The sequence below is a fragment of the Dipteris shenzhenensis genome, chromosome 25 (genome assembly GCF_047967505.1).
Source record: "Dipteris shenzhenensis isolate YYH24624 ecotype China chromosome 25, Dip_SZ_1.0, whole genome shotgun sequence".
NCBI lineage: Eukaryota > Viridiplantae > Streptophyta > Polypodiopsida > Gleicheniales > Dipteridaceae > Dipteris > Dipteris shenzhenensis.
The window spans coordinates 28,635,861-28,780,039 of NC_141620.1; the positions used below are offsets into that span (position 1 = coordinate 28,635,861).

The window sequence follows — 144,179 nt, forward strand, 5'->3', positions numbered from 1 at the left end:
CCCATTTCTACAGTGTGCAATGCAATTCTTATAGCCAACAATATTTTAATTTGCACAATTCCATGCACATCTATAACCGACGATTACAATTTTGAATAAAACATTACAACTCCAAAACATTTACATCACAAAGCATTCATTGATAAAACATTGCACAAGGAAATTGAATGCCAAAAAAATAAGAGTATATATTAATTCATTGCCCAAAAAGTATTTGTATATACATATACACAAAGCCAAGCCACCTATGGCTTCAAGTAAAAATAATAATTGGAGTGTATATTAATTCATAGCCCAAAAAGTGCTTGTATATACATATAGCATGAAGCCAAACCACCTGTGGCTTCAAGTAAAAAAAAGAATAGCTATCACTACTTCTATGACTAATTGGAGGCATCCTCATCCTCGCTCCCATCATCAAAGCCTTCTTCATCACCTTCTTCATCGCCTTCCTCCTCCTCAATATCCTCACCTTCTTCCTTCTCAATATCCCCAAGAGCCTGTAAACGAGAGACATGTATCAATGTATGAAAAATCAAATCTTTATTTACAACATTGACCTTTTTTAAGTACTTTTAAATACTTGCAAGGACACTCCAGTAACCCAGATATACTGCTCCTCAGTAATCAACCCCTCGTCATAGAATGCATCCAAGTATGTCACCTACAATGTCTGCAATGGTAGGTTGTCTCAACAGGAGTAGGATATCTGCCCATGATATCAAGCTACAAGATGACACAATTTGTAGAGGGGTTAATACAAAGGAACAATCTCCTAATAAACCACATAAACACAATATAATTTGAGATTGATACTTATAAATAGGGCCTCCCATGATGCAATAATCGCCTACTCCAAAATGCACGTTTCCATATCTCTCCATCTGGATCCATCCTGCCTCCACATGCTGCAGACTGGGGTCTCACTAGGGTCGTCTTTCACTGCCTTCATGGCTTTCTTCCACTCGCACTTATAAATGGTGTGTCGCTGGTCCCTTTGTAGTTGTTCTCCCTCTCTCCTGGCAATCTTGGCTAGTGCCTGCCTATTAAGCAAAGACCTATTATTGTTGGCAAGGATAGTGGTAATTCTTGTCTTTGCCCATTTGTTAGTGAACTCCACGTTTTGGATTGGGATACCTCCTATGTATAGTCTTGATGGTATCATCAGCCAAACTTTTTTTCCCTCTTTGAATAGAATAAAGCAATCTCTATGGTTGTTATGAAATATAGAGCACATGAAGGACATGGCGTCCTTCCCCCGTACATCCAGCAAGATTTTGCCCATCTCGGTGATATCATAGTAGATTGTACCATCACCCTCTGGCACGTCTGCATCTAAATCCTCCCCACCCCCAGTGCTACCCCCAAAGCACTGTGCCATGCATCTTGTGCTAGAGCTCTCCCTGCTACTGCACCTACTGTCGTGTTGTGATGGCCAACTACTACAATGGGCACTCGCCTCTAGAGAAGGGGCTCCTAACTGTATGGGAGAAGGCTGGTAGCTTTGCGATCTAGAAAGGATTCCTAACCATAGGGGAGAAGGGACTCTTGATCACTGCAGGGGAGAATGGAATCTTGTTTGCCACAGGGGAGAAGGGACTCTTGACCGCAGGGGAGACGACTAGCAACTCTGCCGCCTACTAGGCTATCTTGACTCCACAGGAGTAATCTTAGGTGGTGTGGGTGTGGCGTGGTTTGGAGTCTATACTCTCGACTCATGAGGGGTGTTTTGAGTGCTCGTCATGTATGTATACTCCTGTGGAGTGGGAGGGTGCCCCAAAATGTTATATAATTGCTATAAGAAGACATCTCAATGGTCAAGCAAGGCTCCTGAAGAGCTTCCTAGCCACATTATGAACTTTAGAAAAGAAGAGAAGAAGGTTTTCAAGGGTTGAAGAGAAGAAGAGTGGAGAAGAGAAGAGAAGAGAAGAAAGAAAGAAGAAAGAAAGAAAGAAGAGAAGAGTAGAGGAGAAAAGAGAAAAGAGAAAAGAGGAAAGAAAATAGATAAGAACATAAGAAGAGTAGAGAAGAAAAGAGAAAATGGAAATCCCTCGTGCAATCCTTTATTTCCCTCTTTCCCTATCACACCCTCATGCTTTATCCCATTTCCCTCATGCAATCCCTTATTTCCATTATGCATGCTCTCTTTCCATATGCATGTATAAAAGAGTTATGCATATGCATTAAATAGTATTTCCATCATGCATATGCTTATCATCATGCAATCATGTACCTCTATCATGCATGCCCTCTTTCCTTATCAACTCCCTCATGCTTTATCCCAATTTCCCTCATGCAATCCCGTGATTTCCATCATGCATGCTATCCCGCCCTCATGCTGCAATCCCAATTTCCCTCATGAAATCCATTATTTCCATCATGCATGCAATCTCTTATTTCCTCATGAATGCTGAAGGCATTGAAAATTCAACTTAAACATGCATGCAAGGGAAAGGAGAAGGAAAGGGTCAAGAAATAGAAGAGAAAAAGAAGGAGAAGAAGAAGGAATGAGTATAGGAAAAAGTAAAAGAGAAGGAGAAGGAAAAGGAAAAGGAAAGGACAAGGAGAGGAACAAGGAAAGAAGAAGGGAAAATGGAATGGGAAGAAGGAGAAGGACAAGGGAGAATGGAAGGAGAAGGACAAGGGAGTTGGGAAGGGGAAGGAGAAGTAGAAGGCTTGAAGAAAGAGAGAACTATCGCATCGCATCTATACATGCGGCTAACAGTGCATCTATAGGCATGGATGCACAGTTCAAAATATAGTTTGACGCATTGTTAGACATGTTATGATAGAGAATCTCGACAAAAATAGACAACGACAGACCACCGACCGAGTCCCACATAGAACAAAAGTACCCAAAGACATTCTTTCTTGCATGCGACAAAGGACAAATCTGAAGAGAACAACTTTCCACAAGTACAAGAAGCATCATAGATTGAGAGAGAAGACCAGCTAACAAGAGACTTACCTTGGATAGAGGTATGAAAAGCTGCTTCTCCTTCTTCTCAAATGCTTCTTCTCCTTCTTCTCTTGTGGCTTCCTTCTTCACCCTCTTCTCTTGTATGCTTGGAGATGAATGTGCATGCTTAGAGATGAGGTGTAAGCTGCTTAGAGATAAGTTCCAAGTCTTGGAGATGGGTATACAACCTGAAAGGAATGCAAGTGTAGCGGAGTGAGGAGATGTACATTTAAAAACCACTTAGTGTGTCTAAAAATGCATCTATTGGTGTGTCTGCACTGTATATTATAGATACCTATAGATGTGTTTCACAGAATAAACATGCTAATAGATGCATTACATAGTTTTGGGGTAAAAATTACAAGCACTAACATTTTGGACTTTCATTTTGAGTTGTTATTATTTGTAGGATGTCTTCATCTTCAACAAGTACATCCAATGAGGATGAATCCCTCCACATCCACCATCGAGAAATGTGGTTAGAGCAAAAAGTCAAATTTATATGTGATCAATGTCGAGAGAACATGCATTGTGCACGTAGAATTACACTCAGTCACATCTCAAAGTACGGAGAATGGGATGCGACCGTATCCATAGTAAGTGTTAAAGCATTGAGGTTGATTGAGATACCTATGGGTGTTCAAGTGTTTGATATATGATCCTTTTCTAATTTGATAAAGGATGCAGTGCCACACCCACATATGTTGCCCTATGCTCGTCGTGAGGAGGCGAAGCATCGGTGATATGACGTGGGACCATTATGGATGCATGGAAAGATGGTGATAGTAGCCCTCCACCATTACCTCATGAGGCCATGGAGGAGGAGGTGTTTGACGATATGGTGCGAGATTTGTTTGCCCATCAATCCTTAGGGAGGGATGATACCATGGAGCAAGATGATCTTTTTACTATAGCAACGACACCAATATTTGAGGGGAGCACATTCTCTTTTCTATGTGCATCCCTTGAGTTACTAAACTTGTAAACCATTTATGGATGGAGCAATGCAAGTTTGAATGCATTACTCAAGTAAGCTTTCTGTTTTGCAAACATGGTGTATTATGCTAATGGATCAATTATTGGAATACTTTTTCTCATTTATAGTCTTCACTTGCAGGCTATCAATTGTCTAAATTTCATCCAAGGGAAAATAAATTACTGACCTCAAGAGATATGGCGAGGCAGCATGTGACATCTCTTGCAGGGTTGGATTACAAGCACATCCATGCATGCGTCTAGATTGCATTCTATTTTGTGGAGCACATAAGGACGCACGTGAGTGTCCTACTTGTGGCGAGGCAAGATATAGAGCAGATCTCAAAATTTTGGATGTGCCTTGAAAGGTTTTATGACATTTTCCCATAATCCCTCGCATACAACATATGTTCAAGTGTAAATCCATTGTAAAGCTCATGTCATGGCATTCCTTGAGCATAAGGGAGGATCTACGTACCACAGGGAGGATGCGTGAAGCTTGGCCACAAGAGAGACCAAATGGGCATGTCTTTTTACCTCGTGCACCATGGACGTTATCAAAGAAAGAGATGGTGTCGTTGAAGCGGGCTATCACTACAATTCATACTCCCACTGGATGCATGAGGTGTTTGAAGGGGGCCTTCACAAAGAGCAAGAAAAGAGGTATAGAGTAATTATATGGCTTAAAATCTCATGATTGGCACAAGATGCTCCAAGTAAGGATGACTTGGCATAATCTCTTTTTCCTTCCAAACTTGTGAGTGTAGAAGTAACTAATCAAACAATCGCTCATGTGTTCTACTAGCATTTCTCATAGTGCATTGAAGGACGTGAAGGATTGTATTTACAAGATGGGCGAGCTTGTGAGGTACTTCACACTATACAAAATGTGAAGCGTATCAATGCATGATGCAAGGTTTTTATATTGCTAATATGGTGCACTTTTTTCTTTCTAGGTATGGGAGATCAAAGGAAATAGATCCCACCACGCTTGAGGATGCTCGAGTTATGTCAGTGGAGGTGGTTTGTTTAGTAGAGGAGACCTTTCCACATTCTATTCTCACAAGCCAACTACATCTCACAGTGCATTTGGTCGCTGACATTGCTATATGTGGCACTGTACATGCACGGTGGTTGTTCTTCCTCGAGCGCTTCATGAAGACCTTGAAGGGTTTCATGAGGCAAAATACAAGGCCCAAAGGTAGCATGGCTAAGGGTTGGTTGGTACAAGAGTCACTTGTATATATTTTTGAGTTTCTTATTGATGTAGATGGCTCTCTGCCATGTTTATGGAGAGATGAAGAAGACCTAAGCCTGACCTCTATTGTGCCTCAAGGGAAAGTATGGAGCAAACTAATGGATAGGGAGTCACTTAATAATCTTAACCTCTATTGCCTACTTAATAGTGATGTGATGAAAAGATGGGTGACAAGATATGAGGATGCAAAGGCAAGAAGACAAGGAGAAAGGGCTCTCTTTTGTACACACCATGGATCTCATGTGCCATACCCTGAGCATCTAAGAGCACTTCCAAAGGATATTCATGTCGATTAGCTACTTGACAAAATGGAGAGAGCAAAGAGAGATGAGGGGATGCATATCACAATGGAAGAATGGGAGTACGCTAGAGGATGCATGCAAAAGGTCGGCATATAGATTGTTATGCATAAGTTAGGAGCTTTCAATAATTTAGATTGCTTATTCAATTGATTTTGTCTTGGTGAAGTGTATTATGTTCAATGCTATATGGTGTGAGGGCAAGCATTTTCGGTCACACAAGAGTGCGGCATCATTGCTAGCTTTGAGGGAGCCATGGATGATTCTTGTGGCATAATCCAAGATATTATTAAGCTTGACTTTCGGTGCTTCTTTGTGTATGTTTTGGATGTCAAGTGGTTTAAGGATGTGGTGGAAAGAGGCCCTAATGCAACAATCAAACTCCATGCAAGTGGCTTTGTAACTATTGACTCTACAAAGTTTTGGCAAAGCAAGAAGGACACACTAGTACTACTACAACAATGTGAATAGATATTGTACACATATATAAAAGTACTCACTTATTTATATTTGGTACCTTCAATGCAAGGAAAATAGCATGTTTGTATTTGTGTTTGAATAAGTTGTCTATCAACCAATGGTGGATAATAATAGGTGGTGGCATGTCATACCTATCACACCATGTTCCAAAGTGATGTATAGTACATTTACTAATATGGAGCATATGGAGGATGATCATGGCCATGGAGATGATCATGATACGAGAGAGGAGAACAATCATGAGATAGGAGATACAGATATTTAGGCCATTACCCATGAGGACGAGCCTACCGAAGGCGATGCTGATTTTGATGAGCACAGTAGCACAAGTAGTAGTGAGCTGAATGTATTTGTAGATCTCCACATTGGTTTGGATATTGAAGTAGATAGTTTGGCAAGGGTTGATTTCATTGAGGATGAGATCGAATCGTAGCCCATCATTGTATCATCCAAATTTCTTACATATTGGAAAAAATATTTTATATATTGTCTCATTCTCCTCACCTCACTTAATTTTTGTATATGTGTGTTTGGTACAAAAGCAATATATTATCATGTGTGACACGCGCATAACATTGATATTTTTATTAAATTATGTGCTTTGGTAATCATGGACAATGTTTGGAAAGTAGTGATGCACATTTATTAGCCTGGAGTTAGCTTGCAGCACAATTTCAAACTTTGATGCACGTTTATATAAACGTGTCTAAATGTGCATCTATTATACAGTGTAGACGTGCTATTAAACGCATGTATAACCGTGCTGATAGACACGTTAATAACCATGCTAATAGATGTGCCCATATTTTCATTAAGTTTATTAACCCTTATAGATGTGGACATTATTTTGTGCATCTATCAGGCGCGTCTATGGATGCTTTGTGTTGTTGTGGAAGTTGGATTTACTTAATTTTGTATTTTCATTTTTGATACAAAATGGTTTCAAGTTATCAACAATGATCCTATTACTATAGTGAGACTCTACCAAACTTTAGACAGATGAAAGTGATAGTTTTGTTCTTTTTGGACAATGTGAGTACTTATGTAAAAATGAATTAAGTTGATCAAGAAATTTTAAAATTGATAATAATAATAATAATTTGAAAACTAGTAAATAAATGAATTTTAAGAAATAGAAACATACGAGAAACCACAAGCTTCACTAAAGCACTACCCTCTATCCTAATAAATTTGCCTATTTACTTTTGGCTACCAACCAAAGGTCCTTCCCATACACACACACACACACATAGACAAAGAGAGAAAGAGAGAGAGAGAGAGAGAGAGATTTGTGTGTGTGTGTGTGTGTGTGTGTCACACACTTACACACACACACACACACATAGAGAGAGAGATCTTTCTTTGAAGCATGTCTCGTATGTGTATTAATTATAGATCTTTCATTAGGATCGTTCTTATCTAAGATGGTAGTATGGGTCCAGATTGTTGCCCAAAATAAATATTTTTAAGATAGGGATGTGGATATAGAGATGCCAGAGTTTCCCATTTATCCATCTACTACTAGAGAAGAAGTCTTAGAAGATGATTTATCATTAATATATTCTGATGGATAGTACATCTTCTATGCTTCTATCACATGACCATCACCATTATAGGATCAATTTTTAGCTACTAGAAATCTCAAACCTAGGCATAGACCTAGAGATAGACGTATTTGGAATATAGGACTTAGTTGAGGTGAAAATATCAATGTAAACTTCACGTCTTGAATGATTATCATGAGTAGCACTTTTCTTTTTTTGCCAATTAACTTGTGTTTGTATAATGACATTTTATTTTTTGATTTAATCATGAATATATGAAGGTATTTAACCCAAACTTGACCTATGGAACTTCCCTACATTTTTAATCTTCTTTTTCTATCAAAGTACAAAGCATTAATTTCATGGGAAGTATACAAAACCATTTTATGTAAATGTTTTATGATATAAGTGCTAGTATAGACATAGGTATCACTATCAGTATAGATGCCAGTGACTATGGCCAAAATTGGGAAAAAAAGGACTATACCATCAATAATACTGATGAATATACTAATTTATATAATGAAGATTATTCTAACGGATATATCGACGGCAACTTGGTTATTGGTCAACGCTCTACTCCTTTGTCTAATAGAACGTTTTTTTTAAAGCTAAAGTACATAAAAGCATAGCAACTAAGTGTTGGAAATTGGCTCTCCTAGAGTAGTTAACGAGCCCTTAACGAGGCAAGTGAGTGCATGACCGGCATGATAGTGGGAGGACTGCAATTGTACAACGGGTGTGAATAGGAGCATAGATTGCAAACAATGATTGGTTACATCGTTAGTATGAGTACAAAGTCTAACTAGAGAAATGGAGCATATGTTAAGAATTCCATTAACAAACATGCGATTTTGAAAAAATGGTAAAAAAGGAATTGAGCTCATTTGGAAAGGTTGAGGTCTTACTAACATGGATAGCTGAATAAAAGCTGAGATTAAAGCTTAATAGGACTCAAAAGATAGATCAATACAAAGTTGGTATATTGAAATTGAATTACAAAGGAATACCATACTCAAAAGATCAATACAAAGTTTGTATGACAAAGAACAAATATACAAAGTTTTTATAACAAACGAATGAGAAACGAATATTCCAGGGTAGGGATAGATCAATATAAAGTTTACCCATTAACTGATCAATAATAAGTCAATGACACTGTTGATCAAGTCAATGACACTGCCTGACTCAAAAGATAGATCAATATAAATTTTGTATGACAAAGATCAATACAAAGTTTGTATAACTATAATGGAATACTCTACTCGATAGATCAATACAAAGTTTAAATCGAAACGGAATACTCTCCTGGATAGAGTAATACAAAGTTTATATAAGAAAGAATACTGTGCTCGATCGATCGACTGATCAGTCACGGGTTGTGCAAATGCAGAGATCACATTCCAAGAGTGGACTGATTGATTCATCTGTTCTATGCAGTTCCCAGGACTGACAGTTGTTGTAAATTGATGGGCGTCACGTCTTGTTCAGATCCATTCCAGAACTTGCCTGCTGCAATGCGATACACGGCACTCGTCGGATGTACATAGTCCCAGAATACGTGCTCTGACGCGTTATCACACAATTGATCGATCAACGGCAAGCATGGCGTTGCCCCGTTGTACTCCCCCCAGCCACAGCACGCTGTTCTCCCATCCTTCAACCCTGCTTGACAAACATGTTCGTCACACGTAGACGACAGTAGCTTCCGTCTTGCTAATTCTGTCCTAGCTCACGGTTTTGCAGATGGAAATGCCGTTAGTAGACTCACCGTATGCCCATGGGTTCTCCACCATTTGCAGCGACAGATTGAAAGCGTTGCAGTAAACCAAGTGCGCAGCAGATAGATCTGCTGCTTGCAGGCTTTGCAGACTCTTCAATAGGGCGGCGTTGTATGTTTGAACCGCATCATTCAAGGAAGAGACACACTCGCCCTGAGACTTATATAGTAAAGACGGGACACAACCAATGGCAGGGACAGAAATGACGGCGATCTTGCGTGCACCAAGATTGTACAGATTCTGCGCTAAAAGAAACAAATCTCGGTGAATATAATGGATACTTTACGTCAATAGTAATTAACGTTAGCGTTTGCGAATTCCAATATGTACCATTCGAAATTTATCGAGTATATTAATTATCAAATCTCACTATGCAGACTGTTCAAACTTGGCTGGGGGGAGATTGCTGTTTCACATATATCGGCGCTGCAAATAGCCAGCGATATACGTGAAGAAACAATCTCCAACATGCTTTCAAGCATAGGTCTAATGAAATGGCTATATAATTCACAGGTCATGATAGTTCTTTTCCGGCAGATTGTGTATGCGCATGCGACAATGCATGCTTAAGATGGTCAATCAGATATTAAAGCAAGCAAATTTCGAAATGAGATCAATTCTGCATAGATTGTCTCTTCGGAGACCCTACCCGTAGTTGCTGGAGGAATTGAGATAGTAAGCTCGATTGAAATTGTGAAGAGTAGAAGTCGCTAGGAGAAGAACTGATGACCGAAGCTGCATGATAATGCTCGAAGAAATCGTTGCTCCCAGTCACTATAACGAAGATGGCCTTGGAAATCCGAACAGAAGCGTCTTGAGCGCCAAGCATAGCTTCCAGGCGTTGCTTTACATCACCAAAAGAGCTGACCTGCTTTGACAGAGGTATGTGTTGTCCCTGGAAGTTCAGATGAGCCCATGTATAAGAACCTGAATATTCTAAAATATACTCGAATGAATACTCAGTCACAGTTCTCAGAAAGCTTGTAATTATTTGAGACTATGGATGTTGTATTTTAGCTTAAACTATAAACTGAGAGACAGTCATTTGCTTGCGGCTCACATAAAGCTCTCCTGTGGTATCGAGGACTCCCGATCCTGAGGATGCGAAGCTCACTCCTTCTACAATGTTGTCTCCAGCAAGCAGGTACGCGGGCACGTACGACAGCCCTAGGAAATTCGCTGCGCGTCCCTCGCATGGCATCAAACGCAACACCGTCAAACCGCAAGGATGGGAAGCGTTAAGATACTCAAACTGATGCATGACAAATTAGCCGACGGCACAGCATTGTTGTGCATGATGGGTCTTTAAAAAAATTGCTGTAGCAGACAGCTGAGTCTGCGAAGGTATGAGTAATCAGCCGAACCTAGGAAGTCGACCAGCAATGGGCCATCGGTAAAACGGCCAGTGGGGAGGCGATCGACGAAGTTGACGCCATAGGGGGCAAAATCAGCGCGGGCGAGGGTGAAGAGGAGGTCATTGTTGCCGGTATCAGCGATGGAATCGCCAAAGAGGAAGAGGGAAGGGCAAGGGGGGTGCTGATCATCAGGCTGGCAGAGGGGGGCTGAAGAGAGGAGAAGCAAAGTGATGAAGAAGAAGAGAGAAGCCATGGTGGTACACTGATGAGCTCCTCGATGCTTTCTTTTGAGAAGCTTAAATTTGATCAATGCCTGAAAGTTGAGAGCAAACAATAAGAGAGAAAATAAAGTCTGATTCGAAGAACAATAGTAGTACCCTTTCTTCCTTTTCAACTTTATGTAAAGCCTGCATTGCATTGCATTGCATTGCCTTGCATTTCCATTTGCATTGCACACTTCCATGCACATGTACCATTGGGATCATTTTGACTCCTTCAAAGGAGGTTTCCAAGGTCACTCAAATCCAAATCTAGATTGGCCGATCGAAAAAACCTTCGCAATGGTAATCGAATGAGCATACTGCCTCGATCAACCTACTCGAATTCAAATATCACACATGTCATGAGGTCAACCCCTCCCCCAGCCTTTGACGGCCAAGAAAGGTGGGGAACGGCTCCTTTCCCTCTCAGAAAATGGCAAGCAGGCAGAGGTAGGCTCCGTCGAGCAGGATCTGCTCACTCGCTAATTTTTTAGTGCGAAAGGAGTCCTTCCCCACTTTCTCTTACACCAAGGTAATTTGAGATCTTGTATGATCACCCAAAAAAAAAGCACTCTTCTTCTTAACAATATAAAACTGTAAGGCAATGGTCCCAATAGGACAAAAAATAACTAGGATTCTTATTTTCTAGAGTCTCAAGCTTGCTTACATGCATCTACTTTTGCTTCATTATTCCTTCTCATCATGAACGTATACCCCTTCAACCTCAACACACACACACACCCAAAGAATGTCACAAAGAATACTACAACTCACGAGAGAGAAAAAAAACAAAGTATGCCACGTACCCTTGCTTCCTTTTCGAACTTTACATAAAGGTTGCATTGCATTGCATGCTTGCATGTACATGTAGAATTTAGAATTGCCCTATCATTGCCAATTTCTGTTCTAGCTTCAAATTCCACCCCATCATGTAGGTTTCTATGTTTTTGCCTATGACACAAAGGTTGAAATTTTATTGATTTTTAAAATATTCACTTTGTAAAAAACAATAGTAGTACTAGAGTATTGTAGTATTAAGGTCCAAAAAACTATAAGGCTGTCAACAAGCAAAGGTCCAAAAAAGACCAAAAGTAAGCATTTTTTACAATTTTGGCCATTAGAATTATTTGTTGGGTTGTCAATCTAATATCAAGACTGCTTGCATGCATCATACTTTTGCTTCATTGTTTCTTGCCATGAACAATATACACAAATTCAACCTCCACTCCACACACACACAATCATATACATTCGGTGGGTCCTCATGGGTCTAGTGATATGGTGATTTCACCATGAGATGGAGCAAAACAATGCAAATGGCTAGCAAGAGGATGGGTACATTCACATTTTACCTAGAAGTGGGAGGGCCCTCCTCCAAATTATAAAATGGCTAGGGGAAAATAGATTGCTTTTGACCTATAAAATTTTTAACACTCTTGCCATTTATGCCTGCCTGGTTCAAAATTCATTAATTAGTATTAGTGATGGGATGGGAATGTAATAGTAAGGGGTGCAAAGGCGAGACTTAGTGCTTTTTGTGTTTGCTTTTTCATTAAATGAGATTTCCATGTTTTTCAAGCATTTTTTAAGCCATTATGTTCCTCTAGTTTGAAATAATGTAAAATTTATTAGCTAGCATTGGGGATGAGGTGTTTAAGGCTAGTAGTTCCTTTTGTTTTTCGTTTTTGATTTGAGATTTCATATTCATTATTCAAGCCATTATTTCTTCCTAGTTTGAAAAAAAAATCATTAAATAGCATTGGGGTGGGAATATAGGGTACAAAAGTGAGGGGTCACGGGTGCCCTAGGCTAGTAGTGCTTTTTGTTTTGTTTTTTTATTTTGATCCTTTCATGTTTTTCAAGCTTTTCATTTTCATTATTTAATTCATGAATCCCATTTCATTGACTTAGAATCTCTTTTGCATCATGTTCCTACTTTTGTGATATAAAATTCATAACAAGACAAAGCAACTATAGACGTGCAAAATAGCGGGTGCGTCTATAGGCGCAGATAGAATTAGTGAAAATATGGGCTTGTTTATAAGAATTAGAATGGAAAACATCAGATACATAGGAGATGGTCACACCAATTACTCAATCACCTATATAAAAGGTTGATGAAGAAGAGCGAGAACTACCAGAGAACCCTGTAGAAGAGAAGCAACTCAGATGGTCTACTTAGGGAGAGCAGACTACCATCCAGATTGACATGTGCTTAGAAAAGCAAAGCAATTCAGAGTGAAACTACCAATTATGCTCTTATAACAACCATCATGGCTACAGGAGACCAATATACTGTTGACAAGCAAAAATGGCAAGCTGTTATGAATGCAGAAATGGAGGCTTTGTATCAAAACAAGACTTTGGAATTATGTGACCTTTTATTAGGAAAGAAGGCCATTGCATTCAAATGGGTTTACAACATGAAGTACAATCCATATGAAATCATTGAAAGATACAAAGCCAGACTAATTACAAAAGGATTTGCATAGCAATATGGTCAAGACTATGATGAGACTTATGCTCCAATAGCAAAGATGGATTCCATAAGACTTTTGATATCTCTAGAAACACTCAACAGATGGAATGTGTACTAGCTAAATGTCACAAATACTTTTCTCAATGGTTACCTAGATGAGGAAGTCTACATGTAGCAACCAGCTAGATATGTTGAACAAAAAAAAGAGCATCAGGTTTGCAATCTTAAGAAAAGTCTCACTGGCTTAAAGCAAGAACCCAAAAGTTAGTAAAGTAGAATTGGCAAGTATTTTACTAATCTAGGATACATTAAGTCCAATGCAGATCATACTCTCTACTATAAAGTTCAAGGGGAAGACATTATTATTGCACTTTTGTATATAGATGATCTGATTGTGGCAAGAAGTAACAAGAACTTCATCAAGAAGCTGAAACAAGACTTATCTGCAGAGTTCTCATGAATTGTGATCTGTCCCTTTGCACATTTAGGGCTCCATCCTGCTTGTTGCCATCCATAGACTTCCGTCTAATACGAGCTTGCGATCTTGTTATAATAGTCTAATGCAAGCTAATGTGAGGCAAAGAATTTAGATGGTCATAATTGCTCTCATGCAGGGCTGGTATTTACCCAGTTTCTATAATTGTCCAAATGAACTTTGATCGTCCACAATCTTAGAGCTGTCCAACAATAGAAATTAGTCCATTTCAAGGACATTTCAAGCTACATGTGGATCTTGAAAATATAAGCCTACAAATTAGATGGTCTCGAGTCTGCAATGTTGATTTTCAAAGTCTAAGCCTACTTAATTAGATGGTCTCTTAGAGCTACCCACTCGGAATGGACATCGGTTCATTTGAGAGGACAATATTGCATTGTGGATCTTTTGAATGAGATGGTCTCGAATCTGCTCACCCAACATGTGCGAACAACCATACTGAGCCTCCTTTTTGCACTACTATGAGGGAAAAAAACAAAACATAGTACATGTGAAAATGCCACTGCTAAACAAACAATTTCAACCATTGGGCCAGTTTAGTCACATATAATCAAGCTAGTACTTAAACTAATCAAGCTAATAATTATACTTATTAGTAAAACAAATCAATTTCAGTTTAGGATAGTCGCATATAATCAAGCTAATAATTAAAGTAATCAAGGTAATAATTAAATTAATCAAGCTACTAGTAAAGAAAAACCATCAGGCTAGTTTAGGACAATCACAAATTCAACCACCGAGCTGGTGTTTAAACTAAACCAGTTCTCGGTAATTTATTATTATACGTGCAAAAAACATAGTCTAATTAAACTAATTAAGCTATTTATTAAACAAATTAAAGCTGCTAGAAAACAAAACAATTTCTACCATCGGGCTGGTTTAGGACAGTCATACAACTGGCGCCTCACCTGAATAGGTCTGGATAATATACAACAATTAAGTAATAATAGTATGTTGATGTTCACTTCTGTATTTCTGTCCAACCATAATGTCAATCACGTAACTATTGTTTGACTTGAACTAGCTTGATGATGTTCCAACCACCGAGCTGGTTTAGGACAATTAAGTTTAGAAATTAATTGGTATATGATCCAAACTAATGAAAAATTAAATTTAAATAATTTAACTACTAGGAAACACAATAATTTCAACCACTGGGCTTGTCATCAATTAGACAATAACAATATATTGTTATTCTATTGCAAAATATGATTGCGATTAATTTCTATTCAACCAAGCTGGTTTAGGACAATCACATAACTGGAGTTTGAGATGAACTAGCTACGGTGGCTTGATATTCCAACCATCAAGCTGGTTTACAATAATTACATTAAGTTTGAGCCAGCTCGATATAGAAATTAAGCATTCCAAACTCAATCACACACAACCACCAAGCTGGTTTAGGACAATCACATGATGTTCCAACCATCGGGCTAGTTTAGGATAATCACATTAAGTTCAAGCCAGCCCAATTTTGAAATTAAAAAATTAAACTATTCTAAAACTCAATCCCTGACAACCACTAGGTTGGTTTAGGCAACCATTGACCTACATTGTATCCAACATGTGTATGATGTGCTCGTCCAACTTTTTGCATCTTGTCCACTTTTTGCGAATGTCTTTCTTATTTTAGATCAAGATGATCATGCATTGCTTTCGCTTTGAGTCCAATAGTTATAGCCACATTGGTCCTTTTGATTGACAACATCTTTGACATTGTGTGCCCAAGCCATTTCTCCTGTGTTTCAGGGGACATCAACATAGCTAATGTTGCCACCCCCTTTGCAAGTAGTTAATCTAAGCTCATGTGCTTCGCTTCGATGGCATGTAGCTACAACCACTTCCGTTACTCTACAAGAAGTCTTCTTTCTACTCATTGTTTCTTCCTCTGCAAACGTTGCAAAAGTGTCTTTCGTTGCCATTTCCATAGTGTGCTGTTTCTTTCCTCGACCTAGCCTTGACCAAGCTTTTCAACTTTCCTATTTTGCAACCTTTGTCTTCTTCTCTTGTAAGACATGACAAGCTGCATCTTGCCATTGCGAGCAATGATCAGTGAATTACCATAATAGAACCTCTAGAACAGAGATCATGTAGCTTGTGAGGTGAGCAAAGAATAGAAGGCGAATTGCCCAAGTCATCCAACCTCAATGTTTTTATGCACCGTCCGCTGCTGCTAAAAGACCTCTCGACTACAAGGGCCATCTCAGCATTAGCATCTCAATGTCGATGCTCCTTAGGGGGAGGGAGGTGTTGGGTGTGTGTTCAAGGGCAAGATTGAGAGCAGGGATTGCAGTGCAAGTTGCAAGGCAATACAGGTTGCAGTATTCAAAGATTTATAGGCAAGACATGTGAAACTTCGCGAGAGTAGCAAAATTTCTAGCCACTAGCATTTCCCCCTCCTGTGATACATGTCAACAAAATTGGATATCCCAAGCAAGTGCAATGTGGCCTAAATTGCTTTCAAAACACAAATAGGCCAAAGGGCACGTTATCGGGTTTGATGCTCTGTATGATGAAATGCAATGACCTTTGACATGCTTATGAGCCATATATCAAGCAAGTGCATGGAAAAAGAACCAATACATAATTGTAAATATTGTTGGATTTATTAAAAGATCTTTGCACTTGCACAAATTACACACTTTAAAGTTCTTCCATTCTAGGGTGAATCTAGAATTCAATATCACCAGCTATCAATGTTTTAAGACTACCATGCAATATTCCACTACTTTGGATTCCAAAATTTTAATCTGTTTTGGATTTTAACAAATCAAGAAAAAGTTATGGAGCATGCCCTCGAATGGGTGTGCATAATTTTAGCACAATATTGGAGGGTCTTTAAACCATACCTAAGGTTCTCAATTATGTGTATCGTTGGGTTGAGGAGAAGCTTACATAGTGTACTTTTGAATGATTACTTGATTGCATGTATATGCATAACAAAATTTTGATGTTTTTGAAAAAATTGTTGAGCAGTGGTGGCCAACTCTATTGATAGCCCTACAACCTCATCTCAACAATCTTCCTCCCACTGAGATTTAAGAACCGTAACTACTTTTTGAATGAATGCCATTGGCTCATGAGATGCAAACTCCCATTCCAGAAACAATGACAACATTTGATTATAGTTCTAGGCATCTTCTATACTAATTGTAACCAACCCCACTTCCAACTGACCTTGAACCTCCCCCACTAGGGCATCCATCATTGGCACATCCTACTAGGACATCCTACATAGGCATATCCAAGCAAAGGCGCAGAGGACTTTTTTTTTCCCTCAAGAGATGCTCGGTCCTCTATCTTTTGCTGCATCTTCTCAAATACTATAGTCAGCTTCCTTTTTAGCAATGAGGACATCGATAACTTGGATGAATTCCTAGTCAGATATGTGATGTCCCTGCTCCATGTCTAAGTACATGACAACATCCTCAGGATCCAATTGTAACACACCTAAATGCTCATCACCTAACCTGAGTACTTTGGCATACTCTGTCTCTACACTTTTGTCAACATGTTCTACTACGTTTGTTGTTGTGTGTAGAACAACAACACTAGATACTTGTCCAATAAGCAACTAAGAATCCAAGGGCATAAACGACTAACTAGTGATCTATAGGAACTAATGACCGCTTGAGATTACAACATAGAAAATTACTACCCTAATTGTGTATGCACATTGGGTTTTGCATCCTAGCCACCTCCTTCCAAAAACAAATTAGAAACACATGAGCCCAAGCCATAGTCTTACCTCAATGTGCCTTCAAATTTCAAGATAGGCTTTATGTGAATTATATTGTTCTAAAGACAAACAAGCTCCAAGAAGACCTGTAACACATGGGATGATAAGGCATAGAGTTCCAAGGCTTATTGCAATAGGTGATAGTAAGGATCTCAATTGTCTCATTCAAAAAAAGAGTGCCATGGTCCAACACTAACTCAAAATGGCAACCAACACTCACTATAATGTGTTCACAGGAGAAAACTACTATATTCTATGTATTATCCTCCCTTAAAGCACAAGCTTTAGCCCACTAGTGACATAATCCATAGCCACTAAGATGTACTGATTATCGGCCCTCTTGTCAATCGATTGATAGGGCCTACAAAATGAAAACCCCACCTTTCAAAAAGCTTCATTGAAATAATAGGGGTCAAGGCCATACTATTTTATGGCATACGCTTACCCATGCATTAAAATAAGTCACACTTCTGCACATACTCCTTATAGTTGTTGAACACATGAGGTTGCTAATTTCCAAAATCACTGTTAATACTTTGTTAATACTTTGTGACTAGTAGCCAAACTAGCAAAATCACCACCGCATTAACCATCTTGATAGCCATGAATAATTGACAAACCTCATGGGGAAAGAAACAATGACGTAGAACAAAGTCTCTACACAATTTATAAAGCATACCCCTAGTTAGATTACAACTTTCCTACACTAGTTTCCTCCTTAGAGCAAGGTCAAGTCGTTCAAGGAACCATCCTCAACATAAATAAGTAGCAATACCAAAATACTATCCTTGTACTAGATCTACTTCAAATAAGGCTCAAATAATGTGGCATCAAGAAAATCATGGGACACATCATCCTCTTCATCTTCCTTATCCTCAATTCTAAAAGAATGATCAGTTGGAAGATGAGCTTTCTTGGGCTGCAACACTAATGTACATTGAAGCAACAATATCCAACATTGTAATCCTTCCTAACAAGGTAAGCTTCAATGCAAGATACATCAATGCTTGATGATCAATATAAAAGGCAAATGGATTGGTTAGTAAATAGTATCGAGCCTTTTGAACTAAGAGCACCATGTCAAGAGCCTTTCATTCCATGGTAGAATAGCTTCTCTCTACAGCCACCAGCTATTGGCTAGCATAATAAATAGGATGGTTAAACCTTGCCACATCGACTTGGCATAGTACACTACCAATAGCAAAAGAAGAGGCATCTACTTGAACATGGGATTCATTCCCCCAAATCGGAGAAACCATTATAGGTGCTAATACTAATGCTTGATGGAGCTCATAAAACAATTGCTCACACTCATACTCCTGATTAAGGCTAGCATCCTTTTTTTATACATTCCTCAATCGTAATGCCACATCCACATAAAGTGAATAAACCATCTATAAAATACTGAATGGGCTAGGAAAGGTTGCAACTCGACCACACTTTGCAAAAATCACAACGTAAGATTCTTATTCACCTTCCTAACAATAGTGGTTAAACCTTTTCTTGACACCACTCAACCTAGCAAAATGCCATATGGCATCACAAACACCTTTGTTCCCAAATTAACCTCTGGCACTTGTGCAAGTTTAGAATATCCTACTCCAAAGGATCATGTAGCAAAGGTCCTTGAGCATGTGTAGGTCATTCAATTCAGTTAGTTTCCTCTAAAATGTCTTCTAGGAAGAATGGTGGATGCACTTTAAGTATTTCTTTGACTTCCTTACTTTCCTTAGCCAGTACTTCCTTGTCCTTGAAAGGCTGAATTTTTACTATCATAACCTCACTAATCTTTATGAAAGAAAAAAGCCTCTTCCCATCTTGGAATCTAAAGAGTAGGCTTATGCAACCACCAATCATCTCAAACCCACAAGGAACCCACCTATAAACCACAACGGTAACCCACTTACAAACCAGAGGACCTATTGAATTTGCTTTAGCCATGCAGCTTCCCTATAGTGGAAGGATCTCAACCTTTGGATATAGTCTCCAAGGGACTCACTTATCACCATAGTTACCCTAGGCAAAATCCACTTGTACCAGCTCATCTTGCTCCAAAAGCACTAGGTCCACCATATTGAACTCCATATCCCCTTAAAGCACCCTTAATTCTCCATTGTTCTTACTTACAAGGATCATTATAGCTTCTAGTCTCACCATTGTTTTTGGGTACTTGTGCTATTGGATAACTTCAACTTTGCCTAGGGGCATGTGCTACCAACCTTACCTCAAAAATCTTGGCTTTTCCTTATAGGATCTCTTTTTAATTTTCCTAGACTCAGATGAACTCATTATGGATTCCATCTCTATAAGTTTAACCATACCAACTCTATAGGAAGAAAAGCTCTCTCTCTAACTATTCCCAAGATCTAAAATGACAAGCCCTATGGTATGCATGCCAATACATAGCTCCCATATCCAAGGTAGCGAGAAGATTCCTCAAATTTTGCTTGTTGGTTCCTTGATCAAAAGCATTATCCTCACTGCTTCATATCACATCGAATCAAATTTAGCATTCTCCTTGTCCCTTCCTTGAGACCTATCATAAAAAAAACCTCAACTACAACCCTCATTTCCCAATTCTTGAGGTACCTAGATGAAGCAATAAATTCCTAGGATGCTCATGGCATTCTTGAAGGAGTAGGGAAAAGTTTGAAAACATGGCATGAACCCTTGCAATTCTAACAAATTCAAGTCAAACTTAAAACTTTCTTTTCCTACCTGGTTCAAACGTGATTGCCTTCAATACCATATCCCTAGAGATACGAGAGAGATACCAACTTTCGGTGAGGGTAATGTGACTTGACCAACTTTGAATGCTTTCCTATCTTCTCCTTGGGTTGCAACAAAGAGTTATTGGAGGGTACATCCTCCTTATCCTAAACTAACCTTCTTTTGCTCCACAATTGGGTCAAACAATTGCTTGAGTATCTCACCTTGATCTCCCTCTTTGGACATAGGGGTGCCATGTTGCACTTCAGGCATGATTGGTTTGACTACCTTAATTCATGAATGGGTAACCATCCCTACTAGAAAAAGCTTTGTGCCCATGTCCTTAGGTCATTCTAGTTCAATAATGTGAACTGCTTTACAGGTAGAAGCCTCAACTACTCATGACTTCTACAATTTTCTTTGCACTCTATTGGCTTCTTAGCATTAGGACATCTAACTCATATGACCAGTTTCTTGAAAATGATAGCAAATGATAGGATAGGGTGGATTTGTAGCTAGTTGGGGTTTCACACTTGGCTTAGGTGATGGATGTAACCACATACTTCTGATATTAATTGGGTGGCTTTTAGACGATCACTTGCATCAGCATGATGTACACCCTTACATTTAACACGACAAACAGTACTACATGCAACCTTGGAAGGATCCCTTTGTTCTTAACTCTTAATTGAGTTAAGTTGCATGTCATTCATTTGTTTGATCATGGCATCAAGCAATCCTTGGCCTCAACCTTGGGCTTCACTGGCAACACATTAGGGGTTGCACTAGTAGTATCTAACATTAGTTATCAGTAATCCATTGGTAATCCCTTCATGAACCCACTTATCCTATTAACCACATTAATGCATCCATGCATGTTGGTTCTCAATTCATTCCTTAATCATGTATTCCTTTCAATGTCTTTTCCACTTTTAATGTCCTTTCATCTTTCAATGAGGAATCGGAGAAGTGACTACTTGTTCTAACCACCTCCCTCCAACTTGTAGTTATGGCATGGAAGTATTTCCAACCTTACAAGTTTACTTCTAATACTCAATTCAACTATCGGATAACTCTGACTGACTGTTCCACAGTTGAGCTATCCAAACCAATTTAAGAAAATGTATCTCAGTGCATGAACAATCCAACGGACAAATTGATGACAATACACAAACAATCAATATGAACTAAACACATATCGACAACCTTTGTTCCCCAAGTCATACTACACTACCACTACATGATTCCCCTACACACCAACTTAAATTCCCAATGGACAAATTGATGACAATACACAAACAATCAATATGAACTAAACACATATAGACAACCTTTGTTCCCCAAGTCATACTACACTACCACTACATGATTCACCTACACACCAACTTAAACTCCCAAACAAATGTAGAATTGCTTATAGTTCTTTGAATGAGGGATAGTAGGATAAACCACACAAATTATTGACCAACCCACAAGAATCACACCAATGCAACAATCACTTATGTCGATCAACTGCTAAGCTAAATCCAAACATAATGAATACACAACGATTCAATGGCATACAATTACCAATAGAAACAACCACTAATACCAATAGTGCTTGCTTGTTCTTTTCATGGGTTAGCCCACGAGGGTCCCATTTCCACCTGTAAGGTCCTAAGAAGTTGTGCATCCAGAAGGATGGGATTTAGCACGTTTAGGTTCACTTGCACTCAATTTGTCTTATTGATATTGACATGGCATCTTTTCAGCCCATTTGTTCTTGCACTAATGTAGCATGGGTGGTATGCATGTTTATGTCTTGTTGGGCACCATGGCACAAGTTTGTGGGTGCCAATTCCACCTGTACGAGACTAAGAAGTTGTGCATCCACAGGGATGATGGGATTTAGCATAGTCTAGGTTCACCTACACTCACATTGTCCTGTCACTATTGATATGGGCTATATTTAGACCAATTCTAGTACTAGTGCCAGCATGTGTAGTATGCAATTTGATGTCTTTTAATCTAGTCCATTTTTTCTTTTAGTAGTGCTAGCATGTGTATATGCACTTTTATGTCTTTTGTTGGGAACCAAAGTGCATGTTTTGTGGGTTATTTTATTTGGGTGCCTAAGCATCTATTTTCCATTGAGTGTGGTGAGGGGTTTTGGTTTGCCATAGGTGTCTTTAGGTAGTCCTTGTGTGAAGTTCATTGCTTCTGAGTATGGGAATGGATTAGAGTGTCGTGAGCATGTTTCAATGATGCTTGTTATGGCTTGGATGGTTTCCATGGGGTCAATCTTGATGAGGGTCTCAATCCACTTGAGGGGATTCCCTTGTTGTAACACTCACTTGTGATGAGCCATACACATTCCTACACTTACACATGAGATGGAGCCATGCAATTCCACCTATTGCACTTTTACTCACCTGAACCATGCACTTTGTTTTGAGGTGTTGTTGCTTCGGTGTACCTTTATTGGATTGATGATGGTCTTCCCTTTTGAGGTGATGCGGCATTCCTCAGGATGCCTTGGGTGGTGGTCCTATGTTCATAGCTGGGAGAGTCTCTACTCACCTAGAGGAGACAACTTTTATCACAGCCATCCGATGATTTATGTTTCCATTGTTGGGTTGACTCTCGGTTTGTATTAAAATTTTTTGACTATCGTTTCCTAGTACTGTTGCTATTGGATTTTTGAGGCTATCGTGCTCATCATTTTTGGGTTTTGGATAACTTTGATTTGAGTTACCACAAAAAATCATGGTTGTTCTTATGGCTCCTTTGGTTTTTAAGCTTATGATTACCTTGAATGGTTGGATACTTGGAGTAAGTCAAACTACCTTGGGTTTGAGGTGGATTCGGCACACATTAGGGAGTTGCTGAGTAATGCAAATTCTCACATCACCAGAGAGTACAACTACTCACCACCGGGATCAACTAAGCAGAATACTTTGTCTTACGAACAAATGGTGTCAAGAACCTTGGTGATACACCCTGGAAATCCTACTTTCCTACCAGTATTCTATCATATGTTTTTGTATCTCCAACGGATATGATACTTTGCACCAACCATAATCTTTAACCTATTAACCACGAATACCCAAAAAAAGAGAGGACACGTGGCAGCTTGGTGAGGAGATAGAAGGTCAATGGAATGGAGGAGATGGAAGGTCACCTTGGGGAGGAAGGAGGAGATGGAAGGTTAATGGAATGGAAGGAGGAGATAGAAGGTCTGAGAGCCATGGGTTAAGACTGAGCCAAAATTGAAGAATCAAAGATCCAACTTGAGATGGGGAGTGGTTGAGGATGGTGAGGCATCTTTTTCCCAGTGCAACAAAGCAAGGGTTGAGTACTCGTCTTATCAACGTTAAGGCGAGTGGAAAGGAACATACCGAGTTGATATAATGTGGAGGGGTGGGCATGGGAACAAATAAAATATAGGAATTTAGTTTTCAAAGGAGAGAAGTCTCAGAAAATGCAGCAGTTGTCTACCTTGCTATCGACAAAGACAGACAATGAAAAGAAAAACACTAACAAACACAAGGGACTTGGTCTTCCCGACTTCCAAGCTCATTGTCGTGCTTCTCATCCATCGCCCTCGCCCATAGCTCCTCTTGCTCAGCTCCCAATCCATCGCCACTCCTCTTCTTCCTTCTGTAATCCCTTGCCACATCTCTCCTTCCTTAGCTTTCCATCCTTTCTTCCATCGCCCTCTTGCCTCTAGCTCACCAATCCACCCATCTTTCATCGCCCATTTCCCCTCCCAGTCGCCCCATCCCTTGCATCGCTTTCGCACACTATGAAAGGTCCTGCAGGCCTCCGAGTTAGCACCAATGCCGGCAGAAAGCGTTGCGTCAGATGGGCGCCTTGGCTTATTCTGTTATGTCTCTTCCTCATCTTTCAACTGAATCTGCTCATTGGGTCCAAAGATTCTTCTCCTCCGCGTATCAACCGTCTTTTTCAAGCCTTCCGAACTTTCAGAAGACGGGATGAGTACTTCTTTGAAGAGCCCCGAGAGTCGTCAACCTTTCAGAAGTCCAAGTGTGAAATATGGCTGGAAGAAAGAGACAAAGTCGGATACTCGCGGAACTTCACCATTCAACCTATATTAGTTGGCTTCGGGGAGACTTTGGTGTGTCTGGTCTCCATTTGTTGTTATAAGATTGTAATTGTCGTGTTGGCCTGTTCTAGCAACTGTTAGTGTCTGTGTGTCGAAGAATTGAGTTGCCATGAAAACAAAACTTCCGGAATTCTGCAGTTATAACCAAAACAAACAACTATTGAGATGTTATTAAAACCACAAGGCGCATCAAAAGAAAGCTATACATCGTTTTGTCAAAACGCCTGGGCATCCTTTTGGAGTCAGTTTCCAAGCGGTTTCAACGTAGTGGAAAATGTTTAATCCGCCCAGGAGGATTGTCGAAAATGTTGAAGTATTCATGGCTAGAGAGAGTTTCAAATATGCATCCCAGGGACGCTGGGGAAAAGCCATTGATATGGAATACGTTTCAAGGATGTTGTAGCAAGGTAACAACAGAAAAGGAGTCAAGTTCTCAAACCGTAAAACATGCTAGCAACCTGTCGTCTCTTGAGCCTAGGGATTTCACGCACGTGCAACCACAGGGTTGTAAATCACAAGTTCTTTTCCAATGAGGAATGCACTAGCACCCAATGTCTGACATCTTGATAGTCCCATGATTGTCTGCAAATTCTGTCTCAGGGATGCTTATGGCAACCACCGAAAGCAAATCCTTTGTCATGGAATTGGCTGTTGGTTCTTCTTTTTGGGGCTGGTCATCCTTCTTCTTCTTTTGTTGATCAGCCTTCATCAATTTGCAATCCTTTGCTATGTGTCTAGGCTTGTCACAGTAGAAGCATTTCCTTCTTCTTCTGTTGATCAGCCTTCATCAATTTGCAATCCTTTGCTATGTGTGTAGTAGTAGTAGTCCTCTGTCCCCAGAAACGTTTCGGGCAGTAGAAACGTGAAGAAACGTTTCTGCCCGAAACGTTTCTAAGAAACGTGCGAAACGTGAAAGTTTATTTGAAAATTTTTAAATAAAAAATACACTTTTTTTATTATTTATATAAAATACACTAATTTTAGACGAAACTTCTGTCAAAATCTCGAAACGTTTCTCGAAACGCGTTTTTAGAAATGTTTCTTGTGACACTATGTAGGCTTGTCACAATAGAAGCATTTCCGTTGTTTCTTCTTGCTCCGACTCGTGAAGTGTTGGAATAAGAGGGTCTCACTTATGAGCCCCATATGCGGAGGACATGGGGGAGGATGACATAGAACGTTAGATGGGATAGAGAGGGTAGGGTGAGGGCTGCCACATGGGCAGAATGCATACCTCCCCCATGTATTAGTTGAAGGGATAGAGAGGGTAGGGTGAGGGCTGCCATGTGGGCAGTAGACTGGATGCCTCATGGGCAGAATGCACACCTCCCCCTTGTATTAGTTGAAGGGCAGCCTGAGAGGCCACCCTGAGCAGCAAGCAATGAATGGCAGAGATCTTGGAGAGAAGAATGTGCAAAGGCTGGTGGATTGGACAGGTGCTGCATCAGCATGACCGTGTGGCAGGGCACCAAGGTCAGGTTGGAAGGATAGCATGTAGGCTTCAGTAAGCTGCTCATGGTAGAGCACTCCTGCAAAATGTTCTGCTCCATTGCTCTCTGTTGACGGATGCTTCCTCTCCAGCTCCTTATACACTCCTACTGGATGCTTCCTCTCCAGCTCCTTATACTCTCCTACTGGATGTAGGTCTGCACCTAGGTCTGCTTTGGATCTGCAGGATGTCTGCTCCAACATAAATTGATTTCTGACCTCCTTGCTGCCCTGGAACGTAGCCTAAAGTGTGGTCCTGGAATGCCCTCAGGCCGACCTGCTGCAGACTGGCTGACCAGTCTGTCAGCCAACCACAAACTGTGCAAACCCATTCTGCCCCTTCTCTGATCAGCCGACCCTGTCCTGGGCCTTAAATGGGATCTGCCCCAGCCCATCTGCAATCTCCAGGCCTTGCAGCACACAGTACTATTGAAGCTGTACTGCTGACCAGCTCGCTCCAGTACCTCATTGATTGTTTGCTGAAGGTGGTGGTACATGCCTTTGCAATTTTTCTACTTGGTTAACACCAGTTTGGCTGTACATATGTGTTCTCTCTCAGATCTCCGTTGCCCTCTTCACAGTCATGTTAGGACATGCATTGAGTTGTGTCTTTCATATTTGAAACCCAGATGGCAGGCAGGCTTAGTAATTCTTATTTGTTTATTTATTTTTCTCATTGATTCATAATATGTTTAGAAGTCTTTTACAAACTCCCTTTGGTAGGTTCCATGGGGAAAGTCCTAATGCTGGCAGATCTCGATGCATGAGGAGCACCAAGTCGCCAATTTGAAGGTCTAGCTGCCTACGATGCTTATCTGAAGCTTTCTTTTGTTTTTTCTGAGATCGGGCAATTGCTGGTGTAACCTGCTCAAAAGCTGTTTCGAGATCTCCGACATACTGAGCAACAGGAAAATTTTCATATTTTGTCCTGAGGATGGGTGGGAGAATTGCCATAAAAGTGGCCTTTCCACCAAGAGGAGGTTATTTTCCCACTTAGCCTTCTAATCAGCCACATAACATTTCAGCATGTCTAAAATAGTGGAATTGGCTATTTCACTTTGCCCGTCAGATGGGGGATGAAAGGAAGAAGAAAAGTTTAGTTTAGTTCCTATATTATCAAACAAAGCTCTCCAAACTAGGCTGGCTATTCTAGGATCTCTATCACTGACTATGGACTTAGGCATACCATGATGTTTGAAACCCTGTGCTAAAAATGCCTTAGCCATATGATCAGCTTAATGGTTTTTCAAACAGGTATAATATACAGTTTACTTGCTTGCTGAATCTATCAATGATATTCATTTTCCTATTTCAACCTCGGGAGATCGAAAATAAAATCCATTGCTATACTCTTGCAAGGTGCTTGTGGCCAATCAATGGCTGGATTTTTCCAAAAATGCCAAGCCATGCCTAGGGCTATATCTGCATGAGCAAGTTTGGTCAGTTCAAAGTCCAGCTTCTCAACATAGTCCTGAATTCGAAGTTCCAACTGGGTAACCCTTTGGTCCCATACTTTAGTTGAACTTCCATCCGCCATCCTGACCGTATAAGTATAGTCAAACGGACTAGTTTTCAACTTGAGCCTCTTAATAAGCTTCGAGTTGATTACATTGTGCGTTGACGCTGAGTCAAACAACACAATCACATCATGACTGGCTACTTGCCCTTTCATTTTAATCAACTCGGGCTCATCGAAAACCGTATACCCCGTTGTTGCGGGCTTTGAAAGGATGTTATCAGGTGCACCACTTACTAACTTAGTAACAGACACACTTAACAACACAGGTACTAACCTCCGAGAATGTCCCGCCAATTGCATCTGCATATGTTCCGCATTGGGACTCTCCTGCATTTCCGCGTCGCATTCAGATGTTATCATATTAGCCGTGCGACGGTCTTTATTCAGTGGAGAGGCATCAATAGTTTAGGTGTCTTATGCCTGTCATATTTCACTTTCTGACAAACAAGGCAATTGGGAACAAACTAATGAATATCTCTGTGCATACCTGGCCAAAAGAAATACCTTTCCAAAGCCTGTGTAGTGGAGGCAATTCCTCTGTGGCTGCATAAGGCGGTGCATGACACTCTTCGATAACTTTTAGCCTTAAATTTGCCTTGCTTTCTCCTGGATTAGCAATAGAGCTCCTTGAATGTTGATTGCTTTGATTTCCCTCCAGTTGTAAGGGTCGTCACCAGCCCATTGAAGCTCTATAGCAGCTTGTTGACCGTGAGCATTGTTAGCTGATTATGATGTACAATGGCTAGTTGATGCTTTAAAACTTTTACCTTGACCATCAACCAAGCATGTGCCCATCCCCACCCCCACCTTGGGAGGGAAACTTGATAGACCTAACCACCTTTTATGGAAGGTTAAGTTTGAAAGATTTGACATCTTGGCAAAGGCAAAGGAAAGCCAAGTTCTCTAGAGAAGAAAGACAGCCAATTACAAGACCCTTCTAACTTTAAGAAGAAAGTTGGCATGGTCAAATAGTAGCAAAATGTCATCTTCACAAGCTATTCATAGTGATTGAGGAGATACTAATTAAAGACAATGTAGTTACAGATTTAGGGGATGCGTGGTTTTTGGATAGTTGTGCCATTATCCACATGATAAATAGTTTGGAGTAACATAGCACTCTTAGAACAGTGGATCCAACTGTTTCCAGCATCATTTGTCATAGTGGGCAAAATCAAGTGTGTAGTGAAGGGAACATGTAACCCTAGTCAGAGATACATGATGCCCAACATGGAGGTGGCCATAGTATAGTGGACCACATCATATGGTATCCCTTGTCTTCACATGATGAATTTTTGACCTTATAGTACACCCTCTTGTGCTACCATTTGCATTTATCCCTCGATTTGACACTCCCTATCCTATAGAGGACCACACAAGCTCCGTCTCTCCACCTACTATCAATATGATTTCAATCAGTCCCTAGACCACACCTAGAGCGCATAGATGAGCATCTAGGCATAGATGGCAAAGTGCTCCTCCTCACCAATTCTATTGTCGTGGCAGCACAGTACTCCCTCCCCTACATAGTAAAAAATACAGGCAAGCCGTCGGAGGGATCTGTACCTCAAAATACTTGGGATGATGCAAAGTGCTTAGGTAACACTAGCATATCATGACTAGACTGGGGCCAAAAAGGGACTTGAAAAGAGTATCAATGTTTAGTGTGGAAAAGAAATGGCAGTTTCTTACCCAGCCTTAAACAAGAGCTCTTGTTTGTAAAAGAGTAATTCCAAAGAATTTTTGTTGAAATTGCTGGAAAGAAGATCTCATTATCTTTGGAAAACTTATGTGGACACACACTATGATTTCCTTGACCAGTCCATATCTGTTTTAGAGGACACCCCCCATCCCACCACTTCCACGCTCTTAACGACAGCTTGCCTAAAGGAGGCTTTCAAGAAACTTCAAAATGGCAAAGCCAAGGATCACGAGGAACTTCATGCAAAACTCCTAACCACAAGTAAAGAATGTTTCCTTACTCTAGCGAAGCAATTTAAAGAAGCCTTGTGCAAAATTTTTCTGCCTGCTTGGACCTCCAACACCATCATACCCATCATAAGGCGCAGGGTCCCATGGGTATAGGTAACGGCAAGTCCATCATGGTTGGCCACTTGATGGCCAGGGTTTACAAGTCAGCAGTTGGAAAACACATCAATGAGCAGGCTGAGAGCGCATACCTGAGCAGGCTGAGAGCGCAGGTATGCGAAGTGGCTGGACAAGCTAGGTTCAGAGTTGATTGATCCACAATAGATTGCATTTTCACCCTTAGAGTCATCATAGAGGAGGGTGTCGGGCCTCCTCTATGATGACTCTAAGGGTGAAGATGTGGTCCACTGTGGACCACATCGTCACCCTTAGAGTCATCATAGAGGAGGCCCACAGTGGACGACATCGTCACCCTTAGAGTCATCATAGAGGAGGCCCAACACCCTCCTCTATGATGACTCTAAGGGTGAAAATGTGATCTATTGTGGATCGATCAACATTTATTGATGACTCTAAGGCCCAACGCCGAAAATGAGAGTATATTGCTGCTTTGTGGACTTTTGGAAGGCCTTTGATTTTGAACCACTGACTTGCCTCTTCGTACGACTCAGAGCCTTGGATATATAGCTCATGATGTGATATGGATAGTCATGGCTTTGTATGAGAGGGTTACAAGCAGGGTTTGCACTACACAGGGGATGCCAAAGACGTGATCAACATTATTGGGGTGAAGCGAGGATTCCCACCCTCCCCCACTCTCTTTTGACTTTACATTGATGAGCTGACCTCTTTTGTGGATGCATTATAGGAGGTCGAGGATCGACTTTGGCACATACCTATCTTATTACGTACGGATGATGAAGTGCTGATCTCAGACACAACAGTGGGACTACAAATGCGTCTGACAGTTTTGTAGATTTTTTGTGAGAGATGTGGCATGAAGATCAAACTGGGGAAAACCAAGGTCGACACAAATGAAGCTCAACTTCAGTGAGAGACCTTGACATTTGTAGGGGAGCTAATGGTTGTTGGTCGGTTTAACGTTTGAGAACTGTTGAATCATTTTCCCTTGACTTCGTCACATGCTTCCTTAGTGTTGAGAAAGTTGGTCTATTGAAACATGAATTTATTTTTCGTTGTAAAGACCAAGAAGTGGTTGTTTATGGGCATGTTTAAGCTCTGCCTTGTTTAAGTACTAAACTTTGCTGTTGTAACCTTTTTTGTTTCTACCTTGGCCAGATTATTAACTATTTCCATGCATGTAATGGCTATGAGCTTTTATGTTCAAATGAGGGTATGCTAATTGTGTGATTTTTACTATCTTCATCAAGGTTTTTAGATCAAATGTGTCAGCTGTGTTGTCAAAATAGAGAGTGATTTTAAAAAGTAATTAACGTCTTTGTTTCCAGGAGTGGAAGACCTGTGCAATAGGTTGCCAATTCCGTGGGCCTGTGCCCCTTGAAGGTGCAAATAAAGCCGATGCTGTTTTTGGGATACGAAATGAGCCCGGCATTGCATCTGTAATCCGTTCAATGGAGTCTTCACAGTATTATCCTGAAAATGATATTGAAAATGCACGAGCGTAAGACTCGACTTTTATCACGCGTTCTTCCACTAGTAAATGCAAGGGGAGAAAAAGAGGGATAATCTTGTTCTATTAAGCATCTATTTAAATCATACATTTTAAAGTAAGAAATAACCTTCTATTTTTTCGGCTGCCAAATCAAACGAAAATGAAGCTACTTTCTGGCATCATGATGGTCAGTTTGGCTGCTTTACAGGAGAGGCTATACAGTGGTGATGACAACAAGTCTTGCATCTGATGTGCCTGTGGGTTACTTCTCATGGGCAGAATATGATTTGATGGCTCTGCCAAAGAATAAGAGTCAAAAGGCCCTTGCAGCAGCTTTTATTTCCAATTGTGGAGGTCATAACTTTCGATTACAGGCACTTAAGAAGTTGAAAGAGTATGGCATATCCATTGACTCTTATGGTGCTTGTCTTCGAAATCAAGATGGTCAGGGTGAGTTTATAGATGTTTTCATCTTATGTATCATCAAGCATGGCACTGAGACTTTTATTGATTCTTTGTTTTCTGTCAATTCACAATAGAGATATGGATGCATCTTCTCTTTATGGCCGGATTACAATAAAACATAGAAGGCAACAAAGAAGGTAATGATGGAACACTAGGGATCCAGCCATTTAATCCTGATTGAAAGGATCTAAACATAGCCTAGCCTAAGCTAGGTTCTCCCCTGTATCTGTATGCACAGATGTGAATCCTCACACTTAGCATTCATTCTTGATTCTCTTGGAATGTGGGCATCCTTTTCCTAGGAGTAGCGAGATGCTCATCTCTCCTTCCTTCAGTCAGTGTACCACTCAGGATCTGCCCTTGGGGCTGGTCCTGCAGCATGGCTGGAATGACAAGGAATGCAAAAAGTCAGACCCCAGATGTTACTTGCAGGTCATTGGGTCCTACTGTTGCTGATACTGCCAGGAGGGACTGTATACATTCTACTGGTTTTAGCAGCTTTTTTGTTTAGTTCTTCTTTTACGCCTCCTCTTTAAGGGTCTCTTGCTCCCGGTCTTTGTATCAGTATATTCTACAGCATTTCATTTTTGTCCAAGTGCTTTCATGGCATTGGTGATTTTCTCTTGTGCTGCGTAAAGTGTCATCACTACCTTCTTCAAGTGACTTTCTCCACTGGCTGCAACATTGATCCTTTATGATAGACAGGCACTCTGTAACCTGTCCTGCATTCAGAGCAGCAATTTTTGGATGGGGTCATCCAAGTCTTGGGTATCCTTGATTTTGAAAGCATAGGCATTCTGAGACCTGCAAGTATCGTACTCCCAAATAGTAAAAAGAGACGGTAAATCATATTTTGACTTGCTTCTAAAATATTGGTACTTGTGTCACCGCAGGTTCCTGTAGATATTGTGTTTCTTCTTTGTTTCCTTGGCCTCCCTGCTGCTGAGAACTAAGTTTTTGAAGATGCAGATCAGGGGAGGGGGACGAGGAGGGAGGCAGACTGTGGTGTGTAAGTTGGACGGCTGTGTATCCAGGTCCTCTTTGTGTGCTGACTGTTTAGTGAATTTTGACTTGTTGCTGTTGGCAGGTTGACAGTTGCATTGACCACAGGTCATGTGTGTTCGTCTTTTGTCTTGTTCTTTTGTCCTTTGTTGTCTTATAGGGCTGCCTTCAAAGTTTCATAGCAGGCACAGATCTAGAGTTAAAAATGGGGAATGGGGTGGCACTTCTCTGCCTTGACTGTTGCCTTTGCAGCTAGTGGGTCTTGTGGTAAGGTACCTGCTTGGGCCTACTTGAATGCAGGCAACTTGCTTGGTGGGCCTATGGCTTGCTTGCTGGGCCTGCTCCTTGTGATCGGGCTGCTTGAACACACGAGAGAAAGAAAGATGTATTATTGTCTTCAGGAGGCCTCGTGGGCCTAAGAGACAAAAGTCCAATCCAAGGGTAATTCATAGCCACTGTGGGTGGAAGCAAAGGGCTCGCTAAGGCCCTTGCTGAGTGCTATGCTGTGAAAGCTTAAAAGCTCAAAAACTAGTACTCAAAATACAAAGCAGGGTGCCATGGTGGCTATCCTATGGGCTGCAATTATATCTCATATCTGTGTCTATTGGGTCGTCTCTCGCTGTGGTGGGGGGCATGGTCTCCGTGATCTCAGTATCCGGTGGGCATGTCAAGAGTGATGCCTTGGCTCAGATGGTCCCCCCTAAGTAGAGCTGGGATGGGCATGACCTCCATTGTGCATGCTTTGGTCGACCTCTGCATCGTGTGCGGTCTCTGTGTCCCTAGCCCCACTGCTCTGTGCCATCTCTTCCTGCTGATCCAATGATCCATCCTGTCCTCATGTCGGCTCTCTCCTCCTCCTCTACTCCAATATTCCCTAGGGCTCACTCGAAAGCATAAAAGTCCGTAACTACTAACGTGTCGCTCAGTCAGCCTCCTGTGGCATTGTCACCTCCTGCTGCCTAATCTGTTGTAATAGAGTCTCTCTTTGTCGTCGTATCTCCATAAAAAAATAAAATAAAACAGAAACAGAATGTCACCACAATGTAAGTATCCTAAGTCAAAGTACAGTTGACCATTTATTTGATCATAATTAAAGTGTTTTATATGTGTTAATTATGGTCAAAGAGTTCTTTTAATGGTCAAGGGATTGACTATGGTCAAAGATACTTGACTCTAGTCAAGTAAACCTGACTTCGGTCAAGGAGACTTGGTTTATCACCAAGAGGGTTAATTGCGGTTAACCAGAGAACTACAGAGGTGACTACGGTCAGAGAGTGTTGACTTCGGTCAACAAGACTTGGCATGGGCCAAGAGGGTTAACCCTGGTTAACCAAGATGTGCCAACTTCGGTTGGAGAGACTTGGCTATAATTAAGGCGTCTCGACCCTTGGTCAAAGATCCTTAAGAGTGTTGACTCCGGTCAACCAGGGAATAAATATATATTTTTATATTTGTTTAGGTGTGCACATGTGTTCAGTGGGGACGCCCACCGTGACTAGAATTAGTCCACAGTGTGTTATTTGCATGCAAAGCGCTAACAATTAATGGGTGCCATGGTGGTGCGCTTTAATTAATTGTTGCAGGTACTAGGAAGAGTTATTTTTCCTAAGCGCTACGGGAGCCTGACAAGCATCTAGGAGGCGGTTCGTGTGACCAAGTGCTTTGAAGACTCCAGAGTGGCCCTTAGTGGCATGTAATAGGACTTAGTCTAGATTTTAGACAAGTGGCATGTTGCCAATTTGAAATGAGCTTGAAGCTCTTGTAAGCATTCACGTTTTTGGATTTTTATGTATGGGCAGCTCTACGCTGAACTGTGTACTCAAATTCTCTCTCATGAATAAAAACCTTCGGGGGGGTCCAGCCCGACGTTTTGTCCTGGGCCCTTGTGCATCTACAGAGAGAGGGAGTGAGGGAGAGCTTATGAAAGTATAATTGCTGTCTTTTATGAGCTGTAATTGCTGTCTTTTATGAGCGAGTAGGTTATATTGGTATCAAAGCCTAGGTTCATAGCCTCTTAAGGCTGTGACGATTCTAGCCAAGGAGAGGAATTAATTGGTAGGCTTGGGATCTCCAACGCAACAACGAAAGAATGCCTGACGGAGAATAGGCTTAGAGGGAAGGTCGTCATCGACGAGATGCTAACGGATGAGCGACCAAATGTCTAATGCAAAAGGTCGCAGACGAGCATGCACGGGTGGAGGTTTGCATTGCCAAATTGACGCTCAAAGCTATGTTTGAGAGGCGCTTGTGCTGAACGGGTGCTTTTGTCCTTCGTTGCTGAAAGAAATGAAAGGCTTCATGGGACATTTGCGTAGAAGAGCAATTCCACGGAAGACATAGTCGGTGATTTCCTTGCTAATAGGCGCCTTCTTGTGCGTTGAAGTTTTCACGTTGGTGCTTGCTTGAAGTGCGAAGGCAAGTACAGTCCGTGAGGCAACACAAGAGAAGTATAGACGCTCTTGAGGCGGTTTCGCTGCTAAGAACTGTTAGAAACGGTCGGGCTGACAGAGACAGATTTCATTGGTAGCGTAAGGCCGTCGGACGGAAGCGTAATACCAAGGGTTGGATTGGCGACGCTATGGTACTCCGACTCAGATCTGTATGTTAGATAAGAAGACTCAGCCGGAATTCAAACGCGAAGGGATTCCGTCGCGTGAGCAGACAATTTCGTCTGTCGTCTAATTTCTTTCTAAGGTTGAAATCTTCACAAAGGCGCGGGCGACAGATACGCTGACACATGGCGCTTATACGTGGCCTTGACGTGGCGCACGCTCTACGTTGTGAAGGTTCAGGGAGGTGAGCAGCAGGCAGGTGACGTGGCAGGTATGCACAGAGCTGACGTGGTGCTCACACGTGGCACACAGGTGACGTGGCGGCCACACGTGCGAGCTGACGTGGTGCCCACGTGGCAGAGGTCTTGATAGGGTTCAACTGACGTGGCAGACACGTGTGGATGCTGACGTGGCAGTGGGAGCACATGCTGACATGGCAGACAGTTGAGGTGGACACGTTTGCTGATGTGGCAGACCATGAGTTCATCTAACCTAACCTTGGTTAGTGAACTGGTTAGAGGTCTAGTTAGCTTGACTCAACTAGACTAGTCTGGTCATTGTAACCAGACTATGCCTAGTTCAATTCAGTCGGTGGCCTAGTTACAGACCAACTAGTCTGTCAATCTAACCAGACCAGAACAGGATTGATCTGGTTAGAGTAACCAGCCGGTTACCCATCCAGTTACTGTCAAAAAAAAAAAGAAGAAGTTGCAGAGATTGTTTCTACTAGCAGTTTTCACCTATCTGAGAAAGTATTTACCGTCAGAAAAGCAGCAGAAAAGCAGAGAAAACAGAGAAAGCAGACTTTTACTGTCAGTGAAAAGAGGGAAAAACAGATGCCTTTTGAAGCCATCTGCAGCAGCCAGAAAAGGGCAATATAGTTGTTGATGCTTTGGCAACTGTGTGGGTATATGCCTTGAATTGATAGCCAGTACTGGCATAGATTGTGAATGCAAAACACCTCTTGTTGAGGTAAAATTTTCTCTTTGAAAAGCGAAGGCAGCGTGCATCAGTTGCATACACAGTGTGTGCGTGAGAAATTTTGCAGATCTCAGACGAGTTGTAAGAAGATGGCTCAATCACCTATCCTGTGGGATTCACAAGATAGGGATGTGCATCCAAATCACAGAAGTGTGCAACAAACTCAGCAAGAATTTGAGCAGATGGTACGCACTCGTATACAAGAGATGGAAAATCTCAGAAAGGATCCTAGGGCTCAGCATTTGTTTCAAGCAGAAGCTATGCCTAATGCAGTATATGACGTGCCAATGCCAAAGGCACACTCTCGTGTACAGCCAGAGAAAGAGAGATCTCATAGGGGACGGTCTCATAGCAGGAAGAGATCGAGGCGTCATCACCGATCTCCTAGTCCATCACCGTCTACCTCGAGTTCGACTTCTGTATCTTCTTCTTCCTTATCAGATAAACCATCCAGGAAAAGAAGGAAACACAAGAAGTCTAGGAAGAGAAAGTCTTCCAAAGAGACCAAGGAATTTAAAGAGGGAGGTAAATCTGTCAAGTTTATGACCTACAATGGATAGTATGGTCATACAGACAAAGCATTGCAGTTCATCAGGCAGTTTGATGCTGCATTCGGCACAGAAAAGTTTTCAGAATCCTCCAAGTTAAGAATGGTCAGTTTGCACTCGACAGGGACAGCTAGTGCATGGTGGAGTGCACAGACCACAGATGGGTTAGCCCCAAGGAAGTGGAAGGACTTCAAGAAAGCCTTCTACCAGCAGTTTATGCCCAAACAGTTTAGAGACCATGTTCTTCAAGATTGGGACAGCTTGCATATGGATGCAGGAGATACAGTGGATGTGTACAACCAAAAGTTTTGGGATGCTTATTTGCAGGTTGCACCTTTCAAAAAGATCTCCAAAGGGACCCAAATGAGAAAGTACAGAGCAGGTCTCACTCCAAGAATTCAGGCAGTAGTGAATGCTTTGGGGGCAAAGAACATTCAAGACCTTATGCATTCAGCTTCAGTAGCTAGCCTTGTGCCGTTACAAGATCCATCTACAGTGCTATCCTTGCATGCAGGACGTGCTGATAAAAAGAAAACTGATTTTTCAAAATTAGAAAAGAAAGAGTATCCCAAGGCTGAAAAGAAAGGGTTTCAGCCTCAGAAGCCGAGGGGTACTCAGTTTTCAAAGACTTATAAAGGCAAATCTCTATTCACCTCTGAACAGATAGCTGAATTCCGTAGAGATGGGAAATGCTTCAGGTGCGGCAAAGAGGGGCATGTGGCTGCCTAGTGCCCAGTTCAACTTCGAAGGGAAAAGAGGCAGAGAAGCCACGAGGACCGCAAAAGCCAATGGCGGGGGGAATTCCTGACATACTGGGTCATGCTTCAAACCCAGAAGAACGAGAATTGTTGCTATCATGGGGCAAAGTCAGAGACCAGCAAGCGCTAATTTTATTTGATCCAGGGGCTACTGATAATTTCATATCAGAGGATCTAGCCTTGAGGCTAGGAATAAAGACGGAGGAGTTGGGCAGGGCTTTGGATGCCGATCAGATGTTCTGTGGGAATCTTGTGCCAGTCACTCCCTTGATAGGTAAGCTCCGTCTTCATGTACAGAGTTATGTGGATCAGGAAGACTTCTTCATTTCTCCACTGAAACATCATGATGTAGTCTTGGGAATGCCTTGGTTTCATCGCAAGGCAGTGAAGTTGACTCTTACTGAAAGAGTGCTGGAGTTTTTGCATAGGGGAAAAAATTAGCGTTTAGTTGCCAGGAATAAAGGGGACACTATCCCCATTGTATCTGATGTTACATGTGGTAAAGCAATAAAGTCTGCAATTTCTGCGTACATGGTTTTTGTAAAAGAAAAAGAGAATGATATGCATGCTGAAATAAATGATGCAGACAAAGATAAGTTTCAGTTTCTTGTAAACTTTAAAGATTGCTTTTCTGATGCTTTGCCAGGGGAGTTACCCCCAGAGAGACCAGAAGATCGTCAGATAAAGTTAATACCTGGTAGTGAGCCACCAAACAGACCACCTTACAGAGTCAGTGCCACTCAGAGAGAGGAGATTATGGCTCAGGTATAGGATTTGCTGTCAAAAGGGTTGATTCAGCCCAGCTCGTCTTGTTCCCCTGTACTGCTAGTACAGAAGAAAGATGGTTCATTCCGTATGTGCGTCGATTATCGTGCATTGAACAAAATGACCATCAAGAATAGATTCCCTATTCCGCGCATTGATGATGTGCTGGATCAGTTAAATGGAGCTTCAGTTTTCAGCAGGATAGACTTAAAGAGTGGCTATCACCAAGTGAGGATACAGCCTCAGGATGTGCACAAGACAGCATTCCGCACTACATTCGGGTTGTATGAATACCTAGTGATGCCTTTTGGGTTGACAAATGCTCCAACCACATTCAATAGAATGATGGATCGCATCTTAAAGTACAGGCATTTCACGGGTACTTTCTTTGATGATATCTTAGTCTTTTCTAAGACAGAAGAAGAGCACAGGGAACATCTTGCTATAGTGTTTCAAGAGCTGAGAAATCATCAGCTCTACGCAAACAGCAAGAAAAGTGAATTCTTCGTGGAAGAAATCCACTATCTGGGGCATATAATATCCAAGAATGGGATACAAATGGATCCAGCGAAGATCCGTGCCATTCAGGAATGGCCAGAGCTGAAAATTGTGCATGAAGTTCGAAGTTTCCTAGGCCTGTGTTCTTACTACAGAAGGTTTATCAGACATTTTGCTGATATCGCAGCTCTATTACATGACCTTACTAAGAAAAATGCAGCCTTCTCATGGGGAATATCACAGAAGAAAGCATTCAATACACTCAAGGAGAAGTTGACTACAGAGCCTATTCTTGTAGTCCCGGATCTTTATCAATCTTTTGATGTTGATTGCGATGCTTGTGGAGAATGTGTTGGGGCTGCATTGCATCAGAATGGTCATGTAGTAGCCTATGAAAGCAAGAGACTTCGGGATGCAGAAAGATATCTAGGAATCTATGAGAAAGAGTTATTGGCTGTAATTCATGCCATCCATACATGGAAGCACTATCTTTTGGGTGCAGATTTTACTGTCAAGACAGATCACCAAAGTCTGAGATGCTTTTTGACTCAGACCAAGCTTTCCGAGAAGCATACAAAATGGGCAAACATGCTGTCAATGTATCATTTTCAGATTGTCCATACTCCACGAATTCGGAACAGAGTGGCAGATGCCTTGTCCCGAAGACCCCAGGTCAATAATGTGACTATTGCTTATCATCAGGACCTGGAAGGCATGAGGGAGCAATATGCTCGTGATTCAGATTTTGGTGAAATTTTACAGCAAATGCAAGAGGGGCAATCCACCAGTCACTATTCCCTGAAAGATGGGTATTTAATGAAAGATGATTGCCTATGCATCACCCAGGAGATGAGGAAAAAGATTTTGGAGGAATGCCATGCACCTCCCTATGCTGGACACAAAGGAATTACAGCAACAACTCTAGCACTAGAGAGGTATTTCTTTTGGCCAGGGATGTGGAAAGATATACATCAGTTTGTTACTGAATGCCTTACGCGTCAGAAAGTGAAGTATGATAGACGGAAGGCACCTGGCCTACTTATGCCTCTTCCCGTGCCTCAGGCACCATGGGAAAGTATTACAATGGACTTTATTTTTGATTTGCCAAGATCAAAGTCAGGGAATGATGGGATTTGGACTATCATTGATAGATTCAGCAAGCAAGCTCATTTCATTCCGGTTCACAAAACCATAAAGGCAGATCATATGGCTAAGCTTTTCATGGCACAGATCTTTAAGCATCATGGTATGCCTAAGTCCATTGTTAGTGATCGAGATCCCAGAATGACCAGTCTATTCTGGAGAGCTTTATTTGATAACATGGGGACGAATTTGAATTTTTCTTCTTCTTTCCATCCCCAGACAGATGGTCAAAGTGAAGTAGCAAATTCTACAGTTTTGGATATGCTGAAATGCTACGTGGGTGACCAAAGTTCAGACTGGGAAAAGTACCTACCGTTGGTAGAGTTTGCTTACAATAATACAGTACATAGCTTTACAGGGAAAGCCCCTTTTGAGGTCATATATGGAAAGGTGATTTTGCCACCTATATTGAGGACCAAAGATGAAATATTTGCAGCTGATCAGTTTGTCAGAGACCTCCAGACAACTTACAGCCAAGTCCGGACAGCAATCGAAAGGTCTCAAGAGAAACATAAAAGAGCTGCAGATAAGCATAGGAGACAATTAGATCTCAAGGAAGGGGATTGGGTACTTTTGAAGTTTGAAAAAGCTAGGCTCCGCAAGTTTAAAGGCAAACAGAAAGTGTATGCATACAGAAAGTTTATGGCCCTTTTAGGGTTACGGAAAGAATAAATGAGGTTGCATACAGGTTGTCATTGCCAGAGCATTGGAGGATTCACAATGCATTCCATGTGAGTCTTCTAAAGAAATTCCAGGGACCAAAGCCTACAGAACCAGTATCAGAGGATCCACTAGAAGTGGATGAGCTGGAGGAGGTCCTTCAACCAGAGCAGATTGTGTACCATACTGTGCGCAAAGGCCCTCAGGGTAAGGAGTTTTACAGGTATCTTGTAAAATTCAAGAACTATACAGCATTAGATGCCAAGTGGATGGACGAAGACATGTTATCCGACCATCCACAGCTTTTGGATGTTTACAAGGAAGCTTTTCAGTTGAGGTCAACTGAATAGAAGCCGAGGGGAATGTCACCACAATGTAAATATCCTAAGTCAAAGTACAGTTGACCATTTATTTGATCATAATTAAAGTGTTTTATATGTGTTAATTATGGTCAAAGAGTTCTTTTAATGGTCAAGGGATTGACTATGATCAAAGATACTTGACTCTAGTCAAGTAAACCTGACTTCGGTCAAGGAGACTTGGTTTATCACCAAGAGGGTTAACTGCGGTTAACCAGAGAACTACAGAGCTGACTACGGTCAGAGAGTGTTGACTTCGGTCAACAAGACTTGGCATGCGCCAAGAGGGTTAACCCTGGTTAACCAAGATGTGCCAACTTCGGTTGGAGAGACTTGGCTATAATTAAGGCGCCTCGACCCTTGGTCAAAGCTCCTTAATTATAATCAAGAGTGTTGACTCCGGTCAACCAGGGAATAAATATATATTTTTATATTTGTTTAGGTGTGCACATGTGTTCAGTGGGGACGCCCACCGTGACTAGAATTAGTCCACAGTGCGTTATTTGCATGCAAAGCGCTAACAATTAATGGGTGCCATGGTGGTGCGCTTTAATTAATTGTTGGAAGTACTAGGAAGAGTTATTTTTCCTAAGCGCTACGGGAGCTTGACAAGCATCTAGGAGGCGGTTCGTGTGACCAAGTGCTTTGAAGACTCCAGAGTGGCCCTTAGTGGCATGTAATAGGACTTAGTCTAGATTTTAGACAAGTGGCATGTTGCCAATTTGAAGCTCTTGTAAGGATTCACGTTTTTGGATTTTTATGTATGGGCAGCTCTACGCTGAACTGTGTACTCAAATTCTCTCTCATGAATAAAAACCTTTGGGGGGGTCTAGCCCGATGTTTTGTCCTAGGCAATAGTGCATCTACAGAGAGAGGGAGTGAGGGAGAGCTTATGAAAGTATAATTGCTGTCTTTTATGAGCTGTAATTGCTGTCTTTTATGAGCGAGTAGGTTATACAGAAACAGAAAAAAAACATAGAGAGAGAGAGAGAGAGAGAGAGAGAGAGAGAGAAGAAATAATGAAAGAAAGATATATTAACGTCTGCGGAAGGCCTTGCGGGCCTATGGGACAAAGTGTGTAAAACACAGAGAGAGAGAGAGAGAGAGAGAGAGAGAGAGAGAGAGAGATTAACGTCTACGGAAGGCCTTGCGCAAAGTGACACCAAAGATAAAAGCTCATACACGCCACAAGGGGCTGAGGCAAAGGGTGCGCTAGGACCCTTTGCTGAATACTGTGCTGAAATAAAAAGAGCTCAATGGCTCAAGCAAAAACCAAGTGAAAAAAATATCATATCATGTGCTATCTGCTATCTGGAGCAGGCTAAGAACTGGAGCTGGAACCGGAAACTCAGAAACCGAAGCCCGACACTGTGGTGGCTCGCCTATGAGCGGTGAAAATGTCTCGACTCTGAGTCTGTCTGGCTGTCTCATACTGTGGCGTCGGAGGGGGGTGTGGTCTCCTTGATTTCTAAACCCGCTGAGCTATGTTCAGAGTGACCCCTCGTCTTAGGCGGTCCCCTCTGAGGAAAGTTGTGATAGGGTGAACCTCAATTGAGTGTGCTCTGGGCGCCTTCCGTGTCGTGGGTGGCCTCTATAGTCCTCTCTCGGTAATCCAGACTGCCCGCATAGCAGCTAGCTCCTCCTCCTCCACCCCACTGTGTCCTAGAGCTGACTCGAATGCATAAAAATCTGTGACGTGCCGCTGTTTGTGGTCAGCCTCTGCATCCTGTGGTGTGATCGCCTCCTGCTGCTCTCTGATCAGTTGTCATGGTAGAACTATGTCTTGGTGGGTGCTCCTGATCTCCCCCCCAAACGCGAGACGTGTGGAGCTGGAGAAGATCTAACCGTATGATACGGTTAATCTCGTCTCGCGGGATCGACTCAGGGGGTGCATCCAAACTATATTGAAAGGGGGGAAGCGTGTCCATTTGAATCCTGTGTCTTGCAAATCATGTGGATAACGTGCATACCATGTGTCTGCCCCACCCTTAGCTAGTTGTCCATATGACTCCAGAGCTAGCCTCGGTAGTCTCCAATGGGGTAAGTCCCAGACTCTATGGTGAAAGTCACTATCTGAAAGATGGCGTCAATCTATAGTGGTGTCATGGCGAACTCTGCTTGTACTATCTCATGCGGGACTGAGGGCTTGCTCCGAATTATCCTAGATCCCATGGTCACTTTCACTTGTAGCCGCTCAAATGTCTTCCACATTGCTATCGGTAAATCACATCCCCAGAGAGGTGCTGCATACATGGCAATCGGTCACACTAGCGTATCGAAAAGCCAGCACTTCGTCGGTGGATCCTAGAAGTGTGCTTGGAAATACTGTCTCTCCAATTGGGCCAGAGCGCCCCGTCCCCGTGTGAGTCGTGCCTGGGCTGCATGTGTCATAGTGAAAAGGGGTCCTGTGAAGACTGCTCGCAAATATGTGTATGACTGCACTATCTCACTGGCTCGGTTCGATAAGTGAAACTGAGTCGTTGGATTACTGCATGTGAGAATTTGAAGACCATAACCTTGATCTTCCCAAGGTTGACTGTCAGGTCTCTCTCTCTCTACAGAACACCTCTAGGGCCTCCAAGTGTCTGTGCAGCCCCTTCGTTGAGGATGTGATGAGGACTATGTCATTAGCATATAGCAATATCTGTATCATGAGATCGGCCAATAGTGATCCTTCGCCTCCTAGGCGGTCTATGAAAGAGGTGATCTCATCAATGTACAGCCCGAAGAGAGTCAGTGAGAGGGGGCATCCCGGCTTCACTCTGATCGTACTCTCGACCCAATCCGATAGGCCACCTGGGGCACGAACTCGGCCTTTGACTAACTCATATAGGCTCATCACCCCCCATATTAGTGTCTCTGGAATTTGCAACTCTTGTAACCTCCTGATCATGCGGGATCATGGGACAGTGTCAAAAGCCTTCCTAAAGTCTACAAAGCATGTGTAGACTTTCTGGTGTGTAAACCTCGCCTCCTCAATGATAGCCCTCAAAGTGAAGATGTGATCTAGGGTAGAGTGCTATCTTCGGAATCCTGCTTGTCCTAGTGCTCGTTGCCCCCGAGCCTTTGTATGACTGCTGAGTTCCTTCTCTAGAACTGATCCATAAATCTTGGCCAGAGTGTGGCCAATCATAAGGGTCCGATAGCTCCCCGTCTCCATAGGGTCCCCGGCTTTGTGTATCGGTACAATAGTGGTGGTACTCCAAGAAGGTGAAAATCCGTGACAAACAGCCCGGTTGAACATCTGTGCTAGGATCGGGGCTAGGACCTCCTGTCCATGTGCAAAGTGCTCAATCCAGAGGCCCTCGTGGTGCTAGGCTCTTCGATTGTGTAGACGGCGAAGTGCAGCCCGTACATTCTGTGTGGTGAATAGGTGACAAGTGGTGGGCCTAGACGTGGAGGACATATCCGGCGATGTCTGCACTTGGGCATCATGGAGGGAGCATGCATATGTGTGCCACACATCTGGGTTAGAGATGGGGATAGATGGCTTCCCCTCTGATAGAAATCCCCATCCAGTTGTCGGGTCTGCCCCTTAAAACGATCTGACAATCTCATCCATCTTGTGTGAGGAAAGCCCGTCTCTTATGGCGCGTTAGTCGTCGATAGATCCTATGTGCTTCAGGTGGAATCAGATGACTCAAAGCCTGCTGCTGTGTGAAGTGGGCTCTCGCTTCTGTGCACTCATCGTAGTACTAAGGGTTCTGAGGCATCTTCCCATCCCTGACCCGCCTAGATTGGGTCGTGGGAAAAGATCTGATAGCAGCGTCCTGTACCACTGAGACTAGGGTGTTAGAGGCATTGGTGAGGTCTATGTCATCTTCAAGTAGCGCCAGGAGCTCCATGGCTAGATGGCTCATGTATATTGGGTCAAGAGCACAGTCAAAGTGGATCTGAGTGCGTGGGGGGAGCTCTCCCTGTGGTGGTTGGCATGGTGGTGGCGATATGGAAGGCCAAGTACGAGTGTGGAGAGAGAGAGAGAGAGAGATGTATAAACGTGTGCGGGAGGCTTTGTGGGCCTATGGGACAAAGTACAAAGTACACCAAAAGGGAGAAACTCATACAAAGCCTCAATGGGTTGGAGCAAAGGGCATGCTAGGACCCTTGCTGAGTACTATGTTGATCTAAAGAGCTCAATAGCTCGAGCAAAGTCAAGTACAAATTTGCTACTAACTGAAGTAGGCTGAGGGATGGGACTCAGAAACCGAAACCCCGCACTATGGTGGCTCGTCTATGAGCGGTGAAAATGTCTCGAATCTACGTCTATCGGGTTGCCTCACGCTATCGTGGTTGAGGCAGGCATGGTCTCCTCGATCTTTGAACCTGTTGGGCTATGTTCAGAGTGAGCCCTCGTCTCGGGCGGTCTCCCTTGAGGAAAGCCATGATAGGCCGGACCTCAATAGAGTGCGCTAGTCGCTCTCCGTGTTGCGGGTAACCTGTGCGTCTCTCTCTCGGTAATCTAGAGTACCCGCATATCAGCTAGCTCCTTTTCCTCCACCCCGCTGTGTCCTAGAGCTGACTCAAATGCATAAAAATCTGTGACACGTCACTTGTGTCTGGTCTGCCAATGTATCCTGTGGTCTGGTCGCCTCCTACTGCTCTCTAATCCATCGTAGTAGTCTCCTTGTGTTGGAGCATTCAAGCAGATAGAGCCCATTGCAGACTTGGTCATGGAAGTAGATCAGTCGTGATAGTGGGCCAAAGCTGCTCCCATCTTGATATAGGCAGTGGTATCGTCCCCTGATCTCATAGTAGGCTAGGCAGGCATAGAGAAAATGCTCCTCTATCTCAATCATTCCCAGTGTGCATAGCATATAGATCCGCTGCTCTTTGGATATACGTGTTGCTCTCCTTGTCTCAATCCTCAGCTGATGGGATGAAACTTGCATCTGTCCAATGGCGATCCTCAATGCATGCGAGACTCCTCTGTCCTCATGATATTGGGGTCCGATGATGAATCCCTCCTTTGATACTCTTAGGAAGTGGTCTATAGAATTGGGTCTTGGTGGGGAGCTCCTAATCTCCCCCCTGAAGTCTGAGATGTGTGGAGCTGGAAGAGATCTAACCGTATGACACAGTGAATCTCATCTCATGGGATCGAAGAGAGAGAGAGAGAGAGAGAGAGAGAGAGAGAGAGAGAGATTTATTACTGTCTTCAGGGGGCCTCGCGGGCCTATGAGCCAAAGTACAATCAAAAGGGAACTCTTATATACAAGCCACTGTGGGCTGAGGCAAAGGGCTCGCTAAGGCCCTTGTCGAGTACTATGCTAATAATCTCAAAAACTCATACTCAAAACTCAAAACTAGTGCTCAAGATACATATCTAGGTGCCATGTTAGCTCTCCGTGGGATGGGAAGATGTCTCGTATCTGTGTCTCTCATGTCATCTCTCGCTGTGTGGGGGGGGGGCGTGATCTCTGTATCCGATGGGCCATATCAAGAGTGATGCCTCGGCTTGGACGGTCTCCTCTGAGGAGAGCTGAGATAGGTTGAAGCTCCGTCATACGTGCTCTGGGTGCACTCTGTATCGTGTGTGGTTTGTGTGTCTCTGTCTCAGCCACTCCGCGTTGTCTCTTACCGCTGATCCATTCAGCTCTCAAGTTAGCTATTTCCTCGTGTACACTGCTATGTTCTAGGGCTGACTCGAATGCATAGAAGTCTGTGACATGTTGTGCTTGATCTATCTCTGTACCTTGTGGCACTGTCGCCTCTTGCTGTGTCGCAGTGTGGTCTCTCTGTGGCACCGCAATTCCATTCGATAGAGACCAACGCAGATGTGGTCATGAAAGTGGATCAGCTGGGATAGTGGCCCAAAGCCGGCCCGTCCTAAAAGAGACAATGGTGCGTGGGTCATGGTGAAAACTGCACCCAAGTATTTGTAGGACTGCACAAGCATGTCCTCTGGAGTGTCAGATATTGGTTGGTCCATCATCATCATCATCAACATCAACGGTCCATTCAATGGCTAGGCATGGCTGCTTTGTCATGTGCTAAAGTTTCACTAAAAGAATCCTCCTCTTTGTACTAGCAAGTAGTTCTCCCACACTAATCTTAAGTGCATTGTTCTGTTTGGCTTCATGTTCCTTGATCTCTTCCTGGATGAAAGGATTTCATTGTCTTTGTGTCAGCCTCCACACACACACACACATTTTTTGTTTTGGGGTGAAAATGTTTTTTGCATTATATTACAGAGTCACTATCCCAAAGTGGGACACACACACACACACACATTTTTTGGGGTGAAAACTTTGACTGCTTTATATTACAAGGTAGTGATCTTAAAACTGGGAAGCTGAAAAAGTACATCATGAGAAAATCTCTATATAGGAGAGACACGCGCGCACACACACACACACACACACACACACATTTTTTGTGAAATTACACACACACACACACACACACAGAGCTAATCATTAAAGCGTGGCTTCCATGGACAGTAAATAAATTGGAGACCCTACGGGATTACAAATTCAGTTTGGCTTTTGAGAACTCAAATGAAGATGATTATGTCACAGAAAAGTTTTGGCAGTCTCTTGTGGCAGGTAATTTGAATCATACATATGCCTTTTTTTGGTCACTGTTGACATTCTCAGCCTTCGTAAAAATTGCACAGTAAAGGATGCCATGACCAGTATATCTCTATATGCTCAATGGCTTTAGATCCTTTGACCCTGCAGGATCCATACCTGTTGTGATCGGAGCACCAAATATTCATAATTTTGAACCATCTCCCAACTCAATATTGCATATTAAAAGTGTTGACGACATTGAGCATGTGGCAAAGCAGATGAAGTACCTTGCAACACACAATGATGCTTACAATGACACTCTTAGGTAAGGGTAATGTTTTAGCTCTACCTATTGTCTTTCATAGGCATGATGTGAATTTAGACAGGCTTGACACTGCAGTTCATCTTGCCTCGAGGATTGTGCAGTTGGAAGTATAAAGGTCCATCAGATTCATTCAAAGCATTGGTTGACATGGCGGTAGTTCACTCTTCTTGTCGCCTTTGTATTCACCTGGGAACGAAACTAAGGCTTGAAGAAGGCAAAAAAATGAACCGCCCTTGCCAGTGCAAATCTGATGTAGGCACCATATATCATCTCTATGTTCGAGAAAGAGGCATGTTCGACATGGAGTCCATTTTTATAAGGTAGGATTTCTTACCGTATTTTGTTTTTGAGATCTGCATTTACTTGTAACTTTCATGCTCTCAATAAATCAGCATTATAACTTTTTTGGTGCGCTAAAATGAGGCTAAATGCCTAGGGATGCACTTTGAAAATACTGAAAGCTTGTCAAGTCCAACATCAGCAACACATCTTTATTTAGCATAAAATAGATCAATTATCATCTAAAGCAATAGTAATTAATCTCAATACAAAATCTGAGTGAATAGTTGAAATATAAATAAGAAAGAGAGAAAAGATGGGGGCAACAGGAGGACCAGAAAAAGAATAGAGATGGGATGCAGGTCGAAGGGGGCACACACATTGAGTGGGCCATGAAAGAAAAGTGGGTGAATGAGAGAAAATGAAATTCTTGATATTGTGTGTGTGTGTGAGAGAGAGAGAGAGAGAAGTTGGCTATTGTATGTCCTCTTTTGCATAGTTCAATCAGTCCTGGTTGCCTATATATGGTTTTATTTTCCCTTAACGATGTTTGCCAAGCTGGATAACATATTTCATATCTACCATCATGGAGCTCTTCTAGCAGTCTCATTGTCGCTGCAAGCCACCTCATGCACACTCTTCACAGCCGGTGTTGTCAAACACGCAGCTGTGATGCTGCACAACAGCCGAGCGTAAGATCATGGTACGTACTGAATTCATTGCATATGAAATCAATACGTTGGCCCTGATCTTAGCAGAGCTTTTCAACTAAGCAATCTGCACAGGTTTCTCACACACTTGGACCCTTAACACTATCACCCCATATACAAGGTAAGAGATCCCATGAGCCCGGAAAACTACGTGACCATTATGATTGGACATGTCATGTCCAGCATCTATGCATCAATACTCAACGCAGAGGCTAGCCTGGTTGCAGAGCTACGGGGTTTCAGAGCCGTGGGACACATAGGCTTCCGGATAGATCACGGGTCCATGGATCATATACTTAGTCCCAGGGGTGTTATCAAGGAGTCTAGTGCATGGAGACAAAAAGTCTACTGTTGCTTTGTGGATTTTTGCAAGGTGTTTGACACAGTGCTGAGGACCTGACTCATCAGACGTTTACAGGAGTCGGGAAACATTAGGAGGTTACTTGGACAATCATGTCACTTTATGAGAGTCAGAGGTCGGGTTCGAATGGGTGCAAGGTGGACAGAGGAGATCATGAGCACCATTAGGGTCAAACAAGGTTGTCCATTTTCACCAACCTTGTTTAGCCTACACATAGATGAGCTTGAGACATTCATTGGGACTCTAGGAGGGGCTGGTTTTCCCGAGCAGGATCCTTTCTCCAGATTCTCTTGTACGCAGATGACGTGGTCTTACTCTCTTTCTCAGTGGAGGGTCTTTAGCGACACTTAGATGCACTTCATATCTTTTGAGAGACACATGACCTGAAGGTCAACCTTGGCAAAACCAAGGTCATGATCTTCAACACATCTTGGGCAGCCATGCATAGAGAGCATTTCACCCAAGGAGGACTGCCGGTGGAGGTGGTTGCATCAAGAGATATGTGATAACTAGAAACACTACATCGAGCGGTAGTGGGGATGCTCCAAACTCAACCAAGATGATGTGGGACTGTGGGCTTACTGCGAATCATCCTGAGAACTTGAAGCCTCTCAACTCGATCCCACTGTGTCTTTCATAGCTTTTGCCCCCAACAAGGGCTGTCATACATATGTGCTCGTTGAACCAAAAAGTCAAAGAGGAGGGTTTTGTTTTGGGGGGAGCACAGTCGCTCGAGTCTGGCCAATGCGGCGTACCCCTGCTCAGTCAGGCCTATAGCGCTGGTCGGATTGTGAAGATCGGACTGGAGAAAGGACCCGCATTAGACAGTATGGATCTTGTACAAGGCGATGTAGGCTTCCTTGGTTGGCCTTGTGCTCATCCATGGTTCCGGCGGCAGAGCGTGGCCAAAGGTGTTGGACTGATTTTCTCCTGGGTCACATTGATGGCAAAGTTAAGGGCTGTCCTTTTTTCACTGGTTTGTTTTCTGACTGGAAGTACATATTCTCTCATCTGAAATGGAATGGCAGGGATTTTGTTGCTGGAAATTCTTTACGTATTGAATGCCTTCACTGGTCAAGGGTATTCATGCAAGAATTGGCATTCCAAGAACCCCGCCACTCTTATTTTTGTTGGTCCAAAGGCATAGACCTTGTAGGTGATGTGCTTGATGATGCCGTATGGTGCAGCGTGGTATCTTTTCCTGCAACAGTCAGACAATATGGCTTGGGACAGCATTATCGAGCCCTATGGCACTTATTGTTGCAGATGCTTATTGGTTTTCAACCAGTGCCTCATCTTGAGATAGAGGGAGCTGAGGCTGGAGCTGAAACCGAAACTGAAACTGTAGCGGGAGTTGAGGTTGAGGTAGAGATAGGGGCTGAAGAAGCTGAGGCGGGTCCTGCCTTTGCCTTGCTATCTACCTCGAGTCCACTTCAGTTGTAACGTGTGTTCACATTCTCCAATTTCAATTGTGTCGTTTGCTTCTTTTTGTTGTTGTTGTTGTCGTCTTTCTTGGCTTTGTCCCCCATTTCTCTGTTAGCATCGATTACTACTCAGCAAGGGTCCTAGTGTACCCTTTGCTTCAGCCCACTGAAGCTTGTATGAGTTCGCTTTTCTGTGCGCTTTGTCCCATAGGCCTGCGAGGTCTCCCGTGGACGTTAATATATCTTTCTTTCTTTCTTTCTTTCTATCACAGAGTTTTTCCAGCCAGATCACATGGACACTCACGGGACAAGGCCTCGACATGACCGTGACTCGGAGCCTGTGACACGATAGCTCAGACAGAGAATTGACACACAAATCACACTTGGGGACGTCCCCTCCTTGTTTAGAGTCGGGTCCCACCCGACGCGGGTCACAGTAGCCCTAGTTAGACGCAGAGCGATGACCAGGAGACATGCCAGGGCTGCATCTTTGAGTGGCCGACAACACTCTATCACCGATTTCATGCCCCCATTGCCTCATCCACCCTGATGTCCTGATGGTGATGATGATGATGAGATAGTCGACTACCGACATAACGATGTTGTACTTAGGATTTAGTACTAACATTCTGCATTTCTTGCATTTTCATTGGTGTAGATGCTTGTTTAGTAGCTCCACCACCACAGCTCGTTTGTACCAGGTTTCTCACAGTCTCATACACCTATCGGTCTTCCGAAGACTTTAATAAACTCTCTCTCTCGTAAACATAAACATAATCATATCATATCAATCAATCTATCCAGGTGCTGGGACGAAACCGAAGCCTGGTACAGTGATGGTTCTCTGGTGGGTTGAGAAAATATCTCGTATCTGCGTCTGTCGAGCTATCTCGAGCTGTGGTGAGGGGCGCAGTCTCCTCGCTCTCTGGACTCTCTGGACTATGTCTAGAGTGATCCCTCGTCTCTGTCGGTCTCCTCTGTCGGTTTCCTTTGAGGAGAGCTCTGAGAGAGATCAGCCAAGGAAAAAGTCTGCTCCTGTCTCTGTGCTCGAAGTATCCTCTCGCGGTGTCTGAGTGCCTCATGAACGAAACCTGCCAAACATCGCTGGTCTGGGTAGGAGATGAATTGGGCCAAAATCCCATAGCTGTCTCTGAAGAGTCTCTGAAGAGGCAGTAGAAACGTCCGTGGATCTCATAGTAAACAGGACACCTGAAGATGAAGTGCTCCTCTGTCTCAACCTCCTGCACGTCACACAAAGTGCATATGCGCCTCTCCCTGGGTAGTCGCTTTGCTCTGCCGCTCTCGATACGAAGTCTATGTGAAGAGACTCGGAACTGCTCAAGAGAGATCCTCAGTGAGTGGGGTAAGTAAATCTGCGTGTACCCTGGTGGGTCAATGAAACCCTCCGCTGTGATATGTAAGAAGTGATCTTTGTAGAAGCCTAGCTTCACTGGAAGATCACTCGGACCCAGCTAGGTCCGGAATGTGTGTACCTGTAATAGATCCTCATGGATAACCTGGTTGACCTCGTGTGATGGGAGGGGAGAAAACAAAGCATCCATATTGTACTGGAAGGGAGGTAGTCTGTCCATGTGGAGCCCCAATCCCTCAAACCATCTCTCTGTGCGTGCATACCAGCACCTCTGGTCCCCTCTTGCTGCAAGTGCCATAGAAGAGGACAGTGCTAGCCATACGCTTAGAGGTGTAATCCCCATACGCCGTGACTCGGTACAGATATGTGATGACTTGGAATGCAGCATCTAGTTGTAATGGGGGTGACCCAAACTCCGCCCGAATGATCTGGGGAGGAATAGATGGCTTACCACGGATCATCCGTGATAACATGAGAACCTGTAGCCGCTCCATCCTAGCCCACTTTGTATTCGACAAGTCTGGCCCCCAGCATGGATTGCCATACATCCCCGCTGGACGGACCAAAGAGTCAAAAAGCAACGCTTTGGTCCATGGATCCTGAAAGTGAGAATGGAAGCACTGCCTATCTAGTCTGGCCAATGAAGCATATCCTTCGCTCAAGCGTGCTTGCATCGCGGGTCTCATAGTGAAGATGGGTCTAGAAAAGACAACCCCAAGATAAGTGTATGATGAAACTACCTCAACAGGTGACCCATCAAATGCGAACTGCTTGTGGCGCATGACGGCTCGAGATGTATTGAAGATCATAACCTTGGTTTTACCTAGGTTGACCTTCAAATCATGAGACTCACAAAAGGACTGTAGTGTGTCAAGGTGTCTCTAGAGCCCCTCTGCTAAGGAAGAGAAGAGAGCCACGTCATTTGCGTAAAGCAATATCTGGATCAGCGTGCTTGCAAGAGAGCAACCTACCCCCCCGCGTGTTTGCATCACTGTGTTAAGCTCGTCAATGTAGAGGCCAAACAAGGTAGGTGATAATGGACACCCTTGTTTGATCCCGATAGTGCTCATGATCTCGTATGTCCACCCAGATTCTGCCCGGACTCTGTGTGAAACTCTCTCATAAAGTGCCACGACAGCCCAAATGATCTCCTAGTCGTAACCCAAATCCTGTGGGCATCGTATGAGGCGGGCTGTCGAGACCGTGTCAAATGCCTTGCGGAAATTCCGTGCCCTCGCCTCCTCGATGATACATATGAGCGTGAGAATGTGATCCATGGTCCCATGATCATGACGGAATTTGGCCTGTCCTACTGCTTTAAGTCCTCGACACTCCGCAAATCTGCCGACCTCGGAATCAAGTATTGATGCATAAATCTTGGACATGACATGTCTAATCATAACAGTCCTGTAATTCTCAGGGCTCCCCTACCTTGTGAATGGGTGAGATAGTGTTAATGGTCCAGGTGTGTGGAAACCCCAAACAAACAGCTTCATTAAATAGCTTTGCTAAGATCGGGGCTAGGAGATTAATCCCATATGCAATGAACTCAGTGCATAGTCCCTCATGATCCTTCGCTCGGCCATTATGAAGTTTCATTACAACATCCTTTACCCCCCCCTAGTGAAGAGGGTGCAGGATGTGGGGCGTGGCATATGTGAGAGGTTAGGGACTCGCTTATTTGGGATATCATAGAGTGTGTGTGCATAATCAAACAACACCTAAGTGTCAGTGAGTGGTGAGGGGGACCGTCCCTTTAGAAATCTCCACCAAAAGTCCTTAGAGTTGTTACTGAACAAACTGTTCAGTAGCTCCTCCTCGTTGTAGCGAACAAAGTCTAGTTTCTTTCTGTTGCATACCAGTGGACGGTACTCGCATAGCGTCTCTGGTTCGCTCGGAAGACTATTTTTGGTTTCAAATCTGAGCTGACGGCGTAAAGCCTTACACTCATCATCGTACCAACTATTACAAGGTATAGTCCCAGGGGGTGGTGGGCGGGTGGAGCGGGTGGTGTGGGGGAAAGTGTGAAGAGCAGCCTCGTGTAGCGGGGTGGAAAGTGTTGTGCGACGGGGAGTGGAAATGCTAAAGAAAAGATAGGTATGATCAGCCCCTGGAGGGAGGTGCTACGGTTAAGTCAGTGGTGCGAGATGTGAAGGCAGGGGATCCCATGATGTAGTCAACAACACTGGAGCCTCCCCCATGTGGAGAGCACGTGAAACCACCTAAGGCTGGCCATCTGTCAAGACCATTATAAATAATGAGATCATGCATCTTGCCGAGGTCTAATAGGGCCTGCCCATAAGATGTGAACGGTCCTCGTCTGTCAGCTGAAAACCGTAGCATACTGTTGGAAAGGTCACCTCCCCATCTGTAAGCCCCCAAATGAGGAGAGCGTGGGGGAGGGAGACCTAGGGCAGAAGATGCCCAGAGAAGAGAGAGAGAGGGGGCTGCCACATGGGCAGCACCTCACAAGAGAAGAAGGCTGCAAAGGACGGAACCTGTGGAAGGAGCAGAAGGCAGGGACAGCAAGCCCTAGATCTGACCTGGCAGGGCGCGATGATGTCAGCAGCAGTACGGTTCAGTACAGCGCTGTGCATGTGGCTGGAGAAGAACCTGGCAGAGGGCAGAACCAGCAGCAGCAGGGTGAACAGGCGCTGACATGGCTGGGGCCTGGTGGAGCAGCAAATGGGGCTGCCAGTGGGCAGTGGCATGCCTTATATAGGGCTGCGCCCTTGCCTGCCAAAGGCCCTAGAAGTGTGGGGCCAAAAGCCCCGGGTTGTGAGCCCTTAAAGGGCTGGACCAGCCACAGTCTGGTCGGCCAGATTAGGGCAGGCTGGTCGGTTTTTTGACAGGCCCCTAGGCCTATAAAAGGAGAGGCTTGATGCCTCATTTATATATCCAGCAGCCAGCAGTTCCAGGGCAGAAAGGAGCAGCAGGAAGCCTACTCTCTGGGCCTATCTACACGAGGTGAGAGAGTGCAACAGGTGCTGCAGAAGAAGAAGAAGAAGAAGAATATATTATCGTCCTCTGAAGACCAAAACCGGCCTATGGGACCTGAGCAATACAATATCACAAGTACATGAAAGCTCCTCCCGAAGATGGGAGGGTGGAAAGAGAAACCACCTTCTAGGATTCAGGTGGATTCCTATGCTTGAAGAGCTTATACACAAAAGTTCCTAAAGCTGAAGGTGACCCTTTATGCAGCAAATCAGCCAGTTTGTTATGTCCCTCAAGGAGGTGATTGAACTCTTCCCTAATGTGTGCATAGTGAGGGCATATCATTACCATGTGTTCTTCTGTTTCAACCATACCTTGATCACATAGTTGGCATATTCTACTCTCCCTTGGCATCTTTTTCCATCCCCCTGTTTCTATTTGCAGCTGGTGTGATCGGGTGCGAAGTGAGGCTAAAGCCCTCCGTTTATGCACTGCTATAGGTGTACATATGTACTTCTGCGTTGTTGTCTCCCTTCCTGTATAAATTGACCAATATTCGGGGTTGATATATGTGCGATAGTACTCAAATTTATCTTTGTTTTCTGCTGTTTGCCATTTCCTATGTAGTGCATTCAGCAGGTCATAATGAAAAGCCTCTTCATCAATCTCCTCTGAAGAGTAGTTTAAATACTCTTCTACTTCCCACTTCTTAAACCATTTTTTTAGGTCCTGTGCCCATCCGGATGTCAAAATCTTGCCCTTGTAGACTTAGCTCTAGGGAGAGGCTGGACCTTGGCTGTCTTCTAGGGCAGCAAGGTGCTGAGATCATCATGCCTTCTGGAGCAGCCACTCACAAGCAGGTTGGAGCAGTGGAACAGGGACCTGTGTGCTGCAGACAAAGCTTGGCAGGGGCTGCCCACCTAGGCTGATTCACAGGGAGTAAGGTGGAGAAGAACACACTGGACGGAAAGTCTACAGAAGCTCAAGGTGGAGCACGCGGACTCGAGTCTAGAGATAGCCGGCAGATAGGAGAAGGACCTTGTGGTTAGATTAGAGGACCACACCATTGGTGGGACTTTGGATCTATCTCTTTTGTATTGTGTCCATAGTTTTGGACGGAAATATATAAGTTTTGGTGTCTTCTATATCTAGCTGGTTCATTGTCTATTGATGAGTCCGCACATCTATGTGATGCACATCAAGTAAAGAAGTTAGTGATTCCACATCCCACACGCACACTGTGTGAGCTCCTACTATAAGTCTTCCGTTGTGTGTACCCTCTGTTGGGTCATTTCTAACACATACCTACCCTCCTCAAGGTCAATGTCTGGCAGTGGTGGCTCTCTGGTGAGTTGTGAAAATATCATCTGTTGAGCTATCTCACGTTGTGGTGGGGGGCGTGGTCTCCTCGATCTCTAAACCGTTGAGCTATGTTCAAAGTGACTCCTTGTCTTTGGCGGTCTCCTCCGAGAAAAGATGAGATAGGTTGGACCTCAATAGTGTGTGCTCTAGTCGCTCTCTGTGTCGCTTGTGGTCTTTGCGTCCCTCTCTTGATAGTATGGTGTCGGCTCTCTCCGCTGATCCAGACTGCCCTCATATTAGCTTGCTCATCCTCATCGACTCTGTTGCATCTTGGAGCTGACTCAAATGTATAGAAGTCTGTGACGCATCGCCGTGCTTAGAATGTCTTTGTATCATGTGGTCTGGTCGCCTCTTGTTGCTTTCTGGTTAGTCGCAATAGTGTCTCCTTGTGTCGGCGCATCTCAATCAGATAGAGCCCAATGTAGACCTGATCATGGAAGTGGATCAGTCGTGAGAGTGGACCAAAGCCGCTCCCCCCCTGATAGAGACAGTGGTATTGCTCCGCATCTCATAGTAGGTTGGGTAGACGCCGTTGTGCCTCAAGAGAGGCATGCACTGGGTCATCCTGACCTGAGTCCTGCTTTTGTTTCTTGTGAGAGTAAATCTTCATTGAAGTCATGATACAGAAATGAAGTAAACACAAAGGAGAAGACAAGAAGACGGGCCTATGAACAAAGAAAGTAACCTAGAGCAAAACGGTATGGACAGAAGAAGAAGCTGCACCAGGCAGCAGACAGCAAAGAAAAAACAAAAGGATAGAAGTGAAAGAGGGAGCAAAAGCGAGCTGCAGCTTGAGTAAAGAAAGAGACGACCAGCAGCAAGATGGGATAGAAGAGAATTATGGCGACCAGCAGCAAGGCCCGGGGGAGCAAAGGACTATGACGACCAGCAGCAAGGCTCACTCGAGAAGAGACCGTACAGGCTGTGCAGCAAGTACGGAACTGTACTGAGCAATCCGGTACAGCTACGGGTGAAAACCAGGCTGCAAAGGGAGCCGCAAACTCAAAACCGGGGGCGCAAGAGCTTGTACTGGCGAAACGGGACAGCAGCGAACAAAACTGGAACCTAGAGGGGGCTCCCAGAGGGACTGGAGACCCTAGACAGGCACATTGCAGCAGGGGGACGCCATAGCAGAGCTCTCCTCGCTTGCGCGTGCACACACACACACACCAGTGCCACAATAAATGTTTCTAGAAACTTGTTTCTAGAATTTTACAGGCGTTTCGTCTAGAAACGCCTAGAAATATGTACTTTATACAAAATATATAGTACATAAACACACGTACCTCTCAGATACATACATACACATTGAGCACTTTGAAAATTCAAAAGACAGCCTAGTAGCCTACACGTGACAGGCTACAACCTACAGGCAAAGAGTTGAGTCTCAACCTATAGATAATAGTCCATAGGCTATATTTTACAAAGACAATGGACATCTAAGTCCCGACATAGATCTTATTGGTTGCAAGTGCATTATCCTCCACAGTGCATGCATATGCCATGGCCTAGCAGTAAACTTTATAATTCAAAATCAACATTCAAATTTCCATCATGATTCATTCATTTTTCAAAGTTCAAGTTTAAAGTTTAAATTTCAGATTTCAAATTTTAACGCCCATTTGAAGTTTAAACTTTGAAGATACGAATTGCGAAAGAGTTGGTCCATGGATCAGGTTTCATTGTTCAAGACTCAAGAGTCAATCATTGATACGAAAGACAACAAAATGTAATACATGTAACATCTCTGATGTCGTTATGATAACTGTATACATAATTGGTGAAACCAAGGTCCAAGAATCAAATTCCTACAGGCAGCAGTCTACAAGCTAGCTGCTACAACCTACACTCTAGTCTCTAGAGCTAGAGGAGCCTAGGGCCCTGGATCCCCCCCAAGATCTGCTGCCTCATCATTGTGAACAGCAGATTTATCCTCTAAAGAGGAAGAGAAAGTATCACCTTTGAACCAACCTATGGCTCGCAATTGATCTGAGTCCTTTGAGTCTGTGGTGTCTTCCAATTCCTTCTCCTCTTGCTCTGCCTCGACGTCCTTGGGATGATGATGCAGGAACAGATACATGTGATCTCCCCGTGAGGTTTGTGCTTGATGTTGATAACCATGAATTGAGGAGGAGCCCATGATGATCCCAAGGCCATGGCATGTGTCTTTGTATCATTTGCAATAGGACTAGCTAGTACTCGTGGTGCATGAGCTTGAGCCATCGAACGTGTATGACATTGGAATCGAAGTGTATCCTATTGCAAGAAGTCATAGGCATCATCGCTCTCTCGACTTCGCTGAATGAGAGACATATTGAAAGGTTTCAGCTTTAGCTTGTCGGGATTAACTTGCTTCGGCTTCCACTGAAGGTACCATATGCAGACCTATACGTCTCAAGCAGCTGTAGCTTGCCATTTACATACACCAACCTGTTGAGCTGCTCCACACTCAACCTGACATAATTTAGAAAGTACAAAGAAGTCAATTATCACAACTTAAGAGCTATTTTTCAAAATTCAACTTATAATCTATATTTATTGACTAAGCAATTAAGAACATACTTGTTTCGCACATGTACTCCATATCCTTTATCTAGACTTGATGTGCAATCTTGTGAGAGGATGCGAAGAGCTAGGGTCTATAATAACAGATTCAAAATCTTGAATTTCTCCCATCAAGTAAGAGCCAATAGCCTGTTGTCTCTTTCCTTGACAATTGCACGGGAGAAATGACCCATGTCATTGCGGAAATTCCGTATATCCTCTTCAATTCTATTACAATTTGCAATACATAAAAGACTATAAATAATTAGATAATATAAAGCAATTAGACTATTGTAGGTTTCACTAGCTTACTAACTTGCAAGCCATGCGAAATCTTGAATCCACGTTCTTAAATCATCTCATCTATTTTGGACCGATGGCTTGCATACTTTCTCCAAGTACTAGGTCCATCCGCTCACAAGCACGCGATCATTCCATTTAGCAGGCTCCTTTCACAAGGGATGGAGTATATGTGCGACAATGTGGAGTGGCCTATGGAACCAATTCCATCTCTTCCTCCAAATCCCTAATATGTCATCTATTTTGAAAATTTAGTGTTTATGTAAAGAAATCAGGTTAGAGCGTAGAGCTAAGAGCTTAGAGGAATCATTACTTAATACAGCATTAAGTAATAAGGGCAAGTTACAAGACTTTTATTTTGACTTCCTCCTCTCGAGGATAGGGCAATCCTCCGTGGCTTTTTGAAGCTTCAACATGAACTCATATAGCAAGCCCATAGTACGACCGTCATGGTCGAAGAGTCGAAGCACGAAGTACAAGGGCTCTATGGACATTTGAATGCAAAGGGCTTCTTTCCAAAACCGATTGTCGAAGACAATCCCCTCTACATTCTGTTCAGTAGGCAATCTCGATTCATTCTAGTCCAACTAATCCGAACTGGTTATCATTTGATGAAGTCTCTCTTTGGTCTTAACTAGCCTATAAAAATTCATCCCTTTGTGAGTGCTTGGTGAAAAAGAAATTTCCAAGAGAGAATTATAAACAGATGTAAATAATCTATAATTTGATGACTTGAAATTTAAATGAGATTCATGATTCAAATTTCATACCTGCTAAGAACCAAGAAAATGTAGCCAAAGCATGTCTTTGAGGGTCTCACAAGCTCCCACTTGCACTCCCTTCTAAATAGGGCCAGTGCATGTGGCATATGAGTGATATAAGTCACTAATTGCATTGCTTTTTCAACCACAAGAGGGCATCTTTCCAATATCCTTCATCATCAAGTCAAGAGAGTGGAAGCATCAAGTCAAGAGAGTGGAAGCACAAGGAGTCCATGCTATCTTGGGACACTTCTCCTCAAGGAGACTTCCCATTCTTCTGCAGTTGGAGCCATTGTCAGTGATGATGACTTGCACCACACTATCTTCACCAACCTCTTTGATGGCTGTCTCAATATGATCCCATATCCAGTCTGTCGTGATGTGAAGGCCGGCATGTGAAGCATCAACCACCCTCAAGAAGTTGCTGCCCACACAACAAGTGACCAAAATATTAATTGTATGTCTCCTCTTTGTGTCACTCCATCTGTCAGAGACTATGGTGCATCCATACCGACTCCAGGATTCCTTGAGTCCTTCCACGTCTTTTTGAATTAATCCCACATGCTTCTTTAAACGTATGGTGCAGAGAGTCTCAGAACTAGCAGGTGTAAGGGATGTTGCTCCTGCTCTACGAATAGCTACAAGTGCATGGTAAAACTTCTTGTAGGCAGGATTCCTTGCAACATTGAAGGGAATATTGCAAGCATAGAATAACTGCTCCTCTACAGTTTCAGCCTCTTGCTTCAGGCGTGGTGCCCAAGTAGCCTGTATAGGAGTAACTTTGAGAGTGACAGCTGTTGGACCACGTTTCCTCTTGGAAGGAGGTCGTGGAGGAGCGATGGCATAGTAGACAGCCCATTTGACATAGATGCCGATGGATTGGTGCCATGTAGAGGCTCAGCTGCAGAGACAATCCCTCGCACTTGTGATGTAGATGAAGATGGGCTTGTTGGGGTAAAGGCACATTGCCAACCCTTCATTAAAAGATAGGACACCTATGACTGTCTTAAGACAGTCATAGGGTAAACCTAATCCTAATAAAACACAAGTGAGTTTGTGGTGTGGCTCATCATTCTTCACACCCGCACTAGAGTGTCACTCTCTCTCACTCTCACCCTCTTGCTCTCTTCCACTTCTCTTTCCCCCACACAACTGGTATCAGAGCCTCTCTTGCCTACCAAGCCTCCTCTCCCTAGCCTCATCTGCCTGCCCCATCCTTTCCGTACGGACGTACGGACAGATCCGTACGGACGTACGTCGTCCGTACGACCGTACGGACAGATCTCGACAGATCTCGACGGGCTCGTCCTGCGCAGGTCGACGGTACAGGGCGGCGCATTTTCGCGGGCTGCAGGGTGAAGTCGCGGGCGCGGGCGTTGTCAGGTTGCAAGCGGCGCATTTCGTAGGGCTGCAGGGTTTTTTTGTCGCGGGCGCGGGCGTCGTCAGTCTGCAGCTGTACAGCAGCTGCTGTACGCTGCATCAGGCAGCTGCATAGCTGCTGTGCGCAGCTAGTTGTACAATAGTTGTACGGACTGCCGTACAACTGTGTACGGGCGTCTTCTTCACCTGCAGGTACAATTTTTGCTGCAAGACTCGATTTTTGGGGGAAGCGTGCCTGCTACAGGCACCGATAGTACACAGGTACTCTGCAGGGACAGAAGTACAGCAGGTACTTTGCAGGTACTGAAAAGTACAGCACACATTCTTTGTTGGAAGAGGAATAGTGCTGAAGCACTCTGCTTTGTGCATGTACACGCAGTACATGAAGCATTCCGATGCATTCCTGAAGCATTTCAGCTGTATACTGTGCATTTGTTGAGGTACAGCAGGTACTCTCGTGTCACTCACGCTTGAGGTGACTTGTGCCACAGTGGTGGTGTTTGCGCAGTTACTTGTCTTTCAGGAAGGTCAGATGCTTGTTTTGCAGAAGCTTCTATGCATTTACTGAGTGCAATTCTCAGTTTTGGGTGACCATTTCAAAGGGCTTTTGCGTGGATGTGTTTGCAGTATATGCCTTGAGGCAGTGTGTAGCCGGGGAGCACACATTTGCTTTGTTTCCGCAGTGCATTTGGTGACATTTGTTGCAGGTCACATTCTTTGTACGCACTTTGAAAATCTCAGTTGAGCCACGCTTGGTCAGGGCGCATCGAGTTTACTCGGTCCCTAACTGCCCATCGTTGACAGTGCTCAAAAGATTTTCTTCTTGGTGTTTGTACTTTGTGATTTGTGTTGTTACTGAGTACACAGGGGCAGTCTATGCATTGCACATTGTCAGGTACAAGTGTCAGAGAGATTTTCATATTGCATGCTACCTCAGTGTTGAGGTGTTCTCCACTTGATTCAGGTGTCATATCAAGGGGCTTTTGCCCAGACTTTGTTTGATAGCACTTGGGTTACTTACAGAGATCTTCAGATGCATTTTCTCCCCTTGGTATAAGGGTGATTGTTTGGGATTTATCCCATTTACTGTTGCAGGTTTTGTGACAGGCTGAAGGGTCATTTACTGTTTTTGGGTGTTTGCCAAGTGGTTTTATGCAATTTAACTGAGTGCAATACCTCATCTGAGGTGGGAGAAGTGATCAGTACAGTCAGTACAGCAGTGTCTACAGCAGTGTTGGTGGTTTTGTCAGATGATTATGCACTGTTAAGCACTTGTTGAGCAGCAGCAGCAGTCTGAGATTACTGTTTTTTATGCCTCTTTGAGCTCAGAACAGTTTGTCAGAAGGTACAGTATTTGCAGGGTCATTTACTGTTTTGCTGCAGATTTTACTGACAGTAAAAACAGCACCATTGAGAGTGCTTCTGGCTCTTGAATAGAGCAGGTTTTTTCTGAGAAATCAGAATTTTTATTCAGTCTTTTTTACTTCTAGGGAGTCGGGTACTTTCCTCATCTGATATGGCATCAGGGGGAAGTGATTCTTCAATTCTGAACATAAAGAAATTGGAAGGAGCACACAACTATGCATTATGGGCAGAACAGTGCTTAAATGTACTTCTGTTAAAGAAGATTGCTAAGCCCATAAGGGTGAAGGGTGTCAAGCCATCTGACATGGCAGCTGATGATTGGGAAGAGCTTGATTTGTCTGCGAGGGCAGCTATCATGCTCACTATTTCAGACACTCTTGTGTTCAATGTACAGGCTGAAAAGACCTCTTATGGTCTATGGCAAAGACTAGAAGAATTGTATGCCCAAAAGAGCTCAGCCAGTAAGGTTTATTGGCTGAAGAAGCTGGTCGATCTTCGCATGAAGGAAGGTACAGCTATGACCTCACACTTGAGTGAGTTCAATGCCATCTTTACACAGCTGATTGCACAGGGGTTGAATCTTGATGAGGAGTTCAAGGCTACTTTCTTGTTGTGTACCCTTCCTGAGAGTTGGGACACTTTCAAGACCACCCTGTCTAATTCAAATGTCACTCTTATGTATGCTGATGTAGAGAGCTCTCTCCTTATGGAGGAGATGAGCAGGAAGAATAATGCGGGCAGCAAGTCTTTAAATGCTTTGCAGGTACAGGACAGAGGCAGGACTCAGCAGAAGGGGAGATCTGCTAGTAAGTCCAAATCCCGCAGTCAGTCCCGTGGCAAGAAGGGACATGTGAAGTCGAAGTGCTTCAAGTTCATACGGGATCAGAAAGCCAAGAAGGCTGAAACAAAGGATGCAGGAAATGCAAGCAAAGGCAAAGGCAAAGGCAAGGCTAAGGCAGATGACTTGGATGCAGTGAATGTTGCAGCAGAGGACAATGACAGTGACATACATGATGTTTTATGCTCTTCTGCTGTAATAGCACATGCTTTGGTTATTGATGGCCATGACATGCACACCTGGCTCTTGGATTCAGGTGCTTCTTTTCATGTTACTCCTCATAGGGAGTGGTTTACTTCCTACACAGGTACTCATGGAGTTGTTCATCTTGGGAACAACTATGCATGTCAGATTGCAGGGATTGGCAGTATACAGATAGTATTTCCTGATGGACGGTCATTTATGCTTGATGGTGTTCGCCATGTGCCGCAAATCAAGAAAAATCTGATTAGCACTGGCTTATTGGATGACAGTGGTTACCACACCACATTTGGGGATTCCAAATGGGTGATTACTGATGGCCAGACTGTAGTGGCTGAGGGTTTTAAGAGTGATACCTTGTACCCTCTTTATGTTTCCAGTGTGGGTAATCATGTTGTTGCCATAACCGAGCTGCCAAAGGTTTCATTGTGGCATAGCCGGTTGGGACACATGTCTGTTAAAGGAATGCAAGAACTGTCACGTTTGGGTTATCTGCCGCCTCTCTCTTTTTCAGATTTGCCTACTTGTGATCATTGTATATTTGGCAAGCACTCTGTCACTCCTCATAAGAGGAGAACTCCCCAGAATAGAGCACCACTTGATCTAGTGCACACTGATTTGTGTGAGATGCCACAGTTATCACTAGGGGGTGCAAAATATTTTATTACTTTCATTGATGATGCCACACGTAAGGTGTGGGTCTATTTCTTGAAGCATAAGGGAGATGCCTTAGATGCTTTCAAGAAGTTTGTCGCTCAGGTTGAGAATCGGACAGGTCGTAGGCTGAAATGCCTCAGATCCGATAATGGGGGTGAGTATGTGTCACATGCTTTTGTGCAGTTTTGCCAAGCTAAGGGCATCAAACAGGAACTCACAGCCCCTCATAATGCATCTCAAAATGGTGCAAGTGAGCGGATGAATCGAACTATTCAGGAGAAGGTTCGATGTATGTTGTCTTATGCTGCATTACCCCATGGCTTTTGGGCAGAAGCCGTGCAAACAGCAGTTCACATTATTAACAGGTCACCAAATAAGGCTTTGGAGTTGAAAGTGCCAGAGGAGGTGTGGTCTGACAAGCCACCCTCATATAAGCACTTACGTGTATTTGGCTGCGAGTGCTTTGCTCATGTACGCAAAGATCTACGCACCAAACTGGATCCAAAGTCTATCAGATGCATCTTTATGGGTTATGGTGACGAAGGTGAAATGGGGTACAGGTTATGGGATCCCGTTAAACGGAAGATTATACGCAGCAATGATGTCATCTTTAAAGAAGATAGTGTACACAAGGAACCCGTGCAACCTGTGGAATACAGGAGGGTTATTTATGATGATGTTGGACAGCAAAGAATGCCCATTTATATGCAGCAGCAGGCTGCTGCAGATTACCCTGTTCAAGAGGGTATACAGGCTGAAAATCAGCCAGATAATTTTGCTAATGATGCACCACTGGATGTGCCAGCAGATGGGGCTGTAGAACAGCCAGATATAGTGGTACAGCCACCTGTCATGCATGAAGAACAGGCTGGACAGCAGCCTAATCCGGAACATTTTGTTAGGAGGAGCACCCGTGCACAACGGCCTCCTGCCAGGTTTGTTCCAGGAGCCAATAATGTGGCTGATTTTATCATGCTGACAGATTGTGGTGAACCTTCCAGCTTCAAGGAAGCTATGGGCAAAACGGAGAAAAAAAAGTGGGAGAAAGCCATGCAGTCAGAAATGGACTCCCTACTTCAGAATGATACATGGGACTTGGTGCAGTTACCTGCAGGCAGAAAAGTTTTGCCATGCAAGTGGGTTTACAAAGTCAACGTGGATTCAAATGCTTTACCGAGGTATAAGGCCAGATTGGTTGCCAAGGGATTTAAGCAGGAGAAGGTCATTGACTTTGATGAGATCTTTTCCCCTGTAGTCAAGATGACTACTTTGAGAGTTTTATGTCAGATGGATGTGAAGACAGCCTTTCTTCACGGAGATCTCCATGATGAGATCTATATGAGTCAGCCAGAGGGATATGCTGTTAAAGGGAAAGAGCAGCTTGTGTGTAAGCTCAAGAGGAGCTTGTATGGACTCAAGCAGGCGCCAAGGGAATGGTACAAGAAATTTGATGCCTTCATGCAGTCCCAAGGGTATCATAGGTGTGAGACCGATCATTGCTTGTACACCAAACGGGCAAAGGATGGCAGTTTGATGCTACTCATTCTATATGTGGATGACATGCTTATTGCCAGTAAATCTCAGCATGAGATTAGTGCTTTGAAGAAACAACTGCATAAGTCTTTTGACATGAAAGACTTGGGTGATGCAAATCATATTCTTGGCATGCGTATTACTCGTGACAGGTCCAAGGGACTTTTGTTTCTGTCACAGAAAGAGTATATTGACAAAGTACTGCAGAGGTTTAAAATGGAGGGGGGGAAGTCTATTAGTACCCCGTTGCCTCCACATTTAAAACTCATCAGTAAGGACAGCCCCAGATCAGATGATGATAAGGCTGAAATGGCCAAGGTTCCGTATGCATCTACAGTTGGTTCTTTGATGTATGCCATGGTTGCCACTCGTTCGGATATTGCTTTTGCGGTGGGAGTCATCAGCAGGTATATGGCAAATCCAGGCAAGAGGCACTGGGAAGCAGTGAAAGGTGTCTTGAGGTATCTCAAAGGTACCAAAGACTTATGCATATGCTATGGTAGGCAGGATGCATTGGTGCATGGTTTTACAGATTCAGACTATGCAGGGAATGCAGATAACCGGAAGTCTACTACCGGTTATATTTTCACATTTGCAGGAGGTGCTATATCATGGGTGTCTCGGTTGCAGAAATGCGTTGCACTGTCAACCACAGAAGCTGAATATGTTGCAGCCACTGAGGCCTGCAAGGAAGCAATATGGCTTACTCGGCTGGTGGGAGATTTGGGCATTACAGGAGATATGCCAGTTTTGCATTGTGATAGTCAGAGTGCTATCATGTTGGCAAAGAATCCGGTCTTTCATAAGAAGACCAAGCACATAGAGGTCAAATATCATTTCATCAGGGAGGTACTGGAAGACAAGCGACTTGAGCTTGTGAAAGTGCACACTGATGATAATCCTGCAGATTTGCTCACTAAGAGCCTGCCTACAGAGCGGTTTGCACATTGCCGCCACATCATGGGATTAGGATGAGACCATTCTTATTTTATGGTCTTGTATACACTGACTGTAACACTGACTGTATATTGCTGTAATTTTTATTCTTTTCTCCCCTTTAGGCACATTGGCCTTTAGGTGGGAGGTTGTTGGGGTAAAGGCACATTGCCAACCCTTCATTAAAAGATAGGACTCCTATGACTGTCTTAAGACAGTCATAGGGTAAACCTAATCCTAATAAAACACAAGTGAGTTTGTGGTGTGGCTCATCATTCTTCACACCCGTACTAGAGTGTCACTCTCTCTCACTCTCACCCTCTTGCTCTCTTCCACTTCTCCTTCCCCCACACAGGGCTCCCCTCCTACTGTGAGTGAGATATACTCAGACCCTCCACATCCTCGATATTTGATTGGGATGATGTGACAGTGCCGGTTTCCTCAATGCCCAACTTCTGCTGCTTAATTAGCACATTAGCTTGAAGAACTTGATCTGTGACCACAGGATGGAGGGGATATCGAATCTCAACAAATTTGGTACAGGTTTCTCCATATGCTAAGAAGATTCCCTTTGGAATGGCATGACAAGGACATTTACCTTGGACTCCCTCCCTTTAGAAATGTGCTCAAACTTGAGGGGTAGATCTCGTCAATGTCCCGCTATAGAACTTGCATACTGACCTCCTTGTGCCAGATGTGCCATCTCTCTTAATAAAAATGGTATCTTGCCACACATTCCGCCTTGTATTTCCACCAGCACGTCTTGAGGCCTTGGTAAGGATAATGGGATGAAGAAGGGCTTGGAAGTGTTGGAGAGGGAAGGCAAGTAGAGGATAGAGCAAGGGATTGGTAAGGCTAGAGGTTGGAGAGGATAGAGGAGGTAAGTAGAGAATTTGAGAGGCTGAAGAGGCTAGAGCAATGAAGAGGTTGGAGAGACTAGAACAAGCCCATACTAGGCTAGAGGGTATAGGTTGAGATAGCAAGGGGTTTAGCAAGGGGGACTAGAGGTGGGAGTGTATGGAGGATAGAGAAGGCAGGCACGGAGCTGCAGCAGCAGATCGGTGCTCAAATCGATGAGAAACAGAGGCGTTGAGATTTGCTTTGCCAGATTTTGTACTAGGGCATTTCGCCCTAGGCAATCACATTTCAGTTGTTTCTAGTCACATTGTTTTTTTTTTTGGGGTGAAATCTTTGATTGCTTTATATTACAATATAGCTAGCCAGAAAAAACCGGTAAGCGAAAATAGTACATCAAGCAAAGACGTCCGTATAGGACAAATATACATCCCGATCTATGCAGTGAGTTTGCAAACAATCAAAGAGCGATTGTTGCAAGGAACAACAAAAAAAGAGAAAAGTAGAAAATACTGGATCACCAAAAACTCTGTGATTTCTAGCTTTCCAGAGAGTCCAGAGTGCCCAGTAGCAAACCCAGGTAAAGAACTGGCCGTTTGGGATATATCCCAAACAACTAAAAATGCTTGCCAAAAACAGCCTGAGAGAATCTCAATCTCAATCTGTCGCGAAGAATCTTAGAGCAATTCCAAAAGATATGAGATATAGATTCCCGGGGAGCTAAACACCAATGACAGATAGTAGGAGCAATACGTTTGCAAGATAAAAGCTGTCCTGATGGTACAACCCCCAGTAGAACACGCCATAAAAAGACTTGTTGGCATAAAGGAAGCTTAGACTGCCAAATCTGCTTTAATCTCTTTCTCCACCATTTGAGTGGACGATGCAATGCCCAAATTTGATTAGCTCTGTCTGACACCCAAAGTGGTGATAATGAAACTTGATATAGAGAAGAGACAGCTTCAAAGGACGAATAGATGAATATAAAGGAAGAAGAGTCCAATTCTGAAGCCTGTCTCGAAACTCTAATGGCGGTACTGGCTGAAATGGCTGAATCATTTGAGAAATGACCTGCCGTACTGGACGATAGTGCATGCCCAAACCATATTTTGCAGCAGCTAAAGGGGAAGATAAAATAATGCCATGATCATTGATAACATTTGCAACAATTGAAATCCCTTTTGAATTAAGAAAATAAGAGCGTCGAGGCTCCTGCAAAGCCAAGGGAGTAGAGAAATCCCGCGACCAATGGATGCTCTCTGCACGCGAAGAGTTACCTTGTAAAGAGTCTCTTCCATTCCATGCCAAGTGTGAAAGAATATGCTTCCAATCAAAAAACATATGAGAGACCATAGGGCAACCTTTGATTTTGCCTTGAATACAGCCTAGAAGAAAATCCCACTGTGTGGGTTGCTAAAAACCAAATGCAGGAGTAGTGATGTGAACCATGGTTGTTAAGACACTTAAGACACTTAAGACACTCTAGTTTTTTTTTTTTTTTTTTTTGGTGGGTGAGGAGTAACAACACACATTGAGTTTGACTTAGCCATGCTATCATTGATGGTGACTTTGGATCTAGCAGTGGCAGTGACCTCATAGATTCAGATTAGGATGAATCTTTAGAGATTTGAGTCTTGAGAGTCGAAAGCTTTCTTTCAATTATATGTATCGAGATGCAGTTTTCATTCATGTCACATGTGACAAGATTCAATTGTCAATTTAAACCTTTTAGTACTCAAAACTTGCGAGCTCTTCAGCCATCAGTCTTAACTTTAACTTTTAAGTCTTGAGTGACGAGTCTTGACTCTTAACTACATTGTACAAGTGCATGGTTTCTTCTTGCATTATTTAAGTGTAGCTTATTGTACTTCTAGAATCTAGCAGCTAGCTATGCTAGTAAGTTGTACATTTGTATACTTATACATATATTAATTAAATATTTATTATTATAACCACAATGGCGTGTCTTACCTTTAGACACTCGTGTCTGAAGCGTGTCTAACGTGTCGTGTCTTAACGTGTCTTACAACCATGATGTGAACCAATAAGGAACGCATCATAGCCGCCCAAGGCTGATCATCTTGAAGAAATTGAAGCATCATCTTGCCTTTATGAGCTAAAATGTGTGCACATGTATATTAAGAATATTCAACCCTCCATGCAATTTGGGTGAGCACAATCTCTGTACTGGAAGAATCCGCAAGCTTTTCTTGCCATGCTTTGACTGCTAGAAAATTTCCATAATGGTGGACATGAAGGAAGACAAATCCTTCTCAGTGAAAAAAATCAATGGCAGATAGAACTGAATATGAGCCACCAAAATAGACTGAACAATGCGAAGTCGGACATGCAACGGCCAAGTAGCCAATTTCCTATATTCCAGGTTTTTCTTCAATTTAGCAAGAACGCAGTCAATCCGTTGGTGACGGGTAACCTAAAGGATATCCAAGATGACGTATCAATTGAGTTGGTGGAACAATTTCCCCCGGCCATAGCAACCTTTGCCAATCCTGGGTATGCAAAGGCAACAAATGGGATTTCTGAAAATTAATATGTAGGCCAGCAGCCAGTCCATACAAAGAAAGAGCTTGCATTAGTGAAGAAAGATCACTTGGAGTGTTTTTTGGTATGAAGAAAGAATCATTTGCATAAGCTTGAGCAACCAATGAGCGACTTGCATAAATTTCCAGCCCATGTAATATATTTATCGCCGCCAAATGATCAATATATTGAAGCATTGGATGCGTGGCTATAGCATACAAAATAGCACTGAGAGGGCAACCTTGCTAAACTGAACATTTAAGTGTCCATGATTCTAATAAATCTCCAGAGAGAATGCATGCAGCTTTGCTATCTTGATAAAGCCAAAAGATAACATGCTGTAATTTTTGACCAAATCCCAAAGCCTGCATGGTTTGAGCTATAAAGTCCCATTGAATGGTATCAAATGCCTTTGCAATATCTACATGCAGAATAAGCACATCGTGCTCTGTATACTTGCCATACTCAATTCCCTCATAAGCATTTGCAATGTTACCAGTAATATGGCGTTGTGGAATAAAGCCATACTGTGTTGGGTGCAAGCCATTATGTAAATATTCCTTTATCTAATCAACCACCATTTTGGTGATGATCTTGTATATTAGCGGCATCAAAGTAATGGGCCTCCAATCAGCTAAGGACTCACAAATGGGCTTCTTGGGAAGAAGTTTAACCAACCCTTTCTTCCAAGCAGCCAGCATACATTGATTTTGCCAAGCAGTTTTAATCATTTGCAGCAAAGGCATTTTCAACAAATCCCAAAATGCCGAGAAAAATTCCATCGTGAGACCATCCCAACCAGGAGACTTCCATCTACCACAAGATTTAACAGCATCATTTAGCTCTTGTTCAGTGAAAGGAGCTTCCAATCCAAGGCCTGTGCCGAAGAGAGAATTGGAATGACATGTTGTGATAATTTTCCTCTCGCTGTAATAACCTCTTGTAAGGGTAATTTGCTTTTGCAAACTGAGAAGAAAAATGTCGAACACAAGCTGTAGCAAGCTCTACCCTGGAAGAAGTGAACCTCTCTCTCTCTCTCTCTCGATGTGTCTCCCTCCCTCTCTCTCTCTATATATATGTGTGTGTGTGTGTGTGTGTGTGTACAAAAGAAAGCAATTAGGAGAGCTGGGAATTTCCCAACCCTCCATATTACTTTCTTTTGTATACTCTCTCCCTCTCTCCAGCTCGATCCCCCCCCCCTCTCTCTCTGTCTCCCTCTCCAGGACCCCCGGACCAAGTCTCTCCTTTTTTATTCTTTGGTCCGCCTAGCAGGCATGTACGGTAGCCCTTGGTGGGGAGTCGATCTTTTAGACACTGAGTGGGCTCGAGTCGAGCGCCTACAGATACTGAAGTTTGCTTGGATGATCCGCAGCAAACCATCAGTACCACACCAGATCATTCTAGCAGAGTTCGGCGCCTCACTCCTACAGCTTGATGCGGCTTTTTTGGCTATCACCTATCTCCACAGAGTCAGGGATTTCAGCTCCTCCGCCGACGGTCGCCTCTGCCTACCTTGGCTAGCCCTATCCTCCTCTATGTCCTTATCCGTTGATGGGGACCAGCGATGTTGGTATAGTCGTCTTTCCAGTTGGTTCACCCGACTGGGCCTCGACTTAGACCGGTTGCCTCCTTTTCAGTACAGCCTCGACGCTCCACCATCTCCCCTCTCCCCCACTGACCAGGAGGTCAACCGGCTCATTCGAGGGGATCTGCTCCAGCTCCACACCTGGCGGACATGGTTTCTTCACTCCGAGCTTCCTATGAAGCTCGACTTCTACCACCGACACTGCCTCCAGATCTCACAAGAGGGCTTCATCACACCTGCGGGTTACACACAGCTTCATCTACCACATGCGCTCCGGATCTCCCTCGGTCAGTTTAGGGTCTCGTCACACCGATTACAGATCGAGAGCGGACGCACAGAGGGTATCCCACGAGAGGACCGCCTTTGCCCACTTTGCAACTTGCAGGAGATCGAGTCGGAGGAGCACTTTGCTTTCAGATGTCCTATCTATTATGCCATTCGAGGCCGGTATCTTTAGTCTCATAGACCTCCACGGTCTCCCGAAGACTTTAATAAAGTTTCTCTCTCTCTCTCTCTCTCTCTCTCTCTCTGTATTTGATTATGTATGATCAGACTTAGGGTTCAGCACGGGTGATGATGCTCGTTTCAGTAGCTCCACCCTTACTGTGATTTGTATCAGGTTTTCTTTCAGTCTCATAGACCCATCAGTCTTCTGAAGACTCTAATAAAATTTCTTTCTTTCTCTCTCTCTCTCTCTCTCTCTCTCTCTCAACTAATTGTTTTAAGCAAGGGCAAGGATTGGAAAACTACTTAACACCATTTGGTAACAAAGCCCTGTAAATATTTTGAGAAGACCTTTTGTAATGCAGTCCTCTAAAAAAGGCTTTAGAGGTGCAACCTTTATTCAAAAGGCTCTCTGTCTTGCACGTGTTTCCCATTTAGCTATTTTCCTATTGTCATTGCATTGCAAATAATATTTTGCCTGACATAAAGTCTGATTTTCCTGATAAGGAAGATTCTTCAAGAATCAATAAGAGGGAGCTGAGTCAATAAAGCAGACCAATGCTGATGCTCAGATGCTAACATATGAGTATGACTTGATGTGTTATCACCTGGTTGAGGAGCATTATTAAAATCTCCACAAATAAATGCATGTTGTTTCCAGGGATAACTTTGCATATGAGGCCAAATCAAACCTCTGCTATCAAATACCCAGACATATAGCCTCACATCGCAATTTTTGGCAACAAAGAAGCAAGGCATTGAGGGAAGTCCACAACCTCCACCCACATAGGACAACGATGCCTAATCGAAGTCTGATAGTCCCTAGTAGGTGACCAGGGAAGAACATGTACCATCTGCTGGCCATAGAAAAGAGGGGAGTGCTCAAGTAGCGTCTGCTTGTGTTGTTCATCCACCATGATCACTTCAAAGAAGCCCCTATCTGCAAAATGCACTTTGTGAACAAAACAGCCCCCCAAAGTGCGTGTCAGCCAATTTCCAACATCTGCTGCAACTGGCATCCTTCCTGGAATCTTTCCAATCCTTGCGTGTATCATCAAAACCTTCATGCATCACATCATAAACTAACTGAGCTTCCAAAGAAGCATGCCGAGGGTCATCCTGACCCAAATCTTGCTTTTGCCTTTTATTTATGTCTGTCTTCATAGTAGCCACTGAGAACCTGTAAAGCGGAGAAGGAAAGGTAGAAAAGGAAGAGAGATTTGAATAGACGTAGAAGGCAAAATTGGAAGAAGGTAAGAGAAAGGATTCCAACACAAATTATCTAATTCTTCAACAAATTCATCCTACAACAGACATAAGCAAAAAGATGAGTTTGACTTGCAAGTAGAGTTCCCCAAAACTCGTAAGCACGCAAAATCAATTCATTCAACATGGTCACCGTACATACAAAGCACAACCAAACAATGATTACCTTGCATCAATTCGCATGTTGAATTCCGATCAACGAGCAATAGTTGAAGACATTTTCCTAAAAAAATGTCTAAGACCTACAACCCCCCTCCACAGATTTTTATCAGGGAGTGCAGGATCCTTCTCGTCCAAGTATTGTGTTGATGATCCTTCTCGTCAACTATGGCTCTTGAAGGGTCATCCTTTGGGTCTCCTTGAATGGGAGGCTCAAGATTGTGGGTTTTCATAGCTCCTGCCTTCCCTCACCCTGCTGTTCTAGAATAAGTGACATGTATTGGCCGACTCTTTAGCTTCATGCTCATGGTTCACATCTTTCTTGCACATCTCATTAGGGTATATAGGGATTTCACCTCCTTTTGTTCACTATTTTGAAGGGCTTTGAGATGTTTTTTGTTTGGGGTCAATTTTTTGTGCAGGGCTCCTCATGGGGGCTTCTTCTGACGGATCACAATGTCATTGGGAACCCAAGTCTTTGACATTGGCTTTGTTATTGCTGTTTTGTTTATTGGCTGGGTGTCTGCCACCTGTTCATCTCAGCTCTTTTTTCATCTTGGGACCACCTTAGCTTTGGCTTTGGCTTGATTGTTATGCTCTTCGCTATCATTTACTTGTGGAGTCCCAATTCTTGGCCTGCCTAGGATTGTTGCAAGCTTTTTTTGAGACATGGTTTCCTTTTAATTCTTAACACTGCTTGGATTCCTTGGCAATACAATTGTCCACAGTGTTTTCTTGTAAACACGGTTTTGACATGACGGTTGCTTTGAGTTGCTCTTCTGCTATCATGGTCTATTCATGTGGTTTTTCTTGAGCTTCTTATTTCAGGTTGCTTTGGCTTACTCTTCTATTACTATGGATCTATTCATGTGGTTGTCTTCAGCTTCTTACTTCAGGTCGTTTTGGTGCTTTCAGGTTAGATTTGTGTGACCAAGATATGTGTGTTACGCGTTTTAAGAAAAAACTTAATGAGAAGGATTGCTTTCAGCAAAACAAGAAAAGGGAAACTCAAATCCATGAGGGAAACCATCATTGCCACTTTGGCCTTAAGTTACATGTTCTTTCACGAGCAGTTGATTGGCAGGTAGGGGATGCCTCCAACGTGCAAACATTGAATCGTCAGTTGAGGCCAAGCAGTTGCAGACCTTGGGAAAAGAACAGCACTAAGAGCGAAAATCCTACGTAGGTGATGATCTCACAAAAATGCAACTTGGCCACAAATGGAAGATATATATGAAGGTTGAGGAGTCGCAATGTTGGAAAAGTAGAGGTAGGTTGCTTGCTGAAGGCCAACACTCTTTTTTTTTTGGTGAAACCAGTAACTATATTATCAACATGAGATCAATGTACATGATATTAGACTCCAAAAGAGAGCCTAATGGAAGAACTCAAAAACAGTCAAAAAACACTTCAAGGCTAGTCGCATCCAAGTCCCTCGCAGCATAGCTATCATGTAAAGATTGCTTGAGGGACATTCTGAAGAAAACATATGCCTGAGGAAACTATTGTCCCATCCTAGAATGCAATCTCTGTGTCCAAATAGTCTAGAGTACCCAAAAGCGAGTCCAGTGAAAGAAAAGGAGGAATGGAGACATCTGGGATGAGAAGCATCCAAACATCCAGAAGAGTTTCCCAAATCTGATAGAGGGAAACCAATGCCGCAGCAAATGAGAAACATGAGTGATCAATAACCGAGAGTGCTGACAAGACCATAACAAATGGGGAACTGTCTCACGGTGATAAGAACAACGGGGGCCGGAAGAGGAAGCAATGCGACGTGCTGCCAGTTTCACCCCAATGGAAAAATCTCCCACTATACATCTCCAAAAGAAAAGCCTCTGTTTCAATGGCAATTTGGCTTTCCAAATTTTCTTGAGTCGTGATTGCGACCAAGATAGAGGCCTATCAAAATTCCAAAGATTGTTGGCATGCTTATCAATCCATGGCGGTGGAAGAAGAAATCTGTAGACCATCGAGGAGGCCAGATTATGCATTGAAAGCGAACAGGTGGCAGGGGATAAGGAAGTTAGATTCCAGTCCAGCAATTTGTCCTGTACAAACAGTGGAGGAACAGGAACAGATGGCTGCAACATAGTTGTAAGTATTCTTCAAATGGGCTGATGATGCAGACCCAAGGGGAATGTCTTGCAAGCTTGTGGGAATGAAAGCACATAACCATGTTGATCCACAACATCTCCGATAATCTTATGCCCAGTTTCATAAGATTATATGCTTTGATAGGCGCCTGTAAAGCGAGAGGCGATTCAAACACCTTGCTCCAATGGATACTTTCCAAGCGAAAAGAATTACCATGATTGGAAGAAGCACCTGTCCATTTAGCATAAGAGAGAATTCTCTTCCAATCATGAATAAAAGCAGTAGAGACAGGACAACCAGGAATTTCTACCTGAAATGTGGTCATGACTGCTTCCCAGTGATCTGTAATCCAATGCCCATATGCATGGGACGTCATGTTTCCACACATAGCTGCTAACATAATAGCCCATGGCTGTTTTTGCTGAAAAAAATCAGCAATCATAGTGCTCTTTCTTGCCAGCATATGAAACTGAAGATTGAGAATATTCAGTCCCCCATGAGTCTTAGGAGAGCAAACAGCCTGCATGGGAAGAAGTCGCAATGCCTTTTTGTGAGATTTGCTTTTCCAAAATATCTCCATAGCCTGGGACATATAGGAAGCCAAATGCTTAAAAGACCAGGGAAGAAGAGGCAAATAAAATTGCACGTATGCCATAATGATAGACTGTACTATCCGAAGTCGAACATGTAGAGGCCAAGTGGACAAATGCCAGTATTCCAGCTTCTTGTTGATCTTTTGAAGCACCCATTTGAGCTGTTGTTGAGGGGTAATATTCCAGCCAATGGGATATCCTAGATGCCTCACAAGAGTGTGGGAAGGGAGGATGTGGCCAGGCCAGAGAAGTGCATGCCAATCAGCTTCTTTCAATGCTAAAAGATTGGATTTCTGAAAATTAATATGCAGTCCAGCAGCTATGCCAAAATCATTCAGAGTATGCATCAAGTGAGAGAGGTCAGTTTGAGAATTCTTGGGCATGAAATATGAGTCATCAGCATATGCCTGTGCAAGAAACGGCTGTGCCCCTGGAATTTGCAAGCCATGAAGCTGCCCTGTAGTTGTAAGATGGTCCATATGCAACAATAACGGATGAGTAGCAATGGCATATAGTAGCGAACTAAGAGGGCAACCTTGTCTCACTGAGCGGGTCATAGTCCATGCTCTTGACAACCCACCACCAAGCAAACACCACCAAGCAAACACTGCGCAGTGGCATGAGAATAGAGCCATTAAATAATGTGGACTAGCCGAGGGCCAAATCCCAATTCATGTATAGTCTGAGAAATAAAATCCCAATGGACAGTATCAAATGTTTTGGCAATGTCGACTTGCAGAATGAGAACATCTTGTTTAGAATATTTGGCATACTCAATTGCAAGCAAAGCATTGGAGATATTATCAGTAATCTGTCTTCTGGGAACAAACCCATACTGCCTAGGATGAAGTCCTGCTTGCAAGATAAATCGAACCCTGAGAACAATCATTTTGGCAATGAGTTTGTAAATGACTGGCATAAGAGATATGGGTCGCCAATCAGCCATTGTCTCACACAACCTTTTTTTGGGGATCAATTTGACAAGGCCATGTTTCCAAGAAGGAGGGAGAGATTGTTCTGCCCAAGCATGATTGATCATAAGAAGCAGTGTGTTCTTGAGATCACCCCAAAATGCACGGAAGAATTCTACAGTCAATCCATCCCAACCAGGAGAGCTGCCTTTACGTAAGTGACTCAGAGCATCATCTAGTTCATTAAGCATAAAGGGCTGCTCTAGTGCACGAGCCCGTTCCGGGGACAATATGGGCTGAACATGCATCAGAAATTGAGACCTAGCTGCATTCACTTGCATTGAATGATCAGGCTGAGGAGAGAAGAGATGCTGGAAATGACTAGAGCATTTCGATTCCAATTCTGATTTGGATGTGGTCCATGTGCCATCATCTTGCCTGATTCTGCAAATATTATCCTTTGGCCTATCCGCATGCAGGCTTTTAAAGAAAGCTTTGGAGGAGCAGCCCTTATCCGAAAGGGGTTTCATGCGAGCTCGGATTTGCCACTTCTTTAAATTGCGAACATCATTTTGATGGATGATGTGAACCGCATAAGCATAGGAATCCTGTTCAGAGGAGGTGAGCTGCCTATGAGAGCTGATTAAATCCATTTGTTGCTTATGAGATTGAGCCCATTTCAGCTTGAGCCTGAGGTTTCCCATGTAACTCCGTCCATAATCTTGAATGACAGCTTGCAAACGATGGGCAAGACTGATCCAGGCGAAATCCATGTCCTCCTGAGCGTGTGAAAGGAGGGGGCGGACAGCCACTCTCACCATGTTCTGAAATTGTTGATGCAACAAATAAGCACCATTAACATGGAGCAGGCGACGACAAAAAAAAAAGCATATCATCTGTCAGACGTGCTATAGATAATGTCAAGCATACCGGGAAGTGATCAGATAGCAAAAGGGAATGATCAACCCATAGTGCACATGTGAATCTAGCATACTGCTGAGCATGCAACAAATACCATCTGTCAAGTCGAGCCCAGTAATGAGTAAAGGCATTGTGATGGTATGTGTAACCCATATCTCTATCCCTTGTTGAGAGCCATAAATCTTCTGCATGCAAGAAAGAAACCATATCTTCCCAATGTCGAAGCTCAGTGGGGATCATGTGAGAACGATGAGTGGTGTTGTCTTGGATGGCTGGCGAGTTATTAAAGTCTCCACACAAAAAGGCATTGGACAGTCAAGGATATTGTTTGAGGGAGGCCCACATTTGAGCTCTTGTCGCAGAAGTTTGAGAGGCATAAACAGATGCTATTTCATAAAGATCAGCTTGACAGATGCATGTGATCACCATCCATCGACCCTGGGGGTCATTGTAAGCAACTGTGGGCTGCATATCATGTTTCACCAGCATGCATACCCCCGAAAAGTTCATTGTACCAGCATAAAAGATGTCATAACCAGCATAATGGCCTTGCTGGCTAGCCAAGAAGTGTTGGTTGTGTTCTTGTAAAGAAATTACATCAGGGTGCATTCTATGTACATACTGCCAAAAAAGTCTCCACTTATTGACATTGCAAAGACCTTGAACGTTGTATGAAATGCAAGTAATTGAAGTAGACATAGAAGGTATGTACAGCCGAGCCAAAAAGCATAGTGAAGGTGTAAGTTGTCAGGCCTCAGCCATGACATCGACATCCACTTGGCCTCCTGGATCAGTAGCTCTATAATCCTCATCATTATCACATACAGGGATGCCCCTCTTGAGCACATCAACCCAGAGTTGAGAAGTGAGGCTATCAGCAGGGGTAGAGGCCTGACCAGGGGTGGAAGTAGAGGCATCCCAATGGCGAGATTGTAGCGGTCGTGGCTTGAGCGCAAATACCTTTTTGGGTTGCTGCCAAGCACCCTGAGGAGTGGCATGAGATTCTGAAATTTTGCCCTTTCCCTTATCCTTTTGCTTGGCTGGAACCTGAACCACATTTTCTTTGGGTGGGGCAGATTTAGATGCCATATCCCCCAACTTACTAGGCATAGCCTTAGGCCCTGGACCATAAGTTGAAGGGGAAATATTTTCTGGAGCAATAGCTGTAGATGGGAGCTGATGCAGGACTGCAGGACACTGTGAAGCTAGGTGGCCAAACTTATGACATGTGAAGCAAGCACCTGCAAATACTCCCCATTTCAAGTCAAAATATTTTTCGCCCAAGGGGACGTCCTCCACCTCTACCGCAATAGAGGGAGGGGTGGGGTGATCTGTATCCCAAAGAACACAAAATCGATTTCGATTACTCGAAGGACGGGGTGGGCATACAACTTGCCCCAAAGTAGCTGCCAGGCTTGGTAACTCAGCCCTCATATAGTCCGGAAAATCCACGACCTCAACCCATACAGAGCAATGATGTCGAATGAGACCATGATAATCCTTATTTGGCGATCATGGCATGACATGGACCATTTGTCTGCCATAGAATAGAGGGGACATCTCCAATATCTGCTGACGATATGAGGCATCCAAAAAGTGCACTTCATAAAAACCTCGAGAAGCAAAATATACTCCTTCAACAAAGCAACCTCCCAACAAAGCCTGAACCCATTGAGCTACATCATTTGCTGAAGGTAGCTTCCCTGGAAAAAAAATGATGACTGCTTGTTGAGAAAACTTTCGGAGAGGAGCGACCAAAGAGGGCAGCTTCAGCTTGTATTTAAGTGCCGGGGGAGGTTTGGCCCACTCCTTCCGGCTGTGCTGAAATTCATCCTTGAGCATGTCGAAAACATAGTGAGCATCTACAGAGGCTGAAGTAGAAAAATCAACTTGCTGTCTTTTGGAGTCCCGGGACAGGTCCTTCGGGGAATAGCTTTTGAGATGTTCCTCCATGAACTAGAGCTGTATGGGCAGAGAGAACTAGAGCTGTACAGCAGGGTTTGAACAGAGCAAACAGCACGGGAGAGATAGGGAAAACAGTACGGACAATAAAGACTGTACGGACAGTACGGAAAGACAAGAGCGTACGGATTGTATGGAGTGCTGACGGGACAGACAGAGGCTGTACGGAACAAAACGAGTATGGCAGAGATGCTGACGGAGGGCAGGGGGGCTAGACTGTACGGAGAGGCGGGAATGTACGGACACACGGAGGGGCTTCAGAAGGGATCAGCGATGGCGATGCACACACACACGACTGGAGCGGGATTGTACGGGATTGCGCAGGAAGGAGCGGGCTTGTTCGTACGGACGTACGGCACCTGTACGACGACTGTACAAGTGTACGGACAGATGGGGGAGCTGTACGGAACCTTCTCTGTCTTGCGACCTGCTCTCTCTCACGCTCTCACCTCCGCTCCACACACCCCACACCACGCATACCTTCTCTTCTCAACAAACACAGACACACACGTGTGTCGCTCTCTCTCTCTCACACACACTTTTTTTTTTTGGTAAAACCAAGATACTTATATTATAAAACATTCATTTACATCCAGGCCGTGCTCAAAATAGAGCTACAGTCCTATCCACACACACACACACACACACACACACACACACACATTTTTTTTTGTTTGAAGGCCAACACTCACCTGCTGCCTGCCTCTGGCAGCCCTTTCATCATTCCTGGCTGCTGTACCTGACCAGTCTAGCAGGCCTGCCAACCAGCACCTGTTCCTGTCCTCCATACCGTATCTGCTCCTGCTGCTCCTGATCTTCTGTACAGTACTGCCGTGCTGTTGCTGCTGCTGTGCCTTGTGGCAGCCCTTGGGCCCTTTGCTGGGGCTTATGATTGGGCTCTTTCCAGCCCCACAGCCAGCCGGCATAGGCACTGTTTGGTGGCCCTTTGGGCTGCCCCAAATAAACCCTAGCAAGGGCTATGGTCTAGTGCCCATGTGACAGCCATGTTGCTGCCCACATGGCAGCCTCATCCCTCCCCCCTACAGGTTCATATACTTATAAGTATGATGAGGTATCAACCACCTATGTTCTCTTCATTTGGGGGCTCATAGGTGGGGCATTGACCTATTTCTCCAACACGCAAATGGCCTGTTTGGAGGGACAGGAAAGTGCACAAGGGACAAACAACAATCTGAGGTCTATAAGACTGGTAAGACTACCTGTCTCGATTGCTGTGTGGAACTGGGTTGGTACCGTCTAGTCTGCTGCATGCAATACAGGAGTACATGACTTGATATTTTCCCATGAGATGCATAAGGGTGACCTGGTATTTTTTCAACGAGATAATGTGATCTAGTTTAGCAGTCAGTTTAAAGGCAGATAAATAATGGGCCCTATTAATTTATAAAGGGCCGCAAGAATTGTAAGTTCTTCTGTATTTCTGTACATATGATAGTGTTATTGGGTTTGTGAGGGCATCCCATGTGGCTTCCCGATTTCTTAGTCCCAAATACCATTAGGTGCTGGCCCACTTTTGAAGACCTATAAAAGGGGCTTCTGCTGTACTGCATTCATGATCAATACACTTCAGATTCTATAACTATTTGGTACTTTCAAGCATTAGCCTTGATTGGCTGTACATGCAAGAAGGACTGAATCTAGCTATGGCTAGCCAGCACCATGGGAGCTGTCTACATCCCATGTCCTCTTCCTAGTAAGAGTCAACTTTCTCTATCCTTCCCTTCTATCTCTGCTATTTCTGCTCTAGTTTCTGTGGTTTCTTCTAAACTAGTTATTGCTAGAAGTAGAATTAAAAGTTTCGTTTCATGTGAGGAGTACACACGATATATTTGGGAATGTTTTTAAAGACAAAGTTCCTAAGGAAGGAAAACATAATCACTACAGGAGTGCTGACCCTTCCCTTCCCCTTTTTCTCTTTCACCCCAGGTTTTTCTTCAAATTGTGGAACTTTATGGCCTTAACTTCAGCTATTCCAACTGGGTTCTGGAAGGAAGTTCTCAGATGGAAGCAAGACACCTTTTTTCAAGACTATGTTCCTAAATAATCGACAAGACCAACTTTAAGCTTTGCATTAAGTTTAATTAACTTCTTATAGAGGCAAGGCATTGAAGTTGCTGGATGATATAGAATTCATGACTGCTCTTACTGCCCTCCACAAAGGCAAATGTCCAGGTTCAGATGGACTTACTCTTCATTGCTTCTTGGGATCAGATTGGGGATCACATTATCTCGGCCCTGCAGGGTATTTGGGACTCTGGTGAGATGTCTGACTCACTTACAGAGGGTCTCATTCATCGTATTCCAAAAGGGGGTCGCAAGAACCTAGTGTCTCAGTGGAGACCTATCACTCTATTGGGCACTTTGTACAAGATTTTGGCCAAAGCAATCGGCCTACGTTTGCGGCCCATATTTCTAGATCTCATTTATGATTCGCAAACAGGATTTGTACATGGTAGAAGCATATTTGATAACATCATCTCATTTTTGGAGGCTTCTGAGTGGGCCATGCACAGTGACAGAAGGCTGGCTATTCTACTCCTGGACTTTGAGAACACCTATGATAGGGTACATTGGGGCTTTCTAGAGGGAACCCTTCTTCGTTATGGATTCACAGATGCTTGGATTAGAGGGGTCTCTGCTCTTTATGAATCAGCCCACAGCCAGGTACCTATTGGAGGTGTCAGGGGAGACAGGTTTAAGACTTCCATTGAGGGAGGAAGATGAGCTTTTTGATAGTGACCAACAGTTTTCTCCTGTGTTGGAGAGCATAAGGAGGAAATTCCTATTTTGGAGTTCGGCCAAACTAGACTTGGCATCTAGGGTCGTGGTGGTCAACTGGGTGTTACTTGCCACGGCTTGGTTTGTTTGTTCTTGCTGGTGTCGATCCAGGGATAGTATCGGTTAGCTCAAGAGACCTGTAAGAAACTTTTTGTGGAGTGGACTAGATGGGACATCGGATGACATAGCCAAGGTGGCTTGGGAGACCCTGATCCTCCCCACTGAGGAAGGGGGTCTCAATATCATTGACCCAGACTTATAGTGCAGGGCTTTGCTCTTTAAGATGATGGTGAGAGGATTGATGCTTGGACAGGAGCCATGGAAGGATTTTTTCGTACGCAGCATATAGTTTTGTACTCCCACCTCGGGAGGAGTCTAGATGGACCACACTAGATGGATCTTTACTCATATCTCCCTCCTCATCTCTTATGGCTGCCATTCTGAAAGCTTGGGACAGCTTCAGAAGTACACTTCGAAGAGTTTCCGCCTCTTGCGAAGAAATTGATAGGCAGCCCATTATGTGGAATGAAAGCATACTTGAAGAGCATGGCAGACCACTAGGCACTTTGCATTATATGCAGTGGTCCAGATAGGAGAGGGGCTCTATATTCATTGTGGAATCTTGGAAAGCTTTCAGAAAGCTTCCATAGGATCAGAGAGTTTTCTCAGTTGGAGTGTAGGGAGGATTCAACAGATTGATGCAGCCATTCTTGTGGAGTGGATGGATACAGATGATATCTTTGCAGTGGGACCTTGGGGAGTGGGAGTTGATTGATGAAGGGCACTGAGAGAAGAGCATTCCCTTCTTTCGTTACACGGTTAGAAATGCAAGGAGATTTCAGCTTAATTGTAGAGATTGGAGGCTCTCTAGATCTCCTCATTGGGACAGTTTTCACGTTTTTTTAGATATGCAAAATTGTTTTTGAAGGAGACTCTAGAAATCTCTCAGGATTTGAAAAAACACTCTTTCCTTTTGGCTTTCTTTTCACGGAGGGATTGCAATGAACTTGTGGAGGTCTAGGTGACAAAATATGAAGATGGGAGAGGCGAAGAGTGGAGATGAGGAGAGAGGGCACAACGAGAGAGCACACCACAAATGACTAACTGTACACTAGATTTAGTTGAAAATGTAGAATATATACAAACCCATGTAAAGTTAGGGTTAGGGATCTAACCCTTTACTTTATAGCACTCTATTGGGTTAGTGCTATGCACATATGATCACATGATGGTGCTATGCACACATGATCACATGATGTTGAGCGTGAACTTTCAACACTTTCCCTCAAGATCAACATCATGAAGTAGGCCTTCCCTCAAGATAATGATTTTTGGGAATTGAAGAAGGACTAAGCATTACATTCCATCACACCCCTTTAATGGGAATGTCCTTCCTCTGCGTCAAACCAAGAGCTAGTCGGTGTTTGTTGAAAAGCTCTTTACCGAGTGGTTTGGTAAAGATGTTTGCAACATTCTCTTTGCTATCACAATGCTACAGTGTGATGTCACGAAGTAACACTCTTTCTCTGATGAAGTGCTCTCTAACATCAATGTGCTTTGTCGTGGAGTGATATACTAGATTCTTGGCCAATGCTTGAGCCGATTGATTATCACAGTATATTGTTGTTGGCTTTGACTCATCAAAGTAATCTGTTTCTGACAATAGTCTTCCAAGCCATATAGCCTCACATGCACCTGTAGTATTTTGACTTTGCTGATGATCACTTTGCTGGAATGATCTACCTCTGCCTCTGCTTTTGTTTGAAGCTATGAATGCCTGATCATTAGAATGACCTTTCATGCTTGGATGGCTCGATTTCTAAGTTCTCCACCAAGTAGGACTGACTGGAGTTCTTCTAGTGTCGGAATTTGCCGTTGGATGGCAATACCCTGGACTAGATTCTCGTATCCCTCTCCTAGTCCATTCAGGATGACTTGAACCATTTCTACTGGGTTCATAGTCTCTCCTGCTGCTGCAAGTTGATTATTGTAGTTTTTAATCCGGAGTACATAAGCATGACCGGCTTCGCTGCTGTTGCGGAAACTCTGGTTGATTTGGTTTCTCAGTGTGAGAATCCTGGATGTGTTCTTGGACTCGTAGAGAGCTGTGAATATATTCCATGCTTCTTTCGATGTCTTGATTGTATTAAGCTGTCCTAGCATGACATCTTGCACATTTTGCTTGATCAGATAATATCCGTACTTGTCTTTCTTATCCCATTCTGCCTGTGCTCGGATAATGGCATGATCTGCTACAGGTGCGGAAACTGTTTGTGTAGCTGTAGATCTCGCTGCTGGTGCTGTGACAACAGGTGGAGTAGAGCTACTGGTGGCTGGATCGTCCAATGGTCTAGGTGTAGATCCATCGACATACTCCCATTTATTTTGAAGTACTAGAATGGTCTCCGTTCGGTATTTCCATGTGCCGTAATTGGAGTTGTATAGCTTAGTAGATGCCTCCAGATTGAGGTTGCTAGTTGTAGACATGGTGCAAGAAATGTACTCAAAGTGTCGTGAAAATCTCTGTATGAATCAATTGCAAAACACTGACTGTGTCAAGTGAAATCTGGACTGTCGGTAAAGATAGAACTATAATATATAAAATCCTATCTGAATTACAAGGCTTGTGGCAAATGATGCCGGGAATAGTCAAGAGGCTTTACAAGGCTGAAATGATGTGCATAATGCCGTGAGATAGCCGAATAGGCTTTACAATGATGGCATGTGTGTGTGAAATCAAATCATGTGCTATCTGTCCACTGAACAATCGGCAATGCCTCTGAACACTCTGAAGTCTGCTCACTGAATTGATGAACGTTAAGTTTCAGGTAATGTGATGATGTGAAACCGTATGTGAGCGTATGGACTGTTCGAGTAGGTACGAGTCGGAAATTTCGGACATGGCTTAGATTGGCAACTTAGGGAGATTCAAAGCATCCTCTCTATGGCGATCTAGTCTACTCCGATCTAGATTTATACCAACCGTCGATCGATGAAAGAACAGTAAATAATTCCTTTTCTTCTGTTCTTTTTAAGTGCTGGGTCAGATGCGTCGATATAGAGGCTGATGTGCGTGTAAGAAGTGGTTTTGTCGGCGAGGCTCAAAGTGAGTGTAACTTGCGCCGAAATGTGCGCGTGATGTGACAAGCGCGTAGAGCATGAAAAATCGAGTGACTTTCCTTGTTGGAGCGCCCTTAAATTCTTCCTGGATCAAGAGATACGACTTGATCTAGGTGGAGGGATAAAAGGAGTGCAAATGTGCTCAATGATGATGTGTCACTATGGGTCACATGCAGTGATGATGTGGCACTGTGCCTGTGAAGCCCTATGTTGAGGTGGCAGCTATGTGCACATGCAAGGTGCACATTGTGCCTGCAGAGTGATAACTCCACGTGCAGGGGTCAGAGTGCCACGTGGCACTGATGAGGTGGCAACTGAGTAACCTAACTAGAGGTTAACCTGACCCGAGATTTGGATTAATCAACCCTATGCTTTTTTTGACTAGGGTTACTGTACCTAGGTTAAGTTGACCTTGATGACGTGGTTAGACTGCTGATGTGGCAGGCGGCTACCACGTGTCAGATAAGGATGACGAGGCTCTGGGATAAGCTGATGACGTGGGACCCGATGGTGACGCGGCAGATAAGGTCTGCCACGTGTCAGCTTTGCGGCCAAGCCCCAAGGATGGGCTTACCCTACCACGTGTCAATTTCTGGGGCACCGGAATCTACTGGAGATTCCGTCGAAGATGTCGATTCCGTCAAAGATACCGGAACCTGTAGCAGGCTGTCTAGGAGGCGCAGCGAAGAGTGCACGTCGTTGGTCGTAGGTGCACTGGAAGGACGAGGACGTTGTAGTTCGTTGAAGCGCTAGCTGTGTGGCATCGCGTGCGCTATTTGTCTGATTGCCTTGAGCGTGGAGGCTATAGTGTGCAACGTTGTGTGACTTGGAGAGGCCCATGAGCCTTTTTGATGGCTGAGCATTGGAGGTGGTCGACTGTCGTTGCTAGAGGATTTTAGGAGCCGTCAGGCTTGGAGGTGCATCAATGGCTGGAGGCAGCTACTGGAGCTTGATGATGTAGTGGCATTGTGTCCATGGAGGTTGGGAGTCGATGGCTTGTAGTAGCTGCACGTTGGCTGTCGTGGAGGGTCGATGAAGCTTGGGCTTCGCTGTTGCAGGTAAGTCGGTTGTCAGGCTTGGGAGGCGGACCGTTGGCGCTGGTTGATGAGGGAACCGCCGTTGGAGAGGCTCACTTGACGGAAGCTTGTAACTACAGTATAAAGCAATGGGGCTGCTTGGAGGAATTTTAAAGCACCCGGCGGAGATTCCAGCCGTCTCGAAGCTCAAGGTCGCAGCGATGCAATTACAAAGGCAAATACCCAAAGATCCGGACTTGGCGTTCTGTTACACTATGCTGCAAAGGGTCTCTCGAAGTTTCGCCATTGTGATTCAACAAGGAGTTCGAGCAGGGTCACGTGAGCCCACGATGCAGGAGGATGTCTAGCCTTGGATTGTCGAAGAGGCGGCTGCCTCTTGAGCTTCAAGCAAGATAGCTTTGTGAAGGGTCTCTCTCAATAGGAACAATCGAAGCTGTCTTTTCTCTCCCTCTCTCTCTCTCTCAGAAAACTCTCACTGACAGAATGCTCTCAAAGGAAAAGAAGTATATATCTCTCTCTCACACAAGAAGCTCTCAAATCGGAACTGAACGGAAATGGATGAGATTCACGGAAATCTCAGCAGAAATGAATTGTAATGAACATAAGTCTCTCTCTCCCTCACAAGAAACTATCATAAGCACTCAAGCAATGAACATAAATATGGACGGAAACTTTTCAAGTGGATGGAAATTCTATCACTCATCGGAAGTGAAAGAACTCTCGATCTCTCAATCTCTCGATCACTCAATCTCTCTCACAAGAAGGATGGCGCCTCAGAGGAAGGCAGAACCATGCTCTGGTACCATGACAAAATATGAAGAGGGGAGATGAGAAGAGTGGAGATGAGGAGGGAGGGCACAGCTAGAGAGCACACCACAAATGACTAAATGTACACTAGATTTAGTTGAAAATGTAGAAAATACATAAATCCATTTAGGGTTAGGGTTAGGGGATCTAACCCTTTTCTTTATAGCACTCTATTGGGTTAGTGCTATGCACATATGATCACATGATGATGCTATGCACACATGATTACATGATGTTTAGCGTGAACTCTCAACACTAGGTTCGGGGCTGACCCTACATGTCCTCGTTGCCATTTTGCAGTTGAGTCGGTTCAGCATTGCCATTTGGGGGTGTGGATGATCTGGAAGGGTGTTGTTAGGATCTTATGCACTTTCCATACATTATCCTGGGGTTCAGTTACTTGGCTATCTCTTATGTGGCCTAAGGTCTTCTTCGAGGGACATGATTCAGATGGGGCTTTTTTTGTTCGACGACATGTAGTAGAGTCAGAGCTGCACATGCCTCTGAAGATACTTCATGGGAGATTCTAGCTAGTATTGCAGCATGGCATATTTGGAGAGCTAGATGTAAGGAGGCCCAGGTTCACCCCTCTTAAACATTGGCGAGTATTTGGATAGATACTATACATACCCTAATGGGCATTTGGGCGAGCATGGAGGGGTCATCAAGAGCAGCCTCTGCTAGGAGGAACACATTTTTCAGAGTATGGAGGGGATTTCCTTTCTTCTTTGATTTTGCTGTAGGGTTGACATGGCATTTTCAGCCTAAACCTTGGTTATTTGCTAGCTCTTTTTGAGCTTTGATTTCTCTCATGCAGGGCATGATGTACTCCTGCATTGAGCTTTTTCCAGCAGTTTTCTTTCATTCTTAATAGGCTGGGTGATTAGGCTAAGTTAGAAAAACCATCCAAAATCAAGCCCAGAAAATTGGGTGTTGTGGAGCTCTTTGCACGGATTTCTTTTCAAACATATTTTTAGGTTTTTGACACTACACACAGAATAGCTGCAGGGAGCATATAGAGACTTTCAATAGAAAGCATGCATAACCACTCCACTTTTGTTGGATATGGGCTAACCCCCTTGGGTGCCCCTTGTGTGGCTTAATTGGTTAATTTGGATTATGGGAGGCACTTGTTGACACATAGCATTGTGGCATTTCAATCCCATAAGCATTGTGGGGGGATTGAATGCCTTGTATATATGTGTTGGATAAACCTCTCTGTCTAATCCCTTCCGAAACTTTTTGGGAGGGGAGAGAGACTAGTGTGGCTATGGGATGGGGAGTGGGACTCCCGCATCGGGTGCTCACCCATAGGACACGTGGTGCCCTCTGCGGGTTTCTACATGGAATCAGAGCAGGTTGGTTTTTGCACTCGGTTGTTGCGTGATTGATGCATGGCAGCAGTCTTCAGGTCTGGTGTGTTTGGTCTAACGTGGGAGGTGGTGACCCACGCAGACTGTGGCGACGGCTGCTGACTACGACCTATGACCACACATGGAGGCGTTGCGATCCATGACTTGTGGCGGCATTAAGTGCGACCTTGCTGCAGAGTTGTCGTGATCTAAGGCACAATTTCAAGTACATCTTTCAGCGGCGGCGGCTACTCCTTTTACCGGTGTCTCTATTAGTCTGTTTGGTGGTAGCACAGCTTTGGTTTGTTGTGTCTCCCCTTGGTTTGTTGGTTGGGCTGGCCTTTGGTTTGGTCATCTCACCTTTCAAGGTGATTAGCCGACGGGGTGTGTTGGATATGGGCTAACCCCCTTGGGTGTGGCTTAATTGGTTAATTTGGATTATGGTATGTGGGCTCATGGAGGCGCTTGCTGATTCGTGGCATTGTGGCATTTCAATCCCATAAGCATTGTGGGGGGATTGAATGTTGGGGTAAAGGCACATTGCCAACCCTTCATTAAAGATAGGACACCTATGACTGTCTTAAGACAGTCATAGGGTAAACCTAATCCTAATAAAACACAACTGAGTTTGTGGTGTGGCTCATCACTTCACACCCACACATCTTGGAGTTCTCTCTCTCTCACTCTCTCCCTCTTGCTCTTCTTCCCCCTTCACTCCTTTTCAACTGGTATCACTAAGGAGTGGTTTACTTCCTACACAGGTACTCATGGAGTTGTTCATCTTGGGAACAACTATGCATGTCAGATTGCAGGGATTGGCAGTATACAGATAGTATTTCCTGATGGACGCTTATTCATGCTTGATGGTGTCCGCCATGTGCCGCAAATCAAGAAAAATCTGATTAGCACTGGCTTATTGGATGACAGTGGTTACTACACCACATTTGGGGATTCCAAATGGGTGATTACTGATGGCCAGACTGTAGTGGCTGAGGGTTTTAAGAGTGATACCTTGTACCCTCTTTATGTTTCCAGTGTGGGTAATCATGTTGTTGCCATAACCGAGCTGCCAAAGGTTTCATTGTGGCATAGCCGGTTGGGACACATGTCTGTTAAAGGAATGCAAGAACTGTCACATTTGGGTTATCTGCCGCCTCTTTCTTTTTCAGATTTGCCTACTTGTGATCATTGTATATTTGGCAAGCATTCTGTGACTCCTCATAAGAGGAGAACTCCCCAGAATAGAGCACCACTTGATCTAGTGCACACTGATTTGTGTGAGATGCCACAGTTATCACTAGGGGGTGCAAAATATTTTATTACTTTTATTGATGATGCCACACGCAAAGTGTGGGTCTATTTCTTGAAGCATAAGGGCGATGCCTTAGATGCTTTCAAGAAGTTTGTCGCTCAGGTTGAAAATCGGACAGGTCGTAGGCTGAAATGCCTCAGATCCGATAATGGGGGTGAGTATGTGTCACATGCTTTTGTGTAGTTTTGCCAAGCTAAGGGCATCAAACAGGAACTCACAGCCCCTCATAATGCATCTCAAAATGGTGCAAGTGAGCGAATGAATCGAACTATTCAGGAGAAGGTTCGATGTATGTTGTCTTATGCTGCATTACCCCATGGCTTTTGGGCAGAAGCCGTGCAAACAGCAGTTCACATTATTAACAGGTCGCCAAACAAGGCTTTGGAGTTGAGAGTGCCAGAGGAGGTGTGGTCTGGCAAGCCACCTTCATATAAGCACTTACGTGTATTTGGCTGCGAGTGCTTTGCTCATGTACGCAAAGACTTGCGCACCAAACTGGATCCAAAGTCTATCAGATGCATCTTTATGGGTTATGGTGACGAAGGTGAAATGGGGTACAGGTTATGGGATCCCGTTAAACGGAAGATTATACGCAGCAATGATGTCATCTTTAAAGAGGATAGTGTACACAGGGAACCCGTGCAACCTGTGGAATACAGGAGGGTTATTTATGATGATGTTGGACAGCAAAGAATGCCCATTTATATGCAGCAGCAGCCTGCTGCAGATCACCCTGTTCAAGAGGGTATACAGGCTGAAAATCAGCCAGATAATTTTGCCAATGATGCACCACTGGATGTGCCAGCAGATGGGGCTGTAGAACAGCCAGATATAGTGGTACAGCCACCTGTCATGCATGAAGAACAGGCTGGACAGCAGCCTAATCCGGAACATTTTGTTAGGAGGAGCACCCGTGCACAACGGCCTCTTGCCAGGTTTGTTCCGGGAGCCAATAATGTGGCTGATTTTATCATGCTGACAGATTGTGGTGAGCCTTCCAGCTTCAAGAAAGCTATGGGAAGAACAGAGAAAAAGAAGTGGGAGAAAGCCATGCAGTCAGAACTCCCTACTTCAGAATGATACATGGGACTTGGTGCAGTTACCTGCAGGCAGAAAGGTTTTGCCATGCAAGTGGGTTTACAAAGTCAAAGTGGATTCAAATGCTTTACCTAGGTATAAGGCCAGATTGGTTGCCAAGGGATTTAAGCAGGAGAAGGGCATTGACTTTGATGAGATCTTTTCCCCTGTAGTCAAGATGACTACTTTGAGAGGAGTGTTGGCTCTTGTTGCTCATGACGACATGGATTTATGTCAGATGGATGTGAAGACAGCCTTTCTTCACGGAGATCTCCATGATGAGATCTATATGAGTCAGCCAGAGGGATATGCTGTTAAAGGGAAAGAGCAGCTTGTGTGTAAGCTCAAGAGGAGCTTGTATGGACTCAAGCAGGCGCCAAGGGAATGGTACAAGAAGTTTGATGCCTTCATGCAGTCCCAAGGGTATCATCGGTGTGAGACCGATCATTGCTTGTACACCAAACGGGCTAAGGATGGCAGTTTGATGTTACTCATTCTATATGTGGATGACATGCTTATTGCCAGTAAATCTCAGCATGAGATTAGTGCTTTGAAGAAACAACTGCATAAGTCTTTTGACATGAAAGACTTGGGTGATGCAAATCATATTCTTGGCATGCGGATTACTCGTGACAGGTCCAAGGGACTTTTGTTTCTGTCACAAAAGGAGTATATTGATAAAGTACTGCAGAGGTTTAAAATGGAGGGGGGGAAGTCTATTAGTACCCCGTTGCCTCCACATTTAAAACTCAGCAGTAAGGACAGCCCCAGATCAAATGATGATAAGGCTGAAATGGCCAAGGCTCCGTATGCATCTGCAGTTGGATCTTTGATGTATGCCATGGTTGCCACTCGTCCGGATATTGCTTTTGCGGTGGGAGTCATCAGCAGGTATATGGCAAATCCAGGCAAGCGGCACTGGGAAGCAGTGAAAGGTGTCTTGAGGTATCTCAAGGGTACCAAAGACTTGTGCATATGCTATGGTAGGCAGGATGCATTAGTGCATGGTTTTACAGATTCAGACTATGCAGGAAATGCAGATAACCGGAAGTCTACTACCGGTTATATTTTCACATTTGCAGGAGGTGCTATATCATGGGTGTCTCGGTTGCAGAAATGCGTTGCACTGTCAACCATTGAAGCTGAATATGTTGCAGCCACTGAGGCCTGCAAGGAAGCAATATGGCTTACTCGGCTGGTGGGAGATTTGGGCATTACAGGAGATATGCCAGTTTTGCATTGTGATAGTCAGAGTGCTATCATGTTGGCAAAGAATCCGGTCTTTCATCAGAAGACCAAGCACATAGAAGTGAAATATCATTTCATCAGAGAGGTACTGGAAGACAAGCGACTTGAGCTTGTGAAGGTGCATACTGATGATAATCTTGCAGATTTGCTCACTAAGAGCTTGCCTACAGAGCGGTTTGCACATTGCCGCCACATCATGGGATTAGGATGAGACCATTCTTATTTTATGGTCTTGTATACAGTAACTGTATATTGCTGTAATTTTTATTCTTTTCTCCCCTTTAGGCACATTGGCCTTTAGGTGGGAGGTTGTTGGGGTAAAGGCACATTGCCAACCCTTCATTAAAAATAGGACACCTATGACTGTCTTAAGACAGTCATAGGGTAAACCTAATCCTAATAAAACACAACTGAGTTTGTGGTGTGGCTCATCACTTCACACCCACACATCTTGGAGTTCTTTCTCTCTCACTCTCTCCCTCTTGCTCTTCTTCCCCCTTCACTCCTTTTCATTGAATGCCTTGTATATATGTGGTGGATAAACCTCTCTGTCATCCCTCCCGGGACTTTTTGGGAGGAGAGAGAGACTAGCACGGCTATGGGACAGGGAGTGGGACCCCGCACCCGGCTCACCTATAGGACGCATGGTGCCCTCTGCGGGTTTCTACAAGTGCAGCCCTACGAAGGCAGGCCTTGAATCTGTTTCTTGTTGGTTGGGAGAAGCCAATTGGTGGAGTGTCAGAAAAGTCTAATGCCATTTCTGATGAAAACGTGCACAATGTATGAATGAGTCAAGTGCTTATGATGCTATTTAGAATAATTCCATAATGCTGTTTCTGATGAAAATGTGCACAATGTATGAATGAGTAAATTGTTTATGATGCTATTTAGAATAATTCCATTGAGCTAAATCTTCCATTTTTCAATGCCATTTTTAATGTTTTTGAGACTTTTCAGGTCGAGCAATATGACTTTGGATGGGCTTAATCATGCAATTATTTCAAAATTTGCTTCCCTGAATTACGTACCTATTTTCAAGTCAGGTCGACCAAAAATAATTGAAGGTGATGATGTGTTAAGGGTCTACAGGGTTTATCCTGCTGGCATGAATCAACGTCAGGCATTGTATACATGGAATTTTCATGATGATCAAGATCTGCAAACTTACGTGGAGGCAAATCCCTGTGCAAACCTGGAGGTCATATTTGTATAAGTGGGAGTTTTATCAGGAGCAGATAGATTGAGAGGTGCTAGCTGATAGTGCAAGGCCCTTCTTGGTTAGGGACAGTTACATTTCTGTAACTTGGAATGCTATTAAGCAGCCGATAAGAGTGAAATGTTTGCTCCTGCCTCAGCTAAATAAGTGCAAATGGCAAGAAGTCTTGGAAGTACACAATTATTTTGTGCCTCTCTAAGGAGGACATAGATGATATCAATCTTGCAAGATGATTCGAATGTTGAGAAGGAACCCATGTCACATAAGCTGAGCTAGAACGGCCTCTCTGCTCATAAGACTCCATTGTTGTGTTATGCGACATTATCACAGGATGGCCTTTCATACAAGTTTGTGCTGCGTTCTTGGGTTGTCATGGGAGGCAGTACCCCAGGTGTGCTAGAACTTGCAGATCTTGCCTTTAGGCTTTCAAGTTCTGAGCTGCCATGATACAGGAAGGCTGGTGGATTGCTGGCAGAAATCTATTTTTGGGCACTGCTGTATATCGAGTCACTAGTGGTGCCTTGACTTGGGATGCTGTTTATGCCATTTTTGGCTAAAGAGAAAAGAGTTTCTAAGAAGAGAAACAATGTACTTGGCCATTGAATAACATCTGTTTTATGGGAGAATATGTGATTGTTGACTTTGCAGCTCATAAAAATGTTATTTTTCAATATAATTTTACGCAGCATGTACAAGATTTTGCATTGTTTTTAATCAACCTTGTAATGACGTGAAGTATATATGAGATGAAGGGATGTAGACGCACATGTGAGCGTGCTCAGAGCTTCACTTACCACCATTAATGCTTGCAACGAACTTGGACACAGACACAGACACACTTAGTATCCCTTTCCCACTTTACATTCAATTTACTTTTTATCCCTTCTCCCTATTTATTTCCATGTTTAATTTCCCTCCCCCCCCCCCCCCCCCCCCCCCTCCCCCCGCCTTTTCTTTTTTCCTTCCTTCCCCCCACTCCCTCTCTAATTTTTCCCTAGTTTTTTCCTTTATTTCCCCTAATTTCACTTAAATTATTTCCTAATTCTCCCTATTATTTCCATTTTTCTAATTTTCTTCACTTGTAAAAATTTTCCCTAAATTTTTTAATAAAATTTTCTTAATTTTTTCTTTACACACACTCTCTCAAGCCTCCTCTCTCTCTCTCTCTCTCTCTCTCTCTCTCTCTCTCTCTCTCTCCCCCCCTCTCTCTTTGTTTTTCACACTAACGTCTTTCTGTTTTTTCTGAACTCTTCCTTAAGTGTTTCCTTTTCCCATCCTTTTACTCTTTTCCTTTATTAAAACAAACGACCCCCCCCCCCCTCCCCATTTTTCCCTTTAAATATATATACTAAACCTTTACCCTCCTCATGCCACGTGTTAAAACCTCCCTAAACCTCTAGCTACTAATACCCCGCATGTCGTATGTTGAAACTACTCTGGCTCCCTCGATTCCTCGATTTCTACAAACCCTTTCATCATTGCGGCTACTGCCTCCCTAATTATCTCGGGTTTCGGTCTCCTCTCCTACCCTAACCTCCCGACTACTCTAAATCTCTTTCTATTTAATAAACCCCTCTATTATGTGTACCACCCATCACACACTCCGAGCTCCTCTACTACCCAATGCCCAGTGCTCATTGCATGATTGCCCATAGCCTCCACTGAGTCTATTCGTATCATTTACAGTCTGTCTCCTTACTCCGTATTCTTCTTTCGCGGGCTATCTCTTCTACTGCGGTACTACCACCACCAACGGCGTTGACTCGGACGCCTGATGTCCCACTCGTGTGCATGCCATTTAAAGCAACCCCCTCTTGAGTCTCTTCTTCGCTCACTCGCCATGGATTTCCACGTACTTCTTACTTTCGCACGTTTGACGACGATTGCCTTGCACCTAGTGTACCGTGTACAAGATCTCTGATAATGGCACATCTCGCTCCGCACGACCTTTTGCATGCTTGAATTAGAGCCAAACACTATGCCCTCCAACCGGTTCGCCATCCACAGGTTTCCTCCTTTTTAAATTTTATTCCTAACCCCAATCCCCTCCTTTTTTCTTAGACTCTTTATTTCCTATAAGGGCTCTTAAGTTAACCTTCTTTCATTTATCTTAGTTAACCTTTTTTTCCCCTCACCACCTCTCTTTCCATTTCTTTTTTCTTTTTGCTTTTTTCTTTCCATTAAATTAATCCCTCCTCCTTCATATGTTATTTCTCTCTAATCTGTGTATTAAACTGCTCTAAAAACTTAAAATCTTTTACAAACCTATTTCCCTTCACCCAACCTCCATACTATTTCTTTATACTTTAAATTATCTCTTTTCAACTTCATCCCCTTCCTTTCCTTGTTGGACTCCTTACAAAAAAACCCCCGGGTCTTTCCCACCTATCAATCTTTCACCTAACCCCTCCATTTCACTATCCATTTCCTTATTTTTATCTAAAGGATTTCTACTAACATTTTCTTTCTAATATCTTTAATTTTGTTCATAAAACTTAAATTGCTCTTTAGTTTACTAATATGCCTCACTTATCATACCATTGCTTATTCACTCATATTTTGACAACTTGCTTTGGAAGTCTGTTGTTAAGTGGTTATTTTTATTGTGACTCCGATAACAAGGGAGGGGTGTTTATGACACCTGTCTTCCCAACTAAGCTTTAACTGGTTCTTACCATGTTTTTCTTGTTGGATGGTGGTAGGTATGCAGACTCCCCTCTTCAATAAAAGTGACCCTTGCTACGACTTATCAAAGCGCAACCTTTTGAATAATTGTGCATTCTATAATTTTTTGAACTTTTGACAAAACATCGGCGTTCAATATTTTTCATTAATGACAATTGATCTCTCTTTTGAGCTACATTGTTTTCATTTCACTATGGAAAGGGGTCTTGTCGAGTCTAAAACACACACATAATGTTTCCCTTGCAACTTTGGACAGTTATACATAGTACATTTAAGTCATTAAGGCCTTCTTGCCTCTTGACTCACTTCTTTGTTCGTTGAGCAATTCTGTCTTCCCCACTTACCTTCTTGATCTTGTTCTTCTAGCCCAAACAATTCCCATAGTAGCCCCTAAAATAAGTTTTCTATCCCAAATAATTCCTATGTTAGCCCACCTTCCTCTCCCACTTTGGTATTGCTTAACTTTCTACCTACCATAGACATCTTCTTAAACAATTGCCTTTGCTTGTCGAATTTCAAACTCACCATACTCTAATACATCCTTTTCCACTCCTTAAACAACACTTTTATTCCTCTTCGGGTAGGTGATGACCTGCTGTCTCACTTAGTGTGTTGTATCCTACTGGGGTTAAGTTGGGTACACACACACACACACACACACTTAGTATCCCTTTTCCACTTTACATTCAATTTGCTTTTTATCCCTTCCCCCTATTTATTTCCATGTTTAATTTCCCTTGCCCCTCCCCTTTCCTTTTTCCCTTCCTTCCCCCCACTCCCTCTCTAATTTTTCCCTAGTTTTCTCCTTTATTCCCCCTAATTTTGCTTAAATTATTTCCTAATTCTCCCTATTATTTCCATTTTTCTAATTTTCTTCACTTGTACAAATTTCCCTCACTTGTAAAAATTTTCCCTAAAAATTTTTATAAGAATTTCTTATCTTTTTCTTTACTCTCTCTCTCTCTCTCTCTCTCTCTCTCTCTCTCTCTCTCTTTCAAGCCTCCTCTCTCTCTCTCTCTCTCTCTCTCCCTCTTCCTCCCACTCTCTCTTTGTTTTTCACACTAACCTCTTTCTATTATTTCTCAAACTCTTCCTTAAGTGTTCCCTTCCCCTCCTTTTACTCTTTTCCTTTATTAAAAAAAACGACCCCCTTCCCCCCATTTTTCCCTTTAAATATATATACTAAACCTCTACCCTCCTCATGCCACGTGTTAAAACCTCCCTAAACCTCTAGCTACTAATACCCCGCACGTCGTATGCTGAAACTACTCTCGCTCCCTCGATTCTTCGATTTCTACAATTCCTTTCATCATTTTGGCTATTGCCTCCCTAATTATCTCGGGTTTCGGTCTCCCCTCCTACCCTAACCTCCCGACTACTCTAAATCTCTTTCTATTTAATAAACCCCCTCTACTATGTGTACCACCCATCACACACGAGTCACACACTCCGAGCTCCTCTACTACCCAATGCCCAGTGCTCATTACATGACTACTCATAGCCTGAGTTGAGTTAGCTCGCATCATTTATAGTCTACCCCCTTACTCCATATTCTTCTTTCGTGAGTTGTCTCTTCTACTGCGGTACTGCCACCAGTAACGACGCTGACTCTAATGCTTGATGTCCCACTCATGTGCATGCCATTTAAAGCAACCCCCTCTTGAGTCTCTTCTTCGCTCACCCGCCATGGATTCCCAGGCACTTCTTACTTTCACACGTTTGACGACGACTGCCTTGCACCTAGTGTATCGTGTATAAGATCTCTGATAATGGCGCGTCCCACTCCGCACGACCTTTTGCATGCTTGACTTAGAGTCAAACACTATGCCGTCCTCCAACCAGATTGCTATCCATAGGTTTCCTCCTTTTTAAATTTTATTCCTAACCCCAACCCCCCCCCCCCTTTTTTCTTAGACTCTTTGTTTCCTATAAGGGCCCTTAATCTTCTTTCATTTATCTTAGTTAACCTTTTTTCCCCTCACCACCTCTCTTCCCATTTCTTTTTTCTTTTTTCTTTCTTCTTTCCATTAAATTAATCCCTCCCCCTTCATATGTTATTTCTCTCTAATCTATGTGTATTAAACTGCTCTAAAAACTTTAAATCTTTTTACAAACCTATTTCTCTTCACCCAACCCCCATACTTTTTATTTATACTTGAAATTATCTCATTTCAACTTCTTCCCCTTCCTTTCCTTGTTTAACTGCTTACAAAAAAACCCCCGGTCTTTCCCACCTATCACACTTTCATCTAACCCCTCCATTTCACTATCCCTCCCCTTATTTTTATCTAAAGGATTTCTACTAATATTTTCTTTCTCATATCTTTAATTTTGTTCATGAAACTTAAATTTCTTTTTAGTCTACTAATATGCCTCACTTATCATACCACTACTTATTCAGTCATATTTTGATAACTTGCTTTGTAAGTCCATTGTTAAGTGGTTATTTTTATTGTGACTCTGATAACAAGGGAGGGGTGTTTATGACACCTATCTTCCCAACTAAGCTTTAACTGGTTCTTACCACATTTTTCTTGTTGGATGGTGGTAGGTATGCAAACTCCCCTCTTTAATAAAAGTGACCCTTGCTACGACTTATCAAAGTGCAACCTTTTGAAAAATTGTGCATTCTACAATTTTTTGACCTTTTGACAAAACATGATCGTTCAATATTTTTAATTAATGACAATTGATCTCTCTTTTGAGCTACATTGTTTTCATTTCACTATGGAAAGGGGTCTTGTCGAGTCTAAAACACAGACACACACACACAGACACATAAATCCAAGGAGGAGGCATCAAAACCTTATACAAAGATGCAATCATGATATCAGTTAACAATATTGCATGGCAAACACCATCATCTGATTGGAGACCATACCATAGGGGCCTATAATGCTATCCCAAACTATATTGTCTAACAACTGTAGGAAAAGAGATGACCATACTAGTAGAGCATCAAGCACACCATCTACAAGTCAAATTCCTTTGGGTAGGCTGCCAGTGACTAAAGGTTACAGAAGACAAGTGCAAAATTAAATGTCGCATCACGAATATCCATGGCTGATCAACTTGCATGAACTACAACATCATTGTCCCCTTGTGAGCTAGGATATGCATGTCAATATTGGGGATATTAAGTCCCCATGCATTTTAGGGCAAATAAAATTAGTTATAGGCAACTACAATTGACTGAACTATGCGATAGTAGACATGTAATGGTCAGGTAGCCAACTTCCTGTATTCCAGTTTCTTCTTAAGCATGCCAAGCACTTGGTACATTTCTTGATGATGAGTGACAGTCCACACCAATGGGTACCAAGATGAGCTGCATGGGTAAAACTTTGTGCCTCGGCCATAAGATATGATACCAAGCTTTCCCATGGAGAGGATTTTTGAAAATTTACTTGTAGACCAATAGCTAGACCATATAACAATAAAGCATGCATAGATCCCTTTCTAATTTTTGAGGCAAGAAAAAGGAATCATCAGCATACGCCTGTGCAATTAAGGGCTTGCTGCCACCATGTATCTGCAAATTGCATGTGGCTACTAAATGATCCATATATTGAAGCATACGATGAGTAGCTATGGTATAAAACAAAGCATTGAGAGGACAACCTGTGTGTATAGAACAAAAAAGAGTCCAATGATCTGTACTATCACTTGCTAGAATGCCATATGTTTTATCATCTTGATATAACTTGTAAATGACATGCTGCATTTCCCCCCAAAATCTTAGAGATTTCTTAGTCTACGAGATGAAATCCCATTGTACCATATCAAAAGCTTTAGCAATATTCATCTATAATAAAAAGATGAACCAGCCTACCCAAAATGTTTAGGAAAGTGAGAAACACAAGGCTTAGCAAGTTTCTCTCTGGACTTGGTCCAAGTACTATCCAAATTTTCAACTCGATAAACCTGCGGAGTTTACCACTTATAATGCAAGCCTTTAAAAAATCCTTTGAGGAGCAGGCCATACCAATAAAAGCCCTTTGCCTGGCTTTGGTTTCCCATTTCTCAACCTTCCTGTGGTCATTGCATTGAAGAAATTGTGTAACCTGACATAGGCAAGCAGCCTCATGTTGAGATAATTCCCAGAAATGACTGATATCTATCAATTGTTGACAAGTTCTTTTAGCTTTAGCAACATCATCTCTGAGATTATGCATAAAATTCTTGCCATAGTCATGGATGACATGCTACAAAGCGTTCATGCATAATCAGCATCTATGTTACAATCTGCCTAAGGAGGAGCAACAGCATCGTGTACCCTATTTTTGTATGTCTCAGGCTGTAAATAACTATTGTTTATTAGAAACAACCTTTTATCTAGCAATCTATCCTATTGGAATATCATAAAAAGACAGTTCCAACCAAATAGGAGCATGATATGGATGCAGTAAAGCATAATCTGCCCACATATTACAATTGAAGGCAGATTCCGATGATCTAAATGGGCTCAATAAGTGGACCGTGCATTATGTTGAAAAGTACAACTAGCAATAAAAGGCCGTGTCTCTTTCTAGAGGTCAACAAGACCAATTGAAAAGAGTAATTGAGACCATTGCACTCTCTGAGAGGCAAGCATATGCATATGAACAGATGTATTATCTCTTGGCTATGGCATATTATTGAAATCCCCATAGAGAAAGGCATTTTACATTTAAGGATATTGCAGCATATCTCGCTAGATCAAAGCTTTGTGACATGAATATTTTGGAGCATAGATTGAAGAAAATTCAAATATCTCTCCTTGCACAAGGCATTGGATAATAATCCGATAGCCATCCCTGTCATTAAAAGCCACAATTGGTTAAAGGGTGTATTTTAGAAGAAGCACTAGTCTAGAAGAGTTATCACCCACATAGAAAATGCATATCCCATGAAATGCCCTTATGCTCTTGCAAGGCTACTATATTAGGTGGCAATATCTTGACATATGTCCATATAATATTCCATTTTTGTAGATCACATAGCCCTTGTACATTATATAATAAACACTATAGTTTTGGCAGCATATTTGCAGATTTATAAGCATGTACATACTACAATGCCCCAAATAGTAATCAAGATTTCATGTCCACCTTAGTATCCAATGCACAATCCCGAGGTTTAGGCAATAAGAGGACAGCTTCATCTTTTAAGAATAGAGTACGGCTCGTAGTTAGCGGAAGTAATATCCATAGCAGAGTTTTCAATAGGGAGTGCCCATTAGAGGATGACCTCATCCATGTATGAGGTGGAAGTGTCCTTGGTGAGACAATTTTCTTGGGGTACGACACCTGCAGTTTCAAGCTAGAAGATGTGTCTATTTCTAACATATACTTCTCTTAGATGGATGCAGGTATCAGTTCTCGACACTAGGATACACCTCAATCGAATTTCCAAAGAGATCTATGATTGTCATATTAAGATCAAGTTGACTAGCTTCATAGAATTGTAGTTGTGATTTTCAATATATATCGAAGCAAGGATTGTAATATTTTGCAATTCTTATCATAAAAATGACTTTGGCTAGTTTTCATAAAATTCCAACTTCAGTTTTCTGTAAAACTCCATTTGCAGCATTTTTTTATACCAGGACAGATCCGCTACCTATTCCCAAGAGTGTTTTCTTAGTCCTAACACACACACACACACACACACACACACACACACATTTTTAAAAAAAAAAAACCAAGATACTTATATTATGAAACATTCATTTACATCCAAGCAGTGCTCAAAATAGAGCTACAGCCCTATCCATCAGAAACAGTAAAAGAAAAGTTGAATACAAGAAACATCCAAATCTTCCTCATGTAAGGCATCATATAAAGACTGCCTTAATGAGGCTCTGAAAAACTCATAAGGATGCTGAAGAGGAGAATTCAGATATGCTTGGATGCGCTGCAGCCAGAGGGTCCATAAGGCCCAGTATTTGATCCAGTGGAAGAAGAGAGAATACTGTGACAAAGAAGCTGATAGTTTGCCATACATCCAGAAAAACCTGTAGAACCTGTGTGTTGGAAATCTGAGAGATAAAAAATAGGACATTCTATCTAGAAGGTCTCTGGAATATGAACAAAACCACAATAAATGCGGAATAGTCTCCGATGCAAGGTGACATCTTGGACAGAGAGGTGAAGCTATTCGTCGTTTAGCCAATTTCACTCCCACTGGAAGAATACCAACAATACATCTCCAAAGGAATAGTCTTTGCTTCAATGGCATTTTCAACTTCCATATCATTTGCAATCTTCCTTTCCACCAGGCTAACGATTTGTTCAGATGCCATAAAGAATTAGCATGATGGGCAATCCAAGGAGGAGGTAATATCAATCTATAAGCCTGTATAGATGTCAATAACTGCAAAGGCTTAGAAGAAATGCTTGGACTTGAAGGCTGAAGGTGCCAATCTTGAAGCCTGTCACTACCATTCAATGTCAGAATCGGAACCAAAGGAAGTAGGAGATCATCAATAGCTTTCCAAATAGGTCTATGATGCATTGCCAGGTTGTATTGTCTAGATGCTGCTGGAAAAGGGAGAATATTTCCTTGCATATCTACAACATCATCAATGAACCGGATACCCATTTTCATAAGATTGTAAGCTCTGAGTGAACAACAAGGGGAGAGGAAAACACAGCACTCCAATGAATACTCTCCAATCTGAGTGAAGAAGCTAGAGAAGCAGGATGAGGAGACCATTTGATGTGAGAGAGTACTTGCTTCCAATTCTGAATCAAGGAATTAGAAAATGGACATCCAAGGATTTTACCTTGAAATTTTCCAAGTACTATTTCCGATGGATCTACTATCCAATGTCCATAAGCATGTGTGCGCATCTGACTACACAAAATTGCTAGCATAATAGACCAAGGCTGCTCTTGTTGAAAGAATGTTTTGAGCATAGTGATCTTTCTTGCCAACACATGATATTTGATGTTTATTATATTCAAACCACCATGCATTCTGGGTGAGCAAAGCAAGTCCATTTTGAGCAACCGTAAAGCTTTTTTATGAAGCTTGGTTTTCCAAAAAATCTCCATGGCTTGAGACATAAAAGATGTGAGATCTCGAGATGACCAATGTAATAGAGGAAGGTAGAACTGGACATAAGCTAGAACAATGGACTGGACAATTCGAAGCCGTACATGCAGACGCCAAGTGGAGATCTTCCAATATTCTAATTTGTCCTGAATTTTGTTGAACACCCATAACATTTGTAGCTTATTGCTGATTTTCCAGCCAATAGGATAGCCCAAATGTCTTACTATATTTTCCGGTTGAATAATTTGGCCTGGCCACAGAATAGCATGCCAATCACTCACACACACACACACACACACACACACACACACACACACACATACACACTTGGGACCCCTGCGATCCTAGGGTGTACATGTCGAGAGCACATGACTCACATGGTTCCCCACATTGGGATGAACAAGGAGTCTCTTATGCTTTTGATTATTTCACACTTATATTGATTATATGGAGGTGAGATAGTCATGATGGAATTGTTTAGAGATATGGCCACATGGATAGTGTTGCCATAGGACTTAGTTCAATCATCACCTCCATTATGAAGCATTAAAAGAAATCATGGACTAGAAAAAGAACAATAAGAGCAAGTTTTTTTTGGAGGATTTAAGAATTTGTGAAGAAGATTTTTTGAATGGTGGTCCTTGATTTTTGGTTGGCATTTTGTAGGTACTAAGTACGCCTAGATGGAGATTAAGAACGCCTAGATGGAGATTAATGATGAGGGTGAGAAGGTTGGTACTTGGGAGTCAGCTTTTTCGCCCTTCTTCTATCTTAGGACGACTCTTCTTCTTGGCACCCAAACTCTTGGCCTCCCCTTCCCTATACTGTGAGCTTGGAGACCTTGGAGAACTCTTGGCCATTGGAGACCTTGGAGACCTGGAGGACCCCGTCGCGACTGCCAACCTTGGAGGACTCGCAAGCACACTGAGACCAGGTAAGCATGGGTCTGCCCTGCTATCCTTGTTCACGACATAGAGAGTGAGGGAGATAGTCGACTCCTTGAGATTCGCCTCTAGGCTCCTTCACGATAGACCCTTGCAATTCGAAGAAACTCTGCTAATAGCTGCACTCTTCACGGTTTGTGTCCACGCAGTGTGTAGAGATGGTTTCCCTGCTACTTTCATGACACTGTTAATGATTTGGTAGCTTGGAATTTCAAGAGCTACGAACTACTGAAAGCAGGGCAAGTACAAATTGCCAGAAGCAAGGCTGGGGTGGTTATACGAGCAGCCTCTAAAAGCTAGTATCAAACTAAGAGCCAATTATACGACTATGCGAGGACAAACACCCTCGAGACAACACTCGAGATAGATAAGGGGAGGGACGTTGCATTGAGGATATCCAGTGCGAACGCGAGACCTAGGTAAGATCTATGCTACCATTAATTTACTCCATGTCTCTTGTTGGCTGCAAAGCCCCGTCTCCGGTATGCAGTCCTTTTATCAGCAGTAGACCATTTTTACACTGGAGGTACTCTCTTAGGATATGCCAAAGAAAACCTTTGTAGAGCTCCCATGAAAAAAGGAGAACCTCTGTCTACTACTTCGCTATGGTGTCTTCGACTCTCTGCCTCAAAATGATTAGATCCTACGAAATGCCTGCAGCATGGCACACCACTTGAAAGCTTTTGGAATGGAAGAGGTAGTGCTGCAAAAACTTCTCCTCCTGCATTGTTTACCATGGCTTGGTGCCTGTATTCGGTAGTGCCCAGCAGACAACTCAGGTTGTTAGCCATGGAGCCAGTCGTTGGCTTGGAGACACATTTCTGTAAGCCCCCCCTATTGCAATGGAAACATAGCACGACTGCACTAGCTTCTGTTCTATTTGCCTGGAAGCATTCGAGCATGATATGTCTAGTAGGGCTGAGCGCAGTTTGACATTAGTTAGATTCCCTCTCTGGCCTGCTTGATTACATTGTATAAGGCCTGTGGTGAAGGAAGCATAAGGATATTCGGTTCTAGGACCTCGCTTTTATATCAGACGGCCAGTTACGTGAATGCACGACCTTCTCCCAGTTCCCCTACGCATTTTGAAGGAGGATTTTGTATACTCCGACTTATGTGCTACGGCCAAAAACACCAAAGATATGCTACGACTTATATGCTACGACTCTGCAACTATATCCAGGCTAAGCGACAAGCCCATCATGGCGGATTACATACAAGCTTCTCGGTTTTGCCTACTGTTGCACGAGCTTCCCTGTTGACATAACTAGTTAAACCCCAAGTGGAACGTATATTGTTCCTGGGTGTTGCCACAGACAACGGGGAGTCGTTGCCAGCAGGTCGGATCTCTATCCATTTAACTCTTTTAGTGTGACGTTGTTGTGCTTGCCTCTTGCAAGCTATCTTGATTCCTTGAGCTATAGCGTCCATTGGGATCTATCCGAATGGCACTATGCTCAATACATTGCTGCTCTACTCTGTCGAAACAAAGGGATTGATAACTACAGTGGAAGGGCCTCTTGGTTTTGCCCTCGTACCTTAGTCCGATGGTGGACTACAGAGATATAATGTGAAGCGTAGTGATACACTACCCTTTATTGATCAATAGGAAAGCGTATTGATACATTGCCCTTTATGCCAGATGAAGGGTAGACTATGGGGTTTGGGTTTACAACGATCTGCTTGCCCATGCAGCTAGTGGAATGCTTTAAACACTTATTTCATTAATTTTGGACTTGTCAATGTACAAATTCATTTTTACATATACTTTTGGACTAGTTTTCAGATAAAATTTAAGAAAAACCCAATCTTCAAAGCACATATAAAAACATAAAAACAAGCATTTTTTAAGGACATGAAACTAAAATTATAAAATTTAACGGAGCCTAGATAAGTTACATGAAAAAATAAGATTCAGCAGTTGTAAACTCTCTTAATATTTAATGGTGTTAATAAACACCTTCAAAAGTTACAGTATTAAAGAAACTCTCACCATATTTATAATAGAATTTGACAAACACCAAAAGTTACAATAAGCCTAAGATAAGTTACACAAAAAAGAGTGGTTTACAAAAGAAAGAGTGGTTTAGTAATTGTAAACTTTCTTAATATTTATAATAGTGTTTAGGAAACACTTTCAAAAGTTACAAGTGGAAGTAGCAAACTCTCACAATATTTATAAAGGTGTTGAAAAACACCAAAAGTTACAATAAGACTCTCATTGGAAGGCAAATCTATTTTCAAGACAACAGCCTAAATTCAACTCATTCAACAGCTGAGCTCATCTCATCCTCATCGATGTAGTCAAAATTATAGAAGAGAAGGATTGATGAATTTTCTATTTTCAAGCCTTTAGCCTAAATTCAACCCATTCAAGAGCTGAGCTCATCTCATCCTCATCCATGTAGTTAAAATTATAGAAGAGAAGTAAGGATTGATGAATTTTCTCTTGCATAACACTTTGTTTATTTCGAATGGCTTGCGCTTCCTGGGGTGGAAATTTTTCATAACGAGCCACACGCAAAGATATCTCACTTTGAAATTCTATCAGCTCTCTCCTATATGACTGCAATTTATCTATTTCAGTAGTAGCCATACTTATTTTTCTTTTCTCTTCCTTTCTCTAAGCCCTTCTGATAAGCAAAGTCATCCTTCTCGTATTGGGTTAATGGAGCTGGATTTTGCTTTCTCTCCTCTCTCTTTCTTTGGTTCTCGACAATCCATATTTTGATGCTGCTAATGGCTTGCTCGACAGAATCGATTACCTTAAAAAGATCCATAAAAACGAGAGGAGGAAGGTAACGAGAGTGAGGAAGGTAACTAGAGGAGGTAAGGCAAGATGAAATGAATATGCTTGAGAAGAGGAGGTAAGGCTACGGGCAAGATGGAAGGAGCAAGCTTGAGGAGAGGAGTAAGGTAAGAAGAGCAAAGTGGAAGAAGTGTTTGCTGCGGGTGAGATATAGAAGACGAACGAGAGGAGGAAGGTAACGAGAGTGAGGAAGGTAACTAGAGGAGGTAAGGCAAGATGAAAGGAGTATGCTTGAGAAGAGGAGGTAAGGTTGCGGGCAAGATGGAAGGAGCAAGCTTGAGGAGAGGAGTAAGGTAAGAAGAGCAAAGTGGAAGAAGTGTTTGTTGCGGGTGAGATATAGAAGACGAACGACTACTAGGGGATTTATAGAACTACAGACTCATAATGTGGGATGAAAGATTTAGAATAAAGAATTGGTAGAGGCTGAGATGACTAGATTATCTGAAGTAATAGATGCAACCCCGTAATGCGAGACATGTGAGACATGTAAGATAGTGAGTACATTGAAATCTATAAAATAAAATGATGGGATGCAACACCGTAATGCGAGACATTTGAGACATGTAAGACAGTGATCAGTACATTGAAATCTATAAAATAAAATGATGGAACACAAGAATAATATAATTATTAGAATCTCATCATGAGATATTTTTTTAATATAATATAAGTTAGACTTGCTGATGCAAGACCGTAATGCGAGACATGTGAGATGATAGATTTTGAGTACATTGAAATCTATAAAATAAAGTGATGGAACATAAGAATGATATAATTATTAGATTCTCATCATAAGATATTTATTGTATATAATAAATTAGACTTTCAAAAAAGTAAAACCAATTTAATAAATTTAGAGAGGTGAGTTGTTCATTGAGTGAAAAGGTCATAAATGTGAGAGACACATGAGATGATAGATTTTGAATCGGTTTAAATCTATGAAATAAAGTGATTGAAGACAAGAATAATATAATTAGACTTCCTTCTTTCATCCATCCTAGTCTTTCTACAAGCACATTCTTTGTTTATTACTCTTAATATATCATCTCTCCACCCACCATGGATGTCCTTGGCATCGTCGGAGACGTGGAGTCTGGAATCGACAGTTTCAAACAATGGGTTGCTGACCAAGGAGCAAGGAGAGATGCAAGAATTCGACAAGGCTCTTCACTCACACGGATGGAGAGAGGAATTCGACGCACAGAGGCGGATAGAGAGGGAGGAGACTCAGAAGATAGCAGAGAGCGAAAGACTTTTACAATGTATTATAAAAGCACGACAAGATCTCTTGGACTTCTTAAGCAACCTACGTTATCGAAGCACTCGGTATGGCCGATTTGATCGGGATGTTGAAAGAACAATAAAGGCCTCCCAAAGAGATTATAAAGAAATAATTTGTGGTTGTTTGAATTTCTTCCTTCATTGTAATTATGTTGACGATACGAAAGTGGAGTCCATGGAAGATTGGATTATTGAGAAGATAAGAGATACTAATGATGACATCTTCTAGTGTGATCTCGGCCTCTGTGGCCTATCCAGTGACTGTTTGAATTTCTTCCTTCATTGTAATTATGTTGACGATATGGAAGTGGAGTCTGTGGAAGATTGGATTGTTGAGAAGATAAGAGATACTAATGATGAGATCTTCTAGTGTGATCTCGGCCTATGTGGCCTGTCCATCGTGATTGCTTGAATTTCTTCCTTCATTGTAATTATGTTGAGGATATGGATGTGGAGTCTACGACCTGTCCATCATGATTGCTTAAATTTCTTCTTTTATTGTATTTATATTGAGGATATGGACGTGGAGTCTGTGGAAGATTGGATTGTTGAGAAGATAAGAGATACTAATTATGAGATCTTCTAGTGTGATCTTGGCCTCTATGGCTTGTAATAATTTTGTATTCTCTGCAACAAGTCTGGTAGGGCTGAGTAGATCATATTAGAATTGCTGATACAATTTATTTTTTTAAAATTGCTAATACAATAATAATACAAATTGAATAAATATCATAAGTAAATATCCTAATGTATTATAACATTTAACATAAGTTTAAAAAACACTATCATTAGTCAATACAAACAAGATAAAAATCTTCAAGGACTCATGTTTCTTTCTACATGTTTTACAACTGAATAGAGTTTGATGAGTCCTCTTGAGACTGTGATTCTCTAAGAGTACATTGAGTCTCTACTTCTTGTGTGGATGGTGTACATTGAGATTCTACTTCTGGTGCAATCGGGATAAAAAGACCTTTAAATTAATAAAGAAAATTAAATATAAGTTTTCATACCTCTACATATCTTCGTGGTCTTTTTATGTAACCTTTTGAGGCAAGGTCAATGTCATATCCATCTTCTTCAGCTTCCTTACTATCGCTGGTATCCTCACTATCATATCCAAAGCTTTCATCATTTTCATCATCTTTCTTACTCTCATTATACATGACCATCTCTATGTCAGCATCCTCTTCATGTGAGATTGGACCTTTCTTATCATACTTTATTGTGAGAGAAGCCACTGTATCAAGGTATTCCAAGCAAGCAAGGCTCTCAATAATATTTACATGGTGTCCTTTTCTGATAAGAGCTTCAAACAAATGTCCCATTCGACACAATGCGACTTCCCATCCGGACGGCAGCAAAAATTCCATCATACTAATTAAAAGATCAGTACTTTTTTCTTGCCTTTCATAGTGATTTGCATTGTGATGGAGGGGACTTGGAGCTTCATGCTCTTTCAGTAGTAGTTGCAATCTCTTTGCATTCCCTCTTATGTTGTTCTGTAAGGAGTGATCATTATAATGGCTCTTCATGCATAAGAAAAAGGTTTCAAGACTCTGTATCTTAAGACCGCATTCTCTCTTGTCCCTTTTTCTTGAGTATATACCATTGTAAATCTTAAGCTCATTGCCATATTGTTTTTCTAGGGTAGCAGACATTTTTTCCTTGTCATCTTTATCAGCAAATATGACTATGTTACATAGTCCCACTCTACCAATGGTGGTATGTAATATTCTGTCAAGGAGTTGACGAATGTCATCCGGTGATATTTCATAGACAAAGAAAAGCTGAGGCCTCTCCCAAGCAGTGTCGTCAGACAAAAAATCATACAATGAAACTCCCTTGCACTCAACACTCTTTTCAGACTCTAAAATGATTTCATGTATGAAACAAAAGCCCTTGTTCAAAGTTTTTTCTTTTCTGAGAGTGTGCTTATTGATGACTTTTTGTGCATATGCATACACATTTTTCGGAATGTCACTTGTCATAAAAGGAGTAATTTCAAATCCATCATCTTCTACCTTCACCCATTTCTGTACCCAAGCCTTCTGTTTAGCTGACGGTAAAGCTGATGCCATCTACCTCACAATGCTATGATCAATTTTACATTGGCTAATTGGAATATTTTTTTCTGCTAACAAATATTCAATTACACTCTTTACTGCATCACGCTTGACCTGTTGGATGATGCAATCTTCCATGCAATGATCTTTATCCTTTTTGCCAAAAAATCATTCTTTGGACATTAATTTCTCTGTAGCAAGACTTGCATATTTGTCTGGTAACTTTCTTAGAGGCCTCCACATCCGAGATGTCATCTCTTTTTTCTCAACATGAAAAACTTCATCACTACGGAAAAGTATGCTTGTGTAGTGTTGATACCTATCCCTTATTGTCTTAAAGCTTGTAATCACCTCTGCTCTTTCCTGCTTTCCCCTTGGTACAATGGCACTCAAGCATGTGTAGAAGTCAACAAGATTATCCGCTTCCACTTTAGTTGTAGTTCTTTTGAGAGTGGTCACAGGAGAATGAAAAGTTTTCCATATGGTCCTAGCTTCGAGCAACATCTCTGAAGTGGAGGTGATTTTTCGTAGTGCATAAATGTAATGATCAAGTCTTTTCGACTCAATCAAATATTTTTTCTCGTTCTTGAAGATATAAATGCATGCAGAATAGTAGTGAAATTGAGGCACACTCGCGAAGGTTTGATAAGTAATTTCTCTTTTCTTATATGCCTCTCTAGAGCGCTCATTACAAGCATAGGCATAGTGCTGACCATCTATTGCCTCAAATGTGCAATGAGCTAAGAAATTTCTCTTAGCATCCTTTATATGTCGTTTTGGATCATTCACTGAACTCTGTCCTTCTTGAAGTGAGGGAACTTGTTTTTTGAGGAACTTAGTGAATTGCATCTCAAAATCTATAGGCTGAGAGAAATTGATGGATTGACTATAATCTCCCATGACTGGCCAAAATGCTCTTGGACAGAGTACCAAATTAGAAACAACTGGTTTTTTTCCATCAATCAAGGCTTGAAAAATCTTTTCAGCATATACAGTATCTAAGGTCCTACTGTTGGTGAAGACACTTGCTTTGACCACCGTTGAAGCATGTATAACTTGAGTCTTCTGGCCCCATATATATCCTGGATCCTCATCTATCACAGCCTCATTCAAGCAAAGATTTAGGTTCTTCATTGATAACATTTCTACTTCTAGATTTGACTCCATTTCAAGATCCTCCGCATCCTCTTCGTGTTCTTCCTCTTCTCTTTTTTGCCCTTTCTTTGTATATGACCCTTTCTTTGTATATGAACGACCTCTTTTTCGAGTTATAGGACTTGGAGCTGTAGCTCGTGAAGTACTTGCCTTTTGCATTTGACGTCGAGGTTTATTTTTTAGGGGCTCTATGTAAACCGCTTTAGATCGCCCTACTTCTTCTTCTATTGCCTCAACTTCAGGTATACTTAAGGGCTTCACTTGTTCTGTTATTCCATCAACTTCATGAGTTACACCATCTAAGTGAGTAATACCATGAACAAGAGATGTGTGTGCATGTCCTGTCTTATATGATGCATGTCGTGTCTCACTCAATTCAATTTCTATCTAAGATGCATGTGCATGTCCTGTATCATCTGATGCATGTCCTGTCTCCACCAATTCAATTCCTGTCTCAGATGTAGATCCCTTGTAAGCATCCACATGTACAAGACCCTCATCCAATGCTACAATGTGTTCTGTCTCATCCACTCCAGTTCCTCTCTCATTTGTATTACCATGAACCAGGTCTACATGGCATGTCTCATCACTTCCTTTCTCATGTGTGGATTCTTGCACCTTAGGTCCCTCCAATGAAGTTGAACCTTGTTCAATGACACCCTAAAAGTATTTAAGGATAATCTTTGACTGCATTTTTCTTGCTTCCTCAATGGGAAATTCCTCCCACACATGTTGGAGGATCTCCAATGCAGGAACCAATTCAGGAAATCTAGGTGCTTTTGGCGGCGGCATCACAAAGTGCATTGCATCTTTCTTAGAAAGAAGAAACAATCTATTACTCATTCTTGACTTCGTGTAAATCATCATTGTACTGCTATCTTTTTCAATTTTTATTCCTAGTAAGGTGCCCCCTTGAATCAAATTGCTCTTTGAGAAAGATACATTTGATGCCCACTCATCTTTCTCCAACTCTCTCTTTGTCATCACTAGAATGAGATTTCCTTTACTTAATACCAAGAACCATGCTTTCTTTGATGTGTCAACAACGATCGAGTTTGTGAAGTCCTTTGGGGCATAAATTCTTCCATTGTATTTCAGTGTCATACCATTGACAAATGCTGTAGCCTCAAGATCCATCCTATATTAAAGCATAATACAAATTTTAGGTACTTTGACAAACTACAATTACTTTGATAAATCAAAAGTACAATGAGTCCCATTAATACACCTCAAGTTTTTATTCTTCCCAATCGTATAAGTGTCAATTTCATGCTTTGGGAATAGCCTAAAAGGCTTTACAAGGCTTAGACACGTGCATAAATGTGAAAAAAAATAAGGATTTACAATGATCTCCGAATACAAATTTGAAGTCTGTCAAATATAAGTGCAAAATGCTCTGTCAACTCCCGCAACTGATATAAGTGTAAAATGCTCTATCAACTCCCATAACTGGTACAAATATAATCTGCTATGTCTAGTCCCTTAACTGATTCAACTGTAATCTGTCATATCCACTGATACAACTTTCAATCATCTTGAAAGTTTAAAAACCTTGATCATTGCTTAAATGGTAGGGTTGTTGTGAGTGTGAAACCGAATGTGAACGAATGGACTGACTCCGATTAGGAACTAGTCGGGAAATTTTGAGCATGGCTTTGATTGGTTTTTTTGGAGTTCTCTCCTCTAAGGACAAACTAATCTATGCTAATCTAGACTACACCAACCGTTGAAGCGAAGAAAAGTAAGAAATAATTTATTTTCCATTGTTCTTTTTAATATCCTTAGGTTGCGAATTAAAAGCAAAAAATAATCTATTTTCCATCATTCTTTTTAATACACTCAGGTTGCGAGTTTAAAAAAGATAAATTTTATATTTTCAAAAACTAATTTACTTACAACTCATAAGAATTGAACATTCACATTAATAAGAAGTTAAAATCTTAATAATTTTGAATTTAAATAATAAAAACTAAAAATTTAATTTGACTCCAAATCCTAAACCCTAAACCCAAACCCTAAACCCTAAACCCAAATTCCAAAACCCTAAACCCTAAACTCCCAAACCCTAAACCCTAACTCCCAAACCTTAAAACCCTAAAACCTAACCCCAAAACCCAAAACCCAAACCTCAAAACCCTAAACCCTAAACCCAAAACCCAAACCTCAAAACCCTAAACCTTAAACCCTAAACCCAAACCCCCAAACCCTAAACCCTAACCCCCAAATCCTAAACCCTAATCCCTAAACCCTGAATCCCAAAACCTAAACCCTAAACCCTAAACGCTAACCCCCAAATACTAATGCCCTAAACACTAACCCCAAACCTAAACCCTAAATCGTAAACCCCTAACCCCTAACCCCAAACCCTAAGCCTTGACTCCAAAACCCTAAACCCTTATCCCCAAACCTTAAACCCAAACCCCCAAACTCTTTTTTAATTCAAATTAATTTAACTTAATTCACAATCATAAGAAGTTTAAACTTTGACAAAGTAAATTCTTATTAGTTTGAAATCACAAAATTTGAAATATAAATAAATTCAATTTAACTTAAAGTTTACAAAAGAATAAAGTGAAATTAAGAAAATAAGACTTAAAATCATAAAATTTAAAATATAAATAAATTCAATTTAACTTAAAGTTTATGAAAAAATAATGTAAAATTAAGAAAATAAGACTTAAAATTAAAAATTTAATATTTACCTAGAAGAATATATTAATTCTTCCTAAAAAGAAATAAATTAAAGTAATAATAACGAATGTAAGTTAAACTACTTTTAAAATTTTAAAAAATGTAATAAAATTAAAATTATACTTTCTATATTCCAAAACAAAATGCATTTTTGTAAACTATATTTTAGAAAATTTAATTGAGAAATCAAACTAGTAAATTGAAAATGGAAGTGAAACTCATTTTAAATTTAAAAACAAAGGAAAATTTAAAATTCAAGTTTCCACAAGTTTTCCTTTTCGCACACGTTTGTCTTTTCACACTTTTCAAGTTTCCACACCTTTGTCTTTTCAAACACAAGGTTGTCTTTTATCACAATTTTCAAGTTTCCACACATTTATCTTTTCAAACACAAGGATTCATAGTTTAAAAAAAGGGGGGAAATTTGAAATTCAAGTTTCCACACATTTCTCTTTTCAAACACCAAGGTTTATAGTTTTGTTTATTTAAGTTTCGACTAAATCACACACTAATCTCCTCTAATATGCCTCATTGATCATAGCTCCCAAATTCTTCCAATAAAACATCTCTGCTTTATCTCTCCTTAATCGTCGCCCACTCATTTCTCCTCCTCATTGGTAAGATTTTCTATCTCTGATCGTACTTTCTCTTGTGCCCTCCCTCTCTAAATTTTCATCTCTCGTCCATCTCTCGTCAATCTCTCATCTCCTCTCTTCTTCTTCTCTCTCTCTCACGCTAGTACGCTTCTCTCTTCTTCTTCTCTCTCTCTCTCTCTCTCACTCTAGTACGCTTCTCTCTCTCTCTCTCTCTTGTCTCTCCTCTCCCTCTCTTTTTCTCTTCTCTCTCTCTCTCTTTCCTCTCCTTTTTATTTCCTCTCCCCTCTAGTCTACGTTTCCTCTCATCTTTATTTACTCTCTCCCCTCCTCTTTATTTCCCCTCTCTCTCTCTCTCTCTCTCTCTCTCTCTCTCTCTCTCCCACTCTCTCCTCTCTTTTTCTCTCTCTCTCTCTCTCTCTCACTTGTGCGCTGTGCCTCTCTCTCTTCTCTCTCGCTCTCCTACTCTCTCCCACTCTCTCCCACTCTATCTTTCTCTACTCTCTCTCCCACTCCCCTCTCTCTCGCGCTGCCGCAACACTGTGCCCCTCTCTTTCCCTCCCACTCTCTCTCACTCTCCTACTCTTTCTCTCCTCTCTCTCCCACTTCCTCTCTCTCCCACTCCCTCTCTCGCGGTGCCCATGCCCCTCTCTCTCCCTCCCACTCTCTCTCTCTCTCTCTCTTGCTCTCCTCTCTCTCCCATTCTCTCTCTCTCGCGCCCCTCTCTCCCTCTATCTCTCTCCCTCCCCACTCTTTCCCTCCCCCCTCGTGCTGCGCCTCCCCCCTCTCTCTCTCCCCACTCTCTCTCTCCCCCTCTCTCACGCGTTGTCGCGGTAGCGCGCCCCTCTCTCCCTCCCCCTCTCTCTCCCCCCCTCGCGCTGTGCCTCCCCCCCCCTCTCTCTCTCTTCCCACTCTCTCTCTCCCCCCTCTCTCTCTCACGCGCTGTCGCGGCAGTGCGCCCCTCACTCTCTCTCCCCCCCCTCTCTCTCGCGGTAGCGGCCCCCCCTCTCTCTCTCTCCCCACTCTCTCTCTCTCGTGCACTGTCGCGGCAGTGCGCCCCTCACTCTCTCTCTCTCCCCCTCTCTCTTGCGGCAGTGGCCTCCCCCCCTCTCTCTCCCCCCCTCTCTCTCTCCCCACTCTCTCACTCCCCCTCTCTCTCTCGCGTGCTGCTGCGATAGTGCATCCCTCACTCTCTCTCCCCCCCTCTCTCTCTCGCAGCAGCCTCCCCCTCCCTCTCTCTCTCCCCACTCTCTCTCTCTCCCCCCTCTCTCTCTCGCGTGCTGCCGTGGCAATGGCAGCGCGCCCCTCACTCTCTCTCTCCCCCCCTCTCTCGCGGCAGCGGCCTCCCCCCCCCTCTCTCCCCACTCTCTCTCTCCCCCCTCTCTCTCTCTCACGCTGCCGCGGCAGTGCGCCCCTCACACTCTCTCTCCCCCCTCTCTCTTGTGACAGTGGCCTCCCCCCCTCTCTCTTGCGGCAGCGGCCTCCCCTCCTCTCTCTCTCTCCCCTCTCTTCCCCCCCTCTCTCTCTCGCACGCTGCCACGGTAGCGGCAGCGTGCCCCTCTCTCCCTCTCCCTCTCTCTCTCCCTCCCTCATGTTGCGCCTCCCCCCCTCTCTCTCTCTCCCCCCCTCTCTCTCTCGCGTGTTGCTGCGGTAGCGCGCCCCTCTCTCCCTCCCTCTCTCTCTCCCCCCCCTCGCGTTGTGCCTCCCCCGTCTCTCTCTCCCCCCTCTCTCTCTCGCGCATTGCTGTAGCAGCATGCCCCTCTCCCTCCCCACTCTCTCCCTCATGCTGTGCCTCCCCCCCCCTCTCTCTCTCCCCACTCTCTCTCTCCCCCCTCTCTCTTGCGCGCTGTCGTGGCAGCGCGGCAATGTGCCCCTTTCTCCCTCCCCCTCTCTCTCCCCCCTTGCGATGCGCCTCCCCCCCTCTCTCTCTCCCCACTCTCTCTCCCCCCTCTCTCTCTCGTGCGCTACCGCGGCAGCGTGCCCCTCTCTCCCTCCCCACTCTCTCTCTCCCCCCCTCGTGCTGTGCCTCCCACTCTCTCTCTCTCCCCCCTCTCTCTCGTGCGTTGTCGTGACAGCGCTCCCCTCTCTCCCTCCCTCTCCCTCCCCCCCTCGTGCTGCACCTCCTCCCCTCTCTCTCTCTCCCCCCTCTCTCTCCCTCCCCACTCTCTCTCTCCCCCCCTCGCGCTGCGCCTCCCCCCCTCTCTCTCTCCCTCCCCTCTCTCTCTCGCACGCTACTACTGCAGTGCGCCCCACTCTCTCCCTCCCTCTCTCTCCCCCCCTCTCTCTCTCCCCTTCTCGTTGCGCCTCCCTCCCTCTCTCTCTCCCCATCTCTCTCTCGTGGTCTCTCTCTCTCTCTCTCGGCACTCCTTTCTCTCTCTCTCTCTCTTTTCTCTCTCTCTCTCTCTCTCCCTCTCGGCACTCCTTTCTCTCTCTCCCCCCTCCCTCTCTCGCGCTCTCTCTCCTTTCCCTCTCTCCCTGTCTCTCTCTCACCTCTCTCTCCCTCTCATCTCTCCCATCTCCTGCAGCCCTCTATCGCTCTCTCTCCCTCTATCTCTCTCACATCTCTCTCCTCTTATGCGGTCTCTCTCTCTCTCTCTTTCTGTCTTGCGAATCTCTCCCTCCCTCCCTCTCTCTCTCTCCTCTCGCGGCCCCCCTCTCTCTCTCTCCTCTCGTGCGGCCCTCCCCTCTCTCTCTCTCTTTTACCTCTCACCCTCTCTCTCTCTAAACGTCTCTCCTCTCTCTTTCTCTCTCTCTCTCTAAAAGTCTCTCCTCTCTCTCCCTCTCTTTCTCCCTCTCTCTCTCTTTTGCTGCCGAGGCAGCAAGACTCTCTCTCTTATAATCTCTCTCTAAAAATCTTTCCTTCACTTTTCTCTCTCTCTAAGTTCTCTCTCTATAATAAAATTTCAAAGAATACAAATTTTAAAAAAAGTACCTGGAAAAAAGTTGAGATCTATGCTTGTGCTTGCTTTTGCTCTTCCTCCTCTTTTGCTTTCTCCTCTTGCTCTTCCTTGTTGAAATGAGAGAAACAATGAGAGAAGGAGAGTATATATAAGAAAAACTAGGGTTTTAAGTGCTTCTCTCTCATTGGTCCTTCTATATCATTATCTCCTCTCCCATTGGCCTCTCCATTAGATTATCTTCTCTCCCTCTCCCACCCACTCCCATCCTCCCACCCCATTCCCACTCCCACCCCCATCCTCCCACCCTACCTCCCCCATTCCCACTCTCTCTCCCACTCCCACGCCCATGCCCATTTTTCCACCTTCCCCATTCCCACTCCCTCTCCCACTCCCATCCTCCCACCCCACCCCTCCCACTCCCACTCCCATCCTCCCACCCTCACCCCACCCCCACCTCCCCCATTCCCACTCCCTCTCCCACTCCCACTCCCACTCCCATTCTCCCACCCACTCCCATCCTCCCACCTCCACCTCTCACTCCCACTCCTATCCTCCCACCCCCACCCCTCCCCCCCCCATTCCCACTCCCATTCCCACTCCCACTCCCATTCTCCCACCCCTATCCTCCCACCTCACCCCTCCCACTCCCATCCTCCCACTCCCATGCCCATTTTCCCACCCCACCTCCCCCATTCCCACTCCCTCTCCCACTCCCATCCTCCCACTCCCACTCCCCACCCTCCCACTCCCACCCTCCCACCCTCACCCCACCCCCACCTCCCCCATTCCCACTCCCTCTCCCACTCCCACTCCCATTCTCCCACCCCCACCCCCACCCCCACCTCCCCCATTCCCACTCCCTCTCCCACTCCCACTCCCATCCTCCCACCCCCACCCCCACCCCCACCGCCCCCATTCCCACTCCCTCTCCCACTCTCCCTTTCTCCCACTACCACCCTCCCACACTCCCTTTCTCCACTTTCCCACTCTCCCTTTCTCCCACTACCTACCTCCCAACTCCCACTCCCATTCCCACATTCCTACTATCAATTCCACTACTAATGAATTGTAATTAAAACTATTACTTAAATAAATGATATTACTGAAAACACTCATAGGATTTAAGGTTTAGGATTTAGTGGTTTGGGTTTAGGGTTTGGGGTTTGGTGAGTTAGGGTTTAGGGTTTCTGAGTTAGGAATTAGGGTTTATGAGTTAGGGTTAGGGTTTAGGGTTTGGATTTAGGGTTTGGGGGGTAGGGTTTAGGGTTTAGGGTTTAAGGTTTGGGAGTTAGGGTTTAGGGTTCAGGGTTTGAGGGTTAGGGTTCAGGGTTTGGGGGTTAGGGTTTAGGGTTTGGTGGTTTGGGTTTAGGGTTTAGGGGGTAGGGTTTAGGTTTAGGGTTTGGGGGTTAGGGTTTAGGATTTAGGGTTTAGGGTTTAGGTTTTGGGGGTTAGGGTTTGGGGGTTAGGGTTTAAGGTTTAGGGCATAGGGTTTAGGGTTTGGGGGTTAGGGTTTAGGGTTTAGGGTTTAGGATTTAGGGTTTGGGGGTTAGGGTTTAGGGTTTAGGAATTGGGAGTTAGGGTTTCGGGTTTACGGTTTGGGGGTTAGGGTTTAGGGTTTGGGAGGTAGCGTTTAGGGTTTAGGGTTTCGAAGTTAGGGTTTAGGGTTTAGGGTTTGGGAGTTAGGGTTTAGGGTTTTTATTAGTTAGGGTTGAGGGTTTAGAGAGTCAAGATTAACATTTACTATTTAGGGATTAAGGATTATGAGTTAGGGTTTAGGAATTAGGGTTTATGAGTTTAGGTTTAGGTATTAGGGTTTAGGTTTAAGGGTTAGGGTTTAGGAATTAGAGTTTTGGGATTAGGATTTTGGGATTAGGGATTAGGGGTTAGGGTTTACAAATTAGGATTTAGGGGTTTAGGATTTAGGTTTAGGAATTAGGGTTTAGGATTCAGGGCTTAGGGTTTAAGGGTTTAGGAATTAGGGATTAGGGTATAGAATTTAGGGTTTAGAAATTGGGGGTTAGGGTTTAGGGTTTATGGTTTAGAAATTAGGGTTTATAGTTTCAAGGGTCGAATTAGGGTTTAGGGTTTGGGGGTTAGGATTTAGGGTTTAGGGTTTAGGGTTTGATTAAATTTTTAAACAAGATCTAGATTTTTAAATCATTAATAAAGTAGATTATTGAGAAGAGACTAATGTTCTTTATAATGGTTGTTACAACTTGTTTGCAAAGGAAACTCACAAAGGAGATGGCTACAAAATTTATTCCGGGGATGGAGGTGATTCTATGTTGCAAAAGAGAAGTAGTTGCATTTGCTACAATCCATGAAAGTGATCCAAATTCTATTTGTCACTTTAGAAGACTTGGTGAAGATAAGGTGGCAGTTATCGTATCAAGGATTCTTAGTGCACATATTGAGCTAAAGCATAAGTGTGGGGATATGGAAATCCTTGGAGATGTTATGCCCTATAATACTTCCAACAAAGCATTTATTGCATGGGACAGAGATGAGACTTATCCAACACATGTCATCAGGAATACAAAGTGCATATCTTTGGATTTTAGAGTGGGAGATATTTTACAAATGTTATCATTTGCAAATAAGAATGTAGCAGAAGGTTAAGTCTTGGGATTTGAACAAGTTTAGCATTGGACATTTGCGCAGATGAGAATTCAAAAAGTTACTGATGATGGTATGGATGATAACTCAATGTCATTGGATGGTCCCTACTATGAGGTGGGTAAGGATTTGAGATGGAGCATGCAATTTTTAAAGATTGGAAAGACTCGGCATGTGGTTTTTAATGATAAACATAATGTATACTACAACATCAAAGAATTGAAAGAATATGCCAATGTACCAAGCTCTATTCCTTCAGAGATGGATGATTCCAATGCACTCAACTATAGCACTGACGTCTTATCAGAAGTCGATGAGTTCATTGCTTCCGAGAAAGAAAAATATTTCACAAGTGATGCCTTATCTGGGGTGGATGAGTTCATGCACATTGAGAACTTGGGCAAAGATGTCAAAAGTGATATATTTTCAAGCATGGATGGCTTCATGGATACTGATAAATTTCTTGGAGTCAAACCAAGTAACTATGGAATTATGGAAATCATGCACGATAGTATAATGAGTGATGTTCTCTCTGGAGTAGAGAAATTTCAAGACTATGGAGTTATGAAATCCATAGAAAGTGCATCAATGAGTGATGTTCTCTCAGGAATAGATGAGTTTGAAGATCATTCTGGACACTCTATCATCACTGACTATCGAGTTATGAAATCCATAGAAAGTGCATCAATGAGTGATGTTCTCTCAGGAATAGATGAGTTTGAAGATCATTCGGGAGACTCTAATGCCATTGTGACAAGTGGTTCTACGATTGTATCAAAAGTAGGGATGAGATCAACAAAGGACTATTTGGTATTTGACTTTGATTATGAAATAGTTAATGTTACAAATGGTTTGACGAATGTATCAAAAGCAAGGATGACATCAACAAAGGAATATTCAATATTTGACTGTCAGAGTGATAAGATCAAGGATGCAACATCTCATGAAAACAACGTGACAAATAAATCTTACAAGGAGAACTACACAAATCCAAATAAGAATGTACAGTAGGTCCCAAAATGGACATACAGATGCATGAAAAGACAACAAGTCCAAGCAGATCTAGAAAAGCAACCAAAGAGAATAAGAGTAATGAATGAAGATGTTATGCTAAAAGCAATGCGATCTACATGCTGTAAGCGTACATGTATGCGATCCATTAACTTACATGACATCAAGGGTTGGTTGTAGAGAACATGTCTGGCAAAGGAAAGGAAGTAGAAGAAATGAATACCTACTCATGAGATTGTCTTGCTTTCTTGTAAATGATAAGAGAAGGTGAAGTTCAGGACAGCAGATAAGGCCTCTTATAAATGGAAAAAGTATATGCAATAATGCATATCGCATTATTATAGGATTATCACATGGCACATATTGGAATTTGGCTAATAAAGCAAAGTATGGAGTTAAATTTAACATTTATGGAAACATAGGAAGGCCCAAAACAAGAGCCTCAATGGTTGCAGCAACATCAATTTTGAAAGATTACATTTATGAAAATGCTTTACCATAACCTCACCTATCAGAAATGCATCTTCCGATAGGTTTGACCAAAAAAGAAGTATTTAACTCTATTGGAGAAACACAGAGGCAAAGAGGGCATGCACCGGCATCTTTTCATACTTTGTATACTCTTTGGAAAAAAAGCTTTGGACATGTTAAAATCCCAAAGAGGCAAAAAATGTCAAAGTGCAACGACTGTGATGATCTAAAGTGAGCACTTGAGAGTGCAACATCTCCAGAACAAAAAGAAGCTTACAAAAAAAAGAGAGAATTTCATCATGGACTTGTTCGACATTCTAAAATAAAATATGCATTTTGGAAGGAGCAAGCTATTTCTCACCCAAATGAGTACATGTGCGTTATTGTAGATGGTATGGATCAAAATACAACAACATTACCTCGATTCGTTAACACTCCACCTAAGCTACAAGGGAAATACTTTTTAAAGACACATCTATGTGGAGTGTTAGTGCACAAATTTAAGTTTTTTACAGACATATGGATTGATTCCTTGCATCTACATGATAGCAATCAAGTTGTAACGTCCGTTATGAAGGTAATTCAATATGTACATGTAGAAAAAGGTCACCTACCAGCAACTTTGAGAGTACAAGCAGACAATTGTGGATGAGAGAATAAGAATGTACTCTTCTTTGCATTTTGCTCAATGCTAATCGCTCAAAGAATCTTCAATGAGATTGAAGCTGGGTTTTTGCTGGTTGGGCACACACATGAGGATATCGATCAGGTATTTAGCACAGTTTCAAGAGAACTAAAACACAAGGACATGGAGACGATGGATGACTTGATAAGAAAATGTGGGAGGCAAGTTGGTGGCCGTAAGGAAGGAACAATATGCTCAATGGTTGAGAGGATGTATGATTGGAAGAGCTTTATTCTACCTTTCATACAAAAAGGTGGTGATGCCCTGATAGGTCATAGCGCTCCACACTATTTTCGCTTTTTTTTAAAGGATGAAAAACCAATGATGCAATGGCAACAGTATTCTCTTGATAAAAATGGGAACCTGAAGAACCTTACTCTCTCTTAACTTCAATCCCGAGCAAAGAAATGCATCCAACATGGGCTCCTATAAAAGAATTCAGTGAGAAATCCAAAGGTGAAATAGAAGGCTTAAAAGCTTTTATTACATACAAAGAGGAAATGCTCCGGAGATTTCCTGATTGGAAGCCCTCTTGGAAGGAACACACCACTATTGTAATTAGCAAGATCTACCAATTGACAAAGGACCTTGCAAAAATGCGAGAAGATGATATTAAGGTAGAATGGCCTTTATTTTGGCCAAATGTTGGTAATGACTTGTGTCCAGCATGTGGTCTCTTTGAAAATGAGTTTGAATCGTTGCTCCCACATCCATATTGTGGACCCAAGAAGAGAGAGTTTATGCCATAAATAGACATAGATGTCCATTGTTTTGTTGCAGTTCGACCATCGGATGATGAACATGAGAACGTGAAGTTTTGGGTTGCGAAAGTAGTTGACGTGAGCATGGATGACCGGGGGAGAGCTATAACATTTACAATGGTATGGTATGAGCCAAGGGGTAGGAAGGAGAACCAAGATAATAGTACATTATATAGTAGTTGTTTGAAAAAGGAATGGGTCCTAAACCATGATGCAATTTCAAGACTTTCCACAGAGACAGTCATAGTATCCTGGAAATCAAGGTCAAAGAAAACAAAGAAGCACATGGGGTATGATGTAGAAGACAAAATAAAATTACTGCAACCAAGTATTACGCACATTACAGAGTTCATAAAGATGCTTGCCCAAAAGGAAGTAGAAGGAGATAGCGCAAATGAAGAATGCCCATGATAACACCATTCAAATATCGAGAAAGAGTGAAGGTGGTGGTGGTAGTCAGATGAGAGTGAATGAAGATGGCACCCAAGCAACAAGTGATGACAAAAAGGACATTCTAAACAAGCAAATGTTTGGATCGCTCATTTCTGTGATCATGATGGAAAAGGACATTCAAACAAGCAAATGTTTGGATCGCCCATTTGTACTAAACTCATTGTAAAGGAAAAAATACATTATTGAAAAGGCCACAGGAGATCCTTTGTACAAAGACTCATCCAAAGCAATATTTGTTGTAAAACTTATGACATGATAATGTAAAATTGCAAGCATAGCTATTTCTATTTTTTGGAGTACAAAAGAGGCTTCCATCATGTCTCATGTCTATATAAACCTTTTAATTTCTTGAATATTCAAGAGTGTTATAGTTTTCTACATTGAAAGTAAAAAGAGTCTTACAGGTCTCTTATGTACACATTTTTAAAATGTTGTGAATCCTCAATAGCATGGTTTTTCATGGATTTAAACTAATAACTCGGATTTTTTATTTTAAGAATATGATTCTTATAAACAAGAAATACAAATTTAGGATTTAATAGTAGTTTTTGCATTATTTGTACAACATTGTAGAGAGATATTTTAAAATGTATTATGTGAAAATGATAGTGCCAGAAAGCAAACTTTTGATTCTCAAATGACAGTTTCATAAAGTAAACTTTTCATTTGGGAAGGATTTTAAGGAATAGTCCAAAAGTAGACATATGAGTCCAAAATTAATGAAATAAGTGTTTTTAGAAGGAGGGCACCTACGTAGCTCCTATACATGTTGCAATACTTCATTGTCATGAGATGGCTGCCCATAATTTTAAAGTTGACTATTACGAGTTGCATGCTCCTGCACTAAGTCAAGCCCTGATAGCCGCTTGCTCTTGCATTGTTACGGGTTGCATACTCTTGCATTAGGACAATGCTTGTTAGGCCCTGATAGCCGCTTGTTGGTCATTGAGTCAACTGGCTTCCCTGATAGACCTCGAAGCTAAGATCGAGTTTTACGTGGGTAACACAGTAGCACCTACACATACATACAGAATACACAAGCTATCGCCATTTTTTACCACGTTAGCGAACAAAATGATCATTTCCAACATTTACATTGAAGGTGTGATAGACACACAAAAGTTTCGGTCATCCATTACACTAGATCTACCGAAGAGTAGCGCAGATCCATAGTTTGTAGCTCTAATTATTCCCTCATTAATGCTTTGTTGATCTGATACAATGTCATTTGGTTTTCCCATGGCCCCTGATAAACTCTAGTCAGTTGGTTACTTGCAATTCTACTCTTGACTTTTTTACTATTATTTATTACAGAGTTAGAGTTCTAGAATAATTTTCATTATTCCGTGTTATTAATTGATAAAACAATGGGGTTTAAATAGGAGAGAGATCCTTGCATTTCTCTCAACATATTCTACTTTAGAATTTCCCCTTAATCTCTTGTATGGCTTGAGGTATGAAAATGGTTTCTAAGATGGAATATTATTTATGGAGACACTTTGGGGTCCATCAAAGGTTCATGGCATTAATATAGATTTTTCCTAAAGGATGGAAAAGAAAAAGGAGAGATTCATTGACATTGATTAGATTTAGTGACATTACTCTTGAAATTCATGCTATAAGTGAGCTCTCTAGAATTTCTGTTATATTTGTCATTTTTAATATATGATGGCATTGCTTCACATATACGAGGATCTGGGGCATTATCTTTGGGCCAATACTCTATGAGTGCTCTATATGATTTCCCTAGGAAGATGGGAAAGACTAGTACATTTACTTGTTATGCTTACCACACACTGACTTGTTAGACTTATCTATTGGTGAAGGGAACTATACCTTTTCAGGATTAATTATGCAGGCAAATGGAGGATCCCCCTTGAGAACTGTTACACTTGGGAATTTTTATAGTAAGCTACACTAGGAATGTTCTTGGGCACTTTCCTTTATGGTTTGAGGTTGCTTTCTTTGGGAGCTAAGAAAATGCCCTTGGAGACCTGATTTTAGATCCCATGCTTGTGGGGTTGCATTTAGCCCATTGGGATTCATCTACCATTTTATAAGCACTTCATTAATGTTATACATGCCATCTGATTTGAGAATGCCAAGATCTTATTAATGCTAATCTTGATTGGATAACAACCTTGTGTCAGCATTGAAGCCTAGCTTCCACATAAAAAATGTATTGTCCTAACTTTCATTTTTGTTGTGATGGTGCCAGGTGAGTTGGCACCCCTCTCTGTCGGATTTGAAAGTAGAGTCTTAGGCATGATATTGTGGAAGAAGACGTTGGCAACCTTGAAGAATACACTTGAGAGTCTTATGATGAGAGATATAGTGCTCTCGACCCTCTTATGCACACTTACATAATTATGTGTTTGCAATTTAAGAATTTGAAAGTGAACTAGCTTGCAACTTACTTAATTTAAAAATTTTCTTATGGTTTTCACCATTGGACTAATGGACAGGTTGTTATTCTCTTGGATTCACGATTTGAGATGCAGCTAGAGTAATTAAATGGATTTCTCTTTTCTTGAGGATTTTCTCTAAACTCTGTTGCACCCTTTAGCACTAACGTAAATGTGAACATAGTCTTGACAAAGCAATGGCTGCCAGGGGCCTTTCAAAGCGTTGACTAAGAGCATGGATTAGTGGAGATTTAGATTCATTGAAATAATAGGTAACACACACACACACACACACACACACACACACACACAGAAATCTTTCTTAATAATTTGTGCTCACACGTGCACAATGTCATCCCCATTTATCAAAATAACCTCCCTTATATTTTATTTCTTACCCTTGTTAATTAATAATATACCCCTTTTATTTAATCTCTTACTCCCCTTGTTAATTTTATTAATTTGTTATTCTTCAAATGATAATTATTATTTGCATTTCATTTTATTTAAAACCCCACTCCTAATTTCTTTATTATTTCTCCTAATTAATTTCTTAGCCTCCTTTTAGATTTTTTAAAAAATGCTACAATTTTTAATCTTAATTCATTTTTTATTTCTTAACATGTTTAAATTTAATAGGCTCTTTTCTCTTAACAGTGGGCGGTTCCCATTTTGTATCAAGAGAATAGTGTTGCCATCGCATCACTGGTTTTTCATCCTTTAAGAAAAAGCAAAAATAGTGTGGAGCGCCATGATCGCCACCTTTTTATATGAAAGGTAGAATAAATCTCTTCCAATCATACATCCTTTCAACCATTGAGCATACTGTTCCTTCCTTGTGGCCACCAACTTGCCTCCCACATTTTCTTATCAAAGTCATCCCATCGTCTCCATGTCCTTATGTTTTAGTTCTGTTGAAACCATGCTAAATACCTGATTGATATCCTCATGTGTGTGCCCAACCAATGAAAAACTAACTTCAATCTCATTGAAGATTCTATGAGTGATTAGCATTGAGCAAAATGCAAAGAAGAGTACATTCTTATTCTCTCGTCTGCAATTGTCTGCCTGTACTCTCAAAGTTGTAGGCGACCTTTTTTTGCACGTATATTGTGAATTGCCTTCATAACAGATGTTACAACTTGATTGCTATCATGTAGATGCAAGGATCAATCCATATGTCTGCAAAAACCTTAAATCCATGTACTAACACTCCACATAGATGTATCTTTAAAAAGTATTTTTCTTGTAGCTTAGGTGGAGTGTTAACGAATCGAGGTAATGTTGTTGTATTTTGATCCATACCATCTACAATAACGCACATGTACATTTGGATGAGAAATAGCTTGCTCCTTCCAAAATGCATATTTTATTTAGAATGTCGAACAAGTCCATGATGAAATTCTCTCTTTTTTTTGTACGCTTCTTTTTGTTCTAGAGATGTTGCACTCTCAAGTGCTCGCTTCAGATCATCAGAGTCGTTGCAGTTTGACATTTTGTGCATCTTTGGGATTTTAACATGTCCAAAGCTTTTTTTCCAAAGAGTACACAAAGTATGAAAAGATGCTGACGCATGCCCTCTTTGCCTCTGTGTTTCTCCAATAGAGTTAAATACTTCTTTTTTTGTCAAACCTATCGGAAGATGAATTTCTAATATATGGGGTTGCGTAAAGCATTTTCATGAATGTAGTCTTTCAAAATTGCTATTGCCGCAACGGTTGAGGCTCTTGTTTTGGGCCTTCTTGTGTTTCCATGAATGTTAAATTTTACTCCATACTTTGCTTTATTAGCCAAATTCCAATATGTGCCATGTGATAATCCTGTAATAATGCGATATGCATTATTGCAAATACTTTTTCCATTTATAAAAGGCCTTATCTATTGTCCTGAACTTCGCCTTCTCTTATCATTTACAAGAAAGCAAGATAGTATGGTGAGTAGGTATTCATTTCTTCTGCTCCCTTTCCTTTGCCAGACATGTTCTCTATAGCCCTTGATGTCATGTAAGTTAATAAATCACATACATCTATGCTTACAGCATGTAGATCGCATTGCTTTTATCATAACATCTTCATTCATTACTCTTATTCTCTTTGGTTGCTTTTGTGGATCTGCTTGGACTCGCTTTCGTTTCATGCATCTGTATGTCCATTTTGGGGCCTTCTGTACATCCTTATTTGGAGTTGTGCAGTTCTCCTTGTAAGATTTATTTGTCACTTTGTTTTCATGGGATGTTGCATCCTTGATCTTATCACTGTGACAGTCAAATACCCAAACTTTGACTTCCTAACCAGCTCTCTCCCTATTCTCTCTCTTCCAAAACGTTTCAAACATTCATTCCCACCACTTTCTAGTAGCTAGTTTCAAAATATCTTCTTTCCACTCTTGCTTAGTCATTCTCTCTCCTCTTTGCTCACATTTTTCTTCCACATTCAAAAATCTCTCAGAGAAACTTCTGTCAAAGCTCTATTCATCCCTCTTCTCTTCCATTCATTCTCTACTTATTTCACTCTCTCTTAGAAACCAAAGTTGCGACCTAAATCTACTTGGAAGGAGTGAGAAAAATGGGTGCTCTCATTTTCAGTTCTTTCCTCACCTTTTTGGAGTATAGAGAGTCACCTCCTTAAGTTGTGACCTAAATTTGCTTGAAAGGAGTGAGAAAAGCGGGTGTTCTATCATTTTCAGCTCTTTTTCTACCTTTATGGAGTATATAGAGCCGACTCTAGAAGAAGGAACACAAACTTTCCAGGTAATGAAGTGATTTTGTCTTGAAAGTTTTGTTTGTATTAAGTAGATACATTTTTGTATCACACTTTATCTATATATTTGTTATAAGAGATAGGGAAGAGGGAGAGATTAAGGTAGATGATATATAAAACTACAAGACAATTTTTGACATTTTTTTCTTCACTGGTATAGGAGGGATAGATAAAGGAAGAAAGAGAGAGAGAGAGAGAGAGAGAGAGAGAGAGAGAAAGAGAGAGAGAGAGAGAGAGAGAGAGAGAGAGAGAGAGAGAGAGATTATTTCGAACTGCTATGTTGTTTTCTATTTGAGGGGACGAGTGAGGGAGAGAGAGACATAAAATAGTCATTTTTTTCTTCATTAGTATAGGAGGGATAGATATAGGAAGGGAAAGAGAGAGAGAGAGAGATTATATTTGAAACTGTTGTGTTCTTTTATCTATTTGAGGGGATGAGTGAGGGAGAGAGATAGAAAATAGTCGTTTTCTTATTTGCTAGTATAGGAGGGGTAGATAGAGGAAGTGAAAAGAGAGACATAGATTATATTTCGAACTACTATGTTTTCTTTTGTTGAGGGGATGATTGAGGGAGAGAGACAGAGATTGTATTTCAAACTGCTAGGTTTTAGAAGTATTTGAGAAAGAAGGAAGAAAAAGAGATCCTAATCAAAGAGTTTTGGGAGGGAGAGAGAGAGTGATATGATATTGATAATGTTTTCTTTGTTTGTGGAGAAACAAAGTAGGAAGAAAGAATATCATAACTAAGTATTTCAAAAAAATTTGATGTTTGTTTGTGTGAGGGGTACCTTGGAAGATAGATTGAGAGAGAGAAGTATTCTATGTTTTTTGTAATAATATTTTGCTTGTTTTTGTGAGAGGTTTAGTTAACGAAGAGAGGGAAGGAGGGGGAGGGGGGGAGAGAGAGAGAGAGAGAGAGAGAGAGAGAGAGAGAGAGAGAGAGAGAGAGAGAGACTTGCAAAGAAAGAGAAATAGATGGATAGAGAAAGAGAGAATAGAAGACATAAATTTGGAGGGTCTTTGGAAGTAGAAAGAGCTAATTTTAATCATATGGTACAGGGGCAGAAACTATGGAAGTAGAAAATGATAGATACAGAAGTAGTTTACAGTATGTTGTATTGAAGAATGTTAAGGATGAGCATGGGGAATGGATTCCTCAGCTCTAACAGAAATATCCTTGGATCACAATGCAACCCACTAATCGTTGGTGCTACAAAGTGGGTCAGAAGGATGCAATGGAAATCTCCAAACATTGGAAGGGAAGGATATTAGATTTTGAAATTTCTCTTGGAAGTAACACATTGACACAAGTATATATTCAGGCACGTCTTTACCCATGCAAACATATATGTGCATTCGAAGATGTGCATTCGAAGGCACAACTTCCATATCGTAAGCCCAATTGTAAGTTTTTCAAAGTGTACTAGTACTTCATTTGCTTTTTAGAGTATTTGAATTTATTTGGGGACTTTGATACTACTGCCTTATGCCTTGTATTTGTTTTATAGACTTATATCCATCTACTTATAAAGAGTGGGAGCCTGCAACATGCGTAACTAGGGTGTTGCATGTCCTCCATATTGAGATCGGGAGTCTTCAGTATGAAGGTCGCACACCATCAGAATTAAAAAAGGACGGGACCTCTTCTATGACTCAATTTTCATTGTGCCAGATGAAGAAGGACAGTATGGTAGATTAGAATCTCTTCCCTTGCCCTCTTTTGATAGTTCAGAATGGCCGCTTTTAAGCATGGAGATAAGTGAATCATATAGAAATAGAATGTTTAATGATGTGAGAAATGCTATGAAGCCAACTACTGGTGGAAGAAATGATAGGTTGAGCTGGTTTCTTCCATTTCCATGCTTTGTTGATTTCTTTGCAAGTTATAGGCAATTAAGGAAAACAAAGATTACTTACACTTGCAAGAGCTTAGAAATGGACTGGCTATCTGAGCTATTTGATAATGGATGGACAACAAGAACATGTCAGGCTGAAGATTTAGTACAATGTCGATTGAACACTTCAGATGTGACATTTTGGTGAGCAAATCTTACAATTCTTGTTTGTATAAAAAATGATCAGGATTCTATGTATTAATAGATCTTGGGGGGTCCACCTTACATAAGCTAGCTATACAATGTGCATTCGAAAGTATTTAAAAAACCCCTCTGTAACCACATTTTATCTATTTTATATACCCCTATTGTGAATTTTTGGATTAATAATTATATCCCTTCAATAAATTTAAAATTTGAGAAGCCTATATTTTTTGCCCTCCTCTTGTACATTTCAATGTAAGTTGAAACAGATGCTACCTATAAGAAATTGTATTGTATAATTAAACAAAACCCATACTAGTACCTAATAGAACATATTTTCAACTTTTGATCTTTTCAATTCCCAAAATCTCATGTATTTACTCCACCTTATCCAATTTTGTTTCAGTTGCACACTCCCAAACTGTCACTAGCTACTAGAGATTTACATGAAATAACTTGAATTGAACTATGAATAAAATGGCACAAACTTATAAGAAGATGGCCCAAACTTTAACCTTATGTTGATCTAATGGGAGTTTTTATGTTAAATATGATGCATGGAGTAGCATTATGTTGATTTAGTGCAAGTGTTTATATTCAATATGATGCATGCACTAGCATCATATTGCCTATATGCCACTTTTTATATTAGGAAAAGATAGTGTTTATCTTCTCATCATAAAGACATCCAACTTAATTATGTTAAGTGCACAAAGTTATTAACCTTATTATCACTCAATCCATACCTTTTCCTCAATTTATGTCACTTTACTTTTCTTTAATTTACATGCTTTCATATTTATGTATTTGCATCACTTTTTTTAAAATTTTTGAATATCCTAACTTCCAAACCATATGCTAGATGCATAAGATATAAATGGAAAATTTATAAAACGATGAAATATTATAGCTTGTTTATTAAATTCGGATCTTAATTATTAATGCATCTGACAATTTTTCAGCTTGGAAAACACCCTTTATTCTATTTCTACTATATTTCAATTCAAAATTTTGAAGGACCTATGATTTCCCTCATAATTTTGAGACCATATGTAAATAAAATAATAAGCTATTTTGATAGATATAATTGGAATGCGTGAATCTTTAAGGGAAGCCATACACCACCTATACATTGGATGCATGTTTCTTGGATATAGTCTATTCTTCCTTTAGTAGTCCTTTATCTTTCATTGCACAATATGGAATTTCACACGAAGGTTTAGTTAGAGGTTTGGGATGTTTCAAGCTTTGATGAGATCCATATCACTTGCATTGATTGCACAATCTGATAAATAAACTATATTTTGTAGATGCTCAATTTAATTTAGAGGAATGAAGGCAAATCCCTAGGTCTTGATTCTTATACGGCTTGATTTTGTGAGCATTCTACCAAGAGAATTGCAAACTGTGTCAAGAGACCAGAGTGCTCTGAAGGCTAGATTGCTTACATAATATACATTGCACGACTTGATTCTTGTGAGCATTCTGCCAAGGGAATTGTAGACCATGTCAAGAGACCGGACTGCTCTCGAGGCCAGGTTGCTTGCATACTATACGTTGCATGACTTGATTCTTGTGAGCATTCTGCCAGGGGAATTGCAGACTATGTCAAGAGACAAAAGTGTTCCCGAGGCTAGACTACTTACATACTATACATTGCACGACTTGATTCTCTAAGCATTCTGCCAAGGGAATTGCAGACCATGTCAAGCGATCGAAGTGCTCCCGAGGCTAGATTGCTTACATACTATACATTGCACAACTTGATTCTCTAAGCATTTTGCCAGGGGAATTGCAGACCGTGTCAAGAGACCGGAGTACTCCCGATGCTAGATTGCTTACATACTATACATTGCACGACTTTGTAAGCATTCTGCTAGAAAAATTGCAGACTGTGTCAAGAGACCGGAGTGCTCCCGAGGCTAGATTGCTTAATACTATACATTGCATGCCTTGATTCTCTAAGCATTCTACTAGGGGAATTACAGACCGTGTCAAGAGACCAGAGTGCCGCCCGAGGCTAGATTACTTACATACATAACTTGATTGTCTAAGCATTCTGCCAAGGGAATTACAGACCGTGTCAAGAGATCGGAGTGCTCCCGAGGCTAAATTGCTTACATACTAAGACTGGATTCTCAAAGTTATGGATTTCAAATCATTCTACCAAGGGAATTATAGACCGTGTCAAGAGACCAGAGTGCTCCCGAGGCTAGATTACTTACATACATAACTTGATTGTCTAAGCATTCTCCCAGGGGAATTACAGACTGTGTCAAGAGACTGGAGTGCTCTCGAGGCTAAATTGCTTACATACTAAGACTCGATTCTCAAAGTTATGGATTTCAAAGTTATGAGCTAAGACAACAAAGGAGTAAAATTCAAATACAATTTCTTACAGTGTTTAAATAGTTATTCAAACATCACAAGTATGCCTAATCATAAAGTAAATATAAACCTAAACCTTCTCATTTAAAGTTAGCCTCACCATTTAGATTGAAGGGGACATGGGGCCACATCTCGAACAATATCCCACACAGCACGTGCTACTAAAATATTTTTAGATTTGGGATTCCATTGAGGGTGATTCTTATTCTTAGAGAAATTGCCAAGATAGAAAGAGGATGAGAAAAGGTCATGTGTGCACACACTTTCTTGACCAACTTTAAACTGAGAAGGCTCTAGTAGACCTACGTTTTGACACAAATCCACTAACTGAAGACAAATAGGGATATTCTTTGCTCATCTTGGAAAGAGCTAAACCAACCATAGACTCACACAATCTTTCCCATCACTGCTAATCACATTGACACTAAAACTTTACTCAAATAGCACATGAAAAAGATAGACAAAACTCAGAGTATATTCTTCCACAAAGTGTGAGGTAGACTAGCTCAAGATGAGCACAAAAGAAATAGAAAGAATGCTGTACAAAATTGTTGATATCCTCAATATTCTTCTCCTCAGATGCACGCTGCTTGGGTTTAGTAAAATGCCAAATTAGGTGTAAATGTCTCATTAGATGTGACATACAGTGAGGAAACATTCTGCAAAATAAAAAACGTCCCTCTAGACAACATTTTGATTGAATACTTTAAAGTTTGAATAATCAAAGTGGCAAAAAAGAAAAATGAGATTAAGAAGAGACAAAAGGTTTGACGATCACCTCCACATATTGAATAAAAGGCGAGGGAGCTTTTTCACCATGCGAGCTGCCTACACAAAGAGTTCCAATGTGATGTGTAGAGTTTTATAAAGAAAATCAAGCTTTCCATCAGCCAACAGACATTTCAAGACATTTCCAATCCAATGCATAGCAGCCAATAAAAGGCTCTAGTGTCTGAAACAAAAATTTTTAGTTTGCTTAATCTTACTTAGTTTGCTAAATCTTACCAGATTACACATCTAACAAGATATAAAGCAGAGAAATGGAAACAAGATCCTAGAAAAATTGATATAAAATCCCTCCTCCAAAGCCAGTAGTTAAATCAGATGGAATGATAAAAATGATAGTAGGAAAAACAAAATGAAAAATTATGATGCTCTCTGGCCAAAAGCACAATTTCAGATACAGGTTATATGTAGCAAGAATTGTGTAGTATAGGAAAGGTAGGGTACACATACTAGATTTTGAGGAGAAATACTAGCTGATCACAACTCTGTCAATGCGCACAAATGGAGGAATTGTCAAACTCAATTTTTTCATGACTCCAGCAATCACTTGTATAAGCACATGCCCATCAATAATTTCAACATATTAATCAATAAAACAAGGTTACATTTATATCGAGAAGAGAAAAGGTAAGATGATTCAACACTAAAAAGGTTGATTCTTTACCAGTTATTGTAAGAGCAAGCACACTATTATGATCAGAATCTCACTATTTTACGATCAAAACTAAATACAAATGCTCATATAAAATTTCCTAGAATACTCACACAGTTTAGGGCCAATTACACTATCAACAAATGTTAGTGAAGGCAATCACCCTTCTTCCTAATTTGATGACATTGTTAACATTCAATTACACTAACTAGCTTTGTGAAGGGCTACAATAGTTTGCATAATATACCATTCCATCCAGTGAGGCTTCCGTGTGGGCTAGACATAGTGCTTAGGACATCGCTATCCATTCCTAGATTTTGAGAAAGCTTATCATAGAGTAGACTGGGGTCTCTTGGAAGGTGCATTCATGGATTTTTTAATTTTGTGATCCTTGGATCAAACAAGTATCCTCACTTTATAGATCAGCCCATAGTCAAGTTCTTATCAGGGACTTTAGATGGGACGGATTTTAGATTTCTAGATCACTCTAGCAAGAGTGTTCACTCCTCTTTCGTACTTATTTGTGGTGCTATGAGTCCTTTTCTTAAATCCTAGTATGACATCCTATTTGAGACCCCTCCTTAGACAAGATGAGGAGTTGTTGGATAGCAAGCTTGCAACTTTGGAGCATGACATCACTCACCTAGTCATGGAGGCAACATCCTTAAACCTTGCGACCTCCTCCAATAGTACACCTCTCCATCTTTTGGAGCACACCATGACGGCTCAACCAACCTCAGTTCAGCCACTCCCAGTGAGAAAAAGAGATTCAGCAAGCAATGAATAGAAAGGCAACGGGAGGGATGGGATGGGAATGAAAGAGCAATGGGAGAGATGGGAAAGAAGGCAAAATGGGAGCCAGATTAAAGGCAGCAAATAGTGTTGCATGTTTACATAGCATCTAGGGCCAGCAGACTAGAGCAAATTGGACCTGATTTGGTGGTCAAGGCAAAGCAGAATCTATGCATCTTGAGCTGGACTGATACATGGCAGAAAGATGGCTATTCTAGGGGTAGGTTGGAGGTGTTTTACAAGTTAGACCAGGCTGGAAAGAGTTTGCAAACAGAGGAGATACTTGTGCAAAAGACATCAGTAAATGATGCAATAGTCAAGTGCACTTTGGAGCTGTCAGCAGACAGGTCACTTGCGAAGCACAAAAAGTGTTTGACAAGGTGCCGGTTCATAATGAGGTCTCAAGAGATGTAGTAATGGTACGATATGCAAAGCATGGACTTTGTAAGGAAGGTATGAGTGCACTATAGTTCATGCCTAGAGGTACTATCATCACATGATATAGGCCTTGTGCAAGGCACAAAGACCAAGGGTCGGCTCCTTGCCTACATACCCAACCCTATGGTGCCCAAAATCGACCCTCAAGTTGGCCTATTTGTTGGCCCACTTGGCTGACCTTGAGTGGTTAGGCATGGACTATAATTAGCCCACATGTTGAGCACATGGACTGCCACTTCCAATCCCATATGCATCTATACAGACCCAAATGATGGCCCTGCTGCTGCTGTTCAATCAGATGGCGTCACAAAAACTGCAACATGCTGCCCTCAAATGTTATGCTAGTAAGGGTGGATAATCTACTAGGAGCTATGAGCTGAAAGGTTGGATTGTATGTGCTACCTGCCTAGAATGCAACCTGCAAAGAGTGTCTAGAGCTACCATTTTTGGCCAAATTTTTGGTCTATCCATCCGACTAGATTTGGTTAGCTAATGTGGCCAACTTAGTCAGCCAAACAAGGCTGACTGGATTGGTTACTACTGGCTTTTCTATGCCCTCTTGCTGCCTTGATGGGCCCTAGTCTTACTCTGCATGAGCCGGCCCTAGAGGACCCTATAGATCTACACCGATTTGGCATTGAAGAGCTTCAAACTTGCAAATGGATACCTCGACCTGTGGATCCACATGGTGGCTAGGGATATTTGGAGGGTGATGCAAGGCATGGAGGGAAAACAAATTGATGTGTTGGCTGCCCCAGGGAAGATCACCAAGCAAGACAAGGAATTGATCTAACCTGGTCCAACCAATTGTGAGTGATTTTTGGATCAATTATTTGAACATATTCCATTAACCCTCTCTAACAATCTGAGCATATATTTATGAAGCCTTGGTCACTGCTCAGATGCTGCTACATAATTTAATATGGATATCCACCAAATTTGACACGAAATTGACTTACATTTTCATCAATGCCTTGCCATCCAAGATACCCAATATGCATGATATGACCTAGATAAAGACACCAAATTATATATGTACAAGACATCGTTTATCCTATAACTAACCCTACCCAACCACATGTACATAGTCTATTGGAAGAATTTGAGAATACACTCACCATCAACCTCTACTGGTGAAGATTGCCATGTAATGCAAAATCTTTAATTGCAATCAGCTTGCCCATTGCCATCTCCATAAGCCCTTCAAGTTCAGACACAAGTACGATTTATCAAGAATCAAGAATAAATGCAGAGTGATAGCCCTCACTTTGAGATGACTTCAAAATTCATCTATAGATAGTGCATGATTAGGATGACTTTGAAACCTATGAGGTGGCTTGAAGTTATGTAAAACATTCAAGGCTACAAAGGAAAAGAGTTTTGTGATAAAAGAATCACATTTACCTTCATATAATCCTTGAGGAAATATATCTTGTCTGCTAAGGATTGAATCAACAATGTAGTCCCATCATACGTGGCTACCTTAAAAGTCAAAAACATAGTTGAGCCCTACTAGTTTCAAATAGGACATGAGGGGAAGGCTATGGCATCAAAAACGAAAATCCTACGATATAAACCCTACAAAGCACATGAAATACAAGACATAGGCTATTTCCAACATAGTGCATAGCTAGCTTAAGAAAGTTGCGAATTTCAGCCCCAAAGTTAGGAGAATAAGAGCCACAGCTTCTGGTAATTTGTTACTAAAGAGGGTTGCAATGCCCTTCAGAGAAGATATTGGCAATCGGTAGGCCTACATCATCAATGCCAAATATTTCTTCACCTTGGAAAAAAAAACTATCTCCAGTTCCAACTCTTTCAATCTTCCTGGGAATACTCCAAGATATGGACCTGCAGTCATTCACTAGCATATGATTCAGTCAACATCGTAAAAGCATGCTTGCAACAATAAGGCAATGTTCCTTTCAATTCTTCTGAAGCTTGCACTACAGAGTAGATTCTAGAGCTTTTCAGAATGTTTCCACCTCATTTTGGCCCGCTGTCACAACATTGAGAAAGCCATGAAACAGGATGGGTTCCTGTGCTGCTTCCTACGAGAACACTTCCTGGCACATCTACATTGTCAGACAAAGTAGTAACCTTCTCCACACTGGAGGGAGGACCCTTGACCACTTTGATGACATCAAAAACATTTGAAGTCATCGAAAACCTTTTTCTTCCCATAGATGACTGCCAGCAATGTATATGCATATTTTCTGGTCTTAAACGCAGCTTGTGATTCATCATTCCTAAAAAACATGATAACCCAAACCACCACAACGTCAAAAAAACAAATTCTATGTACGATCGTAAAGTGCCCCAACAGATGAGTAGAACCTAAGCTCCATAATGCTATCCTTGGTCCTTGGAAACTCGGAAATTCCTTCACCACAAAACAATTCTACTAATCAAAAATGCCCAAGTTGGTTGGTAACAACACTGAGCTGCCACATCTAGAAATGTTAAGAGGATCCTCTCCCATGGAAGTTGCTAAGATTACATAACTACTGCTGAGACACTTCCTGGTCAGAAATGTGGTAGCTACCCAAATTCATCAGATCATGGAGATCACGCACCAAGCTAGGATGGGCAAGGCATTTAGGGCATGAGGGCGGCTCCGCTTACTGCCATTCAGGGAATTGGTCTCCATGGCCTGGAGTTTCTGCTCTAGATTACGAAAGCATCTTGGCTACAATAAAACGACTGGGCAGTATTATATTGAGCCACAAGCTCTTTAATCGTCCCCCCTTCCTTTCTGCTTTTGTACCATGCCCATCAGCTTCTTATCTTCTCTCTCTCGATCCCTTAATATCTTATCTCTTTCTTCTCCTTTTAGCATAATCAACGGGCCAAAGGCAACGAAGGGAGATGATGGGACCAGACGACCTCAAAAGGCACAATGAAAATCCCCTCACGAAACCGAGCAGGCCAAAGGCATGCGTGAGGAAAGGAAGAGCTAAGCATCATAAGGAATGGATGAGGTAGCAAATTGCCTATCCTCTCTAGATTTCCATGAAACTTTGATTGGGTTACCCCATCTCTAGTAGGTAATTCCAACTACATAGCAACCTACCAATGACTTCATAGAGGATGCATGGGACAAGCTAGGCCCTTCAATGATGTAAGTGATGTAAGCCATTCTACTGACAGTTGTGATCATTTGGATGCTTCCATGTGGATTTATCTACTCATCACTCATCTAGAAGGTGCTAAGGCTCCAATATGAGGCGACATTAGGTTACTAAATTGCCACTATCTCAAAGCATAGCTTGAAAGAATTTGAGTCCTCTCTCTCTATATGTGTGTGTGTGTTTCATTGAATCCAACACCAATATCCGAGGGCTAGTCAGCACATTAAAACTTTGAGCTACCCATGAACAATTTATGACTGCTCTTACACATCATCCTAGATGAGACAATATTTTAAAAATAACTTTTAATTTGGATCTAAGAATAAACACACCCTACCTATTAATTTAAAAACGATGTATAAAATTACCCCTGCTACTATAAATATATTTTTGTAAGTCTTGATAATTAAAATACCCCTCATTTTGAACTCTCATAGTATACTTACATTTCCCAGATGGACCCCGCGAGTAATAGATCCCAAATTTTGTAGGTATTTCATTGGAAAGCAAATCTCTACATGACTTTCACATATAGAAGGTTTAGATGGAAGAACCTTCAATTGGAAGCAATGGATGATGATTTGCATGATGGGACTCACAGTCCTATTGTTGAGGTATCAATTTATCAGCAAGGACATCCTGATCTAATGTTGGAATTGGAAGAGGAGTGGACCATGTGATATATCAGGGAAGAATTGCAGTTGGCAATAGCAAGCCCTCCTCAAGGCTATTATTTTATACTTGATAATCGCAAAGTTAGATATAGGGATGAGACAAGTATCCTTTGTAAGAATTGTTGCCCCCCCTATACTCTAGAGATGGTAAAGACATCATGATATCCAATTTCTTGGATTCTTAGTGCTTTAACAATGCACTTGGCAATGAGACATTGTTACATGTATGAACAAAAATCATATATAATACAAAGTGTTGTTTCATTTATTGTTAGGATTTTTAAAATTAAGTATGCACCTCTAGATTGATGGCTCTCTATGGTCTATAAATGATAAAGCGATAAATATTTGTAATTTTAAATTTGTGTGGGCATTTGTATATCTATATTGTGAAAGACAGAGAGTGAGAGAGAGAGAGAGATAGCAATTAGAGCGTAAGAGAGAGAGAGAGAGAGAGAGAGAGAGAGAGAGAGAGAAGTTGAGAGTACAATAAGCGACACAAATAATGCACCTAGCCATGAGACAGAGTTAGATGTATGAATAGAGAGAGAGAGAGAGAAAGAGAGAGAGAGAGAGAGAGAGAGAGAGAGAGAGAGAGAGCAGTTAGGGACACAAAGGGAGGGAAAGAGACAGAGGGAGGGGGAGGGATACAAAGGGAGATAGAGAGAGTTAAGATTGCATTTATTAGTTTGCACCTCTAAGTTGAGAAAGAGAAAAATAAGAAAGTTAATTAAGGTCTTCGAGAGACTAAGAGATTGAAAAAAAACCCAAATACAACTGATCCAAAGGGTGGATCTGCTAACAAAATACAAAAAGTGTATACATAAAACCAATGTCCATGACAATGGAGACAGGGACAGAAAGAGGGAGATGGAGAGTGGGATAGAGAGAGAGAGAGGTAGAGAATGGGAAGAGAGAGAGAGAGAGTTAAGATTGCATTTATTCATTTGCACCTCTATAATGAGAAAGAGAAAAATAAGAAAGCTAATTAAGGTCTTCGAGAGACTAAGATTGAAAAAAAACCTAGATACAACTGATCCAAAGGGTGGAGCCGCTAACAAAATAAAAAAATTGTATATGTTAAATCAATGTCCATGACATAGATAGCTAAGGGCAACATGGCAACAAGATGATCATTGGGTGTCAGAGAGAGAGAGACAGAGAGAGAGAGAGAGCAAATAGGGACACAAAGGGAGGGAAAGGGATAGAGAGACAGAGAGAGAGCAAGGGAGAGGAGGGGAGTGAGAGAGAGATAGAGACAGAGAGAGAGAGAGAGAGAGAGAGAGAGAGAGAGAGAGAGAGAGAGCAATGAGGGACACAAAGGAAGGGAAAGAAAGAAAGATATATTAACATCCTCTGAAGACCTTGTGGGTCTATGAGAGAGAGAGAGAGAGAGAGAGAGAGAGAGAGGGGGGGGGGGATAGCTAAGGGCAACGAGAGCTATCCTGCAGGTCGAACGGAACAGGCTTGAGCATGGTCACTGGTGTATTGTAGCTGGTGGTACGGGATGGACAACGTTAACCAGATGAGAGCTACAAGATGTGCAGAAGCGACCTAGAAGAGAGGTACGGGATGTGTAGATGAGAGCTACAGGATGTTCAGGTGCATCTGGTGCTGTATGCGCTACCAAGAAGGCAGTTTGTCCCATCCACATGTGGATCATATGTATGTCAAGGAAAAATACACATCGGACAAGGACATCCATATGAATGACCATCGGATTGGTACCAAAATTTGCACAAGTCTTAAAGTAATTGCCTTTTATGTCCTTGCAAAGTCTCAAGTTCATCGAATGCCGGATATGCAACCGAGGAACAAGAATGCTCATATTCGCATTGAAAATTTGCAAGAACAAGAAAAATAATTTAATTAATACCTATGCAAAATATCATACCTAGTGGACACACTTAAATATGCTCAAAGGCCAATGATGTATATTTTTAGCATTAGTGCACGGTGCATGGTAAGAATTGTTGAAATATGCATTCCTAACCATGGAAATGATGTCCAATCCACATCACACTTTTCAGGCACAAGGATACCACTCTCATTAAAGCTTGTGAAAAATAGCCTTTCGACACACACATATATTAGAAGCATGCGGATTGCATATTTTTAAGAGTCATGCATGATGCATGGTAAGATTTAGAAATGTAACAATGAAAATTATATCCAATCCACATAAAGCTTTGAAGAATAAGGACCATACTCTCATTAAGGCTTGGTTAAAGTATCATATCTATCAAACACATGCACATATCCTAAAAGTGCACCAATGCATCTCTTACATCCCTGCACGATGCATGGTAAGAAATGGGGAAATATGAATTCCCAACCATGAAAATGATATCCAATCCACATAAAAATTTGTACAAAAAAGTTACTCTAATTAAATCATATGGAAAGTATCATAGCATTCTGACACACACACGCACACCGAAGATATCAAATGTGAAAATATGCATGCCCAAGCATGCCTGTGGTATTTGCTGATCCATATAGAACTTTGTAAGCATAATGATAATATTGTCATTATTAATACCTATGCATATTATCATACCCATTAGGCACAAGTAAATATGCTAAAAGCACGTTGATGCAGACAAATTTTTAGCACTCATGCATTCTGCATGTAAGAAATGTTGAAATATGCATTAGCAATTGTACAAATGTTGTCTGATCCACATCAAACTTTATAGGTGAATGTATCCCACTCGCATTCAGCATTTTGACACACGCACATGTGCTAAAAGCACACCGATGCATATTTTTATCAATCACACACGACACAAAGTAAGAAATGTGAAAGTTTGCATATTTTTAGTAGTCATGCACGGCACAAGGTAAGAAATGTGAAAGTATGCATGTCCAACCATGCAAATGATACTAATCCACATCAAAGTTTTCAAGAATAAGGATGATACTCTCATTCAAACCTGCACAAAGTATCATAACCATTAGACACATGCATGTATGCTAAGTGTACCGATGCATATTTTTAGCACTCATGCATGATGCATGGTAAGAAATGTAGAGATATTCATTACCAACCATGCCAATGACATCGAATCCACATTATAATTCAGAGAGAAGAATCTCGCTGCCTCCTCATCGGTCATCTATGCCACAAACTTGTGGGGACTCCCGACAAAGCCATGGGTTGCTAGCAAAGGAGTTCCCTGAGGGGTAGTCACAGTGCTATGTCTGAGAGGAGTTGGGCCAGGGGTAGTCACAAGGGTAGGCCCCTGAGGTGTCACCTAAGGGGAATCAAATTCCTTTGGAGAATAGAGATCATCATGTCTCCTCCTACGAGGGTTTCCGTACTCGTAGGACATGCGACGTGATCCCATGTCTAACGTAGGCACAAACACGAAAATAAAAAACAAAAAACAAGAGTAGGTAAGAAGCAAAAAGCATATCACGAAAAGCGAACAGAAGCAAAAGAGAAGGAGAATCATAAGATAAGGAGAGGGGAAAAGAAGAGAAATAAAAGGGAAAAAGAGATTGAAAGCTAAGTTGCATTAATTCGCTCGAATTTTTTTTTCGATTCGAAAAAACGCAAAAAATCGTGATTTTCTCAAATTAAAATGAATCCAACTATTTTTCCTAATTTATTCGTACGAATAGGTTATTCGTACAAATAAACCTTTATTCGTACGAATAAACGAGGTTATTCGTACGAATAAACGTAGTATAAATTTGAAACAATTGTTATTTTTGGTATACGTACGAATACATCCAGCTGTATTCTTGAGCCACCTGCTTGCCTGCCTGCCACCTCTTGGTTGCCTACCTGCTACCTCTTTCTTACTTCCATACCTACCAACTCTCGTCATAGGTACCTTATTGCACCTTACTTTTGTTATAGTCTTTCGTTAGTAATCAATGTTTCTCTCTCTCTTGTTTTGTTTAAGACTGGCACTCATCTCTCTTAGGAGAGTTGTGTGTTGCAGTCTTTTTAAATTGTTTAATATTTATTTTGTATTGTATTTAAGTGTGTACTCATCTCTCTTACGAGAGTTGTGTGTTGCAGTTTGTTTTTGTCGTGTGTTGCAATTTTAATTATAATATGAATAATTATCTTTTACCTGAGACTGGCACTCATCTCTCTTAAGAGAGTT

The 144,179-nt window shown here is 42.3% G+C and overlaps 2 protein-coding genes and 2 pseudogenes across 3 annotated transcripts; 3 read left to right on the forward strand and 1 right to left on the reverse strand.

Annotated features, from left to right (window-relative positions):
* The first annotated feature begins 3,369 nt into the window (after positions 1-3,369).
* Positions 3,370-3,992, forward strand: LOC147885704 (uncharacterized; annotated as a pseudogene).
* A 793-nt stretch (positions 3,993-4,785) lies between these two features.
* Positions 4,786-5,590, forward strand: LOC147885705 (uncharacterized; annotated as a pseudogene).
* Positions 5,591-8,594: 3,004 nt separating this feature from the next.
* Positions 8,595-10,968, reverse strand: LOC147885706 (GDSL esterase/lipase 7-like). Its single transcript, XM_087396897.1, has 5 exons — positions 10,661-10,968; positions 10,357-10,475; positions 9,946-10,191; positions 9,287-9,536; positions 8,595-9,180 (listed from the first exon to the last, which is right to left on the reverse strand). The coding sequence occupies exons 1-5, from the start codon at positions 10,902-10,904 to the stop codon at positions 8,948-8,950; spliced, it is 1,092 nt and encodes a 363-aa protein (XP_087253023.1). The 5' UTR covers positions 10,905-10,968; the 3' UTR covers positions 8,595-8,947.
* Positions 10,969-23,844: 12,876 nt separating this feature from the next.
* Positions 23,845-94,575, forward strand: LOC147885707 (glycoprotein 3-alpha-L-fucosyltransferase FUT11-like). Of its 2 annotated transcripts, none has more exons than XM_087396691.1 (7): positions 23,845-24,451; positions 30,842-31,014; positions 31,214-31,455; positions 47,177-47,281; positions 47,417-47,573; positions 47,675-47,893; positions 93,577-94,575. In XM_087396691.1, exons 1-7 carry the CDS (start codon positions 24,119-24,121, stop codon positions 93,830-93,832), a joined length of 1,485 nt encoding a protein of 494 aa, XP_087252817.1. In that variant the 5' UTR covers positions 23,845-24,118; the 3' UTR covers positions 93,833-94,575. The 2 variants fall into 2 exon arrangements, with proteins under 2 accessions (XP_087252817.1, XP_087252818.1); XM_087396692.1 differs by having other exon boundaries at positions 93,700-94,575.
* The last annotated feature ends 49,604 nt before the right edge of the window (positions 94,576-144,179 follow it).

Coding starts and splice junctions, on each gene's coding strand:
- LOC147885707 (XM_087396691.1), top strand. CDS start 24,119: ATGAAAGGTCCTGCAGGCCTCCGAGTTAGCACCAATGCCGGCAGAAAG. Junction 31,456..47,176: donor TCGAAATCAAGATGGTCAGG/GTGAGTTTATAG, acceptor TTCCATGGACAG/TAAATAAATTGGAGACCCTA. Junction 47,282..47,416: donor TTGGCAGTCTCTTGTGGCAG/GTAATTTGAATC, acceptor TTGACCCTGCAG/GATCCATACCTGTTGTGATC.
- LOC147885706 (XM_087396897.1), bottom strand. CDS start 10,904: ATGGCTTCTCTCTTCTTCTTCATCACTTTGCTTCTCCTCTCTTCAGCC. Junction 10,192..10,356: donor ATACCACAGGAGAGCTTTAT/GTGAGCCGCAAG, acceptor CTGAACTTCCAG/GGACAACACATACCTCTGTC. Junction 9,181..9,286: donor GGAGAACCCATGGGCATACG/GTGAGTCTACTA, acceptor TTTGTCAAGCAG/GGTTGAAGGATGGGAGAACA.